Below are 144,179 nucleotides of genomic sequence, written 5' to 3' on the forward strand. Positions count from 1 at the left end.
CACTGGACCTACAGATTAAAATGGGATTCGAACCAAAGCCTCTCTACTTGGTATTGAATTCGGAAGCCTTTCATTACATGGCGAAGACGTTACTACTACGACATCAGAGAGGCAATGGAACCCCTTGAGAAAGAGATAAGCGAAAATTGCTACCTGACAAACCATATTTGCCCGTAAATTTTAAATATAAGACAATATTTTGTACTGACAGTTTCGAACCGTGGGAGAGGCATATATTTTTTTGTACCATCGTCCATTTCACGAGTTTATAATTCTTCCTCACCGACACGAGTAACGCGAGTGGTAGAAGAAAAGCGAAGTAAAATAACTGAAACAGAAATAAAAGGAAAAAGCGAAATAAATTTTATTCATAATATTCTGCAGTCACTTGAGTTGTATTCACGGGATGCTATCTTTAAAGAAAGCCGTGGTCTCTTCCTTGTCTTTTTCGCTTTCTTTGTGCTCTTGCTTCCCCCGTCACGATTGGTCTAAAACTAATTAATGCGACGTTAATTAAACAATCCAAACAACGAAACAATGCACAATCAACTGCACAAGACAACATTCCAAATGTTTTCGAATCGGAAAACAATTGAGATGCTGTAAAATGACTTAAGATGCAGTAATAAAGTGGGAATTCGGTACCGTATAGAATTAAATCGGTAGAGATGTTCGATTTGATTGGATGTTTGTTATTTAGATTTGCTATTCTTTCACTTTTGGCAAATAGCGACGATGAAGATGAGTGATGCTATGATGAAATTGATGAAGGGACACTTACCAAGGACACCCACGCCCAAGTCGAGATTCTAACCAGGGACCCATGGCATCGTAGAGCGCTGTGCTAACCACTCCTCCATGGAGTGGACATTATAGCATATTTTGTGTGCTCAATTGGGATCAATCAATGGAATGAATAGGCATATTATATGATTAATAAATTCATATCATAATACCACGTCATATTATTCGGCACGAAGTAACATCAGAGACATTCAATCTTGCATTTTTGCCTTTCAACTAATTCTTTGAATTCAGGTTAATCACAACAATAAGATAAATTATGAAGAAAATGATAGTGAATGTGGGATATTGACAGTTATTACGAATTTCCTGAGAGAAACAACATTAAGCAGGCTCGGTGGTCAAGCTCATTAAGTGATTGACATTCGATATCGTCGCCAAAGTTCCCGGTTTTGAGTACCGTCCTTGTCGGGGGTGTTTGACTATTTCGTCATCAATTTCGTGTAATGGTCACTCGTCCTTATCGTCGCGATCATCGAACAGGGAATAAAAATTATAAAAATAAATACGATGGAAGAGTACTTATTTCATCTCTCACGAAATCTCCTACAAAACCGGAATATATAAAATACATGTATATTCATTCACATACATTTTCGATTTCTATATTTAACTAGTCGAGACCGAGAACGGGAGAGCAATTTTCAATTCGACAAACCGAGAGACGGAGAAACTGTCAAGTCTCGTTTCTTCTTGGCACCTCCGTAATCGAGTTGTTCTGTTTGTCATTGGCTTTGTATTGGCAATTATTGTCATTATTCTTCCCCTGCAGGTAAACCATAACGATGAATTATGATGAAATGAAGCAGATAAAAGGGCAAGAACAAGAAAGTCATGCCTGTTCGGGACTCCAACCCAGAACCTTATGTAACGAGATTTGAAATTCTGGAGAAGGCGTCCGTGTTTCGCTTGGTTTTCTCTTTCCTCTACTTCTCTTATATTATCATACATGTATAATAAAAATGGATCTCATACGATATGTTGCGATTCATAATTGTGCTGGTTAGATGCTACAGATGTGAACTCCAACCTGCAATATATTATTCCCTTTTGTTTCGTATCTGGTTGAACATGAAATTTTCTTACACTGTGACAATTTCTTTCTTAGTTTTGGTTTGGTGCACAGATATGCTAATCTGGACTCGACCTTCAGTTTAAAGTCGGATACTAACCACTATGTGCATCCATCGTGTATCAAACCCGGGATCCACTGATTACAAGGCGACGACGTTATCACTACTCCATCGAGGAGGCCCCATGACAAAATGTTATTCACTCGATCTCTACCATAATTTATTTCAGCATTTACATTTTCGTTTTCTTCTTCTTTTTACCTTTTGTTAACTACTCTTATACAACTCTTTTTGCGTCTTCGAATTTCTTCTTGTTAAAAAAAAATAAAATAATACATGCAGGCTCTATAAAAATCCCCCGTTCAAATAGATAAAACGTTCACTCTCGAGAACTAATTTACATGTTTATCACTAACGTAACCATTAGGAAACTATTGAAATGTTAACTGATATAACTGCAGATGAAACAATACTTACAGCCACTAACGAAATATCTATTCTTGTGTAGCCTCACAGACAACAAGTATCTGGTGAGTCATTCACTCTTGCTGACTACGGGCGAAGGTCACTGAACTAAAGGGTGGTGGCAAGCAAGCAGGCTTGTGCTCTACCAAAGACGAGGTCACGTGTTCCAGTTATCAATGGCGTACGAAATAAGGAGGAACACAGCTATCTGACGTATGTTTTGGTCCCGTCATTGCACGTAGACAGTGGCGTATGCTGGTTCTAACGAGTGGGTAATCTCCGACCTTTTGATCCTCAAACTCCAAAAGTTTCCGTGCAATTTATGTCACGCTCCATATTGGATTTAGGAATATTGTGTCGGAATGTTTGTCTTATTGCTACGATCACAATCAATTAATTCTCGTTATTGCAGTTTACTATACGCGTAGAATTTCAAATAATAAAACAAGACAGTATTATAAAGCTATAAAAAAACAGCCTGTGAAATATAAAAATGAAAGACGTGCACTAGTGAAATAAAAACCCGCAATATTAATTTAAGTGCAAAATTCAACTTACTCCAGGACCCGATTACTTGTGCTGTACTACATCCAAAGCACGCTGTTTGTCCAGTTGCACGTCAATACGTGTCTGGGCGAAAGATTGCAGCTTAACAAAGGAAGTTATGTGACTTTTGGATTTTTCATGTTTGGCACAAGTGTTGCAAAGATTACAGTCACGCGTCCATACATTCTTTTCAGCCCCGAAAAGTAAGCACGGCGAACAAAAATGCAAAGCTTATTAACACTTATACTTCCTGTCAACCATGGTGTTTTGTCATAATTTGCTTGCGAAAATGCCTCACATATTCCCGATTTTGTCTTTGTGTGTAGAAATAAGTTCAAGCGATGACACTGGCCTACCTGTATTAACAATTTGCAACTTCTCCTGAAAAGATCTTGTTCCAAAAGGTTTCACCAGCAAATCTTGTATCACATCCATTACCCTTTAACACAGCACTATCACGACAAACACTAACACCTAAATAAATAATAAACACGAAGCACAGCACGAAGCCAACGACTACACGCATTCAGTTTCACGCGCCAAACTTCTGTTGTTGTGTTCCTGGCTCAGAATGAAATTCCCTATGAATAATAAAAAAAATCCCTTTCCGAGCTCGAATTGACAGGTTTTTAAAAGTTCGAATCATTGCAGGTCAGAGTCAGAATTTTATTTCGGGATGGGGATCATCCCTTATTATCAGCCGCCACATAAATTTGAAACAGTGGGGTTAGAAGTCCTGAAGATGAATCTCAGATTATTACAACGTATTAAGCAAAGTGTTTAATCCTGCTAATGAAGTAAAATGAATTACCACTATACACTTTTTAAATTAGATATTTGTAGGATTTCGGGGAGGGGGGTTTCCCTTTAAAAAAATATTCAGTTCCGTGAGATAAGTATTCTCGCTGCTTTTGAAGATTAGAGAGGAGAAACAATCACTATTTTTGTAAATACAAGGATGGGGGGAGTCAGCAAATATGTGCTTTAATTGCTTAAACCTTGAATTTTAATTCAGTTTGCTTCATCTTCAATATTTAAGCTTTTCCCTTTTGATAAATTTATGTTCAAGTAACAGAAATCAGCAAGACAGAAGCAAATGTAAAGTGAAAATTAGCGTAGAATTGGTTTGCCCATGTTATTCAGTTTTCCTGTTCTTCGCACTCTACCGGGTATGTTTTCCCTAGTTGAGCGGAGGGAACGGTAAAGGCTCTCAAGGTTGAGAGTGCGACCGGTGGACTCTCACAAGAAGGAGCTTACCCTGGGCACGGAATCACCGCGCCTGAAAAGCAGTGTTTCCTCCCCCTCTTTCCTTTCTCCTCCCTCCTCGCCAAGGGTTGTAAGGAAAGCGGGAGGAATGACGTCAGGGTGAGATTGTGTTCGCAACGAATGAATCAAATTTGAGTGATATGATATGCAACCATTGGAAGACTATTGAAAGAAAAGCTACGGGAACCTGCCAGTTTTTCTACTGCAGACAGGAAACCATAAACATGCAAGAGAAGCTTATATTCTATGAAACCTGACGCTATGTGCTCGAATACTGGCTATATATAATCCATAGAGGCATAGCAACGTTAAACAACCTCTTATATGATACATATAGGTTTAAAAAGGTCGCAATACAAAGATTGTGTGCGCCTCACTGATCGCGTAGTGGTAAGGCCTTGTAATCAAGGGGTCTCGGGTACGATACCAGGTGATCGCACATAGTGGTTCGGATCCCACTTTAAACTGTATGCACTTCAGATTAGTCTATCTGTGCCGGTGACTCAGTCGGTAACGCGTCTGACTACCATGCTATAGGCCCCGGGTTCGATCCCCGGCCGGTTCAAGCCCGGGAACTTTTCTAACGTTGGAAGCGGCCCCGGCGCCCACCCAGCGTCGAATGACGTGGATACCTGGGGGAAACCCTGGGGGTAAAGGCGGTCAGGGGCGTGATGCTGATCACATCACCCCCCACTCACGAACGAATCAAGAAAGTATGGGGCGGCGTGTTGCTGATCACATCACCCCCACTCACGAACGAATCAAGAAAGTGTGGGGCGTTACCCCCACACCCCCTATACGCCTTCATGGCGTTGCGCTAAGCACAGGTGAGAACTTTACCTTTTTTTTTTTGCATAAAGTGGACTTACAACAAAATTTAAAATTGCGATAAAGATTATGATAAGGTATTAAAGAATTGGGTCTAACACATTTTTTTATTGTTTACCAATGACCTTGTTAACGGTGGAAGCGGTCCCGGCGTCTACCCAGCGTCGAATAACATGGGTACCTGGGGGAAACCCTGGGGGGTAAAGGCGGTCAGGGGCGTGATGCTGATCACATCACCCCCACTCACGAACGAATCAAGAAAGTGTGGGGCGTTACCCCCACACCCCCTATACGCCTTCATGGCGTGGTGCTATGCACAGGGGAACACTTTACCTTTTTACCTTGTTAACTAATATTCTTAATTTCAGTTTCAAGATGAAATCGGCTACGAAATAAAAGGAGTGGGTTCATATTTCTGTTACGAAATTCCACTTTTGTAGTAGACCTGTGCCACACTAAGATGTGACATAATAAATAAATCTGAGACACTTTCAAAGTATTAAATTGCTATCTACGTATTTGGGAACAATCTTTCAATATAATACTTTTTTTGGACGCGTCAAATCATAGTATTTAATTCCTGTTTTAGCAGCTTTAAGAAACCTGATTTTTTGGGGAGGGGTTACAAATGCCCTTTCTGCTCCCGTCAAGTTACGCCTACGAAAAAACAGGAATTCAAAGTAAAAGACTGTCCCGACTAAATCGGGAGACACGTCTGATAGATTTACAATTGGGAAAATCATAATTAAGCTTGTAGTTGAAAACAACCTATTTTCATATATTGCATGCAGCTCTACTTTTTCTGCAATGTGGATCAAGAACTGGGGACGTGGAGAAGCACAACACTCCACGTAACCAATAGTCACGTGACCCTCTTTACTTTCCTGTCATGTTGACCTTCGCGTGGAACACATTTCTCGGTGTTAAGACAGGCAAAATCACCCGATCATCGAAGGGTGCAATATGTGTTGCCTACCCTCCTGCATTACTTGCTCCTATTAAAGCCTTATGGGGAAGAACTTTTTTCCATGACTGTACATCAAATATGTTTCCAGATATTAATTATTCTTTCGCACTCCTAATATGGTAAACGGGTGCATGACGTATGGCGGAGTACGGCCAATCTCAGACTCCGCGGGCAGCAGGAGACTTCCACAGCGTTGCCGCTTCGCTGCTGCGAGAATCGTGCAAGTGCGTTCCGTCGAGCCGATCCAAAGTATTGTCGCAGCATAAAATAATGAATGAAATGTTTATCATATTGCAAATGGAGTACTGCTGTACTGCAGGTTCCCCCCCCCCACATTTTTTCTAGCTTCTATCTTCACATGAACATCGTCTCCTTCGGTACCCAGCGAAGGTACAGAGGAATTCGAAAGAAAAGCCTCCCTTACGGTTATGCAACCCGGTATTTTATATCGTCTAGTTTCGCCTGGTAGAGTAGTTCCCGAGAGGAGCAGTGTTTCCAAACCTATAACCGTAGTGTTTCCAACCCCGTATTGGTTGGTTGGCTGTTGATTTGGTGTTTTAAGTCCACAATGAACAGTATGACTAATCGGGACTGGACCTACAGTTTAAAGTGGGATCCGAACCACTTTGTGCCTCCACCGGGACCCCTTGATTACAAGGCGTCGACGCTACCACTACGCCATCCAAGCCTGTATTGCTTCGTAGAAGACGAAACCTTCACGTAACTTCTTCATTCGTGATTTACATTTGGTTTACAGACTCACATTACAGGACACTCTTTTCCTGTATTGCATGTTTTCTGGAGCATTTATTTTTCCTTCTGTGGAGAAAATTCTGTTATTATTTTACATCTTATTTTTCGCAGCTTCTCTACCATTTATTGGCTAATCGCAACAATGAGGATGAATGATGACTCGATGGAATTGATAAAAGGACAGTCATAAAGGAACCATGGGGAGCTAGATTCATATTTTTATTATTACTAATATATTTCTCTTTTTTTACTTTACTTTTGGCTAGTCGCAACGATGAGGATTAGTGTATGATAAAATTCATGAAGGAACACTCATAAACAATCATACCCAGGCCGGGACTCGAACCCGGGAATTTCGGCAGCGAGATCAAAAGCCGACGGCTTACCACGCTCGGGCACAGTGGCGGCCAATTATTATTAGTGATATTGTCCCAAGTAGTGTATTTTTCCACCATATTCTTTCACACAATCATGAAAAGGATGAAAATTAAAATGTTAAAATACCTGCCTACGTTGTTTTTTTTAGCTTGCAATATAAAGCCCTACTGCACGAAGCTAAATTGTGGGAATACGAAACAGAACCAAGTTAACATATCTTGGCCGTGGAAAGTGTTAATAGAAAATCTAGAAAAGAGCCATTTAACAGTTGCCTGATTGCTTTTCCATTTGTTGTATGGGAAGAATTGTCTGAAATGTGTGTGTAGTGGCAGGCAAAAGAGAATACAAAGATCGAATAGAGAGGCAACACTGTCATTGTTCTGCACTGCACAGACCACGCGTCTCGTCGAGTGGGCGGGGCACTGTGTGTGCGAGCGAGCTGCTGTTGCTTCTGCAAAAAGAACACTCACAAACAACTGAATGACGCTCCGCTTAAAATCTAGTCAATCGAGAAAGGATTTGTTGAGGAAGTGAATTGAAATATAAACGCCAGAATTTGGTCTAAGCCTATAATGGTTACTAGCAATAAGAGCTGATCAATTTTTACATGTCGAATTCCGTAATGAACGAGGCAACAGGCCGCACTCCACACCTTTAGTCTGGTAACACTAATAAATCATCTCATTATATGCGTCCGGTTATGCTGATAGTCATGTTTAATATATTACCTTCAAACATAAACAATATCAAGGACTCACTCAGAGGCAGAATTCAATTTTACGCTTTACTTTCCTGAAGATATTGTAGCAATATAATCATTCCGCTCTATTTTCGTATTCTCAATTGAACTCGCACTATTTTCCCCCCTCCCTTCTCCCACCTTAAAAATTTTTGGGTGAGAGGCTACAAACTATACTAAAACTGAATTACAGACAATACTTTACGACTCAAATGACGTGACCTAGAACGTAGTGAAAAATCACTGGTGCAAAATTCAACGTAATGATGATAAAATGAAGGTAGGAAAATGGATGTGCTAGAAAGTTTTACATACATACACACAGTTAGCTCCGTGTAGAAGATAGTTCTTCACATTTTTCTCACCTTGGCTTCCTTGAATTCACGAAACTGTAAAGCCATGAACGCGTTAACCCCCTATAATCACGGAGTCCCAGGTTCGATTCCTGGTGGAGACACAACTGCCTAGTGGTTCGGATCCCACTTTCAACTGTAGGTCCCACTTCGGGTAGCCTTTTTGAGCATGAAATGGAATTAAAACAAAATTGGAACACGGTAACCCATCACAACACACGCGCAGAGAGCGTTGAACTTAATGACTGACAACTACATCGAACTTTCAGCGAAGCTGGAATAAGGTCTGTTTGCCATGACAAATAGTGTGAATTTTCAGTCTCGTGGTGCTTTCTATACGAAGTGCAAGCAAGTTATCTAAAAAAATTCAAATGTGAGGGTGAGTCGAGCTATGTTTCATTCAATAAGACTCTTCACTTCAAACATATTTTGCTCTATAGCTGTCGATTTCGAATGGGCATCTAAGACTGGTTGCTTAGCGGACCGGATTTGGAAAAAATCACGGACTGTCATTGTTCCAATCACACTACAGACATAGCAAAAATTGATCGCCTGAAGATGAGAGAAGAGGTGATTTCTTGATATGTCTCGAAATATATAGATAGAATATATAGTCAATCAAAAAGAAAAACAATGGATAATGTCCAATTAAGTATAGAAACGCTGTTAGAACCGGTGTTCATTCACAGAGCAGAAGGGTTATTTTGACAAAATTCTGTTTCCCGGCTGGCTGCTTCGGAGAAGAGGGCTTTGTGAAGTTGCCGCTTCTTGCCCAAGCGGTAGACCTAATTCGTTGTTTGGCCACGAGTTCCTTCGTAGGTAAACGCGGCAACAGAGGATCACTGCCATAAAGGTGGTTCCCGCGCCGGCTGAAAGAGCGACGGAAAATTAAAGAACCATTGTCACTAACTTCAGACAGACATCTAATCATTTCCTTAGGTTTCGAAGCTGATCCGAAGGGACAACAAATACCAAAAAAACGTCATGAATTAAATGATCGATTGGTCCGTCCATCTGTTGATGGATGGCAATCCATATTAACAATAATAATCGTAAGCTTATCATTAAAGTGTCAACAATCAAAGCTAATACGCATCTATTGATCAGAAATTACAAGAGGGTTAAAGTTGTTTTTGTACCTCTTTGTTATTTTAAGTCGCTCTTCTGCCACTTTCGGCTAATGAGGATGAGTGACGATTAGATTAAATTGACACCATGATACCAATACTGAAGCCGTGACTCGAACCCGGAAATTTCGTGGTATCGGAAGTGGACCATTTAACGCGCTTGGCCACCAAAGAGAACCTTCTCTGCGGCCAAGCGCAGTTAGTGATGGACTAACGATCCAGACACCGAATGTTCCGGGTTCGAGTCCCTTCACAATCTAAGACATAACACTTTATCAAAACTTTATTCACCTCTCCTCCACCTCAAATTTAATACTCAATCTTCCCAACCAAATTTCCAAGCCAATTTTAGACTTCCTGTTGATATTGCTCCCTCCAAAAAAGCAATCTAAGACGTAATAGTAATACACAAGAGTTGGGATTCCCTGCCCCCAAAATAATTATCAATCCAGCTACCTGAAAATCCCACTAACTTCATTAATCGCCCACCATAATTTCCCTATCAATCTAAGGCCTAATATGTAAGAGTTGGATATCGCCCCCCCACCAATATTACTTATTACCCGTAACAATTCCCCTGACAATCTACAAATTACTATTTGTATAACAGCAATGGCTAATTGATAACGTAATTAAACTTGTTCCCTGTTTACTCAGTCAAATTTCCATCACAGTCTGTGCCATAATGCCCCTCCCCCTGGGCACCACTGATTTAGAACTGTGACAACGTGATAGGTGTAATGTAACTAATAGTTAAGTGTTAGGGATGGGTGCATGTGTGCTGCGCATTTGAATTTTATGTGAATCATATCTGTCAATAATGTGAATATTAATATTATAGAATATAATATAATGGTGCAGGTGTGTGAAAAAGTAACCATGAGCACCAAGGTATCAATAAAAAAGAATTGGAAACATAAGTTGCATATGGAGATGTGTGTAATTAGTTTTGTTCTGGGATGTAGCAAAGAACATCGGTTAAACCGTGCGGGGTTTCAATACTGTGTCCACCCGCCGTTGGATTCAAGCACTGCATCTAGTCGACGAGGCAAGGATTCCACGAGCAGATGTTTGGTCTTCTCCTTAAACTCTCCCAAACATCAAACACGTGAAAATGTTTTCGACTGGGAGACTTCGCTGGCCAATCTACTCTTGAAATTCCTGGGTGCTGATTAAACCAGGTGGTGTTCGCTTTCGATGTATGGACGCTGCTGTTGTCTTGATCGAAAGTCACGTGCGAAATCTCATCTTGAAGGTGTGTCTCTCGCACGCTGGGAAGCGTGTGGTTTTCCAGCACTGCGATGTATTCCTGCGAATTCATTCTCGAGGACACTTCCACCAATCCACCTACTCCAGACGAACTGATCCATCCCCACACCGCCACGGATATCCTGCCACTCCTAGCATGGGTAGAAATGTTCTCGGGGCCGTAGCGAGTGTTGTCGCGCCTCCAAACATAAACCTGACCATTTTCGTCAGACGAAAATACTTTTTTGTCGCTCAAAATTACGTTCTGCCAAAATTCTTGAGGGGCTGGTAAATATTGTAAAGAAAACTGATCCGTGCTTCGTGATGGAAATGCGTCATTGCTTCATTCTTTGCCGCTCGACGGTGCCGAACTGTTGCAGCATGGCACTCCAGTTTCAACTCTTGGCGAATCTTCGTTGTAGCCATGAAGGGACTGCCCTCGCTCATCTCAATGATGCCTGCATCTTCTTCCCTGGTTGCCTTCCACGGCCGGCCTTTGTTGGGTCTTCACTTCATTCCTTGGTCACCTTCTTCCTCGTAACACCGAATCCAACGCCTGACGCATGAATCGTCCACACCAAGGGTCGTAGCAATCTGTAGTGCAGCAGATCCGCCGCACAAGAACATGCGGACTATCTTCTCTCTTGTAAATTCCGAAAGTAAGGCATGATGAAATTATATCGTGAAGGAACATTCGGACCGAAGGGACATGCTGCACGTGGCACATGCCTCTTGAAAACATCACGTCATTGGTGCATGTAGAGTTTCACGCCCATTCCGGTGCAGAAAGTTTCATTTTATTGGTTCCGTTGCAAGTGGCATGCTCAAGGCATAGATACGAGTAAAACTGCTGCAGGATCTCGAACGAAGCACCCACCGCGGCTCGAATTAAAGCCAAAGCGTGGTGGCAAAAGGCAACCGTGAAGTTACTGCATCTGAGATTTACGTCAAGCAGGGCCTGCGTGGTGTGTGCAAAGAAACTCACGCTTGCTTTAGGAAATAAGGATACTATTGAATCAATGCAATATAAAAAAGTATATACCGTAAAATATACATTATTATTGACTCATGCATTCCCTGAAAAAAATGCATTGTTTTCTCGCACATTTCTGCCCGCAATGAATATAAATGTATAATCTATTAAATTAAGCAGGTGCATGCAGATTTAAAAATATTGATAAGATAATTCAATTGAATTGAATTGAATTGATGTTTTTTTAAGTCCACTTTATGCACAGAAAGGCTAATTGGGACTGGACCTACAGTTTATAGTGGGTTCCGAACCACTATGTTCCTCCACCGGGTATCGAACCCGGGACCCCTTGATTAAAGGTGACGACTCTACGATTGCGCCATAGGGGAGGCCCTAGTCCTCTTACGGAGATAATTCGTTCGGAGCAATAGAAATGCCCTATCAAAACAATTGGGGAATATTATTTTCAATGTGGATATTCTTCGGAAAATATGTTTCTAACAACAGTTTACCTAAATAGTGGGGACTTGGGGTGAGAGAGAGGGACGGAGTTGGAAGAGAGAGAGAGAGAGAGAGAGAGGAAAAGCACACAATTTTCTGTTCAGTGCGAACCTTTGGGATTGCTTTTTCCTAGCGCACCAAAAACACAATACGTATAACCCAAATACAACCCAAACCTTCAATGGCAAAATTGTGAGTCAATCACTCAACTGGAATAAAAAGTACGGATTTAAATCTAGGCCAGAAGATAGTTATTACGCTACCATGTGCCAAAGAAATCCACTTTGCCCGCGAGAATTGTCATGCCTGAGTGATATGTAGTTTACGTTAGTTGTGAGAGTTGCTTCAATTCCATTGCCTGCCAAGAATAATGATAGCGCTGAAAGCATAAAATACAGAAATGTGCATGTTTGGCGAGCTATGAGAAAAGCAGATCCTTGTGTTTTCTTTTCAAAATTTACTAATTTTATGTCAATTTTTACATATAGCCAATGGCGACAGAGGATGAATGATGCTTCAGGGAAATTGATGAAGATTGAAGAAACAACGAAAAAGAAAAACTCATTATCAGAGGCTAGGACCCAAGAACCCTGGCTACGCAGCATGTTATGATATTTAAATATATCACGGATTGCTGCTAAATCCATTCCTAGATATTTGTAATGAATGAACCCCCGCCCCCGCTACGAGAAAAATAAAGACTATAGGATGTGAAACATTCACAATGTAATTGCATTGCTTTACATCGCTCTTGGCTGTATTCCAAATGTAGTAAGAGATCAGCGATAAGTTAGATTTTTTGTGGCAAGGTATAAGTGTATTTGAGCGCAAGGGCTACCTATTGCATCATTTATAAAGAGTTAACTTCGTCGTTACACTAGCACCAGGCACAAATGCATCAATTTCTATTTCGGTTATTTTACATCACTCTTCTGCCTCTTGAGTTAATCGCGATAATACGAATGAATTATCAATTTATAAAATTGTGGCGGGACAAACTCAGTGATACATTCATGCCTGACCAGAGTTCGAATCTGGAACATATGACCTCGCTTCGCTAGAAAGGCTGGCAGAAATGTATCGGAAAAGTGTAGGAGCACCAAGAACCGGTTTCACTCAACACAGACAATGAAATCATTTACAGCGACTCGCTGTGGCAGTGTTGCTCGTCACCCCCTCCCCCTCACTCGCAGATAGCATAGCCTTTTCAGCACGCACCTGCTGATGGAAGAGTGGAACCACAAGCAAAACAACCTGCGCAGACCCACGACTCCTGTGCACCGTACTCCCGCGAGGAGGGGCGGGGGAGAGTGGACCATGCTTCCTTATGGCCCGAACTGAAGGGAAGAAGGGAGATCTGCGCGGGTACTTTTCGTCGCAAGGATTTTTTTCGTTTTGGTCGATCTATACTTTTCGTTTCAGGCATATTCCGACTGGAAGGTTTCTGGCACCCCTCCGCCCCCTCCCCTTCCCACCATGGTTAATAAATGAGACCCTTGCACTTTCAAAACCCTTATCGCAAGAAAAAGCTGGCATCAATTTTACACCACCATACAATAAGATTTACACGGGAAACATTTCCCAACATATTTTCTTGATTCGGACTAAGGGCAAATTAAAAATAGTCAAAGAATTAAATTACTGAAAATATGGAAAAGCGCGATACCAAAATCTGTAATGAGTGCGAAGGGAAAATCGAGAAAAGGAAAAAAAAAATAAGTATAAAAGTATTCAAATAACCAGATTAAGAGAGAAAGTTATCACTGCTCGAACAATGCAAATGAAAAAAAAAACGGGAATAAAAATTGAAATATGCGACAATCGGAAGTAGGCTGAAGGAAGCAAATTTTAATAAAAGTGGAAAGAAAACAATGAAAAGAGCGCTGGTTCGATTCGCGACGGAAGCTCATATTTGTTGTTCGAATCCCACTCTACACTGTATGTCCAGATGCATTTACACTTAAAACAAACTTCGTGGAACTTTTTCCAAATCAGATGTCACCAAAAATTTAAAAACAAAAAGAATAACTCTGAAGGAAAAATGCCGAAAGCGTTATTGCAAAATGAAAAAAAAATCTTCACATATTCGTTCGGAAGTGGTAAAAGAATAATAAAAAACTCAAGCATAAATGTTAATAATACTTGTTATTATTACCAGAGACATTCTCAAAATAAACTTCTTGTCCGTTAAAATCAAATCAAGAGGAAAGCAAGATCTCCACCCGGTCGCGTGAATCAGTGGCTAGATTCAAGAGTTGGAAACACTACGCTTCTCGCGAGCTGATATTCCTGGCGAAACTAGATGATATAAAATTCCGGGTTGCATAACCGTAAGGGGGGACGTTTCATTCGATTTTGAGGTACATAGTGGTTCGGATCCCACTTTAAACTGTTGAGTCCAGTCCCGATTAGTCTTCCTGTGCATAAAGTGGACTTAAAGCGAACATCATTTTCCCAGTATTATTTTATGTCGCACATTTAAACAGATATATTGAGTGCATCGATGTTCGATGACGACGATTTGAATGAAGTCGATGAGAGATCCAGTCTTCTCTGTATACAATAATAACGCACCTGCTGTGTACAGCGATTTCATAAGAAAGGGGAACAGAGCGAGGTGCATACTAGCGATAGCAACGCATAGAAATTATATTTAAAAAATTGCTCATTTGAAGCCTTCATGCCAACTAACATTTTAATAAAATATATTTCGAGCAAAAATGCATGTAAATTGTGTTTATCTCGCAAAATTCACTTAATCATCGTGTCGAGTAGTGGTGCTGGTTTCAGCATTCAACGCACCTAAAATATTGTTTTATATTTTGGTCTGTTTCACAGCTGCAACTCTTGTAATAAGCAAGGAGTTGTGGGTTCATTAAGAGAGACAAAAGGCCTAAAAACATTAATATATTTTCAATAAATATGAGTGAAAGGTAAAAGTATAAAATGCTGTTCATAATGGATGGATTCTGTTGAAATGGATAATTAAAATAAAAGTCGTGTATCTTTCTTCTCACCACACCTTGGAAAAACTCGCCCAATAAAATATTGGGTCGATGCAAATTTTTGTTGTTCCCTTTTTCTTTACATACCTTTTTCACTGTGCTGGCGTAACCCCCAAACACTCCGCCGTGCACTTGACACCTTCGTTTATGTCGTGAGATGCGCCCATTCGTTTCTCCTGGTCGAAATATCTCTTGGCACTCACTATCATATCTTTGCATCACTATGATATTACCGTCTTGCCATTTTCATGCAACAAAAAAATCACTTCACAGAACCGTCATCACCCAATACAGTGCGTACGAGCAACACGCGAACTTGTGAGACACCGACTGCCTGGATAGAATGTATGTAAGAATTATTTTGGCTATGTTGGAGTTCAGGCAATAATTCATGGCAGGAAAGTAAACACAGAAGTGACAAAAGAAAATTTCGGCATCTCTACAATGCTTTCCTTTGCGCAACACATTGTTTCAGCTAATTTCGCGGAGTTTAAAGGGCAAGTAGCGACGCTTGGCAACAAAGTTCTCTTGCTTTACATGCGTTCTTAGCAACGATGTGAATCGCGCGGGTACCGGTTGCCAAGAAAAACAATTATCCCTGTTGTTTTCAATTCGCACAGTGTGCAAGAATGTGATATGAAAATTTGATTTTTATTCCACGGCCATCATTTTGATATGCATTTCATGACCGTTGGGCTGACAATTACAGAGATTGCAACATCATAATTAACCATTAATTGTGAACGTTCCACAGATGATAGTACCACTATATTTCTCCTGAGATATTTCCACATAAACAAGGTTCATTCACAAAAAAATCATATTTTTACGACAGTTTTACACGAAGCTACGCACAATTGAATTCGACTTATGTAAAAAACACCCGAAAAAACTACACTTTTACGAACATATTTGTCTGAATAGAAAACAGACAGGGTTAAAATCACTTTGCCTTGCTTTTGTTTAAAAGCAGACACTTTTAGCTTTCAAATATTTGACTTTTTTCCTCCCACGGAGTACAATTTTACAAGCACGCATACCGAGAGCTCAATAATTTTGTCCCGGATAGTAGTCTGCCACAAGCCTGGTTAACTGATTCTAAGGTATTCTAGAGGAGACTTAGACATTCTCATTTACTTATTGTAATATTTTAAATGTCACTATTGCTAAGGTGCAGCTTATTGAAATGATGTCCAGGGACACACAGGTTAGGATTCCACTTTATGCTGTAGGTCTAGTACAGACTAGTTCTTACAGAAAGATCGCATACCTCGCCAATATGTAATCAATCATAGACGGCGTAATGTGCTCGTTCTGTAACGGTAGAAGGCTGTACAGTTCTCGGTGTTCTCGTCTCATGTTGCAAATGCCTGTTTCGCTTTCGGTCTCATCTAGTTTTCAAAATTTCCACCTCGTCCTCGTTCCTGATCTCTAAATAAAGATTTCAAGAATTACTGATTGAAACAAGCTGGCAAAACTCGTCATTTCATTTACCTTGGATCAGAGAGAATATCAGAAAATACGTATTTCGGGGATATTATTCAGAATTGCAGCTCCCTTATTTGAGCAACTTCCTCCCTTTGCTATCGCAACCAGTGGGAGAAAAATAGAGGGCCCAAGAAAGGGAGCTTTCAAAGAGAAAACATCGGAGTTTCCAAGACTACGATTAAGTAGGGGCAGGTTTCCTAGGAATCAACCATATTCGGTTGTCACATGTATTGTCAAGCACTGAGACAGGTTATTAGCAAACATGGCATATCCGGCGATATTTTCTGCTGTGCTGAGTCCCAAGAGAGAAGACAGGAAGTTGGAGGATACTTGATCTCGCTTGAAAGATAGCAACTAACGAAACTGTGTATTATATTGTAAGTATTATATTTTATCGAAATACATAAAACCTCTAAATTAATATTGTGACATTTAAACCTACGTTATAATTTATGTTTCTATAGTACTTGGTTGTTTTACCTAAGGATGATATGAAGACGAGACGAGACTTGACGGTGTCGGTTTCGTCTCGAGTTGAAAACACCTGTCTCGTTCTCGGTCTAGTAGCGAGTTATAGGCACATGTCTCGTTCTCTCCGTCTCGATTTATAAACATCAGTCTCGGTCTGGAAATATATGTTATGAATAACATATACAGCTTGTCACCGCACAATCTTTTGCAGCGTTAAGGCATAACAACTTTTCTTAATAGAGATTTTCTTCCTCGTATCGACGCAATGAGTCCTTGATAAAAGGAATTTTATCCTAGATATTGATGTAACACAATATCACAATTCCCGTTTTCCTTAATGAAGTTTCCTCTAATGGCTTATCAACACGAGATAGATTTATGACCTGACTATTTGATATTTTAGGCGAAAAGATAATTCCCGTTGAGGCGGAAATAGTTTTCAATGAGAAAAATATACTCCGTGTTGTAACGAAAACATAATCCCTTTAATTTTTCCCTCCTCTAAGATTAAATCTCTCTCTCTCTCTCTCTCTCTCTCTCTCTCTCTCTCTCTCTCTCTCTCTCTCTCTCTCAGAGAGAAGTGGCCTCCCCGATAGGTCAGTGGTACGTAGTCGCCTTGTCCCGGGTTCGATACCTGGTGGAGGCACATAGTGCTTCGGATCCCACTTTAAACTGTAGGTACAGTCCCGATTAGCCTTACTGTGCATAAAGAGGACTTAAAACACCAAATCAACCAACCAATCTCTCAGAGAGAAAAAAAGGGATTTAAAGTTCTCTGTCTCTTTCTCTCTCTCTCTCTCTCTCTCTCTCTCTCTCTCTCTCTCTATTTCTCTCTCCCACTTTCTATCTCTCAGTCTCATAAATAAACATGTACTACCTAGGTATACAGGAGAAAAAGTCCTTTGTCCTTTCTTCTTATGTCTCTCTCTTTCTCCCCTCTCTTCTATCTTTATTATCTCTCTCGAGAGAGAGAATGAGAGAGAACAGGCGGGAGAGAAGCAGAAGTAAAGAATTTATTTCTCTCTCCTTCTTTTCTCTTTCCTCCCTCTTTCGATCTTTCTCTCTCTTTTCCATTATCTCTCTTCAATATACTCTTTCTTTTTCTCTCTCTCTCGGAAAGAAGGACGGGAAGATGGAAATAGAGAAAAGAGGAAAGAGAGGGAGAGAGGGGTGAGTGAGGGGGATAGAGAGGGAGAGATAACTCTTTTTCTCTCTCCATAGGTTTTTGCTTTCTCTCTCTCAATTCTTCTCTCTTCTTTCTTTCAGAGAGAGAAAGAGATATGAAGAAGCTAGAGGGAAATTTCTTTCTATCTCCCTCTCCCCCTCTCCCTAAGAGGTGCTCGAAGAAAAAATAAAAAAAGGAGAGGAGAAAAAGAGAGATTATGATAAAAGCTATAAATAAGTATGTGTGTGGGGGAGGGGTGCGTGTGTGTAGGAGGAAAGAAAGGCATAGAGAACAATGAGACACAAAGAAAGTGGAAAAAGAAACCCTCGACAAAGATATAGAGAGACAGAAAGTTTTTCTTTCTTTGCTGCTCTCTCTGTCTCACTCTCTTTTTCTTTCATATTCCTCCCTCTCTCTCTCTCTCTCTCTCTCTCTCTCTCTCTCTCACTCTTTCCGACGGAAACAAAACAATAGGGCATGGGTGTTTGGGAGAGAGAGAGAGCGAGAAAGAATGAAAGAGAGGGACGAAGAGAGAGAGGAAGAAAGCCGAGAGGGAAAAGTAGAGATAAGGAGAAACACACACAGATAAAGAAACTAATGATGCTTTGCAAGAATTTGTGTCTCACTCTTTCTGTCTCCCCTCCTCTCTCAAAGAAAAATAGAAAAGAGAGAACTGAGGGAGGGGTGTCCTTCCATCTCTTTCCATTTCCTCCCTCTGCTCTTCCGAAAGAGAGAGCCGTACACCTTTCTCTCGCTTTCGATTTCTTACTTCCTCTCTTTTTCTCTCTCCTCCTCCTTCTCCCAAAACACGAGAGAGATAGAAAGAGGCAGGCGGAGGCAGAGAAAGATCAAGAGAAGAGGAAGTTCTCTCCCTCTTCCTCCCTCCCTCCATCCCCATCTATCTATCTCTTGCTCGAGGAAAGAAAGTTCTCTTTCGAAAGGAGATAAATAAAGTTCCTTTATTTTCTCGTTTTCCTATAGTTTTCTCTCTCTCTTTCCATCGTGTTTCTTTCCCCCTCTCTCTGTCTCTCCTTCCATCGTGTTTCTTTCCCCCCTCTCTCTCTCTCTGTGCAAATGAAGGAAAGAAGGAAAGAGAAGGATGAGAGAGAAAGGGAGAGAGAGAGAGAGAGAGAGAGGAGACAAAGATGGGGAAAGGGATAGAAAGGAAGATTAAAGAGGAAAGAGAGAGAAAGAGCGAGAGAGAGCAAGAAAGAGAGATAGAGGGAGAGAGAGGGAGAGAGAGAGAGAGAGAGAGAGAGAGAGAGCAGTGCCGTATTCTGAAAATTTGAGCGGTGAAACATTTCGAATTCATTTTCGTGTTAACGAAAATAAATTAAACTACAAGAGAGGAGAAAACATGCATTTTTATTGCGATGCTGCATCGACACTTTCAACCATGTTGTCGTACAGCATGGCACGTAACTTGAGTCGTAATACATTAAAGGAGGTTTCAGTGGTGACTGTTGTATGGTGTATGGCGATGTAGGGGACATACTACACTGATAATATTACAGATTGTTCGATCAATGCTAGCTATATGAAGAACAAGAGACCATAAAAAAGGTTATGTTAAAATTATTGATATAGTGAATTTTAGGCAAAAATAGGAGCCAATTACCATTTTAAGGTATTGCAAGACACCATAAAATCCTCCCAATAGGTATAATTTTGCATAAATCGTGAATAATGAAAACTATTTTTCACTTCCTTATATTGAATTGAATTAAATTGTTGTTTCAAACCACTTTATGCATAGAAAGGCTAATCGGGACTGTACCTACAGTTTAACTTGGGTTCCTAACCACTGTGTCTTGTGCCTTCACCGGGTATCGAACCCGGGACCCCTTGATTGCGAAGCGACGACGTTATCACAACGCCATCGAGAAGAACCTTCTTAAAATTTGACTACATACACCTCAAAAATTCTTATTTATTGCATATATTTCATATACACCCAATCTAGATTAACACGATGTAATAGAAATAAAACGCCAATGGAAGTAAAACAAAAACAGAAGTTCAACAACTTAGAATTTTACAAAAATTTCTATATTTTTTATAAAATCTCCCTTTTTACCTAAAATTGGATCTAGATTTGCTTCACCAAGGGAAATTTCCCTAAGAACGGCACAGAAAGCAGGAAGGAACAAGCAATTTTCTAGTTCCAACGCCGTTTGTAGCGGTGGAACTGACACCTCAGGTTGCGTAGGCCTACTTTCTTTAATAAGCACTCGCTTCGGCATCCTTGCCCTCTCCGCGTACAATCGGTGAGGAAACCCGGTCTTCCGAAGGGTGCGATGGAGAACGGTCATTAGGGTTCTTAAGTTCTTTAAATAATTTACTTAAATTCTAGTTTAGAAGCTTGTTTTAATAGTTATAATATAATGAGCAATAGTATAATGTTATTGATAGTACATAGTATAATGTAGTAGTATAGTTTAGTAGTTATTATTACTAACATACATATAAAAATATATGAAAAAGTTAGTTTACCGGCAACTTAGAGAGTTGTCACTAAGAGAGTGAGAATACGCTACTAAGAGAGAGAGGAAGTCTCCCCCTCTCTCTCTTATTTTCCCCCTTTCTCTTTTCTCTCCTTCCTCTTACATATTCCTTATTTTGTATCAACGCAATTCTTTTCTTTGTTTGCACACACACACACACTCTCTCTCTCCTGAGGGAGGGAGAGGGAGGAGGAGAGAAAGGAAGATGGAGGCACTTCTCTTTCTTTCTTCCCCTCTTTCTCTCTCTCTCTCTCTTCGTTTCATATACCTCCCTTTCTCTATAGAGGGAGGGGAAGACAAGGAAAAAAGGGCAAAAGTTGCAAAAGAGAGAGAGAGAGAGAGAGAAAGAAAGAAAGAAAGAAAGAAAGAAAGAAAGATACTTCGTCTCCCTATTCTCAAGACGGAAGAAGAAAGGGAAAGGGGAGGTTGGACATTTGGGATTATCTCTCTCTCTCTCTCTCTCTCTCTCTCTCTCTCTCTCTCTCTCTCTCTCTCTCTCTCTGTGTGTGTGTGTGTATCAAATTTATTTCTACTGAGCAACCGAGATAGATTGGGTTACAAAACTGGGGTGGTTGTGGGGTCAAGGTGCGAAAACTGGGGGCCTAGGTATGGATGTTCTTTGTGTGCGTCCCTTCATCAATTTCAACTAATTTTCACCCATTCTCATCGTCGCGAATTGCCAAAGCAGGTAGAAAGGTGACGTAGAATAACCAAAATTCAAATACAAACTAAGATATCTAGATTCGTAGCATGTTACGTTAGTTAACCACTCCGTTACAGGGGACGGCAAGGAAACTCACCAGAGAGTTGAACCTTCTCCAAAGCGTGATCAGGAACCGTAAATCCACCTTTCCGCCATGGTGTATTTTAGGAACGCCTTGCGTCAAGTGGAAGAGCTTCCATAACGGGGGTCCACAGGTAATTTCATCTGCCTCTGACCATATGGGTTAAGGTTAGAGTGATTCGCACCAGACGGGTATCAAATTACAGCAGATTTTTGATTGGCAACCGCTCTCTCGAGGCCCCGCAGCTGCAACTTCCTTTTCCCTTCTTTCGCATCTACGTGCGTATTGCAGTGGGTTGAAGGTACTGGGGCTCGTAAAATGCTTCGCTTCGCTCGGCCAACAGTATGCCGTCACCAACGCCATGCAAGGAGATTTTTTGTGGTTATTATTAGCCGTACGAAGGAATACAGGCGTGAAGAGAGACGGGGTTAGAGTATTGTGAACCTGGGGCATGGGGAGAAGGGAGGATGTAGGTAGGTCAAATCATAAATTAAAGTCGAAACCAATGAGTCAGAATAATATGTAAGCCGTCATGTTTTAGAAGGTCGACGATTATTACATATGCTTCTTGAACAACAATTACTTTGTCCTGGACTGCACGTATCAGAGTTTTCCCGTAGCCGAATTGGTTAGTCCTCTAGCCAACACTCTCAGGTTCGATCCCCTGTGGGAGCTCCACAATTTCGGTGTTCGAGAGTAGTGAGGGCAATTGGAGAGATACCTGAAAGAAATAATATGTACCAGACCTCAGAAACCAGGCTCGATGGCTGGGCATATTAAGTGATCGACTTTCCATCTCGCCGCCGATGTTCCCGTGTTCGAGTCCGAGAGGGGGCATTTGTGTAATTTGTGAATGTAACTAACTAACTCTCTAGCCTTCTTAAAACCGAAGATTTATGACTGCAGCAACACAAACCTTCCATCTGTCCCTATCGTGAGCAAGATCAATCGTGAATGTAATTTGTGACTTCTTCAACTTCATCTAATCATCACTTGTCTTCATCGTAGCTATTAGCAAAAAGTGTCAGAAAAGAGACATAAAATAACAACAATAAAATACAAAAGCTAGAAAACAACGACAATGGGACACGATGCACTAACTAGGCTCAGACCAATTAGAAACCGCTTAGCAGGTCTTTGGCATCAAGAAGTACTGTACCATTGAGTTTAATTTTTGAGTCTAGAGAAAGGACATTTCAAAACTTGGTTTTATATACAGTGAAGAGGGTAGGGATTTTCCGTAATTAACATAATTATAATGCTACTTGTATATTCATTATATTATTGTTATAATGCAGCTAGGTTCGTTCGGTATATATAATTGTATGTGTTAATGGACATCGGAAAGAGGTGGTGTTGGAACAGAAATATGTTTATGGAGAGAATTGGTTTGTTCGGCTATTTAACAATACCCTTCTATCTCATTCCGAGGATGAATGTGGATTTCACGAAACACATGAATGAAGAAACACATGCCCTGACCGTAATTCGAACCTACGACATTTGATGGAGAGATCGTAAGATTACTATTTAACGAACTCGAAATATACAAGTCCCAGCATTTGCCTGGAATGGCTGAAGAAATGCATTGATTGCATGGAGGGGAAGAAAACTCCAAAAGTAATTTTATGTCTTCTTTCTTTACATCTCAAATTTCGAAAGCAGGGGATAGCGAGGAGACACGTGCCCTTAAATTATTTAGACCTACGTACTATGTACACGTTTTGACGGGAAAAGAAGTGGAACACGCATGGCATACAAGAAGTGTAATTCTTAATGTAGCTACTAGACCTGTCATTACGTCACAGCCTAAACATTCTTGAAAATGTATGTCTGTCTATTCTCTTTCACAGTCATCTCCTGAAAACACACACACACCAACACACACACAGAGACAATTGGGATTTTCGTAATTGGTGGGGTAAAGGGAGGATATTTAGTTATGTTTTATCTTATTTGATTTGCTTTGTTTTTGTTCACTTTTATACCACTTTTGGCTACTCCCGAAGATGAGGATCAGTGATAATATGATGAAATTGATGGAGGAACACTCTCAAAGAACACCCATGCCCAGGCTAGGATTCGAACCCGGATCCTCTGGCATCGTAGCACGCTGTGCTGACCACTGAGGTCTGCTGAAAAGACGGGTACACTCCCTAAGCCAGGGTAAGGAAACTCGTCCCGATTCAAGGTTAGGAAGTTCACCTTTTGGACAAGACTCCCCAATAGGCGAGTCTCCACAATCGCTTTTCCAGTGTGTTTCCTTTAATTTTTCGTATGAAACTACCCTTGGGCTCACCTTTGGTGAGGCTAACATCCCAGTCCCAACCCAAAGTTGGTTTAATGAAGCTTTCATTACACGTAGATACTAACAAGCCACGTGATAGTACTGTACTTAGCACTAGCGTCGTCGTAGGTGGGAGAGGGTGGAATCAATCCCATTTTGAAATTGTCTGGGTCCAGCCTCCAGCTCACCGGAATGACCTACTTGAGAAATTTTCAGGTAAGGCAAATAAATATTTTGACAGGTTGTTTTGTTGTTTAAATAACAAAAAGGTAGATCAGTTCTGACCCTCATTTGACTTATCAGTAGTGGTCCGGACTCGAACCCAGAACCTTCGTAACTAGGAGAGGGATTGAATCGAATACTCCACTAAATGGAAGCATACTTTTTTGATTGCCCTGATACATGTTCAGTGATACGTAGCAAACACTTAGAAACCAGTGGGAAATGTTTCTATAAGCAAATGAAAATGCTGGCAAGAAAACACGTGAAAAGTGTAAGAAAATAAGGGAGATATTGATGTTGCTCACAAACCCCTTTCAAAATTAATTAGGTGGTAGGTCAGCATTTGGTGCACCTCGGCCAAGAATAAAATCAACTGAATTGAATTGAAACCCAGCTTTCATAAAAGAGATGAATATTTGATAAAAATGATGAATTATAACATTCTTGCGTGTGTGTGTCTGGTTATTTAAATTAAATGATGGCACTAAAAACTATACTCTATCCCGGGAATCTCTGTAGTAAGCGAACGTAAAGAAGTCTCTCCGCAAATACTGACTCGAGAGAGCTCCGACCAATGAACGCGCGAGACGAGAATGCAGCTGTAGCTACCAGCTGTTAACAACAGCCTGTACTGCTTCGCTCCGCACACTCCCTTTCTGCCCTTCTCTACCGTTATGGGCGGCCTTGCTCCACAAATTCCCGGGACAAAGTATAATAACAAAACAAGCCATACTTTCCTCTGATGGAACTTATTATCAAATACTGATCAATCTACTGAAGCTGAACTAATTCTAAGGGGAGAAATTACCTCTCCGATGGCGTAGTGGTAACATCATCGCCTTGTAATGAAAGAGTCCCGCTTTCGATACCCGGTAGACGCACATGGTGGTTCGGATCCCGCTTTCAACTACAGGTTCAGTCCCGATTAGCCTAAGTATGCATAAAGTGGACTTTAAAACTCAAGCAAGCAAATAGAAGGGACGTAAGTTAGAGGGACGAGAGGAGGAGAGAAAATGGAGCCTCAATGGTCCAACTCTTAGCGTGCTGGTAAGTGAGGGGATTTAGTGGCCTTGGGTTCGAATCACGGGTGAGGGTTAAATGGCGCATATACCTCCAGGAAGGCGAAATGGTAGAATAACAGAAAAATAGCCTTGTATTGAAAGAAGTGAGAAATCAAAATGTATCTCTGAAATAAGCTCAAACCAATAACCGCGCAAATTAGGCTCGCATACTTTACCGCAATTTTTTATGGATGTAAATCAGCCAATGCGTTGAAGTTATTTTTGCCAATCTTCTTTTGGAGGCGTTGAAGACTCCTTCACATGCCAAAGAAATAATAGCCGTGGAGGCGTGGACTACTTTGGATCGTGGAGGGAGAGAGTTACTGCGCGTGCGAACACTTGTCCAGCGAATTGAGACTCGATGACCGTGGAGCCAACCTCCAGATGCGGCTACGGTTTTAGTGACACTCGATAAACACCACCTTTCGCCAGGCAAGGATTTAAAAAGTGTGGTTCACACATGCAGGTATATGAGTCTCTATTATGTTCGCTCATTCACAAGTTTCTTTCCACTTTCCACTTTTACACAGCATTTTCTTGCTCGTCAGCATTGCTTTCGCGCTTATTCATCTTGTAATTTGAGATTTCGCACTTAACTCGCTTCACTAAATTTTCCCACAGGAAGATTTACAGAAAAATAATAATTTCAAGCAAACCTATTTCATCTGTATTCATAATGTAATCATGTTATTAAAATTCATGCCTGCATATTTTTAGCCAATGTTTGATTAATCGATTGATTTGGTTTACTTTACTTCGCATTTCTGCCACTTTGGCTAATTGCCAAGATGAGGATGAGTGATGATGCGATAAAATTGATGAAGGAACACTAACAAACACCCATGCCCTTCCTGGGATTGGAACGCGGAACAGCTGACGTCGCAGCGCGCTGTGCTATCCACTCCGCAACGGAGGCGGCTTTTAGCCAATGTTACTCACATAATGTAGTATATCACACTATAATTCTGTAGTCAGTTTATTTCCACAAACATCTTATGAGTGGATAAACTAATTATTTGAAGATTAATTAGGCTGCAATATGCAAAGGATAATATGTTTCTTCACCTTCAAGATAAAGTAAGAATTGCCAAACAATGCATTTCTTATTGCACTTTATTTTATTGCATTTCTTATCACTTTAAAACGTCTTTTACGTTTTATGCTTTATTGCCAAGGAAGAATGTGGTTAAAATTATGACATTTTCATGTATTCTTTATAAACTGTATTTTGCGCCGAATGGCCAAGTTACACATCTTATCAAACAGTACATTGCTTCGGAGTACACCTACGTATTGTTTGAAAAGCAAACCTACGACGGCAGAGATCTCGGGTCTCTGGGATTAGATCCCAGCCTGGACATAAGTGTTCTGTGTGCGTGTCCCTTCATTAATTTAATCATATTATCGCTCATCCTCATCTTCGCGATTAGCCAAAAGTGGCAGAAAGGCGAAGGAAAATATACCAAATCAATTCTCAACAAAATCGGTTTAATAATTTACCAAATTAAATAATTTGTTTTTCGCATTCTTGGAACATTGTATAATAAATTCGCATAAGCTGTTAAAAATGATTGCTGATTGCTTGTAGAGAAGTTACCAATGAAGAAATTGCATTTAATATTGTATATTTCTACTTCTTCTTTTTTCCAGATGACGTTTTGCGAGAAAAACTACATCAGAGAGGGTTAAAAGTTTCTTCAGTGGACCCCCCAGCACTTCCTGTTTTCAGGAACTGTAAGTATATTTCAGAATAATGGTAATTCCTTAAATAAGTCTCAACTTTATCGATCGACGTTTACTGAATTCTCGTTCCTCACTCAATCTTTACGAAATTCCTGGACGCAGGCATTTAAGACTAGAATGGTTTCTTCATTTTTAAACGATATATTGTGAATAGTCCGAATTGTTAATTACAAGAGGCACATATTTTTTGGTAAATAAAAAGCAAAATTTCGGTACAAAAAGTGAGTCAATTTCTGGTTCAAAAGCGGTAAATAAAATAAAATTTCGCTGTTATAGCGGTGAAAAAGCTATAAAATGACAAAAATGTGGATATCGTTACCGGCTATACCCGGAAAACCTATCCTAAGCATTTCCCAACTCCCGAGAGCACTATAAATGGGGTTGACAACCTGCCTCAGGAGGAGAAGCCAAGGATGAAGATCGGTCGCGAAGATCGCGACAGTGCCGGACGGCAGAATCGTCTACAGGGCCGTCCAGAAGCCGTGGGGTCCAAGCCGAGGCCTGTCCAGAGGCGAGATGCCTCAGGCCAGCCAGCGAAACCAGCGCCCAGCCGACTATTCCAGCGTCCAGGCGATCCGGAGATAAGTATCTGCCCCTTTATGGTGCTAATCCTTCTCCCCTAACTTCTCCCTCTTAATAATATATTGGAGTGCTTTACAAACAATAAACTCAGTCACTTAAATATAGTGTTTCTTTAATTTAACTGCTCTACCTCTGACTCGTCGCCCGTTGGTCAACGGGTCCTACCCTCTAATACAGAGGGTGAAATCCGGTACGACTAAGATTTTAACGCCCCCAATTGTGTCTCGAAGGACCAGCCCTTGGACAGAACCTTAGCTCGTAACGTGGTGGATGGCTCCGTGGTTAACACCCTGTACAATATAGCTCGTAACGTGGTGGATGGCGCCTGGGTTGACACCCGGTAGAATATAGCTCGTGACGCCTGGGTTCAAACCCGATAGCGAGCAGAGTAACGTAGATAGGAAGAGATAGATTTCTTTATAATACAGTAGTTTAAACAAAAAGTAAGTGCTACTATTAACGTAACGTAACATAATACAATTATAAAACCAAGCTTAAATACGAAAAGCCAGTGGAATAAATCACCACCTAAAGAAATAAAAGTAGAGCGAGAAATAAAACGTATTCAGTTAAAGTTGAACACCCCACAAACTGGAAAAACGAAATCAGAAAACAAATTTTAACACAGAGATAGTCCACTTTGCAAGAATATTTACCCAAATATTTACTCTTCTTTCGTATACTTTTGTAGATATAAGTAGTGTGTGCATATTTATATTTGTAGTGCATTTAGAGACTTAAAGTTAGGACACTTAGAGAAATGGCGAATCACAATAGTGGAAACCCGCCAACATTGTTTGCTAACTGCCAATATGAGATTGGAACATTTTTTTAGGAATTATGATCTTTGGGCCGACAAGTTACAATGGAATGGTAAAAAAAGAAAGGATTTCTTACCGTTCGTAGTACAAGGTGCTGCTCGTGACTGGCTACAAGAGACACTGCGATTACCCCATTAATGCTCATTCTCAACCTACGCTACATTGCATATTATTATGAAGCTCTAGAGGAAAGCCTCAATCTAGCGATGGAATATATCAAACCAGCAGCATGGACACATTTCTAGGATGAGGCCATGAAGAGGCTGGGAATAATAATACACCTGCCAGGATGTTCGAAATCACAGGTCATACTACATCAACCAGGATGCCGTATGACAGAACAAGTACGTGAACCAAAATTACCTATGGCAACACATGCGATATCGGACAACAACACACCTCGGGGAGCCCGTCCAGACGGAAGCTTCAACAAAAGACGAACAACATGGCAGGAAAATCAACCATATTTCTCAAGAAACGTCGTTCAGAGGCCATATGAAAAAAGATGCAGAGGAAACCAGATCTTTCATACTACCCGGACGGACAGACAAACGGACATAAGAAGAAGGAAAAGGGAAAACCTTTCTTCGGCAAATAACCAGGTCAGGAGGTTCAGAAACAACAAGAGGAAACGAGCACTGCATCCATTTCGTTTCCCTTGTCAGCATAAGCATTCCTGGAGAACGAGTTCCGAAACATCGAATTCCAGATACAGTACAACTTCACCCGGAAAAAAAAAAAATCCAAGACAGCGTGGAATTTACAATTCAGCTTCGGGAAGACATGTCTCGAACAACAAAAACCCAGTTTCACCATCAAGGAAGTCCACAGTCACAGTTCGAAGCCCGGAAACTGAGAGCACTGCGTCCGACCAAAGTTTAGCGAGTACACAAAATAAACATATTTCTTCTAATAGCACATTTATGTCGTTACCAGAATATGAAGTTTATTCCTGTATAAAGGGGTCCATTTTTGCTTCTCAAATATTTACAACAGCATTAATCAATTTTTCCGTGAATTGCATAACTCACAGGATAATTGTGACTTCAGAAAGTGTCGCATCTGTAAATAAACTCAACATTTCGTGTTTAAGAGTTTATTTCGCATTTTGCAGTTCATTTCGCATCATTTCGTGACAAAACTGGGTAGGAAAATGCACGTTACACCTTTCAGAAACATGAAAAATTAACATTACAATGTGTTATTTTGCATTTCGTGTTTTCGTCAAAAACGAAATATGCATGCCTCTATTAATTACGTACATGGACGAGGATGGTCTCAGCTTGAATAGCAAGAATGGCTGCAATCAGTAATATCCATTACCGAGTAAGATAGCAAAGATCGTAGCAAAATATGGTGACTGAAAATATCTATTATTTATAAATAATTTAATTCCTTATTTAAGAACTTGAAACATGAGACTTGTGGTCGAGTTAACACTCCTGTGACTAAAGTATTGCCATATCGATTTACAGCCAAAGTGCACTTTTTCCGAGGTGGGATGTACAAAATCATACTTGATATGACAAAGAACCAAAGAAATAAATAATAACATCTTCACGTTACTTCTAATAGTGTGCACAAGATCTTCGATTCATGACTAGCCTTCTCTAACCTAGCATTTTGGGTATTGGATGACTTTATTTTGTACTTGTGTTAATAGTCAGTAACTGAAACTTGTTTCCAAGAGTTTCAAAGCGCTATGAACAAGAGAAACTCCATTTGAATGAAAGTAAGGTGTGAACAAGAAAAGAAGTGCTACCTGTAGCTACCATGATCAAATTTCATACATATTTATTTGCCTAAATTTCTTTCTACAATATTATGTAAACGTATTTTCTAACCATATTTCTATTGTACCATATCAAGCATTTCTTTTCCTGCATCAGCTAGTATCAAATGTCGCTGTCCTAAGACTTTTGAGAGACCCTGTACCTTAATGGCACGGTGGAATATGCAAGGTAGAACTTTGTCCTTCTTTTTTTACAAATCATCACTAAATACTAGTTTATATCCTTTCAGAATAAGGATAAAACATAAAAATTTAAAACAAATAATCCAGTATGATAAAACTTTGTAACTAAGAAGTTGACTTTATTTATATGTTCAAACTATTTCGTGTATATCTCCTTGCTAATGTCTGTCGTCCTAAATTTGAGTTTCCAGAGATTTGTTGTGATCTATGAATAGAATGAATCACAACCATTTGAAATTCCTACATATAAAAATTTCAAAAACAAAGTAGGGGAAACCGGGATGAGTTGATGATATTTATATTTTTTAATTTTTGCAGGTCTTAAAAAGTTATATCTATCATGGACGAAATGTTACGGACAATACCTGTAGTCTCCTCGACCACTATGAATTTTTATTTTACCATGCTCCTAAAACTTGTATACTTATTGCTTGTTTTTAGGAAGTAAGTCAATATTGTCAATTCACCTCGTATATGGGGTGAGTTGACTACGTGCGCGAGGTCAGTTGACAATTGAAAAAGAACGCGCCTCCCCGATGGTGGTTGCTTTATAATTAAAGACACCCGGGTTCGATACCCGGTGGATGCACATAGTTGTTCGGAACCCACTTTAAACTGTAGGCCCAGTTTCAATTAGCCTACCTGTGCCTAAAAGTAGACTTGAAACAAAAAAAAATATATATATACACTTGAACTTCGCAAACAAGATGCTCTATTCGTTATACACTAGAAACTTCGTAAACATGATGCTATATTTGCCTTACACTAGAAACTTCGTGAACAAGGTGCTCTATTTGTCTTAGACTAGAAACTTCGTGAACAAGATGCTCTATTTGTCTTACACTAGAAACTTCGTGAACAAGATACTCTATTTGTCTTACACTAGAAACTTCGTGAACAAGATGCTCTATTTGTCTTACACTAGAAACTTCGTGAACAAGGTGCTCTATTTGTCTTACACTAGAAACTTTGCAAGCAAGATGCTCTATTTGTCTTACACTAGAAACTTCGTGAACAAGATGCTCTATTTGTCTTACACTAGAAACTTCGTGAACAAGGTGCTCTATTTGTCTTACACTAGAAACTTTGCAAGCAAGATGCTCTATTTGTCTTACACTAGAAACTTCGTGAACAAGATGCTCTATTTGTCTTACACTAGAAACTTCGTGAACAAGATGCTCTATTTGTCTTACACTAGAAACTTCGTGAACAATATGCTCTATTGTCTTACACTAGAAACTTCGTGAACAAGATGTTCTATTTGTCTTAAACTAGAAACTTCGTGAACAAGATGCTCTATTGTCTTACACTAGAAACTTCGTGAACAAGATGCTCTATTGTCTTACACTAGAAACTTCGTGAACAAGATGTTCTATTTGTCTTAAACTAGAAACTTCGTGAACAAGATGCTTTATTTGTCTTACACTAGAAACTTCGTGAACAAGATGCTCTATTTGTCTTAAAACTTCGTGAACAAGATGCTCTATTTTTCATGCACTAGAAACTTTGTGAACAAGATGCTCTATTTGTCTTACACTAGAAACTTCGTGAACAAGATGCTCTATTTTTCATGCACTAGAAACTTTGCGAACAAGATGCTCACCTCCCAAGTTGTGAGTTGGATGCATAGAGGACGCCTGTTCACAGTAAACTGCAATGTTGCCAACTCTCGTCTGGTAGAAATGAAACACACTTTGTCAACTCACTCTACGGACAACTGGTTGCGGTTTCCCCTTTGACATTCAAGGTCTTATAAGAACGAATCAAAGTACGGACCATGGTCACTCCCAGCCCACCACAACTTTCTATGTGGCCCGTTTTTTTGCTTATAAAACCTGTAACTTTATTTTGAGAGTATAATTGCAATATAATTTAATGTGGTCCGTGACCGATTTCTCAGGTAGTTCCTGAAGATTGGACACCCCTGAATTATATGGAGCTTGTTCTCAAGGATCTATTTAGACAGGAGTCCAGATGGTCCACCCTCCCTCGAAATTGCAGTCGATATGAAAAGTAAATAAGCAAGAAATACATATTTACTATTTGTAGTATAATGTGGAGTTCACTACATAAAAATTATTCAACTGATGTGGATCAATTTTGTACTGATAGAATCCGCGAAAATTAATTCATAAAAACACATTATAACCAGGAACTTCAATGTTGAAATTACATTTTTCTATTGAAAAATAATTTCCTTTGTAGAAAAGTTGTTATTACGACATTTCTCTATTGCTCATAACTAGATAGAACGAGATATGAATGTGTGCCATGAATCTATTACACTATATTTTTGCCTATTCACGTAATAATAATAATAAAAATAATAACCTATATTAATAATAAAAGTATCATTAGGAATATCATGTTTTAATAAAATATATTATGATTATTATTATTTTATGTGAGAAACTTTGTTAATGTGCGAGGACCTCTCCAGAAATAAACGTATTTCTAGATACGTGCCTACTATTTGCAAGATTTATGAGGCTTGACCTCTTGGACGCGTCGTCTAGCCAGATGGGGATCATTCTCAAGGCCACCACTATATGCTCTCTGCAAGAAACAAGCTTACGACAATATTGTGGGAAAAAAATCAGATTTTGTTGAGAGAATTACGCCAAGTATAAGAGGAAAAACAAAGGAAATATGTATACCAGAGTCACCACCTGTATTCGAATCAATTATGCCATCTTTAGTAACTTCAGCCGTATTTATTATGTTTAATAAACAAAACAAACAATCTCAATAAACATAATCTCTCTCTCACTCTCTCTCTCTCTCTCTCTCTCTCTCTCTCTCTCTCTCTCTCTCTCTCTCTCTCTATATATATATATATATATATATATATATATATATATATATGTGTGTGTGTGTGTGTATGTATACAGGGTGATTCTAAAGGTATAGTACAAACGAAAACCACAGATACCTCCCATGAAATAGAGACGAAAGTTCCCCTTCCACTTTGCCGAGAGATGCCTCCGTGAGGAGCTAGACAACGCCGAAAACGTGTGAAAATGAACTTCACACCTCTGTACAGCCAGTACCAGTGAAGATAGAAAGGCGGAACAAACGAAGTCAAAAGGAACACCAAAGTCGCCCATCCGAAAAACATTAGGCGGCAGCTGCGCAACGCATGCGCATGGGGTTCCACAAAGGAAATAGGAGTGTCCCGCAAGACAAGTGAAGGGAAAGGGTAGCGATCGACAACGGTAGGGAGAAAAGAAGCTATGAAGCATGAAGTAACAATTGCACAGCGGGAAACAAACACCATGACTGAAGCAGTGCAGTCGAGAATAGTAGTGCGGGGTTGCAGAACCACGGGAGGACGACGTAGGATGTAAAAACACACCGAGAATGCAAGCAAAGTGGTCCGTGACACTCGACAGGCAACAGACGCGTACATGGTTCGGGGCAGAAATGGCGGCGCTGGCGGTTCAGCGCAAGGGGAGTCCCCAAAACACAGTGGGGAGACACCGCAGCAAGAACAAAGCACGGTGCAACAAAAGAGAACTACGGGCACAGGAGGTTGAAAGGTGCACGTACAGATAGGACCACGTACCCCGTACTGACGTTGTAACAAACGTCGTGATGGGGCCCAATCAGCCTCTTAGAAATGAAGCCGGAGGCACATCGCTGGGTGGGAGCGGGCGAAAGGCTGCTGGAGTGTCGTACGGACCCCACCACTCCGTACAGTGGACGACACTAATGGACGAGGTCGGAATGTTTCCATCCCGATCACCACGTCCACCGTTCCCAGACCTGACGCGGCTGCTTGCTTCCGAGCGCAACCCCAGCCGAACAACTCGAGTCCCTCCTCGGCCGCAGCCTTCCGCTCCGAAACCAAGCGTGGCCTCACACCACCGCAGCCGCACACTGCCGCGTGGGTGTGAGACCCGTCCGAGCAAGGCTGGACAGATAAACTGCGTGGGACAATCGTGTAATGAAGCTACGTGGGGGTATGCACGTCTGTTCAACTGCTGGGTTACCCTACATTGGTGTACACAAACACCACACGATCGTACGTAGTGCTCCCCGTCGGCTCAAGCAAGACGGACGAAGTACGTGTTGTGGGTGAATGGGGCAAGAATGAAGGACGCTACATGTGTTCCACGATGACAAGGCCCCAGAGTACATGGCCCCACCTGACGGCAGTGGTCAGGTAGTGAAGAGCACAGGCACGGGTGGCTCAGGAACGTCAGCTGATTGTACCACAGCGCCGTGCGGACGTGTGGGCTGATTGGAAGTGCAGCGTCAGGGAGCGTGTCAGTGAAAGAGCCGGTGCGGTGGTGGTGTGCTTGACGTACGACAATTGAGTACGTTGTTTCGAAGCCGTTGTGACCAGTGTGTGTGTGTGTGCCACCTGCGCACTGCAGTACAGTATTCCATAATTGGCACTATCCTCACCGTACCATGGAACGCTACACATTTGTAGAACTGAGGGACATGCATTTTGTCTACGGCCTTGCAGATGGCAATGGCCGAGCAGCTGCACGCCTTTATCGCGGACGGTATCCGGAGAGGCGACAACCCGACAGCAGGTTGTTTTCGAACGTGCACCGTAACCTTGGTGAATCGGGTGTGTTACGTGCAGGCCATCATGTCGGTCACCCAAGACATGTGCGCACCGCGGCGGTCGAGGAGGACGTACTTGCTCGCGTGGACGACATACCGTCCACTAGCACCCGTAGCATTGCACGTGCAGTGGGAGTATCACAGTCGACAGTGTGGCGTGTCCTTCATGATGATCTGCTGTATCCCTATCATCCATAGCGAGTCCACGCGTTGCAGGCTGGGGATTACCCACGACGTGTGGAATTCTGTCAACGACTGTTGCAGTTTTGTACCGACGATCCACGTTTTTTGCGCCATGTGCTTTTCACGGACGAGGCAACATTCACCCGTGAGGGCATCTTCAATTGCCGAAACAGCCATGTGTGGGATTATGAAAATCCACATGCAGCAGTTGAGGTGCACCATCAGACCCAGTTTGCAGTGAATATCTGGGCAGGTATCATCGATGAACAGATTATCGGTCCATACCTGCTGCCATCACGTTTAAATGGCCGCCTCTATCGCACCTTTCTTGCATCAGTCCTTCCAGAGCTGCTAGAAGATGTACCCCTCAACGTGCGACATCGTATGTGGTTTCAATTGGATGGAGCGCCTGCACATTTTGATGGCACAGTGCGAACCCTTTTTGCACCGTACCTACCCACAGCGTAGGATCGGCAGAGAGGGCCCCGTCCCCTGGCCCGCCCGTTCGAATGACCTCACACCAATGGATTTCTTCTTGTGGGGCCATGTGAAAACACTCGTCTACGAGACCCCGGTGCCTGACAAGGAAACATTGGTAGCGCGGATACTTGCAGCATCGGCCGAGGTGTGTACCATGCCAGGGATTTTTGATAGGGTTCGCCAGAATTTCCTGCGACGCTGCAATGCCTGCATTGAATGTGGTGGTCGTCAATTTGAGCAACTTTTGTAACAACGTCAGTCCGGGGTACGACTACGTACTACGTACTATTCCTATCTGTAAGTGCACCTTTGCGTGGCAATAAACCTCCTGTGCCCGTAGTTGCTGTGTTTTGTCCTGCTGGCGCACGACCTCGGTGCTGCTACGGGGAATCCCTCGTTCGCATTTGTTGTCTCCTTGGCAGGTACCATTCCCCGTCCGGTTCAATTTCTATTTTGTTAAACCGTGCTTTGTTCTTGCTGCGGTGTCTCCCCACTGTGTTTGGGGACTCCCCACGCGCTGCATGTGTTTGTTTCCCGCTGTGCAATTGTTACTTCATGCTTCATAGCTTCTTTTCTCCCTACCGTTGTCGATCGCTACCCTTTCCCTTCACTTGTCTTGCGGGACACTCCTATTTCCTTTGTGGAACCCCATGCGCATGCGTTGCGCAGCTGCCGCCTAATGTTTTTCGGATGGGCGACTTTGGTGTTCCTTTTGACTTCGTTTGTTCCGCCTTTCTATCTTCACTGGTACTGGCTGTACAGAGGTGTGAAGTTCATTTTCACACGTTTTCGGCGTTGTCTAGCTCCTCACGGAGGCATCTCTCGGCAAAGTGGAAGGGGAACTTTCGTCTCTATTTCATGGGAGGTATCTGTGGTTTTCGTTTGTACTATACCTTTAGAATCACCCTGTATATATATATATATATATATATGTGTGTGTGTGTGTGTGTGTGTGTGTGTGTGTATATATATATATATATATATATATATATATATATATATATATATATATATATATATATATATATATATATATATATATATATATATATATATATATATTCTTCTTTGCAGCTAATCAGTGGTGATTTATTCATTCTAGTTTTTGGACTTTTAACCACTGTTATTTTTTAAAGATATTTACCTACGTTTCGGAGGCTGAATCTGCCTCCGTCTTCAGGGTATGTGTGTGTGTGTGTGTGTGTGTGTGTGTGTGTGTGTGTGTGTGTGTGTGTGTGTGTGTGCATATGTATACATGGGGGATACAACCCTACTCCACTTGGGACCCATTTTCTTGAAGAAAATAACCCAATATTATTTCGCTTCATATTCCTACTACCCATATCATGGTTCAAAAAATACTTGTTCAACAGTTGAACTCACTCCTCCTTTAAAATATTGTGGTTGCTTTTTCGTATGCATACCAATTTCAATTTTCTTTTCATTGCGACCACCAACACTCCGAACCACGAGTCGCCATTGTTTATCAAAACGAATATGTTTTAAAAATGCATGTGCATTAAACATAAGATCACGCTGGAGCATTATTGACATTATTGCTGGGAATCTATATTTATATCTCACAAGCTCCTACAGTGCATTCATAATCAATTCATTAAAACTCTGTCGTTTAGTAGTCAAGGGGTCTCGGGTTTGATATTACTCGGTGGAAGCTCATTGTGGTTCAGATCCCACTTTAAGCTGTAGGCCCAGTCCAGATTAGCCTTTCTCTGCATAAAGTAGACTTAAAAAAAGAAACTTTAAAATATCAGAACGGTCAACACCTCTCAAACCCCACCGTACAGTGTACGGAGGCCGTTACTGCAAAATTGGAAGGAAATGACGTATTGGCATGCGACATTCCTATGGTTTATGAACAGGGAGACGCGTTATTTCTCGTGAATGTAACAACCATTGTTGCCAACTTCGTTACATTGGCACTAGATCTGCGCACTTTACCAGCTTACTCACCATCCAAAATGGTGCGATGACGGAAGTAGGCTTTCACCAAAGGAGAAAAATGTAGCTGATAATGTACGCCAAGTTCTGCAAAACACGTGCGGAAAAGACATGCTGATCAAGACTTCTATACAGGTAAATTAGGAAAAACTTCCTCGTGCACTTTGAACCTTGCCACGAGGCATATATAAGGGGGCGTGGGGATAGGGCCTTACGCATTTATTCGATCTTGGCCATTTTGGAGGTGATGTGATCCGTACCACGCTCCGGCCGCCTTTACCCCCCACCCTAGGTTGTCCCAAGTTACCCATTTTTTTTTTTAGGCTGGGCGAGCCCCAGAGCCGCTAAATTCGGAGACAAAGCTGGAAAGATTGTGACCTTAGATCACCCTTACCGGAAATCGAACCCGGGTATTCGTGTAGTTTGCTTTCGAGGAGTTTGTGCTGCAAGCGAACGATTGCGCAATTGATTGGTTTGATTTATTTTACTTAGCTTTTCTGCCACTTTTGGCTAATCGCGAAGATAAGGATGAATTGTGATAAGATGAGAAGGGTGAAAAACCAATCAGAAACACACAAGGACAGCACACAACAAGGACCTCGCGGAGGATTTTACTGGCTGTGAGTCCAGACGCCAGAGCCTCGCTAGTCAGCAAAGTGCAGTCCAGGGTATCCTACGTGGAATGGAGGTTGACATTTGGGTGTCTATTGAAAGGTCGCCCCTTACACCCATTATTTGCTCAAGTAGTGACTATAGAGGGCTCGGCCAATATGAATGCACGAGATGGCACGAGGTGGCAACGTGACTGCAAGTACCAGCCTTTTGCAGCAGCGCGCACTGCTCTTCTCCGGTCACTCTCTTTCTTCCTTTCTCTACCGTCGCTCAACAGACTACTGGGTCGTAGTATAGATATTTGTGATAGTTTCATAGCTACGTAAGCCTATTTTCTATTGTACATATCCAGATAAAAGCGCCGGTCTACGTGGCGGAGTGATTAGCACAGGATGCTACGACATGAGGTTCCCGAGGATCGAATTCCGGCCTGGGCATGGGTGTTCTTGGTGAGCGTCCCTATATCAATTTCATCATACCATCACACATCCTCATCTTCGCGATTAGCCAAAAGTGGCAGAAAAGCGAAGTAAAGTTAAACAAATTAATCAATCGAAAACCAGGCAAAAGCTAATGGAAACAGCACAATGATTCGCTTGAATGCTCTAGAAGGAATTCTAAACTGATTATCGAAAACGACTTCCCTGCCGCAGACCGAAAGTCCAGTGTTGAAAAACGAAGGAGGCCAAACTTTCTTGTCTTTTCTTGTCAGTTACTCTTCCTAGCGATACTGGGAACGGTTCAACTTGCCCCCCACGCGTGTCTCGAAGACCTCGGGATCATTTGTGCGGCTGAGGGCCTTCTCGGGATAGGTTTGTTAATATTGTCCAAAGTGAAAACATATTTTGAGTGAAAACAGGGATCAGATCCGTAGACTGTCGCTGAAGGAAGCAAAGAATTCACAGATCTTTCATTCTTCTCTTTTTCTTTCATTTCTTCTTTCCTTTTTTGTTTCCATCTTTCATTCATTTCTTCTATCTTTATTTTTTCCCTTTTTCTTTATTTCCTTCTTTCTTTCCTTCTTTCTTTCCTTCTTCCATAATTCCTTCTTTCTTTCTTCCCTTTTTCCTTTCTTTCATTCCTTGTTTCATTCTTTCATTCTTCCATTTTTCTTTCTTTCCTTTCTTCTTTCCTTCTTTGTTTCTTTCTTACCTTCTTTGTTTCTTTCTTTCATTCTTTCCATCTACCCTTTATTCTTTGTTTCTTTCTTTCATTCTTTCCTTCTTCCCTTTTTCCTTTGTTTCTTTCCTTCCAGAAACGAGAATGAATACAAAAAGGATTAAATGCATAAATTTGGGCCCGTGTATGGGCTGTGAATGTAAGGCTGTACGCATTCTCAAACTCCGCCACAGTGAAGGTGATGTGATGTGATCATGCTTCTACCGACCTTGTTCTCCAAGGTTGCTCGCAGTCATCTATTGATGCTGTGGAGTACACTGAAAATGTGACCCATTTCAACTCAGCAATTTTTATTTATTCCTTATCTTTACACAAACATAGCGGGCGAGCGTGGAGAATGAAAAAAGCCGTGTCCGCAAGCCAGAGAGGTCCATTCCGAAACAGGAATGTGAAGGACGGAAAATGAATAGTAAAAATTCATGATTTTTATGATTTTATACTTCTGAAATGTGAATACCTACTTGTGACTTCCTGTGCATATCATTATTTTTATTATGAAACTAATTTGCAACTTTAATCTTGTCGTATTCTGTCTACTCCACTAGGCAAATTCAAACACTTACATACATTTCACCGAAGCACCGTTTCACCTTTCTTCTTTTCCAGTATCGAACTTCCCAACGGTAAACTTGGCAGGGCCGTAGTTAGGTAAGGGCAGAGGGTGCACATATCACAGCCCAGGCGCAGAAAAGGCTGGCTTCGAATCATGAATATTATAAAAATAATATGATAAAGTATTTGTGAGTATTTTTGTGAGACCCCATAATCTACCGATCATCTCCATCGCCACGATTAATCTACATGTAGAAAGACGACGTTAAATAACCAAACATCAATAAAAATATCTGTTCAAAAAATTGTGTAAAACGTGGCACGTCCCGGACACTGTACAGGGCCGTAGTTCAGACATAAACTTTGCACTTGCACAGATCGCCCCCTCGTGTAGCAATAATGCCACCAAAAATGTATTTGAATTAAGGTTACAAGTTTGCGTTGCTTGTTTAAATACTGTATACCCGGTGGAGACACATAGTGGTTCGGATCCCACTCTAAACTGTAGGTCAAGTCCCGATTAGCCTTACTGTGCATAAAGTGAACTAAAAGCACTAACTCAATGTAATGGGTTGTTATTTATTCGTTCTCGGTGCGGTGATGTAACATGACGCTAACCTCCAAGAACGAATCGAAATTGTTGTGATAAGTGGGGAGCGCAATGCCAGGGTCGTTGCAGAGAATTTCAACAACCGGCATCCTGAGAGAGACGACATCTTGCATACCAGTATGTTGCATAAGTTTAAAGAGACTGGATCCGTGCACGACAGAGAACGTAGTGGACGGCTGAGAACCTCTACCGACGAGGAAGCAGCAACAGCAATCTTGAGATCCTTAGTCAAGAGTCCAAAACTCAGTACCTGACGTTTGGCGTCAGTGTTAGGACTTAGGAGTCAGTCAGAGATCCATACTTCGGTTGTTGCATTCGAACAAGTGGCACACCTACAAATATCAAATGCAGTTGGACCCACTGAGTGGCCACTTAGATCTCCGGATCTTACGGCTCTTGATGTTTACCTTTGGGGTCATCTTAAAGCCATGGTTTATAAAGACAAAAATCAATGATCTCAGACATCTTCCAGCACCGGATCCAGCAAGCGTGACTCTTTGGACCCTGCAGTCCATGAAGACTGGCGGAAACGTCTTGCATTTTAAGTGGTACAGAATGGGCAAACATAAGGCACATGTCGTAGAACGCCAAATGTGAACTTCAACTGTCAAAATATCCTTGCCAAATAAAGATATCGGAGAAATAACTGCCTATTCTTATTTCTGAGCAAACGCACATCTTAAATGACGTGACACATGACCCTCTTCCGATTTAAAAATCTGGAGGTAATTCCAAAATGTCGGCTTTCAAGATGGCCGCCATGATGCATACTGACCGCATCTGGTGTGCCCCCTCCCCCATTACCCATATCAGAAGTTTTAAGGTCCTCCGTCAAGCAGTTTTTAAATTAAAAGAATGGTACTGGACTTTTTCCTCATCCTGTAGATTGATGTCCGTGTAAGAATTGTAGGCTATCAGTAAATAAGACTTATGCTTAGCAGGTTTTTAAAGTTAAAATAGGATAATTTACACGTCCCTCCTTGTCTATGAATTATTGGGGGAAGACGTTCCTCATGCTAACGACGCCCACGTCATGCAGTAATAATTTGTTAAAAACATAGGCTGCTAATATAGTGCAAGTGACTTCACTGGTCCATTCATTCTGTATAAAACATGTACCCATCCTTCTCTACTACTTTGAAAGGAAGAATGACGCTTCAGGAGATAGGAGAAGTGGACCTATTTCATCTAAGGAAAAACTGTAAAACAATTTTATTTCCTTAATATATGAGAACAGTAAAAGCCTTTTCTATGTCTATTTGTTATTTATTACATGTAATTTACAATCAAAATTAATTTTACCAAATTAATCTAACAAAAATGCTTGTTTTCACGCAAGCTCCCTTCCCAAGCCTTAAGGTTCCTTCTTAATTTGTCCTTACAAAGTGTCCAATTTTTGTAGTAAAATTGTCAAAACTGTTTATTAAATACAGGAAATCTTTTCCAGAAAAGTAACATTTAATAAAACCTGTTCATTCCTTCATTTCTGTAAAAATAATTTGTAATACTTTCGGCTTTTCGAACAGAACCCTCACGAGCGATGATACGGGCTCTTCATTGTTGCCTTGCCTTCATCAAGAAATCAAAACATTGTAATCACATGCCAATTTTGCTTTCTATTTACAGGGTGTCAGTGGCAAATTAATGGTTGATGAAAGCTTAATTCTTAGATGTAAATAAGGTTGACTTTTTATACGTCAATAAGGGATTACTGTTATGTTAAATCACGACACAATTTCAGTTTTGTACGTCTCAGATTTGGGAGGAGAAGAAGACTGACATTTACTCGAATGGTAATTAAAGACTAATTGTTAGTTTAATATTCCTCGGATAAGAGCGAAGGCTCCCCCTTAATTTGTCCTTACAAAGTGTCCAATTTTTGTAGTAAAATAATCAGAATCGTTCTTTTAACTCTCGGGAATCTTTTCCAGATAAAGTAGCATTTAATAAAACCAGTCTCGATTTTGAAAAACTTGTTTTTGAAAACCGTTTTTGTGTTGGATTTCAAGAGCTGGGATTCTTGAAAGTTAAAACCGTAAGTGTCAAATAATTTTTACTATCACTAGTGTTTAATGATTAGGAATTACTTTCCGGAAGAATTACTTGGTATGGAAAGAGGAATTAAAGGTGAATTCTACGTGAATTTTATCGACGATCGTAAAATGTTAGCTATTAGTCTAATTAGTCTATTATTTTCCAATTAAACAATAGGTCATTTGGTTTCATGGAACAATTGAAATTCCAATCCTGTCATAATTTTCTAGTATTGGGTGGAACTTTCGTGAAATTAAATATTAACATTTGTGCTGAAGTATTTTGAGACATCGCAGGTTGGCACGACAGTCGCAATAGAAAACTGTTTTCAGCTTCGCTTATTAACGCTCTAAAAATTCCTAGCTTCTCTTATCTGGTTTAAGAAGACCAAAACATCATGGATTCCTCATCATGTCAAACTTAATAGTCTATTCTCCTCGCGTTTTATATGAGAAAAAAATAGACTCGTTGCTGTTAAAGTGCGGCATAACATATGTGAGAGCATGCGAGTCGTGTTCCATACGTGTACGTAGATATAAACAATTGATGCATTTTTTCAATAGGTTAAACGACCTGCTATAATAACATGCAGGACAAAAGGTTTATGATTCGGTAAATCTTATTTTTATGTTCTTCCATTAAATAGTTTCCTTGGTTGGTAGCCATTCGTGGAGAACAACTACATAGCGCCACCTACTTTCATTCATATCATCACATTTGCCTTGACTTGGGTAAACTTAGGCCCACTTCAGAGTAAAAACTGTGTCATTCTGTTGAATGTACTCGTGGTGAAAAAACAAATTACCGGATCATCCTTGACCAGGATTTGACAGAAATATATTTATTTTGTTGCTGGAAGTGGAAGAACTCTTCATAATGGGTCAAACTTTCACTGATGAAGCAAAAGAGAGGTAATGTGTTTATTTGATCGTATTTTCTAGATGAAAACAATTCACTTTCCATAAAAAATAATAGAAATATCCTTGGATCTTACTTGGGGTTGATACCAGGGCCGGTCAAATCACGATCTCGTGTCGAAATAAGAGATGAGACCAAGACTGGGACCACAGCTCAAAAATCGAAACCACACTCTTCAAGACTTGTTTAAAAATGTTGTATTGTTTGCTACAAGTCCATTCGGATAGGCTAACTGGAATTTGATCTGCATTTGAAAGTGTTCTTGTTTAGTCATGTTTGCTCAGATAGGGGACTGGACTTTTGCCTCGCCTTGTAGATTGATGTCCGAGTTTAAAGTGGGATTTAAACCACTATGCAATGTGCCTCCACCGGAGATCGAACTCGAGACCCCTTCATTACGAGGCGACGACAATACCATTACGTCATCGGTGATGTCCAGTTCGAAGTTGTATCCGAAGCACTATGCAATGTATCTTCATCGGAAAGGGAACCCAGGATGCATTAATTATTAGCGACTACTCTATTGGGTAAGCCCACATACTTATATGGATGTGACTGATAACAAGACAGACGTATGGAATATCTAGCTGAGACTTCCTATCGAAGAGTCGCGTCTCGGAGACTTTTGTAAGTGCTCTGATGCTGTGTGTCTGATTAACGTTATTAACAAGGTGGTTGTCTGATTGGGTATAGGAATGTGTCGTTTGATCTGGGGAAACTTATTTTGTTGTTTCTTTCTTTTAGTGAGTGTAACTTACATTTTTGTAAATATTATTTCCACAATCAAAACAAGCTCGAGACTTTCCCTTGGCGACTTAAATTAGAGCGAGGCAAGAGAGAGAGAACGAAGGAAGCAGATCACTTGAAATTCAACACGAGACCAAAATCGAGGCAGTCTTTCTAATTTACGAGACAAACGAGACAGTGCCAAGTCTTGTCTCGTCTGGCCTCTATCCCTAGTTAACTTTGGTTGGGGTGATAAATGCGGAATTAGGACTTGAAAATTCTGATCTTAGGGCAGCAGAAAAGACGTATCAGCTATTTATTGCATCAAGTTGCAGGTAGATCTGGGAGGTTCAATGAAGAAGGTATGGTAATAGTACAAACCAGTCTATAGGCCAACCAAGAATTGGGTATAATTTGGGGGTAATAATTTTCCTTTATACCGTAGTTATATGGGTATGTTAGGAGGCCAAAAAAACATCATTGTAATTTTAAAGTGGTAGCTAATAGAAATGGCGGCCAATCCAAGATGGCGGATGTTGACATTTGAAAAAAAAAACTACTATATCTCTGAAACCAATGGCCCGATTTCAACTCCCATTTTTCAAATGAAAACTTAAGATGCGTACTATATTTAACGTTATCTTAGGTTTTTCGATCGGAGCAACCGTTAAGTAGTTAATCACGGATTAGTATAAAGAAATCGTATTTTTTACTAATAATTTTTGTTAATTTATAATTTAGTAATGAAATCTAGACATTTGAGAAGAAAGTGTTCCAAACAAAAATTGTACCGTAAACTCTTATCTTTAATTTGACATATTAAACTTGTTGTTTTTGACCTTATAATTCATATAAAACGAATGAATTATGGAGTGTGTGCAGCGAATTCTTCTAGCAGGATGTGTCCTTAGGCCTATTTAATTACACCTATTTAAACTGGTATTGACAATTGAATAGTAGTAATAACATTTAATAATAGTAATAATATCAATTGTTATTCTTCTTATTATTATTATTTATTATTATTATTATTATATTATTATTATTATCATCAGGTGTTGGTTCAGTACTAAGTAGCAATGTATTTCGTTTAAATGTTACCAGTGTTCATGGAAAAATGTTATTGATTGATTGAAATTAAAATTTTGGATGCGTCAGTACTTGGACTATTTGCACTCGTCACATTATACGGTGCCAAGCCCCTTACAACAGATAAAAGATCACCATGCGTCTCTCTAAAATCTTCTTACGCAGGGTAAAAACAGAGGCTGTAAAGTGGCACACAACACATATATGGGCAAACCGCAGGAGAGGGAAACGCACAACCATACAAAGGTAGCCTCACTGATCGCTTAGTGGTAAAGTCGTCAACTTGTAATCAAAGGGATCAGGGTAATATGTAATAATAAACTATTCAATTGTCAATACCAGTTTAAATAGATGTAATTAAATAGGCCTAAGGACACATCCTGCTAGAAGAATTCACTGCACACACTCCATAATTCATTCGTTTTATTTGAATTCTAAGGTCAAAACCAACAAGTTTAATATATCAAATTAAAGATAAGGATTTACTCGACAATTTTTGTTTGAAACATGTTATTTTTGCTCCGATCGAAAAATCTAAGATAACCTTAAATATAGTACTCATCTTAAGTTTTCATTTGAAAAAAGGTAGTTGAAATCGTGTCATTAGTTTCAGAGATATAGTCGTTTTTTCAAATGTCAACATCCACCATCTTGGATTGGCCGCCATTTCTATTAGCTACCACTTTGAAATGGCAATCATGGTAATTTGGCCTCCTAACATACCCATATAACTGTGGTATATTGGAAAATTATTACCCCCAAATTATACCAAATTCTGGATTTTGGCCATTTGGCCCATAGACTATAATCGACTTTTCCTAGTTATGGAAACAAAAGATAAAGTATTTTCTTGAGTACCAGTGTTCATTTGTGTCATAGGCGTGCGCAGGCCCTCTGGTTAGGAAGGCCAAAAGCCTTCATGAAAGTTCAGTCAGAAGATGAGAACCTCATTTTATGTCATTGTTTTAGTTTCATTCCATTGATGGGTGGGTATATGTGTGTGTGTGTGCGTGTGTGTGCGTATCAACCAATGTATATAGAGTAATATGGGGCAAGAGCGCAGTTTTTGAGTTCATTATGTTTTACTGAAGTTTTGAATCTACAGTACTCGTAACCACCGGCGGCTCTAAAGGGAGAGCCGCCGTGCCATGGCTCTACCCTCAGAAAAAGAAAAAGCACTTGCTTTGCCAAAATATAGTTAAATTAATACATTTACGAACGAGGAGATTCGAATCTCGTAAGCGTTCCAGCTTACGGCCGCCTCAATTCCTGCGCCGCATCCCCAGCTGTTCTCTCACTTGCTCTGGGCCAGCATAGTCTGGCCTGTGCACAAAGGCATGCGCAGAGGCATGAAAAAGTCTCCGCAGTTAAAGAGCGAGGAGGTCGTAGCCCAGTGGTAGCCATAAGACAACCAGCCGTGCCCCTTTTTGGCTGGCACGACGCGAGAGCTTTCGCATTGTGTTGACATAGTTGCAAACTTCACAGAGAAGTGACTAATCCTGACCGATTTGTAATACTTGTTGGAGAAGTAATTGTTGTAGAAATATACTTTCCTGCATACCTGGGAAGAACGAACGTAATATCATCCCCAAATTTATATAACCATTTAGATAGATGCGTCTAAAGAGCCATCCAGACATTTTTGTTATCGATTTCTTGCTTAAGAAAAAATATATCCCTTGCTCTCACGCACACAGACCCTCATGTGTTGCAACTGACGTTGACAACATTGAAGACATTTTCTGTACAAAAGAATTGCCTAAATATCAAAGGGAATTCGCATCACCAGGGTTTTTTTTACTTTAATATTTGTAAAGAATCACACGAAAAATCTATCAGTATAAGAATTTCACTTGGAGATATAATTCAATTTCTTTGAATTCTTAATTCTAAAAATTGTAGATCTACAGTTCATTTAGCAGATAATCATATTTCAGTTGTTAGTAACACCGATTGTCAATGTACCGTCTGCCGTGCTGGGGTTGCAAATTATAAACAAAGCAAGGCGAGAATACCGTGATCGACTCGGTGTCTAATTGTTCAGTGTTTTTCTTTTTAGTGAAGTGAAAGTGTCCGGTGTGTGAAAGAAAGGGTAGTTAGTAAAGATAAGTCAGATTAGAGCATTATTACATACACAGTTTTCCAAGGTACTATACGATATTAAATTAAAAGTTTAAACAATTTGGCTGTCACACGCCAGATTTAAACATCAATTCTATTTAAAAATATCAAAAAAATGATAAAGGTGATAGGCGTCGAAATTTTAATAGTCGCATTTATTTCCTAGAAACTCTGGCCGACCTCAGCACAGCATGCTACGACGCCAGGGATTGCGGGTTTGAATCTCGGCCTGGGCATCGGTGTTCTTTGTGAGTGTTCACTCATCCTTATCTTCGCGATTAGACAAAAGTAGTACAAATGCGAATGAAAAATATAAATATGCTGACCAAGGCAGTAATTTATTTTATTAAAAACATAAACTAAACGTAACGTTTCAACCTTCTAGCAAGGTCTTCATCAGACTCTGTATCAAGTACAAAAGTAACAAGATACCAAAAAACAGGGCACACAAAACATTACTCCCTCCAGCGCGGGGTAAGACTGCAATCACTTTCGGGCAAGAATGCGCATCGTACTAACACTTTCTAAACAGAGTCACAATTCATATGAAGTTTCTATAATAAGGAACACAAATCACATAAGTAAGTTCCTCTTTCATATGAGAAGCATTTGTCGTGCCATCCAAATATGTGGCATAGTGAATCAAGTCCTCGGTTGGGGGATCGCTAACGCAAATTAGAAATGAAGGTTCCTGTTTCATACGAGGTGCAGTTTTCGTGTCACCATTCATCACATGTGGCACACTGAATATAATCCTCGACTGGGAGTTCGCTGTACTACTCATCACAACCAGGGAAACTGTACTATTTCTTTTGACGTTGCCAGCTTGATACGTCTTCTTCAGCAAGGATGTTCGTTTTCATCAACATACCAATAGCAGATGGCGGTACCCCATCAAGTAGCTTTACTTTCATTTTCTTTCGTGGAACAATGAATGCAGGAGGGATGAAACTTCCTGACGCTCTCATACGACGTACAGCAGTGATGGTGTTGACGTTCTTCACTAACAACTTTCTTAATCGATCCTTTCCCCTTTCACTTTTGGATGTTTCGAAGGAACTGTGCTGACATCAGATTCATTCATATTAAATACAGGGCATGGCTGAAATGTATATCTATCCAATAATTACTGCAGATTTGTAAAATATCTCTTTATTGCGGAGTCTTGCCCCGCGCTGCAATCGGGACAAAGCACGTGATGCTGTCGAGTCATTGTTCAAAATCATACACGATTGACACCACTGCTCCACCTTCACTTCGCCAAGATGGAAGCTAGCCGTGGATGTTAGTTAAGACATGTTGATAGTTCGTTACGTTGTGTTCAATGCAATGAAAACGAATACACAGGCGGACTCGGCATTAACTCAGCTGCCTCTGTGAATCAACATCGTGATATTCTCTACATTTACAATGAAGTAATTCTAAGAAAATTTAGTATCAAAATAAATAGTAAACACCTTAAAATTCTTCTCGTTTTTCCTCTCAGCACAACGTAACGAACTATCAACATGTCTTAACTAACATCCACGGCTAGCTTCCATCTTGGCGAAGTGAAGGTGGAGCAGTGGTGTCAATCGTGTATGATTTTCACTTGAAAAAGAAGGAGGAAAAAACTGTTCGCAGTCTTATCCGACGTGCAGTCTAACCCTTAATGCGGCAACATAGAGGCAACATAACGAATAAATAAGTTGTCTCTGAAATGTGCCGCACTCCTTTTCCTTTAGATGCAGACAATGCGAGCGAATCGAGCAAGAAAATTTTACGAAATGTATTTTTATTTGTATGAAATTTGATATTGAGGGGGTAATTCCCCTTTATGCCCCCCTTCATGTGCCCTTGGCCGTCTGGAAGAAATAATGCAAAAAAGACGTGAAAACTGAGTATCCTTTTGTCCTGCTACTCTTAGATTCTATTAGTTTTGCTTTCTTTTACCTCAATGTTTGCCCCCCTTGCACCCCTAGAATTGATTTCCGTTTAAGGTTGGGGAGGGGCAATGCCTATTGCCCCTCTGTGGTTGCGCCACTGCACCCCCTTCCCCCGTAGTTCCTTTGAACTTTAATCGGCTTGAAAGTACTTTATTTTCTTTAAGAGTATAATATCGTTTAATAACGGGGATAAGATTCCTCTACACTCAATTTCTAGGTGAAAGTATAATAATGAAGGGACATAGACGTCTGGAAGGGGGAGCAAGGATGGCCACACCTGCGCCTTAGAAATCGAATGTCAACCTAAAAGTATATATTTCTCAAGCATAATTTGATTTCAGTCATAGTAACTTACATTAATGCGATAATTTTGAAATTCAAGTAGTGTTTTTGAGGGGGCAACACTATTATCGGGGTAATATGCTCCATGGAAAAATACCTTGTTTGTCAATCCATGGAAATAAACATCCATGATTAGGGGACCAATTGCCACCCGTGCGCACGCCTATGATTTGTGTGTATTATCTAAACATCACTCATGTCAACACGTTAAAGAAGCAACGGAAGTTCATTACAAAATATTTTTGGAAACATTTTTGCAAGAAAGACGTTCACCTGAAGAAGTCGTGTTAGAATAGTTAAACACATAGAATCCCATGCTCGTGTTATGCACGAGCATCCTGAATATGGCGAGTGTCCCATGCACGTATATACATAGTACGGGAAATATCACTTGAATGTTTGGAGTTACGAAGAGCCCCCCCGAGAATCTTGAAAAGCCCTTTCCCCTGAGAAAACTCCTATGGGCTCCCATGCACTTGACCAATGTGTTGAAATATCGAAAGAAATGGAACACTTATTTATTTACTTGTAAAGAGCTATTTACTTGCACACCGCCTGTGTTTCATACTAAGGGTTAATGGTGGCGATTAGGGGGGCGAGGGAGGGCAGTTGCCCCAAAGAAATAGTTTTGTTGCTCTACAAAGAATAGTATTGGCAAGAAAGATATATTTTATAATATAGCTATGCCGTCATTTTTAGCGTAATTATGGAAACAGTTAAAAGAACTAGAAAAATTATGGGGGTACGTCTTAGTGGTTTAGACCCGAGATTAACCAATAGTTCTCCTCCCCAATCAACTTATTTGAGCAGAAAGTGAACTTACAAAAATGTTAGCAAACTTAAAGGAGGATTTTTTAGTTTCTATTAGCCACTGTATGTGAACTTATGTGACTGCAAAGTGTCCAAAAGGGACTGGTGGGGTTATACAATTCATTGCCACAGATGTCCTAAAAAGAACATCGAATTTGTGATCAGACAAAAAAAACGTAGTTTTGACAAGCCACTGAAAAGAATCGCTACGCACATATGTAATACTTCAATGTATTACAATAACAATGAATATTATTGACAATGGTTCTTTTCTAGCATACAGTGTTAATTGGACATTATCCATTGTCTACTGATTTTACATTTAACACATTGAATCCCAGGGTATTTAAATTGGCAATAACTCAGAAACCCGGGGCATTTTATGTGATTTTCAACAATTTGAAACAATTTATTTTTGGTCTTACTATACATGTGTTATACATCAAAATATAGGCAGTTTATTTGCCTACACGGTAAGAAAGAAACAATTAGAATCTGTGTATTCTTGCGTGTGCTAGAGATGTTCAACATGGTCCTTGTTTTTAATATAATGAAAAAGTCCGTACTTCTAATATTAAACATTGGGTTCCAAAACTAGGGGGGCAAGGTGCAAAAACTAGGGGGAGCAAGAGCAATTTACTTTTCCTTGGTACATAAGGTATAGCATAGAACGGCGACAAAGTGGCAAAAAGTGGGGGCAACTGCCCTCCCTCGCCCCCTTAATCACCGCCACTAACCCTTAGTATGAAACACAGGCGGTGTGCAAGTAAATAACTATTTACAAGTAAATAAATAAGTGTTCCATTTCTTTCGATATTTCAAGTAAACACATTGGTCAAGTGCATGGGCGCCCATAGGAGTTTTCTCAGGGGGGAGGGTTCTTCAAGATTCTCAGGGGGGCTCTTCGTAACTCCAAACATTCAAGTGATATTTCCCGTACTCTGTACGTGCATGGGACACTCGCCATATTCAGGATAGCACGAGCATGGGATTCAATGTGTTTAACTATTCTAACACGACTTCTTCTTCAGGTGAACAAATTTCTTCTTGCCAGATTATGGGCATCAGGAAGAGAGGGAAAGGGGGTCCACGCCTCCCTTGTAAAATTACTATGATCCAAAAATTGCATATTTTACACACATAGTTCCATTGCATAAAGTGTGTTACGTACATATGTATGAAAGTAAAGTGCTCCTTTGCTTTACACCACGCCATGAAGATGTTATGGAGTGTTGAATTAGGGTCCCATACTTTTTTGATCACTTCCGAACGTGGGGGCGATGTGATCAGCACCACGTCCCTGGACGCCTTTACCCCTCAGAGTTTCCTCCATGTACCCACTTTATAGTACGCTGGGTGGGCGCCGTAACCGCTTGAACAGATAGAAAAAAAATGTATGTATGTATGTATTTCTCACAGACAAATAACGACTCTTCCCGGTGGATACAGACAGGATAAATTACTTGAAATGAACAATAATAATTGACATTCAAGCTTTGACAGTGTGTGCATTTAAGTCTTGCTTCTAAAACACTACTCTATAAAATCGTCTTTGATGGATATATTCGTTTCAGTTAAAGGTGATGTGACAATTTATGCGGTTTTGATATTGTTTGTATTCTCTATCTCAGGTATTAAAAGAAAACAATGTTAGGATTATGGGTAGATGAAAGCCAAAATAAAAGAGGATCAGAAATCACAGCTCTGAAATTTTACATCAAGCTGATATCCTGCATATACAGGGTGTCTATAAAGTCACCTAACATTTCAATGAACTAATGACAAATCTTTTCTTTTTTCCAAGTGATCTGATAAAATGTACTCTATAGAAGAGAGAATAGCCGCTGTTTGTGCTCGTCTGCGTGGAGTGACGTATGAACAGGTGCGGACGGACTTCACTCGGAAATTCAGAAAACCAGGCCCCACCAGGCTGGCTATTAAGAACCTGGTCAACAAATTCAAGTGAATAGGTAGTGTTGAGGATGAAGAACGTCCAGGTAGGCCAGCCATAACACCACAAATTGTGGAAAATGTACAGGACGCGATCACACGTAGCCCCATCGCATCGACCACGCGACTCAGTATCCATAATTCCAGCATCTACCAACTGTGGCTCATAGCACGGTGGATTGGGGAACACCAAGCTTCTTACTATGCACCAACAGGGTGGGGCACCACCCCATCTTGCCATCATCGTTCGTGATCACCTAAACGAAGTTTTCACCGGTAGATGGATTGGTGGTGTCTCGCAATGGGGAGTTGCTCCCCCCCCCCCCTCGATCTGACCCCATTAGACTTTTTCATTTGAAGGTTTATCAAGTCTAAGGTGTACGGGGCGATGATCGACAGCATAGCCCAGTTGAAACAACGAATTACGGCCGCAGTTGCTGAGATTACGCCATCTATGTTGGAGAAGGTGTTTCGGGCTGTGGTGGATTGTTGGCATATGTGCCTAGACTTGAGGGGTGGTCACATTGAGTTATACTGATTTTGTGTCCTACTGTGATATATGTTTCAGTACATATTGAATTTTGTACCATAAATCCTGTTCATGCAGAAATGTTAAGTGACTTTATAGACACCCGTACTTGCTGATGGTTTAGTGGCTGTCATGCTACCTCTCTAGTTGCTCCGCAGTACAGTATGTTCCTGTATCATGCTTATATTTAGTTACTGTATTTTTTATTTCTAATTTGTTCTTTCAACATTTGTACTCGAATTTTGTTGCAACGTCGTACTCTGATGTGAACTTCGTAATTCATCATTAGTTCTGATATTCAGGTACTATGGGACTAAAATACTTGATTTAGAGACTTTATTTATGCAGTATATGGATATCTATATCTATATTAAAGTAACATAATCTCGTATCTTTGCGTAGGATTCCGGAAGTACTTGGAATGCCTCAATATAACTTTATGATGCCTCAATCTGGACCAATGGAACCATATAATGGATTATGGTGGGATGGTTCATCTTTCATTGTTCCATCACCAACACCACCACCAACACCAACACCACCAGCACCACCGCCACCTCCACCACCTCCACCACCACCCCCTCCTCCTCCACCACCACCACCACCACAGCCTCAACATCCATCATTATCACCCTTGCTGTATCACATGTTGGATAGATGTAAGTATTATATCTACATTGCAGATCACTCGCCGAATTCGATCTTAGTGACAGGGTGTAAATTAGCATGGGGTAACGCTGGCTTCACACTCACCTACAGATCATAGTATTTTAAAGGGATTAATTTATCATTGAGTTCACAAAAATATTTGGTGAATGTAGCAATTTTACATAAAATTTGCTTTAAAAAGTGGAACTTTAAGACAAATTGTAACAAGTTTTATATGGTAACAAGTTATAAATTAAGTAACTTTCGTTTCTAATATGTTTTTATGTGGAGAGGGGTATGCGTGTGTGTGTCTATGTTCATGAAATAATTTACCTCATTTAAGTTTCTCTCTTGATAATTCTTTGTCCATACTTGGGAAATAAATTGATGCTTGGTCATTTTTTATTATTTGAACTTCAAGCTCTACTTTTCGTCAGTGATTTCACAAAGGACTGGCCGTCATGCATGTTTAAATGAAATAATAATAACTGGGGCTTACTCCTAAAAGGATTATTTTTCGAGGTTTCAATATTTGATGAATTACTGTGAAATGCCATTTGCAGTTATTATCCAAGGAATGGCTAGAAATGATTGACGAAATGGATTTTAGTGACGAGTGTGAAGAATATGTAAATTGAAATTATCCTCTTATCAACATAGATTTGTGTTGAATTCATAATTTTTCGTTATGAATAAATGTCGATTAGAAGATATACCTACTATAATTATAATTACACCAGTCATTGTTTCGTTTCAGTCGTATCACCTGTTATGACAATGTATCCAAGAAATGTGGGGAACTACACTAGACGTGGAGTTTGTGGTGCCCTTGACTGTCCCCAATGTTTGCCAGCGCCTGTTCCCGTTCGAGCTTGTGCACAGACTCCAGAAATGATACAAATGAGGTCTTCTTTCGGGTAAGGCAGCCTCGATGTACTTCAACAAAGAGGTAGTTTTTATTTATTATGTTTTCATTTTCGTGACTTTGACTAACATATAATTAATTATAACATACAGGTAAAAAAAAATATATATTTAATTCTGAAATTATGCTATGTAAATGTCAACCTTGAATTGAGTATTTTAGAAATGATGCAACATGTGCACAATGCACTGGGATATATTAGATTTTTAATATTGCATTTTATAAGAATGTTTTTCAAAATATGAGATAAGCTGTGCGCATAGGAATTTTGGCTTTGGAATTCGAAGAGTTTCACTGTGGAAAATGGATATTATACTTGAATTTTGCATTCACCTTGGTGGCTAAGCATGTTGAGTATTTGACTCGAGCAGCTACAGTATGTATATTCCAGACAATCTAAGCAATCAGAGATGGCATAACTATTGTTGTAAAACGTTCTTTATTTTTCCTGTTCCATTACAATCTGCGGATTATTTTTAATTAGAACCCAGCGTATTAAACAGAGCTTGGGAAGTTACTATTTAAAAGTAATTGAATTACAGTTACAGTGACTTGAAAACAAAAGTAACTCAGTGTCTCATTGGAGTAAGCAACTTAGTCAGAGTTGCTGTTACTTTAAAAAGAAATCGAGTTACTTTTACAGTTTCTTTATTCTAGATACGATTATATTTTCATGCATGACCATATAATATTTATAAAGAATTTGTATTTTTTGTTATTTAGTATAGCATGTCTCCTAATTTTAACGAATCGCGACAGTAAGGATGAATGACAATTGCAGTAGATGAAATTGATAAAGAGGAATTCACAAATAACACCCATGCCCTGGGAAGTTCGAACCAGTGAACTTTGGTGCCGAGTTTTAAAGCCGATCACTTATCTGTTTTTCATTTTATTTTAATAAAAGAAAAATCCTCGAGCCGTAGGTTTCCTTGTCACTTTCCTTCTCATATCAGTTATACTCAGTTCTCTAGGTTGTAATTCTTTACAAACTTCATTGTTTTACCTGAGACCCCTGGCGTCGTAGCACGCTCTGATAACTTGTAGAAAAAGCTAGAGGCATTATTAACGTAAATTCTTTATTAAATTATAAATAATTTCATACAGAATGTATGTGTAAATATATTTTTAAAAAACGATTGAGGTAGTAAAAATTCAAAGCAGGCGTTCTAATACCAAGACTTCTAAAATAAATACACTTGGGGACATGCAGAGTCAATTTTCATAATCCTCGACTTGTCCATTCTTTGAAACCAACATTTGGTTAAGAAGTAGGAAAACTTTTACTGAAGAAATTTTGCTTCCGTTTGAAAAGTAACTAATTTTCCTTACTTGTTACTTGAAAAGTAACTGACTTACAGTTTGCATTACTCAAAGAAGTAACTGTTCCATTACTTTCAAAGACTTGTATTAAATATTAATAAAGGCTGTTATTTACGTCTGAATTATCGAAGAGAAACAGTCTAGTTCGTGGTCATCTTTGGACAGATTAATTGGCTTAGTGTGCCTTCAATCTGCTCACTCTGCTGGCTGCAGTACGTCTATGTCTGTAATAGCATATACCCTGCCCGTTCTTTGCCAAGCAATCATTAACATTCATTCACCCTCATTCAATATCATACTCCTTTCCAATATTGTTGACTTATAATATTGAACATATACTCGACATTTATTATTATTTAATAATGTATGTGATGTTATAATCATTTTAAAGTGTTTGTGTTAGAAACCAACCACTTGTTGAAACCAGCATAGGCCACTGGAATCCAGATCTTCACTGAAAGGTATGTGTTTGAGTTCTAGTTGGGTGATAGGAATTATATTGCATTTTTTCTTTCGCCTATTTCTATTTAATGTATCGCCGTTATCATTCATCATCATTATCACAAATAACTCATAGGTCCTTGTCGATGACGTAGCGGTAACCTATTTGTGCATAAAGTGGACTTCAAAACTGAAAGAAAACCGAGAAAACAATTAACTTACAGAAGTAGAAAAGTGATATTAAGTTACCAAATTCAAAATTTGAAAATTAACATTGACCTTGCAGCTTTTATTCATTGACAACAAAATTTTTGCAACATGTAATCCATCCTACCTGTAACAACCTTGTCTTACTCTTCTGGGTCTATTACAGGATGGAAGGTATGAATAGAAGACCCAGCCCTGTCCCTGCCAATGATATTCCAAAACTCTTTGGCCCATATGACAATGAATCAACAGACAGTGTGGTCCCTACCGCAAGTGCACAAGGGGAGCCCGTAGAAAACAGATATACAACACGATCAAAGAGGAACCAGGTAATGTAATTACAGCTTAACTTTTGCTTTTTATGGTTACTCTATGAAACGAAGTTGCACAAACAAACGTTACTAAACAGTCGATGTTTCAAAAATAATTTAGATTTAAACACTTGAGCATTACAGATCTAAATTTCAAGGATAGATACTTTGAGGACCAAGGCATACCAGGACGCCACGTGTCTTTTTGCAGCAGTCTATTTTCATTGACATTATTTTCCTGTCTTTTTAAACAGTTCCAGTACATAATGTTCCAATGAAAACATAAGATAACAACAGAAAAAATTGGGAAAATGTGCTAATTAGTAATATTTAAGTACAGTATGATAGATCAGGTTTGTGACGACTTTATTGAAAGGGTACTGAAGTAAACTCTCGATGTCTTCAATCGTGCCCGACCCTGTGGCCGAGTGGTTAGCACATCGCGCTGCGACGTCAAGGGTTCCGGGTTCGAATCCCGGTCGGGCTTGGTTGTTGTAATATAGTAAGAGTACCATTTTCGCTATCTGATACAAGATTTTGGCGTAAACATACATTGGTACCTGTAATATAAATATACATTTCTTCATATATTAAATACCTGTTTACAGTTTCACAACACAGGTATACAATTATTGTTTTCTAAACAACACTGAGGTAGTTTCCAAAATACTCATACATTTATGGATATTGTAATATTTTCCATCTGGTTCTTTTTATATACTGTGTAAACAAAATGCTATTGCTCTCATACTTTTTACAAAATACATAATATTGTATTAGCTATTAACCAAATTACTGCATTATTTTTGTTTTCTGGAAAATATTTGAAATCTGGTCTTGTACACATAGATGGTACAAGTACTGGGGTGCTGTTCGACATATTTGTCCTAGATATGTCGTTAGGCATTTCCAAATTCCCTTTACTCCATTACATGTTACTATTCTATGCTCAGTGGTGTCTAACTCTCCACATATGTGGCATTTATTAGTTGTTGTTGTTGTTGAGTTGGTGTTTTAAGTCCACTTTATGCACAGTATGGCTAATCGGGACTGGACCTACAGTTTAAAGTGGGATCCGAACCACTTGTGCCTCCACCGGGTATCGAACCCGGGACCCCTTGATTACAAGTCAACGACGCTACCACTGCGCCATGGGGGAGGCCCTTGGCATTTATTAGTTGTTAGTCTCTTGATATTATGTAAGCGTTCATTAGTTGGTATAACATCATGTATTACATTGTACCAAACACTATACACTGATGTATCCAGAAATTTCTTATTTAAATTTTTCCAAATATTTTGCCATCTGTTATTGGGAAAATGTTTTTCAATGCAGTGAGTCGGTATCTGCAACTGTTTGTGAAACAGAGTATATAAGTATTGAGAGAGTTTTACGTCTTCACCTTTTGGCTGAAGCACCACATCATTGAATTCTTGGATCAAACTTCGTAGATATATCGGTCTTTTGTTCAATCTGCGTAGAGCTGGTGGATTTTGGGGTGGAAATTCCTCCGCCATAACTGTATCCATAATGATGTAATGGAATCTTCAATGCCATAGAGCGTATAGGATCGTGCCAGGAATAGGGATTTGCATTTGATCTCAATATTTGTCAGCTCTAATACTCCTTTTAGTTTTATTTGCCATAGATTGGATAGTGGTATTCGAAGAAAACTGTCCATACCACATAAACCAACCAATTGCTGAATTCATTATTCTGAGGTATTTTTGATTGATTGGGATCACTTGAGCCGTATAGTTTAATTTACTAAACATATATGTTTGCAAAAACCACACTCGTTGTATCATGTTCAACTGTCTGCTTCGCATTTTATAACATTCCTCAAAAATATCAAAGTTTTTATTCACAGTTCTCATGAAGAATATTAATTGTCCACGGATGGATATGTCACAAGTTTCGTCAACCATAATAGCAAATTATTCCCGACTTTTAATATCTGCTACCACGGAGCGCAAAACAGATCTCCCTAATATATCAATGATCTCGTTCTGAATGTCATGTGAGAGCCATTTGTAGCCCGAACGTCCCATCCACTACCCTAGTTCATGCACATCGTCTTTTGAAACTCTTTTTAGTAAAAATTTTAACAATACTCATAAGTACATACTTAGTATATAGTAATAAGTCATGTGTTTTGCTGTCTCTGGTCATAGCCCCCAAAGTTGATGGTCTAGAACTTTGAAATGTGTATTTAAAGTTAAGTTCATGTGGCACAATTTACAGTAAACTTTACAAGAGAAGCAAAATAATACATTAGATCGTCTTTAGCAAAATTATTTGGGGGGCTCTGCCCCCACATCGTTAACATTGGGGGGCTCTAGCCCCCCCAAGCCCCATGGAGTCGGCGCCTATGGTCACAATTTAGTAATGTTATTGGTCTGTAGTCGTCTACTTGTTTTGCGTGTGGTTTTTTTGGTATCAATATGATGATGCCTTCATTTTGTAAAACTTTTCATTTTGTAAAACTTTTGTATGATTTTGATTAGTTCATATTTTATAATCTCAAAAATCTGCAAATGAAACTTGTAACCAATACCATCTTTTCCTGGTGCTCCTTTAAGGTTGCATGTTCGTAACGCTTCATATAGTACTTCTTCTATTGTTACTTCAGTATCTAAAAGTTGTCTATCCTCTTCTTGCAAACCATTAGAGATTTCAGTAGTGTCTCTCTTGCTTCTGATTCCCCCTCCCCGGACTGATAAAGCTCCCCATAATAGTCATAAAATGTTTGCATGATTCCTGGCTGACTCACATGCGATTCTCCACCTGAAACCACAATATTGTTTATCATGAGTGTTATTTGTTGTTTTTGCATCTGTACATAGTGATACATCGAAGTTCTTTCATCTTGAATTAAATTCTTGGAATTGGTTCTTATTGTTATGCCTTCTATTTGTTGCCTCTGGAGTGTTAAGATTTTGGCTTTATACTGCTGTACGGCTTGGTAATTTTTGGTGACATCTCTCCCTTGACATGCCTCGTGTAAACACTGGTAATAAAAGTTGATCAATCCGTTTCTGTCTTTTGCATTTTCTTTTCCATACCAGCAGAAAAAAGTTTTTAATTTTGGTTTTACATATCGAACCCACCAGTCATTATGATTACTGTAATGCTTTTGTTGTATACACCATTCGGTCCATTTTTGTTCAAATATTGCATTGGTATGTGGAAGCTCTAATAACTGTATATTTAGCTTCCAATATGAAGGACCCCTGACTAGTTTTGTTTCTTCCAGGTTAATTGCCATTTTTACTGCCATATGATCAGTAAAGGGCGCTGGCAATGCTTCTATGGATGTTATATTTTTACTTGATCTGTATTTGTGTATAACCTATCGATTCTCGATCCAGATTTATTATTAAAATATGTAAATATTATATCCTGTCTCTTCTGTAACCAATATCTTTCAAATGCAATTCTTTAATTAATGTTGCAAGTGTTGGACTCTTTTGATAGGCTCCTCTACAATCGCTGGGATTCAATACCTAAGTATTATTTTAGATCCATTTAACGGTAGCAAATATAATATGTCCTGATTATAAAATTGTTCACGTGATTGTCTATTTTGATTGCCTGAAGGCGCATAAATATTTACAAAAGTATAGTTGGCACTTTGAAATCTAATGCCTCTCCCATCTACTAACTTTTTTACATTATTAATAGTTAGGCCGTTTCTAACAAGTGTTGCTGTCCCACGGCCATTTGTACCAGTATTAACTATGGCTTCGTAACCATATATTGATGGGAAGTCACACATACAAACTTCCTGCAAAAACAATACGTCTATGGAGTGTACCCTTACAAATTCTTCTAACATTTTACATTTTACAGGCGAAAAGATTCCATTAATATTAATAGTACATATTCTAGTGGTATACACTATTAATAAATGAATAATGTAGCACACAGTTAATAGTACTTTCTGATCTCCCCTCATAACGTTGAAAAAAAAAATATACAAATAACAAATGAAATATCAAATTAAATTTCCCTTTTTAGGGTTTACTTCTTCTGTTCATTACTCTATTCATACCTCCTACCTCTCTCACTGATCTCCTCTTCGCCAATGTGTTCTCGCTACCTTTCGAAGTATTCTTCGTCCGGTTTTTTGCACCCATCTGCTGAGTTTTTTTCCACTTTGACACTGAAGTGGCACTTTAGTCACTTTCTTCTTCTGTATTCAATTCACTTTCCAGCTCACAGTCTTTCGATGGTCCCTTGTCCTCCTCTATTGGGACGTTGTCCTTTGCCGCTGGGATGGGAGGAAGATCAACTGCGTTCCCTTCGTCCTGCATCTGGTCATCCTGCATTTCTTCACTTCCTTTTTCGTCTTGTTTGTCTAGGTGGGAAGTTCCCGGTTGTTTTGTGTCCATCGATAAGATTTTCTGGTTGTGTTCTTCCTTTGTGGTCTCCATATTTACCGGTGGGAACATTTCCACCGGGCGGGTGTCACTTAGCACATTATTTATCCCCTTATCTTGCTTTTGTTCTTTTATCCCCTTTTGTAGACCTTCCGACCTGGTTTGATTATTATCTGGTTGTAACTGATTTTTCGCGTTCGAGGAACTCCCCTTTTCCACTATTATATCACTATAATTTCTGTCTCGGTTTTTATTCACACGAAGCGTTGTTATCTGACGACTATCACATTGCCAGCTATCGTGTCCTTCTTTTCCACACGCCCTGCACGTTCTCGGCTGTCCGTCGTATATCACATGGCACTGATGAGATTTTACTGTAATGAACGACGGAATCGGTTTTTTTAGTTCAATTTTCACTATTCTCACCCCGTTGTAAACTTGATATTTAAAGTTTTCAGACCACGTTTCTTTGTCTATACATTCCACCTTCCCAAATTCCGTCATTTTTTCTTTCACACAGTCATCATCTAATTCTAGTGGTAAGTTAAACACTCTTACCGCTTTTCTTTCAATCCCCCGCATCACTCAAAAGCACTCTTACAGATTCACCATTATCATAGCAAAAGTTTGTTTCCGGACCACATTTCTCTAATATTCGCGTCATTATTGCTTCTCTGATACATTTTACGAAAACACATCGAGGGGTGGTTTGCGCCCTAAAACAGTTTCTTAGCCGAAACAAAATTCTATCTTTGGGCCCCTCTATACACCTGGCAAGTTTCATGGAAATCGGAGGTGACACAGGGGTCAGATCCCCACTTCAATTTCTTCTCATCTTGACATTTGAGGGGGAGTTGCCCCCTAAAACAGTTTTTTAGCCGAAACAAAAAAACACGTATTTCTTCCTTTGGACCCCTCTATACACCTGCCAAGTTTCATGGAAATCGGAGGGTGACACTTAGATAACCTCCCTTGTCAGATGCATATGATTCGACAATATTCATACCAGAATAGACAGAATAAGAAATGACAAGTTGGCAGCAGTTCGCGACATTTTGAACATGTTTGTCGAAAACTGTAAAAGGAATTACACAACAGGGGAACTTGTCACGATTGACGAAATGCTTGTGGGGTTTCGTGGAAAGTGCAGCTTTCATATGTATAAACCATCAAAGCCCACAAAGTATGGTATAAAGGTTTTTATAATGGCAGACTCAGAAACATTTTATTTTAAAAACCTAGAAATATATGCGGGTAAGAAACCTGAAGGACCTTTCGAAATTGACAACTCTGCAGACGGTGTTGTCCTTCACTTAGTGAATCCAATATTATGAACTGGAAGAAACATGACTGGTTCACAAGTTACAAACTGATGGAGAAGATTTTAAGAGAAAATCTTACACTTGTTGGGACTGTGCGTAAAAATAAATCTCAAATCCCTTCCGAATTCTTACCAAAGAAGACCAAACCCATACACTGAAGTATGTTTGGGTTTCAGGAGAAATGCACTTTAGTGTCCTATGTCCCAAAGAAGAATAAGTGTGTTATTCTGCTTTCCTCTTTGAAAGAATTGATGATTCAACTGAGGACATGAAAAAGCCTGAGATTTTCACAATTTACAACTCTACTAAAGGTGGTGTTGATGTCGTAGACGGAATGTGTGCGGAATACAATGTTGGAAGGGTTACAAAGCGCTGGCCACTGTGTTTATGTTACGCACTTGTGAACATTGCAGGTGTTAATGCGTACGTGGTATGGAAGGCAAATTCGGCGGAAGCTGAAAAGAAGTCAAGAAGGCTGTTTCCGAAGGAATTGGGACTTTGTTTAGTCAGAGAACACATGGCAGAGAGAGCTTCTCAACGAAACCTGCCTAGACATATTCGTCAACTAATTGCCAGGTTATCAGGCACAGACGAAGCTGAAGGAAAGGAAGATCCTGAACCTGGTAAAAGAGGGAGATGCTGCATGTGCAAAAATGCAAAAACCAGATACTTTTGTAAGCAATGTAAAGTTTGGTTGTGCCTGAAACACTGTTTAATGATGTGCAAGGACTGTGCAGATAAATCAGAGAAAATGGGACAGTAATTTTAGAGGTGTGCATTATTTCTGTAGAATGTGCATTTTGCAATGAATTTGTGTTTCTACATCTTATTTTAGCTAATTTTTATCCGAATCACACATGTTTACTGGCTTCTAGTGATTATTAATAATTATAACATCTTTTAAAATTATAGTGTGGTTTTCATGTGTGTACATTACCGAAACACAAGTTTTATGTTAGACCACCATGTTTTATATGGGCAATTTCTTTTTTATTTAGATATCAAAATGTTTGTACAATGTGCAATGTGTTCCATTAGCTAATGTAGTGATAAAAATAAATAGTGGGGAATTAGAAGCCATTTTGTATTATGAGTCTGTCAGACCCCACCCGACCGATCATGTCAAAAAGTTTCGCCCGACCGTTCTAGGGGAGCAATGTTCCGTTCCCAGTTTTCTTTTCTTTTTTGCTTGCAAATGAACCTGATGAATTTGTTTCAAACATTAGCTCATGTGTAGAATGACGATATGATGAAATTGATGAAGGGAAACTCACAAATATCACCCATGCCAGGGCGGGATTGGAATCCGGGACCCCTAGCTTCGCAGCGTGCTGTGATAACAACTCCGATTTGTGGAATGGGAATTTGTTCCTAGTTGTCAGCGTTAACGTTAAAGCGAAAATATCAAACATTCCTATTGAGGACACTTTATCGCTGAAAGTAGCTACATGTTCTTTCAACGTACACCATCTTTTTCCTCCCACATCCTTATAACGTGGTAAGAGAGTGGCGAGTTTACAATCGCACAGAACTTGAATACCTAAGAGTTCGTGTGCTAGATTCTATCGCAAAGTAAATCAGCGCTTCAATTGATTGATTGGTTTGATGTTTTAAGTCCACTTTATGCACAGTAAGGCTAATCGGGACTGGACCTACAGTTTAAAGTGGGACCCGAACCACTATGTGCCTCCATCGGGTATCGAACCCAGTACTCCTTGAACACAAGGCGACGACGATACCACTGCACCATTTGGAAGGCCTATCAGCGCTTGTGGAGATTGTTAGATGAGGGGTGCTTTGCGTGAACTTTCCCATGTGGCAAAAGGCATGCTTCCCCTCCAAAAGAGCAGATGACAGTACAGGGCTGTGTCAGCTAAATTACCCACCGCCATTGATAAAGCTTGCCGTACCCAGTGGGACCCCCCCCCCGAAAGCCAATGGCGTGTCCTCCAAAATCATGTCATAATCCCCACGAAGTATTTGATTACGACAGCGTGTCTACCAAGAGTACGTATTTTTAAGCTTTACCGAACACTATACAGAGGTGCCCATCCCCACCAAGATCGTGGATGCATTAACTCCCAATATAGTTTGGATGAATACATAACAATTTATTTTCATTTGAATACAATAGCCTGTTAAACTGTTCATATATATTTTTTTAATTGTTCGAATTTTCGACATAACGGAAAGCTAGCAATCTCAAATGTCATAAATTAAATTATATAAATATGCATTTAAAAAGTGTGCGTGGGTTGAGGATAAATTTTAAAAACCCACCATTTGCCTATTTAACACATAAATTCTTAAGGCCGAGACGAGAATATAATACGGTGCCTCCTTCAAATAACTCGCCTGTTTGGGGGTAATTAGAACTATTTTAGTAATCCACAGCAATTATTGCATGGGATCATTCCACGCCATTTCAACGAGGTCATGACACCCACCAACTTCGATTTCGATGAAATTTGGTATACACCTTTCCTTTATGGTTGAAAGAAATTCCCTATTTTTTTTTACTCTATCTCAAACGGTTTTCATTTTACAGCACTTTGAAATGTCATCAAATCAGTGTTGTCTGTCACTCTTGAGACCCTCGACACAAGATACACTTGCTTACATTTTATTTACTTTCTCCTTAACCAATCGTCAGATCTCTTTGAAATTTTACACAAAGTTCAATGAAATAATGAGAATTTCAGAAAAAATACATCAGCACTCAAAAAATTAATGTATAGAATATATTTTTTTAGTAGGTAAGCAACGAAATATCAGAGCTATAATTTTTTTAGACGAAACATCTACATCCAAAGTTTCAGCAGAAAATATTTGAGCTCTGTGACTGTTTCCGCATTAAGTTAAAGCTCTTTGAAAATGCTAATTTCTCTCAAAATTTGGGGCCCAAATATACGAGTATGTCTGGTTGGAAAGGTCTTCCCGATGGCATAGTGGTTACGTCGACGTTTTGTAATCAAGGGGTCCCGGGTTCGATACCCAGTGGATGCACATACTGGTTCGGATCCCACTTTAATAAACTGTAGGTCCAGTCTCGATTAGCCTCCCGTGCATAAAGTTGACTTAAAACTGAAATCAAACCAATATCTGGTTGGGAACCTAATAAAATTTGATATTTACTGCATAAAGAGGTACGTACCTGTAAAAAATTTCGAGATTGATATTACATGATTACAAAGTTTCAACAGGGGGAAATTTGGCTAAAACAGACAAATTTACGTTATTAGTTACAATTATAATTATTTACTTTTAATGAACTATCATGCAATTACAATTATTGTACGTATTAATTAATTGCATCATACGAATGGCATAGTAAGCCCGTTAGTAGCTATTATCAAAGAAAAGGTGTGTACGGCTGTGTGTCAAATATTTTCTGCTGAAACTTTGGATGTACATGATTCCTCTAATAAGAAAAATTATAGCTCTGATATTTCATTGCTTACCTACTAAAAAAATATATCCTATACATTGATTTTCCTTCAAAATTGAATATCAGTCAGTTTTGACTCTAAATTTCAGCCATTTGCATTAGATGTGGTGAAAAAAGATACGGAACATAAAATGTAACCTGAAATGTACTGAAAACAATGATTTTTACCCCAGATTTCTATAATTTTTCTTAGTTGAGTTATCATAATTATCGCAACTGTCTGCATAGGCCAAAAATGTTGCAAGTCATGAAACAAAAATGGCCGCCATTTTCAAAGGAAGTCTAGTTCTAGAGAAATAATGCCTGTTATGAACTACTCTTGTACAGGGGTTACAACAACAAACAAATGAAAAATTTTAAAAATGGTCGAGCGACCAGTGCTTGATCATTTGGTACGGATTGACCCTGAAATTTTAGGCAATTTTCAAAAAAAACGTAAAATATTTGTTAGAAGGAATAAAAAAACATAAATTGTATTTTTTGTAGAGAAAGAGCATGTCTTTGCAATGATTTTCAACATGAAAAGTTTTTGGTTCCATCATACCTACATGATGAAAATTCAGACTTTCGTAACCTAGTTTTCCCACCACAAAAATTAGGCTACAAATCCATTATTAGACTTTTTATAGGCATTTGTAAAATTTCTTGAGTGCTGATGTATCTTTTCTGAAATTCTCATTATTTCATTGAATTTTGTGTAAAATTCCAAAGACATCTGATGATTGGTTAAGGAGAAAAGAAATAAAATGTAAGCAAAGGTATCTTGTGTCAAGGGTCTCAAGAGTGACAGACAACACTGATTTGATGACATTTCGAAGTGCTGTAAAATGAAAACCGTTTGAGATAGAGGGGAGAAAAAATAGGTGATTTCTTTCAACCATAAAGGAATTTGTATACCAAATTTCATCGAAATCGGAGTTGGTGGGTGTCAAAATCTTAGTTTTTTGCGTTGATTTGATGTGGAATGACCCATGGATTTTATCTTAAGTGCAAATTTTACTGGCTAAAGTAACATTTCTCTGCGACATTAAGTTAAAATTGCGAGTTTAACATTATTTATTTTTCTGTTTTATTTGGTAATGGGTTACTATGAAGTACACTTAGTACAACTAGTACAGTACACAGAAAATCAATAATACAACAATATTGCTAATAGAACTACATCATCAAAATGATGCACCTGCTTTAAGATAAGCAGAATACCAACACTAAACATTATATTTTAAGAATATCGAGAATATTGCTTATGTCTTGCAATATATCTATAGTACTTAGGTGGATGCTCCTGTTATGGCCATGTTCCTGATATGACCACTCCCTATTGTGAGTTAGCTAAGAAAAAATCTGCTAGATGGCTTCAGCATTCAGTGAGGAGGCCTCCTAATGTGTCACGTGATCATTTCTCATCCAGCCAGGTTGAGCAATATGGCGTCAGTTGCTTGTTTTGTGTTTTTCGTGTGACCTCTTCTTGTTTTTCTTTGGTAAATCTCCTTTGTTTTATGCATGTTTTGCAAAGACTGTTTTCATGAAAATCATCGTACTCTATTCAGTTTTTAATGCTCTTTCGATTAATGTTATTGTTGATGGCGTATTATCTACGGGTTGTTCGTAATGAGACGATTTTCGTGCATGCTGACCTGCTCCTGATATGGCCACAGGGACCAACTACGAAACAGCCGTTGACCAACCAGCCAAAGAACAAACAGCAGCAACCCAGCAAGAACGAGACTCAGGAAACCACAGAATCTGAAAGTTGGTACTGCAGTCTTTGTCAGGAGGACGAAGTCAAGGAGATGCTACTCTGCATAGTCTGCGGGAATTCCTACCACGAAGAGTGTGTTGCCCTCACTGCTGCTGAAAGACATTTTTATTTGCCACAATTGCGACCAGTAATTTGTTTTAACAATCTCATTTTTGTCTTGTACTTTTCCCTTGAATGATTTCACATTTTTGTTTTTGAAATATGTAAATTGTAATGTCAATCTTTAAACAACTTCATTTTTAATGGAAAATCCTGTTTTGAATCCACTCTTGAATTACAAAAAGGATTATATAGTATCATGTTTATTCCTTTTACAAGAAAATTATTTAATTTTAGCAGAACTGCACCATGAAACTGAAACAAATCACGATTTGTAGAACATGGAACAAGGGTGGCCATATCATGTGCACATGTTCCTGATATGGCCACTAGGTAGACTTTAGGAATTTCGTTTTTTTTGGACCAGTAAAACTATTTTCATGAGGAATGTAAATTTCTTTATGAAAGCCCATTAGCCTGAGAACGATTAAAATAAATGGTTTTATTTTTTTAAAAAATGGCAACTAGAAAATTCTCACACCTTAGCATGGCCATATCAGGGTCACCCAACTTATAATTCTTCACAATCACTTCATCAAAACGCCCAACACGTGTTTTTGCCAGCGAAGTGAGCCAGAAAATATTTACATTCATTTCTTTGCAGGAATATTAATTTATTGGAGTGTCAATACTTTCATAGGATCGCGCGATATTTACTCTTTTCCAGCTTCTCTTTTCGCACGTTCTGAGTCGAAAACGTGTGCATATTTTATCGCTAAAATGTTCGAAACCTCCCCCCACTACATAAATTCCTTGACTAACTACGATTTTAACACTTTATCAAGAGCTTCATACTCCCCCCTCTCCAATCAAATATAATATTCAATCCTCGCACCACAAGTTTGGACTTACTGTTGATATTGAAGAGTAGATATTACCCCCTGCAGAAAAAGAAATCTCAATCCCCACACTAGATTTTCCGCAATAGTCTTAGACGTAATCCCCCCTCCCAAATGCAATGCTCAGTGACCCCTAATTAAAACTACATTCACAATCTAAGACTTAACACTGACATTCAAGAGTTTGATATTGCCTCCCCCACAACCAATGTTTAATCCTCAACCCCCCACCAGATTTCACATGTCATTTTAAGACCTAATGTGTAAGAGTTGGATATTACCCCCCTGATGATACATATTTTCTTGGCAGTCTAGAAATTGTTATTTATATAGCAGCAATGGTTAGTTGATAACGTAATTCAACTTGTATCCAATGCTCTACTGTTCACATCAAATTCCTATCCAAGAAAAAAATTAGGTGGACGCAACGTGCGTTCACTAATCTGCCAGTGGGCATCATTGCCTCTAAATACTTTCTTTTCTTCATTTAATGGATTAAATATGCTGCACCTAATGTGTAAACATTTTTACATTTATTTTAGAAAAAAAAATATAAATGTTGAATTTTATTTTATTTTAAGGAAAAAATCCCCACAAATTTCAACGGCACAGAATACGCCATAACACCCCCCCCTCCCTTGGTAACCCTTGCCGAACCCCTGTTGAAACGGTCATTGGTGTCTGCACTTTATGGTTAATTCTCTGCTGGTGCCCCACAACTTTCTTGCTAGTGTCTAAGCGACTCAGCACACAGACTGGCGAGAACAGGTATGCATTTGCATTTGCCCTATAGCTGGAAGGATGACATCCCGAGCACTGGAGTAAAGGAAATAATGAAAAATATTTTCTTTCTGATGCTTATACGCTACTTTCTTTCTTCCTCCAGCAAGTAACAAAGCAACAAGGAACAATAAGTAATAAAACTGTTGTTAAAATGAAGAATCTTCCATTCTTTGAAATAGTTGAAGAACTGATGAAGCCAATCAAGCTAGGTAAGGAATGGGAATTAGTATTTAAGTAACCTATCTATAGTACTAATTGTTATTTGTTAATTAATAATGTAATGTAGTGTAATAGCTAATTGTAATATCTAATGGATAATCATTAATGAAAGATCAATATTTATAACTACTGTAATATGAGTTAGATACATTTACTATATGAAAACTAATTACCAAACCTGATAAAAGTAACCAAACAAAATGGCCATGTCTGTCTATCCATGAAGCTACCTGACTGTGTTCATTACCAATATCCCAAATAATGTCTCCTTGATAGCGAAGCAATAACACCGTCACCATGTAACAAGCAAATATCCCAAATACTATGAGGACTACAAAGATAATGCACGATGATCTTGAAGACCTGCCAATTTCTACTTTGAAGCAATATCAATTATTTTGATCACGTACCAATCTTTCAATTAAATAATTACATAATCAACTCCACATGACCTGTAAATAAACTGCTGACAATCTATTATAATTGTAAAGATACATTGGATGATCTAACAAACAGTAGTGATATGATTAAGGCTATTTTCATGACAAAGATTAGAAGTAATTTCTATTTCAATATTGATGAATAGTATGGATAGTAATTTATGCGCGATGATAACCATGTACTCCCCATTGGTTTTGTAACAAACTAAGTATTTATTATCTGTGTTCATACATATTCTTACATTTTATTGTTATTTCCCTGCTATTCATGTAGTCACTAAATATATGCCACATAATATTAGAAAAGTATTGTAATTTTAAATAAATTATTGATGCCACCCAATTTTTGTTGCATGGCATAAAAGATTCTTCATAAAAGTGGTTAATATTTTATGATATTTCATAGCTGAGCAATGTTAACAATTTTCGTACTGATCAAAATTTGGTGCACAATTCGTGTTTGTGATAAAGGAAAAAAATTATATGATAACTAAGGTTTACGTTTACGTTTCGTCTGTTTGCATGTTCTTATTAGATGAAAGTCTTTGTCAATTATAAGAATGAATAAATAATTAGATAAATGCAGCAAAGTGACTAAAAATATGAATAAAAATTAGGAATTAAGTATGCATACTGAAATTATTATTTAATATTCTTAGTTTAACCAATTTACATTTCAATCCCAAAAATCCTCTTTCAACTGTGTCAGACTAGTAGACTCTGACTAGCAGTGGCGGCGCGAGCCTGAAATAAATAGGAGGATACAGATTTTGGTTTCAAATTCTCAGGAGGCTAACTAATACTGTCTAAAAGGTATTTACTTAATTCATTACTATTGTGTAATTTTACCAATTACGTACTTTACAGTCAGACCAAAAGTAAATCACTAGGTAAGATATTGCATTCTGTTCCATCATATACGAAATGTACTTTTAGGCATGAATCGTTTATGTCAAATAAAATTGTTTTCTATCCCTAAGCCATTATTTATTGGAATAATATCACGGACTTACTATTCATATTAAGAATACAAAATACTCCATAAGAACTACACTCACTCTCAACTCTCTGGATGTACTTGTGTATTATATCTATGTAAAGAGTGTGAATGATTTTTTTGCTGAAATGATAAAATGAACCACAGTAAGAAACTAAAATAAGATATATCTCATTATAATCAGCTGAAAAATTGTCAACCTTGCTTAAATCCAAAAAAGCTTTTTCTGAACTAACAGAATAGATATAGCACTCACCTTTCGTTACAAATTCGATTACAAAGGTAACACTTTGCCGCAAGCCAGAAAATGCACACTACAATAAAACAATGCATTTAAAGTTCATGAAATGCAATTTTGAATGTTTTGACCATCGTAGAAAGCTGCTGAAGGGGATTTATTTCAGTTTCTTTTATGTTTTGTAGCGTGCCATAACTCTAGTCATTAGCTTTAACTCAGACTCTGAACTGTCCAAATCACAATCGTGCGAGCGGTGAAAGATTGTAGCTTTTGTACTTGAGAAAATCGCAACTTCCTGAATTTAAACATCTTAACACATCACTAACAATTAACACATCAAGTAGTGGAAAATAGATCTTAACTTAAATATTCTTTCCACGTCGTCGTTACAGCAGAACGACATTTCTCAAAATTGAAACTTATATGTAACAAACTCTGGAGTAACATGATTCAGGCCAGACTTAGCGGACTCAGTATTCTATGTTGAATTTGAAATGGAAACATCAATTAATGTTAGTGAACTAATAGCATCATTCGCAGTGCAGCCCAGAAAACTCAACGGAAAAGAGGAAAGAGGACGGTTTGTAGTTGCTTTTTTCTTCTTTTGAATACACAAATGTCAAATAGATATAAATTATCATGATAGACACACGTTTGACTTGAATAATTATTATTTTAAATTTAGCCCCAAACTGCCATTGAAGGTATTTGCTTAAACTTACAGGGAGAAACTTCTGTTGCTGACTGTACATGGGGGGATTTGTTTTTTGCGGGCGGACCCTTGACGATTTTGTTACGCCGCTGACCTGTAATATTCTTATATGTTTATATTTGATTATGTTCATGCGACCACTGGATAGCTGATCTATGTGTACTTTCATAGCTATCATTAAATGTTTAACCATTTTTGGCGGTGGAGGCTCATAGTGGTTCGGATCCCACTTTAAACTGTAGATCCAGTCACGATTAGCCTTACTGTGCATAAAGTGGACTTGAAACACCAATTCAATCAATTAACCATTTTTGGTTGATTGATTTGCTTTATTTTACTTCGCTTTTTATGCCACTTTTGACTAATTTGCGAAGATGGGGATGAGTGATGACTAGAGCCCGGAAGTTCAGGCATTTATTTTCGTTAAAATAGGCAGGCAAAAAGGCATTTATAATGTGGAAAATAGGCACAAAAAATGAAAAAAAGGCAAAATAAACCGAAAAAGGCAGATTTGGAAAGCGCTTACTTTTATCTATAATTGCTGGCAAAATGTTAAAATCTACATTGGGAAGAGCATTTCAATTTTCTCCGTCTTGATTGCACATAACTACAAGGTGTTTTTTTAAGTTCTCAACATTCATTGATAGTCGTCTTGTCAGATAGAATGTTTTTCATAATAGAAAATGATTTTTCAACTTTGACAGAAGTTATTGGAGCATACATAAAACAAGCTAAAGTAGCTGGACTCATTTTGGGTAACAGCTTTTTCACCTTTTAGAATATCACAAATTGTTTTCAATTGTTTCAAGTCCTCATTTGCACTCACTACCCGTTTGCACTTTTCCGCAACAGCTGACCACTTCCATCATCTGCTGCATAGATTCCTCGTAGATTTTCATGGATGCTATAATTGTAATTGTCTCTGGAAATGCACCATAATGTGCAAAAATAAACTTGAATAGCACAGGAGTTTTTTCACTTCACGAATTGAGGCCGCTTCATTTTCTGGAAGAGCATCTATCACCTCACTGATTTTTTTCAAGGTTGTTAGCATAATATATAGCTGCTGATAAAACTAAGCTCAGATGCAACTTCCTTAAATTTTCGGGTTCGAGAGGGAGATTTCAGAAATATCTTCTTTATGTTCGAAATCAACCTGTCCACTTCAGCAGTCAATCATGCACAAGGATATGTTAACCGAAAGGCAAAATCCTATCTGAGCATGAAATACATTTTTCTCACACTTTCCTCCTTCAGCAATGTTGAAACATGCATGAGTTCAATATTACTTAAATAAGGCGAAAATTATTCACATAATAAACGGAAGAAAAATAAATGCCAACAACGTTTTTTGAGAGAAAAATAATTTATATACACATTTTTTTTAAAAAAATGGCCAAATTTCACTGAAAAAGGCAAAAATAGGCATTATAATTAAAAATAGGCAGTGGGGTCCCAAATAGGCAAAATAGGCAAAATGAAAAGGCTTCTAAAACATTCGAAACAACATAAGAAACGTATATCCGGAAATATTTTATCAATATATGGAGTAGATAAAAAGAGGCATTTTGCCAAACTTCCGAACTCTAGTGATGACATGATGAAATTGATGAATGAACACTCACAAACATCGATGCCCAGGCCGGGATTCGAATCCAGTAACCCTAGCGTGATGTGCTAACTATTTTTGGTGTAATAAGCCTTATTCTTCTTTGTATTTGAGGCATTATGAGGATTTTATGAATAGTTGAAGTTCAAAGGCGTATATCTTAAAATGCCATTTGGACAGAACAACATAATCAGATATTACTTCTTTGGAAGTAATAACTCTCTGAGAAACATGGAAATGTATTCATGTACTAGTAGAGTTCTATGCTAGATTATCTTCTCATGCCATATTGCAAAGCAGTTATTTTTCATCAGTTCTTTAATTGTTACTTAAAACTAGACCACAACATTTATGAGAAGTCAGGAAATTTGCCACAGATAACTTATTTGATCGATTGATTTGTTTTATATTGCTCGCTTTTCTGCCTCTTTGAGCTAATAGTGAAGATGTGGATGAATGGTGATAAGATGAAATCGGTGAAGGACAGTCACAAACACACATGGACACAATACAACACAAGGCCCACAGAGAATTACACTGGAGGTGAATCTGTTTGCCAGAGCCTCATTACCTTGCCAAATGCAGTCCAGGGTGTACTACATGGATGTGAGGTTGACATTAGCGGTGCCTGCAGAAAAGGTCGCCTCTTACATCCTCGTTCATAGAACGTGGAATTATCCTGTTCATAATTAAAGTGTCAAATAGAAATGGAAAAGGATAATCAGTTTGGCCATTATAATAGTATGTGTTTGAATAAAACGTTTTTGAAACCATGGTTTAAAAAGTAATAGAAAAAGCCTCTTTCTGTGTAGTTCTACAGCTTAAATTGTCTAACATAAAGTGTATGCTAAAAAGTAGCAACAAATATTGTTGAATGTTTTAATTTTTATCCATGCAAAATAAATCTATCTCTTCACAATTTGCTGAAGTATGTCTTTCACTACACCTTTATTGGTTGTAAAATTGCACATAAAATATCAAATGCAAGATTATGGAAATGTATATGAGATGTTATCGTTGGCTCTAGTTAGGATAAATTGCTGACATTGTATTGCATGTTAGTATGACTTATTTTAGATTGTTAATTTTGTATAGAATGCAAAATTAGTACTCGTTTTTTGATCATGTTATGGTGTTACATTTTTCTTTCAGTTGGTCAGAGCACCTCTGGAAACCAAGAAGCAAATTTTGATTTCAAATTGACAAGAGATCAAGCACGTGCTGTTCGTGCTTCTCTGAGAACAGTTCCAGGATCCAAAGCACAGAACCAAACACAGGCAATATGTTTCTTTTATAGTATCATGCAAAAATCCATGTTATTAACATAAAAATGAATAGCATGCTATAAGTAATTTTATACTAATTTTAACTAGGCGTAGAGGTATTCTTAAAAATAGACATTACTAAATGTAAAATAAATTGCAGGATTACCCTTGTAAGAAATGTGACACATACGCACACGAAATTACGTGAACACACGCAGAACTATTTTCAACATCGTGAAGCATCTGCACCATAGGCGTAACTTGGGACTTAACTTTGGGATGGCAGGTAGGAACCTGAGGCTTAAATTTTGAGGGGACAGAGTCGAAAAGTGTTTCATCCCATAAAGATAGTGTCCAGAATTATTTGCTAAATAACTCTTACATTTGCGAAATCATAAATATTATTATTTTTTACTTAGTTCCTCAGGTCTTAGGATGTTAACAAAAGTATCCTTAACTTGTAAATTTTTACAAACCTGATTTTTTTTTGGGAGGAAACAAGTGCCTACCTTGCCCCCACCAAGCAACGCCTATGATCTGCACAGATTGTAAAGCTTCCTGTTTGGAAATTAATACAGTGCAGATGTAATTCAAATGTAGGAAAGTTAGTGATAATAATTAATCGGTTCATTATATACAATTATATCTCATCCAAACTTACTACATTTAGTCGGAAAATCACATGAAGATAAATGATCTAGGTGGAAGAGGATGCAGAGGGATGGATGGTATCCACCAGTTGGTAAACTTGTATTGTGTGATGTCCATATTCATTTGTGATTGTTCTGTCATTCATTTCATCTTATCACCATTCATCCCCATCTTCACAGTTAGCCAAAAGTGGCAGAAGGGGTCTCCCAGATGGCGTAGTGGTAACGTCGTTGACTTGTAATCAAGGGGTCCCGGGTTCGATGCACGGTAGAGGTACATGACACAGTGGTTCAGATCACACTTTAAGCTGTAAGTCCAGTCCCGATTAGCCTTTCTGTGCATAAAGTGGACTTAAAGCAACAATTCACTTCAAAAGTGGCAGAAATCGAATTAACATAAATCAAATCAGTCAATCTAATCATTTTCATTTAATAGTATCATTCTTAAATAATTTGGTTATTTATTCGAATGAGTCATCAAAAATTAATTTCTGATTATTCCTGACACTTGTTTTAGACCTGTAAACATCATGAAGTTAAAACAAGTCTCTGTGCCTCATACTGTAATACGAGCCGCGGTAGCTCAGCCGAAGTCGACCTCCCTGACGGAGTGGTTAGCACACCGCGCTACAAACACAAGGGCCATGATCTCGAATCCCTATATATCCACCTATATACCTTCATAACGTGGTTCAACGAACAGGGTAGCACTTTACTTTTACTTTTTTACTGTGTTGCTGTAGTGATGTTAACAAATTCATGTTTAGGCCAAAATCTTGAAAGTTGGATTAACTTTTCTTTATTAAACTTACAGCAGCAACAAGTTTATATTAAAATACCAATTCTTAAGTAAGAAAGAGGCCTCCCCAATAGTGCAGTGGTAGCGTTGTCGCCTTGTAATCAAGGAGTCCCGGGTTCGATACCCGATGGAGGCACATAGTGGTTCGAAACCCACTTAAAATTGTAGGTCCAGTCCTGATTAGCCTTACTGTGCATAAAGTGGACTTAAAACACCAAATCAATCAATCAACTTAAGTAAGAAAGTATATTTATTTCCAGACTCTTCTGTTAGAATTTCTTTGTTCATGCTAAAGTGTGTGGGTCACCTAAAATCTGGATGAAAACACAAATAGATATTATGGACGGGATTGTATCTTCTTTCTTCAGCAGTCAGCCCTATATTGCACCATGTTTGTACCAAAAGGAGTTATAACTCCCACCAGTATCCCCTCTGAGCATGCCATTCAATCTACGTATTGAATGTGGAAAGAATATTCTAATTTCCTACAAACAAATTGCAAGTGTTTAATTTTAAAGCATACAAGTGAGAAATAAAATTATGAGAAGGAATTAAATGCTTTTGTGTAGCCTAAAATAAAATATCTAAAGTAATGGTATGTAGAATTGTTATATATTGTGTGTTTTGTTTCAGGTTATTATAAGGTTTTCTTTGATGGACACGTCATTTGAAGTGGATGACATTTTACCAAAAAGCCTTACTGTGCAAGTGAATGACAAATACTGTTTTATACCAGTAAGTTCCTTCATTTCACTTACCTTTCATTTCCGTTGAAGTGCAATCAAAACAGTTATATAAGTCTTAAGTGTGAACTGTATGTAGACATATTCAAGAGCTTGTCCCATGAAATAGCTTAATGTTTCTCAGAGTCAAACATGAGGCAGTTAGAAAAGCGTGTCTGATAGGTTTCAGGAACTACTGAATGGGACAAAGCTGTAACATTGAATTATCATTGACATGGATGAAACTTGCAATGAACCAATATCAACATAATTTCAGTTATTGACTACAAATGTATAGTATCAAGCCTTTCATTCATGAAAAATTACTTTGATTTAGGAATATCGCATCTGCTCTCTCTCTCTCTTTACACACACACACACTCAAGCGCGCGTAAGTGTGTGTATTTGTACGTACATGGGACGGAACTTTAATCTGTGGTTTTACTGTCCCTCGATGTAGTCACAAGCGTTGTGTAGTACAACCGTTATCAGCGTGGAAGGTATAGGATATATGTAGCAGCGCCTGTAGAGTTGATAGTGCGAGAGGAGCGGTCTACTGCCTGCAGAATCTCTGGAACAGTTCAAAAGCGACGGCCACAAAGGAATCAAGTCGGTCACAGGGGCTCAAGTCCGGGACTATGGGGGATGGTAGAGCACTTCCCAGCCCCAGCGCTCAAACAAATCATGAACAGCTTGCGCTGCATGCGCCAGAGCATTATTCTGCAAAATGATGGGTGGGTTCTGCAGAAAGTGTTGTCGCTTCTTTCTCAACACGGGCCGCAGGTCTTGTTCCAAAAATGAACAGCACTGCACATGTACAGTTTGCCCTTGGAGTATGATATGCGTTAGGATAATACCATCACAGTTGTGAACGAAAATCATCATCATTTTTACATTGAAGGGGACCTGAAGAACTGTTGATTTTCGTGGAGACACGTAATGGGGCCACTCGTTCGAATGGCTCGAATTGTGGCTCGTACAATTTGGTCCATGTCTCATCCATCGTAATGATTCTGTTTCTATCCCTCTCTCCTTCTTCTTTTCTATCTCTATTGTCTATCTATCTTTCTTTTTCTCTCTCTTTCTTTAATTTCTCTCAGCACTACTGTACGCAGGATTTTTTTAGAGGGGGTGGTCTTGTAAAATTTGATAGTTCATTAGCACAAGAACGTTTTTCATTTCGGGTTACAAAACACAACCTGCACGGTGTCCCAGGACACTGTTTTCTCTCTGAAACGGATGCCGTAATGGCAGATCCAACTTCATCTGCTACATCGGAGTAAGGGGAGCATGTGTGAGGGTGCTTCTTGGATATGGCCGCCATCTTGAAGTGTGCCATGTTGAATCGAGGTCATTTTTTTTCAAATGGCAAGGGGGTCATGTAGAGTATCAAACCACATTAGAATTTTCCAAGAAATGCAATGCTGTAATTAGTTTTGTGATAGTTGTAATAGTACAAAAGTTATTGACACTGAAAGATGACAATCGCGTCCTGCGGTACCCACCAGTATGTCCTAGAATATGTGCTCAATGTGGTTCCCATCGAGCCGAACATACTCGTCGAGACGTGAGATTCACTCTGCAGGGATCCGCATGAGCACCTGTGGGAGTATTTGATCACAGGCCCGCATGATGCGGTAGCGAAGGTGGTATGTGTCGCGGATTTTCTCGGAATCCATAAGATGTTTCAAAGTTACCCCATGGAAAAAAAAAGTCCAGGAGAGTGTGTTCAGCATCTCTGATATTTGGGATTTGAACGTTTCTGCTCAGTGGTGGCGATAAGAACCCCAGAGACCTCACGCTGCGAGGATGGAGTAAGGTGAAGGAGGCCCCTTTTTAGTTGGTTTCGTACCACAGTCATTAAGGAACATATTTTTCAAAATGTAAAGATAATACAAAACGTCCCTCTATGCAACTTAGTATGAAATGATGACACCGTTATCCAAGAAGTCATTGATCAATGTATTTGTTTGTTTGGTGTCAAATAAATGTGTTTCAACAATAAAACAATACAATTCACACAATATTTTGCAAAATGGTTAACGTAACCAGTAAGCCAACATTGTCTGTCGTGATCTAAGAGACTCCCTTTTGAACCAAAAAGGATCCGTGGTAGACTGAGAGACCCATGTTTTAAGGTATTATAAATTTTCACAGTTTTCATCAAAGTGTAGATAATATGTAATCATTATTATTTAATTTATTTGATTTTTCGTGCATAACACAACATATTAGTGTTATTGAATTCTCATTAGATTTCTTTATGCGTAAATACCTTGCATAATGGAAACTGCAGGGAACAAATATGAATCACGATTTACACCTTAATCAGTTCTGAGAGAGGTCAAATACTGTTGGTATGTATTAATTGCTTATTAGCATTATTGACCTGCTATATAGATGCCTCAGATTCGATTTTCAGTAGCGGCACATTTAAATTTCAAGTAGATACAGTCTCCCGTACGTGCTCCCAACCCGACCCAATATGTTAAAAATTTGCCCCCTGTAGGATCATAGTCCATGGGTATTTGTAATCCAGGGACGGCGCCAAGGGTGGGCACGGGTGGGCAAGCGCCCACCCAAAAATTCCGCTGCCCACCCGATTGCCCACCCAAAAATTTCAGAAATTAAGATTTTTGAAAATGATTTAAATACATGTAGGGTAAATCTGAACAGCTTAATTTCGCGTTGCTTTTAGCCCCAATACTATTCATGTATACAATACAATCTTTAAAAGGAAAAACGATAATTCAGAATGCTTTCCCAAACTTCGTTTCCAGTACAAACTTAAAGGAGCAAGGCCGAGAAAAACGTTTCCTTCCTCTCTCTTGCCGCTTTGCTATATTTATGTTTATAAAACCCGCGGTGCTTTTGTTCCACAAAGGAAAGAATGCAGAACAATAGTACATACTACGCCTCAACAATCACCAGGTTGTGTTGAGCAATGGTTATGAGGCATGTTAGTAAACATAAGCGACTTGAATTTACTGAAATGCCTGTCTGTTGCTTTGCTCATTTCTTCTTTGTCAGTAAGGACAGAAAAGAGCTACGGTAATGGCTAATAAGCTTATCAGTGACTTTTTCGCATCGGCTTCATCGAGTAGGAAAAGAGATCGTTGTTCTACAGATGATGATGACGATGAAAAAAATATTGGCAGTTCTGCGCCGATATCTGCAAAAAAGACCAGAGGTGAACATACGCAAGAAAGTAGTGCGGCAGAAATAGAAGATTTTGAATATGAAGATACCGAGGATTACAGTGCATCGGATAATGAGGATAGTGATAACGGAAACAGTGAAGTTTGCATGGATGAGAGGCTTCGTAGAAAACCACACAAGAGCAGTGAAAATTCAGCCAAAATCCAAAGTGTAAAGGTACAGGATTGTTTCAGTGATTTGGCACAATCACCAGCTGAGTCCCCTCGCCAACCAAATCTACGGAATTTTCCACAAACAAAATATGGTAAGAATAATAGAGGTTTCAATAGTGAGTGGTACAACGATTTTCCATGGATTGAATACAGTGTGAATAATGACGCTGTGTTTTGTTTTCCGTGTAGACAGTTTTCTACTTTTGTTGGGAGAAGAGAAAACCAAGTATTCATAAGTGAAGGTTACAAAAATTGGAAAAGAGCTTTGGAGAAAGAATCTGGATTTCGGAAACACGAAAACAGTGAACATCACAAGTCATCACAAGTCGCTTGGGTGTCTTTCAAAGATATGAAATCGAAAGGCAGTGAAACGTCTGTGGCCACTGTAGTGAGTTCAGTATATTCAGCTCAAGTTAAGGAAAACAGGGAATACCTTTCCAGGCTTGCAGATATACTACGCTATACAGCTCTGCAAGGGATTGCTCAAAGAGGAGCCGATGAGGGGGAAAGCAGCGAAAATAGAGGAAACTTTTTGGAACTTGTTTCACTTGTTGCAAAAACTGATAGTGTTTTGAAGAAGAAGATAGATAATGGTCCTAAGAATTCGAAATATTTGCACCATTCCATACAAAATGAATTACTTGATGTGTTCAGTAAACTCACTTTGAAAACAATCAAAAGTGAAATTGACAAATCCGTGTACTACAGTTTAATGATTGATGAGTCCAAGGACATTAGCAAAACAGAGCAGTTAACTATTGTTGTTCGATATTATTTGAAAGGAACTGTGTACGAACGCTTCCTTGGATTCCATCCAGCAGAAGCGTTGGACTCAAAATCTTTGTTTCTTTACATGAAAGAGACTCTCAACAATTGTGGTATTCCTTTGGAAAACTGTGTGTGTCAAACATATGATGGAGCTAATGTCTTAAGCGGGCAATCTCAAGGCGTTCAAGCGCTCTTCAGGCAAGAAGTGCCTCAGGCGATATACATCCACTGCATGAACCACAGATTGAATCTTGTCATTGTAGAAGTTTGTAAAGGAGTAAGCCATTGTAGAACTTTCTTTGACCTCTTGGAATCTCTATACGTTTTCCTTAGTGGATCTGTTGTTCATCCGAGGTTCATCAAGATGCAAGAGAAGATGGGTGGGCGTGTTGTTGAACTACAGAAGATAAGTGAAACAAGATGGGCATGTCAGGTAAGGATTTTTACATAATATTTTATAACACTCGTGTACTTATTTGTTACTTATATTATTTTTATCTAGCTTACCGCCTGTTTTTGAAATATTCGCTAGCAATAATTGTTAATTTGAAATATCGAGTGATATGAAATGTTCCTAAATCAAATGGGATAATGTTAATTAGATTTAACGAAGTTGTAAATTACTTTTCTGTAACATAAAACAAATCTCTCTGATGCTGCACACTCCACTAAAGAATCTATTAGGATTGAGCCGATACCGGTGCCAATGTATTGGTATCGGCCGATACTGGTAGCATCGGTTATGGAAAGCATCGATCAGATTTTATATACCGATAATTTTCCAGCATATTGGTATTCCGCGGGGTCCACAAAATGCCATGCGACACTTTCGCGGAGTCTAATTAAAATGCAAATTATGCAAAATTCGAAATTTTCACTTATTTTGCACTAATATTGTGTGAAGACCGTGTTCTGTGATTACATATAAGGTATTTTTAACATTCTGATGTAATCTGTGAATATTTGAAACAATGCTCTGGTAAATTGATACTTATAACGAGTGGAATACTCACCCACTAATATTAGGGTCATATTATCTTTATTTTTCACCTTTTAATTGTTACAATTTTCAAGCACCGATATTGGTACGAGATCAATGAGAATCTGTAAGAATATCAGCATCGGTTGAAAGTGGTATCGGCTCAGTCCTAGAATCTATATTGGCTGGTTTAATATCACATACACCGTTCTTTTATTTGTCTTTACTTAATAATTCCTAGCCACTTACTACTTTTGCATATTATCTTCCTACGTATATGATACAATCTCTGACTATTAAACGTTTCATGATTTAATTATTCAAATAGTGATTTAATATGATTTATGAAGACCAGTATGAAATAATGTTTAAGAAATTTGGTTTCTTCAGCCTACAGTTCTTTGAAATGCATCTCCGTTCAAATCAAAAACCTGCAATGTAGATACAGTAAAATCATGCACGGTCCCTTACTTCCGATGTTTTTTTCCGCTAATGTTTTAGTGTTATAGTAAAACTGCACACATACACACATAATAAGACATGCACTCAATTCATACACTGATTCCGACACAAGAGATAGATGCAGATGGTGCGACGGGAAGGGAGGGTGAGGAAGAAAGTGGGAAAGAAAATTCAGCTATAATAAGCGATGTATCCATTCCTTGAAACAGAAAATACTTGAAATGCCAAACCGTTTTGTCTTTCGATATTTATTCATTCTTTTTGGAAACTGAATCCACTCTGGCCATTATACACACGCACACATATAACCTCTCGTTTTGCTGCTTGTAACGATTTTCCATTTAATTTCGAAACCAGGATATTTTCCTGAAGTTTGTGAACAAATTAATATGCATTTTACATGCGATCATATATGCCGTCGCCGGGCTCCGTAGCGGAGTGGTCAGAGTCAGGTGCTAGAAGCCAGAGATTTCAAGTTCGAACTTCGATCATGCTATGATTGTGTTTGATCTATCATCCATTCCACATGCCCATCGTTCATTCTATTTGTCCCAATTAACGTAATAGGTAGAGAAGCGACGTAATATAATCAAATTGAAATATACGTAGATCAATGATATTTGTAGGTGTGTTTTAATGTAACTGCCATCTGCAAAATATTCTCAATCTCTCTCTTTCTCCTTGTGCTCCACTCATTTTTCTCCAACATAGATACTGTGCATACATATTTTGTTGCAATTAAAGATTTTCCAATGTAATGGTGGAAATGCTCTTATTGTACTTGATATTTTCTGCTAAAAAGTATAAGGAAAACAAGTAAACCACCATATTGCGTGATTGGATTAGTAAAGAGCAAACATGTGTCTGAGAATCTCTTTGAAATGAAAGAATACTGTATGCTCTTCCTTGCACTTGTTTTTATAATACATTCCGCCTTACATTCCATACTATTACTTTCAAAAACTAACAATCATGTATCAACAACAACAACGAATTGCACGCACGACACATACGCGTGGCTAGACTTTTTTACAACTCTTTTTTTTCTCCAGTGTAAGACAGCTGTTTCCCCCATTTAAAATATTGAAATTTAAATAAACAAACATTTTGAGCAATTTGTAATTTATTATTACAACTATTTAGTTTATTTTTCTCTCAGAAAACTGTTGACTAATTAGTCAAGAACCTGGAACAATATAATAGAACCTCCTATTATTTCCCTACAGGTTGCAGCTTGTTCATCTTTGAAGAGAACGTTGAGAGCCGTCATTTTAACTCTTGCTGTATACGGCTGTGAAAATCGTACCAGATCAGCTGATGCTAACAACCTGTTAAATGCAATGAATTTTCAGTTTCTCTTCCAACTCCACATGTTCACTTTTGTTTTGGGAAAGCTGAAGAATTTGTCAGATTATTTACAGCATAAAAATTGCGACATGGCTAATGCTTCCATGATCATCAATGGTTTATTAGAAGAATTTCGGAACATAAGAGGTTCAGAAAAGGATTTCGATAAAATTTGGACCGAATCTGTAAATGCAGCAAAAGATTGCAATATTCCTATCACATGCCCTCTATCCAGAAACAAATTGTTGCCCCGTCACCTCTCTCAGTTCATTGTTACAGAACACATGCCCATAGAGAAGGATATGCTGGAATCCAAGAATGATTTCAGGATGAAAATATTTCTTCCTGTCGTAGACAGAATCATGTCAGAGATGGATCGACGTTTCACAGTAAATAGTGATATTCTTAGCGGAGTTAGTAGCCTTCACCCTAAAAATGAAAATTTCTTGTCAGTTGAGAAGATAAAGCCTCTTGCACTTCATTATGGACGTGATATGGATAGCGTTGATGTTGAATTAAAATTACTACCAAAAGTTTTGAAGCGGTATCAACAAGAGAAGAATTGCCGGGTAGAAACAATGATAGATTTTGCTGAATTTCTTGATATATTCCAAATTGCTTTCCACGAAACACATAAATTAGTTGTTATATCAATTACTATGCCTGTTTCGAGTGCACCATGTGAGCGTTCGTTCTCCTGTATGAGGCGAATCAAGACCTATTTGAGGAATCGAATGGCAAATGATAAGTTGAGTAACCTGTGTCTGCTTGCTGTAGAACGAAGAATTGTGAAATGTATTGACCTGGAAGAAGTAGTGAATGTATTTGATGGTATGCATAAAAACAGACGTATAGCTCTGCATTAATGTAAACTGTCAGCTCAGGCCAATGAGGTGTGAAAACATCAAAAAAAGAGAAAAGGTTGAAAACGAGTAAACATTAAGTACAAATTTTCTTGCTCTCTTTGATCGGAATGCAACCATTTCTATAAGTCAAATCATGCTTATAAATACTTAGCACATAACACAGATATTACATATGATTTGTTAAAGATGATGTGATACACAATTTACCGAGTAGTGGCTGATAATATGTACAGATACAGTGTAGTGTGTCTTCGAAAAAGTGGTAACGGTCTAATTCATATTTGGTGTTCTTGATTAAATATTTAGTGTTAATTATAATTTGAATTATAAAATGACATCTATTATGTATTTAAGCTATGGCTTAATACAGGGAGATGCATGCAGTTTTGTAAGAATCATTGAACTTTAATTTAATAATTTTACTATACATTTATTTGTAATTAATGATTTTGTACTGTATTGTTCAACGGAGTGCCTTATTGATGAAAATTGCAACCGAACTTTTGGCAGTTCCAGTGTTGTCCTGAGAAAAAATAAGATTTGGCTTAGTGCCTTGGAATTTGGAAAATGTGTGTGCCGATAGTGAATTTAATAAAAATAGTGAATTTAATAAAAAATTGTGAATGCAATAAAAATACTATGTACCATGTGCAGGTAGTATAGTGGCGGTGAAAGTAAATTGGAGACAGGAGTATTTTTAGTGAAAACAGATGAACTCTATGTGTATACCTTCCCACCCTAATTTGTCAAGATATCCGTTCTGCCCACCCGGTCAAAAATTTCTGGCGCCGCCCCTGTTGTAATCCCGTGGGTTTTGGAATGAAGGGAATATATGACTACCGGTAATATGTTGCTAGTGTGGTACACAATAACGTACTACCAGGTGTTTTGCCCGAAATTGTGTCAGAAGGCCTGTGTGACGTCATAAATCCAAGATGGCTACCGCTTGGATTTATTTATGGCTGCCTCTGCAGACATTAACAAACAAAAACGACCCTATCTCCTGAACTCCTTTAGGAGTAATTCTGACCATTTGTAAGTTTGTTGGGTTTTTACACGAAGGGAAGACATGTGTATGGAGGATGCTTTCATTTGGAGGCACGCAATCATGTATTACTACAGGTGTTTTGCTGGATAATGTGTCAGAGACCATACATGACTTCTCAAATCCAAGATGACCACCTTGAAAGTTCTGTACATGAAACACTGTCCATAACCTGATTTAGAGTTGGATTATCAGATTTTGCCAGAGGCATTTTCTGTTAATAAATAACAAGTGAAAAATATTAATTATAATTAATAATTATTATTATTCATATCATTAACATTACTATTATTATAAATATTACAGTAAAGGAGTAATAACATCGCCTGTGAATTTCGCATTGTCTTTTGAAATTTAAGCAGCTCACCTGTCATCAAGATTGAGAGTGGTTGTAATCATTTTGGAAATATCATATCATAAATATAGTCACTTGATTCAAATTCCTCGTCACTCTTATATGAGTCTATCGTGTAAGTAATTGTTTTCACACTTTTCCTCATCTGCACTACAAAGACAAAGTTCAGTACGTCGCAGGGACTGATCCCGGCATATGCATTAACATTTCCTCTTTCCGCAACCACACGTCAACTGTAATCTTTTATGAAGTTCTAGATAGTGTGAATATGACAAAAATGATCCTTTTGTCATACTCATTTTCTTCTTTCTCCATTCAGCAGCCTATTGGGCTGGGTAGATTTGGATGTTTCTTTTGTGCTGTTATTTCACTTCAATACTTGGAAGTAACTCCTCCTGGTGAAAGGTGTGAGGGTTACTTTGGCGGCAGCGTTCACACTATCTATTAATTGTATCACAGTTTATGTTTGTACTTGCAAAGAAGGCATAAAAGTAATTCTTGAACGCATTTGATGGTGCAGAAAATGATGTGCTTGAATCTCAGGCAAATCTTGGTTCTTATGGATTTGATGAACAAGATGACAGAATTAATTGATTTATTTTACTTCTCGTTTCTGCTACGTTTGGCTAATTTCAAAGATGAAAATGAATTATAAGATGAAATAGATGTAATGACAATCTCAAGCACATATGGGCAGCACACAACTCAAGTCCCATGGATCCAGACGCCAGAACATTGATTGATTGATTGATTTGGTGTTTTATTTAAGTTCACTTTATGCACAGTAAGGCTAATTTGGACTGGTCCTACAATTTAAAGTGGGATCTGAACCGCTATATGTGCCTCCACCGGGTAACGAACTCGGGACCCCTTGATTACAAGGCGACGACGATACCACTGTGGCATCGGGGAGGCCCTAGACGTCAGAGCAATGTTAGTCTGCAAAATGCAGTCCAGGGTGTACTTCGTAGAAGTGATGTTGATATTTGGGTGTCTCTTACACCCGGAAAATGATGACAGGATTTTGCATAACACCAAAATCAAATATTTCGGCAAATTACGATGGTAGCTGTTCGCGAAAAGGGATGTTCAAAGCTCACGTCTTGCTCCAACCAAAGTTCCCCTCACACTTCTTACCAGAAAGAGTTATTTCCAAGTATTGGAGTCAAATAAAAGCAGAAAAGGATAATCCAAATCTACCCATCTCAATAGGCTGTTCATGGGAAAAGAGAAAATGAGGATGACAAGAAGATCATTCCTGTCATATTGACACTGCCTAAAGCTCCAGAGAATGTTGAATGAGGAAGTCACAGGCGACGTCATTACTCCTTTACCATAATACGGTAGTGGCCAAAAAGTAGAAAAATGGAAGGGGGAAACCTGCACGATCACCATAAATAATCATCAAGGAGTGTAACTCACCTTACTCGCATAGGCAACAGTACTGCTAGTGTCAAATAGGCCCATGATAGAAAGGTAAACAAAACACAACATATCAGAACAAGAATGCCTCATTCTGTACCGTAGGCTCATTGTGATCGGAGGACAATCTCTTTGTAAAGTGTTCAATGTACAGTAAGAACATTACACAAAGACGTCAGCGAAGAATCATCGGACGTCTGGAAGCAGGTCAAACACAGACTGAAGTCACGGCAGCGTTGACTGTGCCACAGTCATTTCTAGGCTTTGGCGACGGTTCCAAGACACAATAGATGTTCATGGTAGGCCAGAACAAGTTGTCAACGAGTAGGAACGCCACAATAGGACCGATATCTGGCTTTAACTGTGTAATTAAATCACATTCCCTGTCCCCGGGTGACATATATTTCATTTCCCGGCACGGGGCCAGACGTCACAATAGGTAGGGAATGCCGGTCGTGTGATTGCAAACGATCCAGGTTTTTAGTTCTGGTACTGAGACGGTCATTGTTGTCGTACTAGTGCGAGACGGAGATAAAATACCTTGAAATATTACACTTTTAGCTTTACCTTAGTTGTGTCGACTCGAACAATAACAAAACACAAATAGCAATATACCTGATACCTGAAAACATCAAATGATAACTCGGACGAACTGTAAAATATGAATATATTGTATCAAAGAAAATATTGGAATAACAAACATCTTACAGGTCCCCCTGATTCACTCTCTCATTCTCTCACTCATTCTCACTCCTGGAATGTGTCACATGGGAATATACATATAAATCATGGATCTAATCAATGTACCATTTCCTATTTGTTTAAACATTTACGTGAATTTGGGTTATTAGTCTGCCCGCCCCTGTGCTCATTTAAATCAAATATGCGCCAGCCCTCGGAAAGCAATTACCTAAAACAATTAGGTCGGTGTAGTTAAACCTTTCGTTCGAATGAGCATACGCATCAAAGTCGTAAGCACGACATTTACCAAGTTTCTCGGACGGGGGTAATACACACAAGCCTCTCTCGTTCATTGAGAACAATTACACCATTACATAGTGATGCAAAACTTAATCGGCTCCAGCTGCCGGAATACACAAATTAATCATTGGCGCGAGCAAAAATTACAACAAAAACTCTATGTAATAAAGAATACTACACTCGCACGACCTTGCAATATAACATACGCTTTCAACAAATTAAAAGACTAATCAGTCGACCTTTGACAAGCTAATTGACGTGACTGGGCGGTTAGTTACATAAAAAATGGAGCACATTTTAACAAGTTACACGGAAAATGAACGTAATAGAAAGGAGCTTCTAACTCTAAATGCAGACAATCAAATTATTACATATGAACATGAAATGACCTTTTATATAACATTAATCAAAAATATCAGACACGGAAGTTAGGTTCGGAGTTCCTGAGTCACTTTGCAAATCAATGAGACTTCGGCTATTATGGTACGGCGTTGATACAAACAATATATGCGTACATGGACATGAACCAGCTGAAGAATACTCTACCCAGACTCTGCTACATCGTGGGATCGTTCATCTTTCCTGGATGCGGGGATTTACACAAGATTCCTTTGCGGCGAAAATGTTCCTTTGAGGTCGACCGCGACGAAGGGTGGTTGAAACGATATCGGGTGCTTTCACCTTCACGGATGTACGTTCTCACGCGTCGGTCTGAAATCTTTGTTGTATATCGGGCATCTAGCAAGCGTCGTCCTGGAATAATCTCTCTCTCTCTCTCTCTGTCTCTCTCTCTCTCTCTCTCTCTCTCTCTCTCTCTCTCTCTCTCTCTCTCTCTCTCTCTCTCTCTCTCTCTCTGGTATCGGGCTTCTGTCGGCCGTCGATCTGGAATCATAATCATCCTTCTTAACGTCGGGCGTTGGTTGGCTTCGCTGCATTGTGCGTCGGTGGTGTTGGCGTTGACGTTGGCGTCGGCTGGCTTCGCCGGATGGTGGTGGCGCAGCGTCGTTGCGGATTTCGGGGAAGGGCGACGGCCCACTTTCTCTATCGTGTTAGCCGCCCATGATTATGATAGTTCTTGTTTCATAAAAACAAATCACCGCGAATGGCTTCACAGGACAAAGCACACACCGATCACTTCAGATGCGGTCACTTGCTGACGGTCCGCAAATAAAACAAAGTTCGCGAAAACAAAACAATGAGTGCACGGGAGTCTAGCGTGGAGATGCTCTCTCTACAAAAATCCTGACAAACTGTGTGGCAAACTCGAAGTCCTGCAGATTTATATAAGATTCAAAAATGTCAGTTGAAAAGATGTTATGATGGCTTGCCTTCGGTTTTTTGGCGAGGTGCAACAACATCGGCCCTATTGTCCCGAAACGTGGTCAAAAGGCGTGTCTTCGGGCTAGTGCGGGGAATTAAGTTCTCGCCTGCCTGGCGCTTATCTGAGAATCTGTGGTCTGCCGTGCAGCTCTGATGAAAAGCAGCTTGCCCTCCCGCGGCAATTCTATGTTGGTCCTGACGAAAATACGTCCATCTTTCCACCGTGAAGAGCCGCTTCGGTTGCAAAAATGTCATGTACTTTGCCGTGTTGACGGTTCGTGCTGTGACTCAGAAAACCTGTCCCCCAACTCCCGACGTCTTGCTCGAATATCAATTTTACCATATATGCATTGGAAATATTCAGATTACATAAACCAAACTTCACACTTTACACAAGTCATAATATGATTAAATAACAGAGCTGCACGTCTCTGCTAGAGATACTCTTACTGCCCAAAGGCACAGAAACGAGGTACTCCAACAACAAGTGCAACTTTTCAGCGGCGCAGTCGGCTCAGACTTCAACTTCAAGGATGAAAAGATGATGATAATACATGTGCGCATCAAACCAAATTGGTGGATGACTTTCTTGAAGGTGAATAAATCCACCGCATGGACTGGCCACCAAGGTCCCCAGACATAAATCCTGTAGTGTCTTAAGGAGACGAGTTAGCTCGCGATCCTCCACCAAAGACATTTCCAGAGCTTCGCACTCCTCTTCATGGGAAATGGAACCAGCTGCCTGTAGAAGTCTTGATCCACCTTGTAAATAGCATGCTACATCGTTGCAACGTTGTGTACCCGTTAAGGGTAACTTCACCACATACAAGCCTCTTTTTTTCGTCAAGGAAGTATCTTCTATTTTCGTATCTTTTGCATGTGTGTCTTTGAAGCAAAAAAAATTGTTAATTTCATGCATTCTACTCTATTGTATACCATATAACGTTTTGATTAATTTTCACTATGTTTATATTTTTTACTTGTTATTTATTAACAGAAAATGTATCTGGAAAAATCTGATAATCGACCTCTAAATAAGGATATGGACAGTACATCATGTGCAGAACCTCCAAGGCGCCATCTTAGATTCGGACATCATGTATGGTTTCTGACACATTATAATACATGATTGCATGCTTCCAAATGAAAGCATCCTCCATACACATGTCTTCCCTTCGTAAATCCTAACAAACTTACAAATGGTCAAAATTAGGAGTTAAGGAGATAGGGTCGTTTTTCTTTGTTAATGTCTGCAGAGGCAGCCATCTTGGATGTATGATATCACACAGACAATATGCCAAAATAGTAGGCTTCAACAAAATATCACAGGCAGTAATTTTCCCCCTTTATATGCCAGAATGTCAAGTAAAGAGTAAAATATGCATAGAATCCTTCCAGAAAAGGGGCACGAAATAGTTTCACTAGATATATCTCCATAACAGTGCGAGATATGATAAAAACTGTAAGAATCAATTTTGTTCCTTTTTCAATTCTGAACAAGACATGTATCTTTTTTTCTCTTTTTTCCAAAACCACTATTACAGGATTTATGATGGATTTTCTTAGTTAGTGCATGAAGCGGTAGCCATCTTGGATTTATGACGTCACACAGGCCCTCTGACACAATTTCGGGCAAACACCTGGTAGTACATTATTGTGTACCACACTAGCAACATATTACCGGTAGTCATATATTCCCTTCATTCAAAAACCCACGGACTATAGAAATATTGACATATGCCCCTTGACTATTACCTGTACTTTATACTATTTATTTTTTCACACTTCCGAAAATTTTTGTATGTGTATGTATATTGTATGCCCCAGGCCCCGCATCCACCTAGGGCCGGCCCAGTATCATCATCATCATCCATGGATGATGATGATACTGAAGATGATTTGAAAGAAGGAAGGCATGGAGGCTGAAGAAAGAGAATAAAAAGTAGGGATCGACATTGATTAACAAAAGCTTTACAGTCAAACACACAAACAGAGAGAGAGGGGATACATATGGGGATCATCCCCGCATATACTGAAGGGTGCAACATAGCCTAATGTGCCTACGCACCCAAAATTTTAACTCAATCAAACAAATAGAGAGAGGGGGAGAGCGCGAATGCAAGATATAAGTGGAAATTATAATGTATATTTGTTCTTTATTTAAGTATCAATGATTTATAGCATTTCGTAATATTGAATATTCTTATTCTTTTGCAGGTATCTCGAAAACCCAAGAGACCCATTACAGTTACAGATATATTGCACTTGAATCGTGCAGTCAGCAATAAGCTAACGGTAACATGGACATCAGAATCTGAGAGAGCCTATGCTGTTTCTGTCTATTTAGTAAAGAAGATATCTCCAGCTGAGCTTACTGATCAAATGATAGTCAAGAGCACGAGGAACTCAAAATTTACCAAACAATTGAGTAAGTGTTCAGAAATTACGAATTTCCTAAAAATGTATTAGTACAGTTCATGGTGAAGGGAATATTGTGTACTATTCAATATTATGTTTTTTTAAACATGTCCATTGTATTAAGCTCACATCATGAAAGAACGAATGTTGAATGCTGAAAATTTGATTTGGTTTATTTTATTTCTGTCACTTCTGGCTAATTGCGAAGATGAGGATAAGTGGTGATACGTGGATTAATTGATTGATTCATTTGGTTTTTTAAGTCCACTTTATGCACAGTAAAGCTAATCGGGACTGGACCTACTGTTAAGTGGGACCAGAACCACCATGTGCCTCCACAGGGTATCGAACCCGGGATCCCCCGCCTCAATACAGGCCGCACATCGACGTCGCATGGCCACTCGAATATGCTCCCAAATGCCTGGCATGCTCCGTATTGTCTCACAACCTGCTACACATCTGCCAGTGCAGACAAATACACCAGTGATTTCAAATATCCCCACAAGTAGAAATCCAAGGAGTTTAAATCGGGTGAGCGTGGAAGCCAATAAATTGGTCCACCTCTACCGATCCACGGACCAGGGTACCTTCGATTCAGGTACCTGCTGGCAACAAGACTAAAGTGTGCGCTAGCACCATCATGCATGTAGTGTGTTTGTTGACGTATGTTCAGTGGTACATCTTCCAAGATAGCAGGCTGGTTGCTTGCCAGAAATCGTCTGTACGGCTGTCCCGTAAGTCTATGGGGAAGTACATGGGGTCCGAATAACATGTCACCAAAAATGCAGGCCCTGATGTTTAGGGAGAACCACACTTGGTGATGTGATGGAATACGTGCATGTGGATTTTCCTCCTCAGCCCATACATGCTGATTGTGGACGTTCACTATTCCATCTTATGTCAACTGTGCTTCATCTGTGAAGATCACTAATGCAGGAAAATTAGGAGTTGTAGCACATTGCTGCAAAAACCATTGGTAGAACATGGCAGGCACAGGGTAATCTGCTGGTCATAATGCCTGTACACGTTGCAGATGGCAGGGATGTAACTGTTGTTCTCGCAATATTCTCCAGATAGTGGAACGAGGAATAACCACTTGCATTGTTAACCTTCGTGTGCTGATTTCAGGAGTTGCAGTCACAATATCCAAAATCTCCTCTTCTTGCACAGGAGTCGTAGATCAAGGTCGTCCTCTTTCAACAACAAAAGGTGCAAAATTACCTAATTCACACAGTCGGAGATGGATACTCACAAATGTTTTTCTATCTGGGTACTTTTCATGGCACAAACGACGGGCCTCTACATCATAGCCATGTGCCAAACCATACATGAAGTGCATATCTGCTTGTTCCTGATTGGTGTACATGGTCTCAACAACACACACTCAGAATGTACCACTCATCAAATACCTTGTTGTGTTACAGGGAAGTAGACAAATTCCAGTGAGCACGTGTTGTGACAGCCTATAACACGGAAACCAAGCATTTCCGGACCTATATCCATATAAACATTTTTCATTGTTTACATGTAAGGAACACGCTCCTGAAGTTATGCCACATATTTCTTGGACACCCTGTGTATATAAAGGAATACCCCTATGCGGTAGTATCCCCCGACAAACACAAATATCCATGTCGTAACCGGGATTCGAACCCGGGACCCCTGGCGTTGTAGCGCGCTGAGCTAACCACTCCGCCACGGAGACCGACTAAGGGAGCCCCGATGATGTGGTGAAGTTGATGAAGGTACACTCTCAAAGAACACTCATGCCCAGACTGGGATTCTAACCCAGGGCTCCTGGCTTCGTAGCGAGCTGTAATAACTACTTCGCTACGGAGGTCGGGTTGAATACCAAAAATATCTTGAAAATTCTGTCGGTCAGTGATATAGCTATCCACATACCTTAACGCACCCCTAACAAAAGGTCATTTTGGCTCTAAATTTACCGTCACACCCACCTAAATACGAACTCACCCCACTCACATGTGGAAAATCTGGACAAATCTCTGCTGTCAGTTAATTTGAAATAGTTGCCATTTTTCAGCCTTGCCTCGAGAACACTGTAACCAGCTGCATGATTGTTTTCTTTTCGGCTGTGCAATATTTGTAATGAGAGCCGATCGACGTGGTGGAGTGGTTTGCACATCGCGCTACGACGCCAAGTATCCTGGGTTCGATACCATGGGCCTTCTTGGCGGAGTGGTTAGCTCAGTGCGCTATGACGCCAGGTGTCCCGGGTTCGAATCCCGGTTAAGACATGGATGTTTGTGTTTGTAGCACAGAAGTCTGCTGCCTGTTGGCTCTGAAGGTAGAGGTCAGCAGCAGTCATATAGGTTGCATATGAACATTCTGCTACCAGTCAAACGAGGCTATATCTGACCTCTCAGATTTCCAAAATAAATTATCATTGGAGCGCACCTAACTAGAAGTTCAGTGACGAAAACAGCCAACTTTGTGGGGGTTGCAAGGAGGATGCTATCAACTGTGCTAAAATCATACAGTAAAGAAGGTAAAGGCGTCATTTTCGAAACATTACAGTGGGTGAACATCACAAACATCACAGAGATGAACGGGTGATAGTGGCCCAAAAGCACAACATGCCCCGTTCTCTCTCTGATAACAGCTCTGATAACCTCCGATATGAAATCCCATCTCCAGGACCCTGTATCAACCAAAACTATCCAACGGGAACTGCATACTGGGAACATTCATGGCAGAGTTGCTATTCCAAATCCATTGAATACACCGCGTAATGATGTATAGAGTCGAAAATGTTGCCGATAGCACAGAAGCTGGACAGAACAGAAGTGGGGATAGATCATCTGGTCTGACGAATCTGCATTCACATTACTACAGACCGCCGGACATGTTTGCCTTCTTCCTACTAATAAAAGCATTATTATTGGACGGCACAATTATCGAAAATAAAGCTACTAGAGTAGTATATTGATACTGCTTATAATTTGTAGAGTTTCAGATAAGAGATAACAGTGTATCTTTTATTTCCAGTTAAGGACAAGTTTGATGCCAGTAATCTGTCCACATCATCAATAATAGTCTCGTTGATTTGTCCCATTGCAAAGAGGAGAATTAAAATACCCTGCATAGCCACAACATGTGCCCATCTCCAATGTTTTGATGCAAATGACTATCTGCAGTTTAATGAGAATAATCCACAGTGGATCTGTCCTGTGTGTCAAAAACCAGCAACTTTTGAGTCTTTAGTGATCGATGGGTTAGTATATTTTTAATCTTGCATGGTTAAGTTCTGAATAGTGTAAGTAGAGAGAGCTTTTTGGACTCTGTGTGTGAGGGGTGCGTGTGTGGTTGGTACGTGTGGGGGGTGGGGTGGAGGACGCAGGTTCAACTGTACATATGCATTGTGTTTCAAGTTTAAACAGAAGGTACCGTTACTTACCATATATCTGCGGACTTCAGATTTTACATTTTGAAAATACTATCAAGCCGTCCTAAATTGTTCATGTAATTAGATCAGCCCTGGTCAGGTGCAGTTCTCATAGACATGCGAACGGGGGTTGTTAGTCACCCCCTAATATGTATTGAAAAAATATAAAATGTGGAAACTACTATAAAAATAATGAAAATAATATCCATATTTAAGAAGAGTATGAAATTTCCTTAAATTTGAGATGCCCCGTTCTCTCTCTCTCTCTCTCTCTCCAAAACAATGTATTGTACAAAATCTAAGGTAGATTTTTGGGATCGTGACTTACGGCTCTGACTGCCTGAAGCAACTAGCTTGCTTAGCAAGAGGGACACAAAGGTGATGGGGTGACACCCCAGATAAATGATTGAACACTAACAGAAGCAAAGGGGGCTCGCCCCTGTGAAATAAGAACAACACCTAAAACACTTCGGGGTTGACTGGTCTGGCAGGGTTGTAAGAATAATATAAAGGAGAATAAAGGAATGTTTGTTTACCTGTAGTTCTAGATGTGACGACACGGCCCCTTAAATGAAACTTCAATAGCGCACCACTCCTCGCGGTAACTCTTTTACGTATCAATCAGCCCATAACGTGGAGGCAACGACTGTTCACGCGTTAAATTTCTGAGTACAACTGGGCTGAGAAATGATCTCTTGAACTATTTATGGTGGATTCGAATTTCCGATCGTTAAAACCGTTGGTGAGTCCGCGTCTGTCGTCAACGGTGATTTAACATAAAGCTGCGTTTACTTATTTTTGTTTCATGCGATTTCCGGTAGAACTGGTGTCAGCAGATTTTTCATTCGCTGAAGAATGCCAGGTTATGTGCTTGTAAGAAGCTCATTCGAGCTTCGTCGACCGGGTTCCTTTATAAATTGATTAGACTATCGCGTTATGACGCCAGGGGTTCCGAGTTCCAGTCACGCATTTGGGATTATACGGTATATTGTTTCCTCTCATCAATCAATAATAACGCAGTAAAGAAGATATTTGTCACTTTATAAATCGCACAGATTATTAACTATCAAGTGCCCAGGTACATCATTATACGTAGTATTATATTAAGCGGTACGCGTTAGAAAACGTAAAAAAACTGTACCGACAAATTGGTATAATGAGAGAGATTCAGCGGATATTAAAAAAGTACCTAGAGATATATTGATTGATTGATTGATTGATTGATTTGGTGTTTTATGTCCACTTTATGCACAGTAAGGCTAATCGGGACTGGACCTACAGTTTAAAGTGGGATCCGAACCACTTGTGCCTCCACAGGGTATCGAACCCGGGACCCCTTCATTGCAAGGCGACAACGCTACCACTGCGCCATCGGGGAGGCCCATAGAGATATAGGCTTGTATTATATTACATTTGTACCACCCTCTGTACCAATATTGATTTTCACTTGTTTACTTTCTATATTTAAATAATATAAATATGGTCGCAATGATAGGAAAACCTGTGCTAAAGTGATAATGAATATTCAGAGACTACAATGTTAAAATTGCACCTCTATGTGCCTAATCGTTTCCGTGAAAAATCAACATTAAGTTACGACAATTAGGCTAACATTGTCCAGATAGGGAAATGAAACTTCCCTTGAGACAACCTAAAATAAATTAGCCTGTGCACGCCTATGGCAGTTCCTACGTGCGACTGTTTAATACCCAAGTTAACAATCTGACTAATACCTTCAATAGTAATACATGCTAACGTGTCATTGCTATCGTAATTATGGCCTCCCCGATGGCGCAGTGGTTGCGTCCTCGCCTTGTAATCAAGGGGTCCCGGGTTCGATTCCCGGTGGAGGCACATAGTGGTTCCGATCCCACTTTAAACTGTAGGTCCAGTCCCGATTAGCCTTTCTGTGCATATAGTGGACTTAAAACAACAATTCAATCCATCAATCAATCTATCGTAATTATATAATACTCTGAAGAGGAATTTCGTCCGGTGCTTCAAAAGGAAGCAAGTAAAACTTTAAGATATGTTATTTATTTGACTGTTCGGGGAAAGGCATGTAAGTCACAAACTGCTATTTCCTGTTGCTTTCATTTAAGTCGCACCAAAACAAATAAATAAAATATTATAATTTTATATTGAGCACGTGTAAAGATTCTAAACAGTGATGATCCAACATGTATATCATGTCTGTAAAGTTTGCTATTAAAAGAACAAATATCAATAACTGTCTGCTGTAAAATTGAATTTTTTTGGCTTAACCGCTTTTTTCCAGAACGTCCTAGGACTTTACCAGAAAACGCTTTTAGAATAAGTAGGGGATAAGGTTAAAATAAATTTTTGCTGCAGTGCTCTCGGAGCGGGGGAACGCAGAGGGATGCTATCTCACCAGTGAAGAAGATTGGCTAGGAAAATTTACATTAGCGCCACTCCTTAGTTCATGTTGAACCTCAACCTACCACCCCTCAGCTAGGAATTTCCATTTCGAGGACTGCCTTGATGGAATAGGAACATATATGAAAAATCGAAACATCAATTGTTGATGTAAAGTGAAGAAAAAAAAGTAAAGTGTTCCCCTGTGCTTAGCACCACGCCATGAAGGCGTATAGGGGGTGTGGGGTAACGCCCTACACTTTCTTGATCCGGTCGTGACTGGGGGTGATGTGATCAGCATCACGCCCCTGACCGCCTTTACCCCCCAGGGTTTCCCCCAGGTACCCATGTTATTCGACGCTGGGTGGGCGCCGGGGCCGCTTCCATCGTTAGAAAAGTTCCCGGATTTGAACCGGCCGGGGATCGAACCCGGGACCTTTAGCATGGTAGTCAGACGCGTTACCGACTTTTTTTTTTAATTCTTTTTTTTGCGGAAATTATTTTAGCAACTCACTTACATCTCCTTATTAAATGTTTGTTGGAATTTTCTAAATTTTGTTAAGATATTCACTTAATTTTCCTTTACTACTTTTGTACTTAACTCTGTAAAAACTACCCATGTGGAACTAAAAGCATACTAAATGTACAACATTCTGAATATTATTAATTCTTCCTTCAAATTCTTCAATAACTTCTCTGCAATCTACAAAACTTTCTACAGTACATCTCATAAAAAATAAGGTTAAATAACTGAATAGTAAATTGCAACGTAAAAATCACACAGTGTTCTACACCAAAATACAATAGAAGTGTGATCCATCCACTTATTGATCTTTCACTGTGCTGACAATCTCTAGTTGCAAGCAAACAGTGGGAGGGGGAGAAGCCCCATTTTGAAACTAAAAAAGTTTTATTATTTCATAAATAGCCAAACAACAGTTCTATCAACTTTTCTATTTTACAGTCCTGTGTTATTGCTGTTTTCTACGCTCACAGCCACTGTTAAATCATGTTCCTTAGGCACAAAGAATATCACACTTGCTACAAAACATTAACTGCTGAAACTTCTGTAACAATTCCACATAAATTCTTTCCACTGGCAATATAAAGGTAACCTTTATCACCAAATTCGACTCCCCAGGAGTTGCGTACAATATAGTGAGGCACTGTACCACTTAAATCGTAGCCAACTATCTGCACAGCATGGTTTATATTATCTTTCTTGCTTCCACAGTGAAACTGTATGACTCCCCCAAGGTAGTTCAGCCAATTTATAGCATTAACTGCCACAGCCACAGGACCATGATGTGCAAGCATATCCAGCAAGAAATCTTCATGGCCAGTCAGGTCATTGCAAGTATAATTTGCAACTTGGACGCCATCCCCAGGTTGCTTCATGGTGCAGTTTCCTGATTTGTATGTCAAAGGGTACTGCTTCTCAGTCACTATGTGGACCATGGAACTGACCATCCATTCAAGAGCACTGCATGTATCACCTCCAGCACATCCTAGGTTACCATTCTCTGCACAGTCAATGATCTGCTGCACACTTAAAGTTTTAAGTTTTCCTGTCCTAAGAGCATTCATAGTTTCAATGGTTTCAACCGTGCTAAAGGCCCAACATGCACCACAAGTTCCTTGATTCCGTACAGCTGTAACAGCATTCTTCTCTCTCCAATCAACTTTTTTTGGTAGATTGTCCACAGATCTTTTTCTGACATTATTGTCAAGAATCTGCCCTTTATTTCTTGAAGTTGTTCTTAGGTACTTATGTAGATTAGGCTGCAAATATTGCTGTAAGAACTCTTCCTCTGTCAAATCAGAGAATTGTGTTATTCCATACAAAGCACTATTGTTTGATGTTATGTTCTATTCTCATTGAATTTTTCTATCTTTCGAAGGCTCTCCTGGAAGATTCTATATCTATTTGAATATTCTTCCGTGAAAGATTTATACGTTTTGTTAAACTTGTGGACAAAAGTCTGGAAGAGCTCTTCATCCCCTCAATTATCTTGAATTTTCAGAGGAATTCCAAGAAAGCATAGACCTATTATAAGCAACCCATAACCAACCTTCCTCCAATCGATTGCCATTTTATCCGTTTACGTTAACCTTAAATGACTAGTTTTATAAAAATCAAAAAGTCCTTATGCATCGTCACTATTAATGATCGCCACTATGAATGTTATTACACATAAGCTAGTTAGAACATTAAAAACTCAAAAACGACCATAAACACGAGCACGGTTGACGCACATGACTTCTGTTATGCCAGACTGAGCCACCGCGGTTGATGTATTTGTGTCAATTGGTATCTCATTTTTTCAAGAAGAGTTGTCACTGATTAACTATGTCCACAAAAGTGTTCCTTGCCTTCTGCAACATCTGATACAGAGTTAGCCCATCAAGCCGGAGGCGTTAAGAGTCTTCATCACTTTCCAGAGAAAATTATAATTTTTTATATGTGGAGCATTACATTGTTACGGATGGTATTTATTTATCTCAATCTTCTATTAGCCAGGAAAATAATGAATTCTAACTATAGTGTAAAATGTAACTAATTTTATTTAATCGTGAATGTCACCAATTAGCTTAGAAACTCCGAAAACTATGGATTCGACAATAATCTACTCCTTCTGTCCCATAATTATTGTCCGGTACACCTTTGTTTGTTGTCCCATAATAATTGTCCGATATTCAAACTGTGACATTGGTGTATACAGAAGAAGAAAATGAAACATGGGAATGAGTCATACAACTTTATAACTCAAGGATCAGTACAAATTGGCCGATCAAGTATCCAAAAGAACCTAAATAAAAAGTAATCAATCCAGGATCAATACAAAGTGACCAAGAAGTTCGACAAAATAAAACATCAAGACGAAAGATATTGTTGGTCCAGGAAGGTTGTCATCCCCTCAACGAGCTAGATCTAGTGCTGCTGTGCTGCTCTAGCCTCGTCGTAAATGTTTCGAGGACACTCCAAGCAAGATGGCAGGACGTTTCGGCGGTTCAAGTGTGCTTTTTGCATATGGGGAATCCTGTAGTTGAACCCACCTTTGGAGGCGCATAATTTCAATGAGACAGGACTGTAAATTGAGAAAGATGTTGTTGAGCTTGTCGCGTGTCAGATCAGTGAAAGATGTTTCAACTGCGGCGATCAACTCATCAATAGTTTGTGGAGCTACCTGATGCTGCAGAGACTGAATTGCCCGGAAGTACCCCAGATCTAAAACATTCATGTCCGGACTGTTTGGCGGTTGGCATAGGAGATCCAAAGTGATTCCACTGGTCGCTGCAGCATCCATCCAGGCGCGGTCATTGGGAACTATATGCGGACGCGCATTGTCCTGCTGAACGGACACCTGGATTCTCCCTGCGCGCAGTCCACGAGGCCATTGTGCATCTATTGCTGGGATTAACTTGTTGATGAGCATGTCCCGGTAAACATCTTTGGTAACAGTTAATGGTTTGGTGACCATTCTTCACTACCCCAGCCGTACTGTTTTCAAAGAGAAACTCGTACACTGCATGTCGTTTACTGTCCGTGAGGTTCTTGCTACCCCTGTCGTTTCCTATCATGGGTTGTGTGTTCATGGCTGTTCTTCTCACACGTACTCACTGAAGGAGTGCTCTACTAACTATTTGCAGCGTGCCTTGCTAGACCGGTTTCCATACAGTGCCACACCGGTGTGTTGCAAACCAACGCGTCCTTTTGGTAATCGTCTGGGCGGTATTTCTTGCTCGTTGCGATAAGGTCACGTTGTTCCTCTTCACAATCTTGAAGACTGATCTACTGTGCCTCTCCTCATCCATGTGCTTTCCATCTGCCTCTTCGTCTGTAATTCCTGTACTACCATTTTGGCATACCGGACTATAATTATGGGACAGAGGGAGTAGGTCATTTGTGGCATTTTAGATTTCACCCCCTCTCACCCCCCCCCCATGCCGATAGGTGATGAACTTGAAGTTAAATCGCATTGAGAGTGTCACGAAAACTATGGATTCCACACTAATATCGGTCGTTTTCGCTACACAGCCTGAATGTTAGACAACCCGAGAAACACTATCGTTGTGCGGGATTGCATAGAGTCACGATTGTCTGTTTGTGCGGAATTTAATATCGGTGGTTCGCGATTATTTTTACATGTCACCGCTTCCCACCCCACCCCTAGGGGTGCCAGGCGTGTCTTACCCCAAAAATATTATTTCCAGATTGCAAGTAATACGTGTACCAAGTTTGGTTGAAATTGCTCCAGGCGTTCGAGAGTTATGCCGGAACAAACATATATACACACCCACACACATACGTCTATTTATATATATATACATAGATTATCTTTTACATTGATAGTTAAGCAACAATTTTCTTACAGTTTCTGTGCAATGAAATATGAAACTTAACACTGTTGATTAAACATATTTATCATTAAAATACTTTCCCAGATTTGTAGCCATAAGTGAACAATTTGAAGTCACTGTTGGGACAGACAAAGCACTATCTCTTCATTTAATAACAAATTTATTTTAATTCCGGTGGATTGTCACATGATGAGAAATAAATTACTTAAGACAGAGAGATAAGGTAATTGACCTTTTAGTATTCTAGTGAAGTTGAGGGGGAAATCAAGGAAGAATCCATGCTTTTTTTGTGTGTGTGTGTCACGGGTGGGACACAATACAAAACACAAGTCAATCAATAACTAAAAATAAACGAAAAATATGTAAAATATATTTTACCTTCTAAGTTAATTTTGTATAATGCTTGAATTTTTATGCAAATGACAACATTAGATTGTTCATAAAGTTACAGCATTGCATTTCTTTTTAAAAATTGCGGTTCAGGGGCACTTTCACATGGAATGCCCCATGTGTATCGCCTTTCTAAGTATAAATTGGACACTTCTATTCTAAATTGTAAAATAAGTCTTCTCTATTTTCTTTTAACTGTAACAAACTCCTCAGTAGTCGTAGGGCGTTTGACTGTCACGTGGGTAATTTAAGGTGGAAACTTTTTTCTAGCAGCAATGTCCCCGTGTGGAGTGGCTCTGGGGTTCACCCATCCTCTGAAAAATGAGTACCCGGGGCAACACTGGGAGGTGACAGCAGGCAGAGCCTGGGGCTGATTACATCAGCTCCTCAACAGGCTAAAGTCATCACAATAAAGAAAAAATCGGACCGGGACGAGACACAGATTAAATCTTATCGCATCTTATCGCCTGATCCAAAGATGAAAACGAAAAGACTATTAGTATTCCTGGCCATGAAACCACCAAACACAGGACATCAATTTGGTTTCACAAGAGGGAGGTCTACGGAAGATGCCATAAATAATCTGATAAATGCAATCACATCGAATGGAAACAAATACGCAGTGGCAACCCTGGTGGACATAACAGGAGCATTTGATAATCTTTGGTGGCCACATCTACTGAGTACTCTTAGGAAGATGGAGTGTCCGGGCACCCTTTACCGAATTCTGGAGGACTATTTCAGGGACAGAAAAGTAAGCCTGCAGATCCCGCATAAAGAAATTGCGAAAACTATAGCAAAGGGTTGCCCGCAGGATTCTGTTTTGGGACCCCACCTGTGGAATCTAAACTTTAAACCCTGCCTAAAGACCCTGCAAGAAACATAGGAAGTGCATAAGTGCATAGCATACTTGGATGACCTTGTAATAATTACCACAGGTAGTTCGAAACTGGAAATAGAGAATAAAACTACTGCCGCTTTAAATAAATTGATAGATAGGTGTAACAAAGCAAAATTAAAATTATCGGAAATGAGAACCAAATATGTAGTTTTGAAAGGAAACCTCAGTCATAACAAAAACCCACTAATAAGGATCAATAAATCAATATAAAGGGTAAAGGAAGCTAGATATCTGGGGGTGATACTGGAAGAAGGTTTCTTCTTTAAAAGACATATTGAGAACATAACCTCTAAGGGAGAAGCTCTTATGAATAAATAGCCATTATAGCATCAAATAATTACAGGCTTCCTCTTTCAGTTATAAAATCTCATCTAGTGTCCATCTATTTTTCAGTTATTACTGAAAGCCGCGTGGGCTTCCTTATCATTGCACAAAATATCATATGTTCGAAACATAAGATCCTCTTACAGGAAAGTGATTCTTAGAATCACGGGGGCCTTTAAAACCACCTCGACGGAAGCACTGTTTGTTATAATGGGAATCTAATTAGTTAAACTAATAGTTTAACTAATTACCAAAAAAAGATAAAATCCTCAAATAAAGAAAAAAATACTTTGTCAAAGACCTGTTCTGGTCACCAGAATGGGTCAATAGAATAATATTAATTTGAAGTTACCAATGTATGTAAAGAATACTATACTTTATCTTATTTTTCTTTTTGTATTTATGTATTAAATTGAAAATAAAGATGTAAAGAAAGAGAATATAAAGTCGGGGGAACCGTTAAATTCAGGAAACTGACGTCTTGGTTTACTTAAAGGTACCAGGACATTAAGAGCATACCTTCGAATATATGCGAGTGGAGGTGGGCTTACTTCGAGGATTAAAAAAAAGAAAAAAAAAACAGCTCCTCAAATGGCAGAGATTTTGAATGTGTTCGGCCCTATAGAGCTACCACAAGGAAAAGAACCTTCGGCCAAAAGTCTCCGCGCACCTTCCCCTCCATAGGTTCAACTCTGACCATAAGGAAGCAAGCTCTACTCTGCCCCTTTCCTCCACGTGGGAGGACGATGCACAGAACTCGTGAGTCTCTTTTGCCTGTGGTTCCACAACACCTACATATCCTCCACGGCTTGTTGCAATTTGCAGGTGTCTGTGTATAATATACTGAATATACAGGGTGTATCAGAAGTCCTTTACCTCACCTCGTAAAATACGCAGTGATGTATTTTCATAAAATTTGATATGGGCGATACATAATAGGCCTAGGGGGACACTTTTGATGTATGTCACGCGGACGGCCGCCATCTTGAATTCAACTTTTTTTATTTAAAATGATAGGTGGATCATGTGATACATGACCATAGGCTAGACTTTGGTCAGGATGTCAAATCTGAAATCAGATTTCATGTAACTTCATTTGCTGAAAAGTTATTGGCAACTGAAAGTGATGTTTACCTGTTACAGAATGTGCTCCACATGTTGTCCATATTGGGCAATGCACGTGTGCAGACACTTCTCCCAATGTCTGTGGACACCGAGCAAGGTATCTGGTGAAATTTGCTGAAAGCAGCCATGATACGTTGTTCCAGATGACGAAGATCGCGAATTTTTACACCATACACCATAGCATTAACGTGTCCCCAAAGGTAGAAGTCCATTGGCGTTAGATCTGGTGGTCGGGCAGGCCATTCAACGGACCCACGTCGAGCAACCCATGCCCCAGGAAATTGTTGATCCAGGTACTGACGCACCTGGACGCCATAATGGGGAAAAAACCTGGGAAATGTACCATCTTCCGACATCAGAGCTCGCAGTATCTGTTCCTGTAGCATCCCCAGGTATCGTTCCGCATTTAAATTTCCTTGAATGAAAAAAAGGACTCCGTGTTCCCCATATGCCTGCCCTTCACCGGTCATTTTGGAAAGATTTGTCCATGCGGGGTTGTCAGGCGACCAATAGCGCATGTTTTGCCTATTCACCTCCCCATTTACGTAAAAGTTCGCTTCATGGAGTATCTGCATAACGACGTTTATATTTAGCCGTACTTGCGCGATAGCCAACTTGCAAAACTGCACACGGTGATCTGGATCGTCCTCGGAGAGGTGTTGCTGCATTTGCACCTTATAAGGATGCCACTTGTGCCTCTGTAGCACCCGGTACACTGAACTGTGACTCATAGCACATTGCAACATTGCATTGCTATACGACGTGTGCTTCGCTGCGGTGACGTCGAGAAGGAGGCCAACACTTCCGTAGCTTGTGCTTCATCCGTGACTGTCCGCGGTCGTCCAATACGCGGTCTGTCCAAGACCGTGCCCGTCTCCTTGAATTTGGTTAATAACTGTGCCACTGCAACATGTGACACAGGGTGACGTTCTGGATGATGCAGGTTGAAATCGGCAGCTACTGCTCGGGCACTTCTCCCACCCCACAGTTTGACGATCTGGATGCGTTCCTCAGTTGTTAACGGCATGGTTCAGCACCTGCAACAAACAGGTAAACATCACTTTCAGTTGCCAATAACTTTTCAGCAAATGAAGTTACATGAAATCTGATTTCAGATTTGACATCCTGACGAAAGTCTAGCCTATGGTCATGTGGCCGCGGTGGCTCAGTCGGTAACGCGTCTGACTACCATGCTAAAGGTCCCGGGTTCGATCCCCGGCCGGTTCAAATCCGGGAACTTTTCTAACGGTGGAAGCGGCCCCGGCGCCTACCCAGCGTCGAATAACATGGGTACCTGGGGGAAACCCTGGGGGGTAAAGGCGGTCAGGGGCGTGATGCTGATCACATCACCCCCACTCACGACCGGATCAAGAAAGTGTGGGGCGTTACCCCCACACCCCCTATACGCCTTCATGGCGTGGTGCTAAGCACAGGGGAACACTTTTTTACTTTTTATGGTCATGTATCACATGACCCACCTATTATTTTAAATAAAAAAAAGTTGAATTCAAGATGGCGGCCGTCCGCGTGACATACATCAAAAGTGTCCCCCTAGGCCTATTATGTATCGCCCATATTATATATACAGAAGAGGAAATTCATCTTATATTATTACTGTCATATTAGGCTTAAATATTGGAAAATGTACTTCTATTTTAGATGTTAAATATACTTGTTCATTTTAGATATTTCGAATATGTTCTTCGTACAGCAAAGAGCAATGAAATACAGATATTTGAAGATGGTTCATGGTCTGAAATGGGTCCATAACAGGTGAGAATAAGAAATATTTTAATAAAATATACCCAGGGGATTTCAAACCAATTAATTCTACTTAAGTTTTATGTTATTACAACTAGTAAGGAACATTAGTTAAGCTGCTATCCACCTCAAAGAGTCGATACCGGGATCAAGAAAGAAATTTCTAGTCCCGATTCCGACTTACGGAAATTATTTCTCGACTTTTCGAGATCCGGAACAGTCTGGAAATTCCAAATTAAAGTTTTTAAAAGTGGTTAATTCTCGATGTTTTCTGAACTATAAGTGTGTAAAATTTATTAGAAATAGCCATTTATATCTCAAAAATGCAAAAACAACCACTAGAGGGGGATATAGAGTGTACAAATTCGAGATTCCCACACCAAAATATGCTTAGTTAGTCGGAAAGTTAAAATATTAAATATTTATCATCCTAATCCCGTTCCGCACACCTCTAGTGTTAACAACATTATGTTACTCAATTCATCTTATGTTTATCACATTCTCTGTTTCTGTTGTTTCAGAAATGGAGCACCTTATTGATATTCTGCTGTTATTTGAGCTACAGACTTCAGATATCTGCTACATTATACTGTGCTTATATTATTCCTAATTAATGCATTTTGCCTACTTTTAAAAATAAGTTTTTTCATGATGAACAGTCTGTTCATAACCATATTTAAAGCATCCTTTTAAAAACTAGTATATAAGCCAATTGACAAAACTTCAAGGGGAAATATTCGTGAGCACATAACAATTATGAGTAGGCCATCACTATGCATGTGGGTACTCATATATTATGATCAAATATACATTTCCTCTCCTAGGACATCACTGAATTAAAAAAAAAAGCATGTAAATAACTTTTAGAACTCTAATTGACTTGCTTAACCTTGCTGGTTACAATAGAATATAACTCAGTTTTTTTATTATTCAAATCTTAATCATGGTTAGCATTTCAGTTATATTAATTCTGTAATTATAACTGAAGCTTTTAATTCAGACTCTAATATGTATACAAAGCGGATTTTAATACAAATTTTGCCAGACTTCAAACAGTAGTTATAAGATTTATTATGATGTACCATCCCAGCCATGGAGTATTTGAAATCAGTCTCAAAAGTCTTCAACTTTAAAATTACCTGTAATTGGCGATTACTTGGTAATGACTAAAGAGAGTAACCAATTTTATAACAAATCATGCATTTTTGCTTGTGTATTATCTTCTTTGTCGATTCTCTTATTAATTTGTATTTTACGAATAGGACAATTCTGCAAGGATAGATAGTCTGGGGTTAATTTATTGTTTGTTCCTAGTGAGTTAACCTTCACCTAGACCAGTATCAACACTAGAGATTTTCCTCCTCAAAGTTAAACATACACACAGCTTTATGTGTGTTTATGATTGATTCTGTTTTCGGGTGTGTGTGTATCAAATGTAACCTAGAATTGAGATTTTTATACCTGATGATATTAAGTTTTGTCCATTGAGAATTTTATGGTTGTTCATCTTAAGTTTACAAACACAGTTCTAATTTCTGTAATGCTCCTAAAAATACATATATAAATTCACATTTTATAGTTTGATTATACTGACTAATATTTAAATTTTCTCATTTTAGACTCAATTCAAAAAAGATAGCAGTGTATATAGGACATAGATAAAGAAGCAACTGAAGCAAAACATTACAATGCAGATTTTGTAAACAAAAATGCGGTTCCATATGAAGCAATTAAATTTGAAGAAACGTGAGCTGCAAACACTATGAAAGTAGTGATTTTTTCTTTTTCCACAATGTAATTTTAATATGTTGTATTGTGTAACAATAGTATCATATGCATATTTGAATGTCTGATTCTCAAGAAACTTTTTACAGAGCTTTGATTGTAATGGAACAAATAATATTGGATTGGAAAACAGATTGCATAATCAGAAAAATAGTTTATACTTCTCAGCATGATAAAGTAAACTTGAAGAAACCAGAATTGTAAGTTCTGCAAAAGGAGTAAATTTCTCTGTTGTTTCATATATTGTATTGTATTATTAACATGATTATATGTATACATATTCTCAAGTAACATTTTACTGAAGTATATTTGTTGCGCAATTGAATGAGTCAAGTGACACATGTCTGTTGCAAAAAAACTGCAAGTCTTGGATTGAATAGGTTCTTACATTGATTGTAAAACAAAAAAAAATATTAAATACAGACAATAAACAACCACTTTAAAGTTATACTTCCCTAGTTTTGCATTGAAATTGTTTTGATTTAAGAGGAGGAACCAGGATGACTTCCTTGAATCTCTGTTTTTATTTCCAAAGTTCTCGAATCTGACTTTATCCCAGATTGCTTTTCCTTACTATTCGCCAATGATTTACTTAATTTTAAAGAAGAAAGCAATTAAAATTTTTGCTGAAATCAGGATAATGATGGAAATATATACACAAGTAAATATTATAAAGAGAAGTGTATGGATTATTATAAACAGGATGTTAATGTTATTTCAAGAAACAATTTTAATTGATTTGTAAAGTTCAACATAAGAAAATGTAACATTTTAAAAAATTTGAAACAGTAACGTAAAAGGAAAAAGTGAAATCTCTCTCCCTTTATTTGATCTATTCTTCAGTTCAAAAATTGTATATTAACATCATCAAAAAAATAATATTGTAGAGGTGCAACAGTATGAGATATGAAATTGTTTCATTCAAATCATTTGTTTTTAGATTATACAAATTCCTTATTATATTGAATCCTCATTCAAATTTGCAGATGAACCAAAATGTGCTGCCTGCAAACATTAAAAGAATGTTTATTGTTGCATATGGAACTGGAATCTTTAAGTGTGACAAACAATTATCGTGAGAGAATATCCATGTAAATATATTTTATCTCTGTCATAATGCTGATACTCTAGTTCAAAATAAAGACATAACTAAAATTGATGAAGTGCAAATAGCGCATCAGCACGTCCACTTTGAGTTAAATGAGAATCAGGCAAGGCAAGTGCATTTTAGCTTCTCTATGCATTCTTAACTTCCACTATCTAGTAGCTAAATATACATATGTGTAGAGTGTATTATTTCAGTAGCCATAATTACATCATTTGTGTTTTAATTGTAATAACTAGGGCTGAGCTCATAACAAATTCTAATATTGCTGATACTAATTCCTACAGATAAGGATAGTTGAATGACTAAAAGCAGTGCTTGATGTGGAAAATACTAAGTGTAGAGGGGAGGTGGTCTTTGTTCGAGCATCAGAGATGAGTGGGGCATGTTTTTATGACTTAACATGATGATGAGAAAACATGTGGGGATGCTTTACATTTTATTTTCCTAGTTGGTGTGGTTTTTTGTGTCCACACAAGCACTGCCTAATAGTAATAAAATTAATATCACATGAAACAAGTAAAATGTTAGAATTAAAATATTGTTCTGCAACCTTGCAATGTCATTTACCAGCATCCTGCGGCAACTATTCTTATGATATTATTGCAATATTATAAATAACCAAGTATTATTATAAGTTGATATTGAACAACAATGTCATTGATGTGGTATGTAGTTTTATATGATTCATTAATATGTAGATTACAGTAGCTTATATAGGTCTTTGAAATGTATATTATTATAGTTTTATGGATCTTTGATATACAGATTACTGTAGTTATGTGTGAGTTTTTGACACATAGATAACTGTAGTTTTATTAGCTCTTCAATAGAGTTATAAATTGCTGTAGTTATATACATGTTTTTGGTGTGTAGAATTAATCTTGCGCTAATCTTGGTAAAAGAAAACTTATTGAATTATATGCAATAACTATGCAGATCCTGTAAACAAAATGAAATAAAACCTGGAATATTGTATTTCCTAATTATTTTTTATTACTTTTTCCGTTTCAATAATGTACCAAATTGTTTGATCATTGTCTTCTGAAACTTGGTGATATAAATTAAAATCTTTAATATTTAGATTCCAAAAAACTATCTTGCAAATGAACAGTTGCCATTACAGTGAAATGAAAGTGTCTTTAAGAGACACAAACCATCACATAAACTATTCATAAATTCAAATTAATCAAGACCACATCCAAAGCCTATAACGCCATAAAACATTATGAGACTTCTTTTAACTGCAGTTGAGATTACTTTAAGATTTACATCATAATAAGGTTTGACACACACACACACACAAGAATATTATATATCAGACAATAATTTTTGCACTTCTATCAAAGTGTCCCGAGGAATAAACTAATATAAGGTTAGGTAGAATTGTGTTTAAGATCTGCACCACCGAGGATCAAATCTATGATTCTACTTTATGTCAGTTTAATGAGGGGTCCCCAATGGTGTAGTGGTAACATCATCGGCTTGTAATCAATGGATCCCAGCTTTGATATCCTGTGGAGGCACATAGTGGTTCAGATCCCACTTTAAAATGCAGGTCCAGTCCCGATTAGCCTATCTGTGGTGCATAACGTGGACCTTAAACAAGAACTCAAAGAAACTTTAGAGATACTGAGAGATGCTTAGAGATGCTGACAAGAAACCATAAACAGACTTGAAATATTGGTAACCAAGCAAACAAGATCGTAATATTTTCCCCAGTAACTGGGAGATTATAACGGATAAATCTACAAAGGGCTTCCTTGATAATGAAGTGGCCAAGCCTGTCTTCTTTAAATCAAGGAGTTTAAAGTGAGACATGACCAAGTGTAGCAGCCATCGAGGAGGCCATAAAATAGCATTTTGAACATAAAAAATAATATTCCTATTGACCCTCACAATAGGAACCCTCCTTTCTATTTCTTCCACCTCATGATATAACATAACACAATTATGTATGGATAGAAAATCCGTAAAAATGTATATTGTAAGTACTTTACTGCAAGATACTTTGATAGTCAATAAACCGCAATACATAATACCAGGCTATTGAAGAAACTTAAATGAATTTCTCCAAAAGGTAAAAAATATAATAAACTCTTGTGTAATATGAAATAAACCGTGCCATTAAGGTATTGTGTGAGCTGAGTAGGATGAAACTCTATGGTAACAACGTCTGTGCGATGAGCTTTGGAGATGTAGCCTCAAGATTTATATACGTATTTCGTACAATCCTAAGTTAGGCGAAGTATCCTATTTTGTCATTCACTGTATCAAGCAACTAGTTCCGTTACATCGCAATATTTGGTTGTAACTAACACTAACAGGCCAACTTACATTGGCTAAATTTCATTCCTTTGTAATTTTGGTACTTTGTATTTTTTATATTATAGGTGGATCTACAGGGTGTCTTGTAATCAAGGGGTCCCGGGTTCGATACCCGATGGGGGCACAAGTGGTTCGGATCCCACTTTAAACTGTAGGTGCAGTCCCGATTAGCCTTACTGTGCATAAAGTGGACTTAAAACAACAACTCAAACAAACAAACAGGGTATCTGATAAGTCAATACCTATTTTTAAGTTAATAATACACAATGTAGAAACCATTATATAATGGTAACTATCACAGGGAATGAAAGCTAGTTCTGTATCATTTATGTTACAGGTAACCAAGGTGGATTGATTTAAATCAGGTTAATTCAAATCGCGATTTAAATCAGGTGATTTCTTTTTTAAAAAAATCACTGATTTAAATCACAGAAAAGGAATATAATTTATAGAATAATGTACAAAAGAATTTTGTAGATATCAGAATCACTTTTGGTGAAAGTACATTAATCTCATAATAATTTAATGTTTTTTATTAGGTTCTAAGAAACGAAAAGTAAGGAAATAAAATATATGTGCTGACGGGATGAAGCTCATGCAAAAGGAAATGTAATATGTAAACTGCAAACACACTTAAATTTCTCTTGATTTAAAATCCAATAATTTTTGTAGGCAAATATAGCAAGCATTTTGTGTGAAATAATATACAAAATTCTAATCATGTTCAACCGGTAATAATGTCATTATCATTAAACTGTAAACAAACATGGCAGCCGATATTTTGCAAACTATAATTTAAAACAATCTCCAAATCAATGTTTTAATCGTAATATGGCATTGCAAGTTAATGGCATTTTTAGTTAAAACTAGGTTTTGAAAAGGGGTGCCCAAGCATCCCTTCGCACCCCCACCCGCTAGCGCTTCTCCTGGTCACAATTTTCGGGTAGGGTAGAATTCGGTGAAAAGAGCATCAATATCTATTCTCGCCCCGAGTGCAGAAATCTCTAGCCACGCTTAGTCTGAAAATTGTTATTTAAATTTATCAGTAATTGTTGTAACTTATTGTCAAGGGAATGAAAATACTTGTTTCTAATATGTAATTTCTCATTTCAAACTATAGGTCCACCAGTTCCGATTAGCTCTGGGCGTAAATGTTACTTAAACTTTGCCCAGTCTCAATAGCTATATTTTTACATTTCAATTTCTACAGTATATCACAAGCAACGTTTTCCTCGACTTTCTTTCAGCGAGTAATATTTTTGTCAGTACCAAAGGTAATTATACTTTCCTTGCGGAAACATATTTCCCTCAGTACGTGGCAATACTGGCCCACGTATATTTTTTTGGATGTTGATTTGATTTACGTTGTCTGTCTAGGCGCAATCCCATTCTCCTTGGTCTGAAGCTTGCCTTGTTCGTTTCGTTTGTCTTGTGGTGCATCTGCATGCGTGTTCGTAGCTGGCGTAGAGTGACAAGTGTTGAATAAGTTTTGCAGTGGCGTGCCAAAGGGATGGTGGTTATAACCCAGGCCTGTACCCAGGATTGTTTTGAGGGAGGGGCCAGATCCGTGTTCATATATATACGTGACCTGTGGTCAGTTGCCCCCGACCTTTTGCCGCTCTTGCCCCCGAACTATGGCCTCTTAATGCTTGTCTACCAAGAGAAAATAATTGTCCTTGCTCCCCTTCCCAGTTTTGGCAGATCAGAAAAGTATTCGGATAGTTCTGAGTTTCGCAAGTTATAAATGTTTTCAAATTTCCTTTCTTTTCCTTTCACCACAACCATTGAACAGCCACGATAATTCTATGTTTAGCAAATAATATATATATATATAAATTAAATTATACGCATTACCAATTATTATTAAAATAAAGAGTTCTAAATGTGAGGAAGGATCGTAGCTGGCTATAGTTAACCAAAAGAAGATGGAGAGATATTTTCACTTGGTAGCCAGTAGTGGCCAATGGGTTGGGGGGGGGGGCAATTTACTTTCCATTAGTAGACAAGTGAGAGTTTGAGTTTTTGTTTTAGGTCCACTATTATGCACAGATAGACTAATTGCGACTGGACCTACAGTTTAAAGTGAGACCCGAACCACTATGTGCCTCTATCAGGTCTGGGTAGACAAGGCTTAGCATTAAGAGGCCATAGTGCAGGAGCAACAGTGGAAATAGTGGGAGGGCAACTGTCTCCCCATGCCCCTCCAATCGCCGCCACTGCTAATAGTCTTGCATCAATTGTTATAAAACTAAAAGTACCCAATATCGCAGACTGCAGACTTCTGGACACTGCCTGTCTACACAACAAACACATTCATTTATGGAAGAACAAAATTGAAATTTTTACAAGTTTGAAAAATTGTCGATGTTATTTTCGTTGCCTTGTATAGGTTCAAATTTAAAAAATTCATGGCTCGAGGGGGGCGGGGGCATGGCCCCCATGGGCCCTCCCCTGGGTACAGGCTTGTTATAACTCCCTCCCTTGTCCCAGTATTCCTAAAAAAGAGAACGTTAATGGTAGGAAAAGATGGCGAAATGAGGGATGACTACAGTGGCGAAGCGTGGTGTCACTGGAAGGGTAGGCACAAGCGTGTGAGTTCGTGTTGTTATGGATGCGACTTTTTTAAAATATAAAAAATATAACCTTTAAAGTTATTTTTGAAAATGTAACAACATATTTTTGCATCTATCAACGTACCTGAATAGTAACTCTTGATGTATGCTAACTCGTAAATCGTATTTCTTGATTTTATTGTAAATTGATGCTTTAGATGTAATTCGAGTGGCAGTCATTAATGTTCCGATGCCCCTTCTTTCTTCCTATGCCAGGTAATAGGCTTTTATGCTTGTTTTTGTAGCATGCCAGAGTAATACAAGTCATTATTTCCCTTGCTCACTTCACGCTCACAACAATGAAAGCCAGGCCCCGTGGCGGAGTGGTTAGCATATCGCGCTACGACGCCAGGGGTCCTGGGTTGGAATCCCGGCCTGGGCATGGATGTTTCTGAGTGTCCGTTCATCAATTTCATCATATCATCACTCATCCCCATCTTCGCAAATTAACCAAAAGTGACACAAATAGCGAAGTAAAATAAAGGAAATCAATCAAAGAGCAATAAAAAAATAAATGAACGAAAAGGAAAAGAACAAGATAAAATGTAACAATAAAACAACAACGCAACAGGAGTAAATCGAGAAACAAACGCAGAACACTGTAATAGAAAGCTTTATTTCGCCCTCGGAACAAGTTGTCTTTCCCTTTCTACCCTTACCTTCCCTTTCCCCTCGTTGGACATCCCGCGCTGGACAAGAAATGGATGTGAAGCCCAGTTTGTACCGTGTGTCCAGCGTTGCCAACCTCCCAATCAGATTGATTGATTGATTTAGTTTATTTTACTTCGCGTTTTGTGCCTCTTGGCTAATTTGCGAAGATGGGGATGAGCCATGAAATGATGAAATTGATGAATGGACATTCACAAACAACCAAGCTCAACCGGGATTCGAACCCGGGACCCTTGGCGTCTCCCAATCAGGAAAAGTGTGCTGATTAAACTCTTAAATTTTGCTAAATGCAAATAAATTGTGCTCGGATGACTTAGGTCTTAAGTTCATTTTATGCATCTATTTTGGGGGCAGTTGTGATGTGAACATGCGTTGTTGATTAGTTAAACAATTGAGACTTAACTAATATTAAAATCTCATCAAGTGATTTATAATTAAGATTCTTAAAGTCACTGAACTAAGCAATATAAAAATGAACAAAATATGGTAGCAATGTCTATCCCAGTAACACAAACTTTCAGATTATCAACGCACAATATTAAAATGAATATTCTTTATCTGACTGATCAGAAGATTCAGCCCTATAATCAATACTTAGCTCAGCACTATAGTCTTCTAGTTAAATAAAATAATTATAAACTGCAAAACACTTTTTTAAAATTCATGGTTACACATTAATACAATGTTACACTTCTTGAAATTCATTTGTTAAATCAACAAGAATTGTAAAGAAATAAAAGAAGAAGAAAATGTACATACTGCTCAATTGGCAGTTTCAGCCCATAATTACTTTTCATATTACCACAGTATTTCAATAGAAAAACAAGTTACATTTAAACTAAACATATTAAATTATGTATTTTATAGGATTGGGCTCGTCTCACATGTAACGTTTGTCCCTTTTGCGTGGGTCCAAACCTTACGTAATAAAAAATTGCTAGTCCAATTTTTAGCCATCGAGGGCGTTTTGCCTCTCGATTGCTCTCTCTGGTGCTGCCCCTGGCGGTGAATTTTTGCAGCTTATGCCTGCTCGGAAATCCCGCTGCACCAGGCACTTCAGTTCGCCCTCAGCCTTTCTACATAGCACGCCCACTTTGAACGGCTCGCTTCCGTTGCGATCCGCGTCATCTAGTCCACGCCGGCAAGAGTGTACCCGATCCACGACTTGTAAAATTGACGTCTGCCACGCCGACCACTGAATGGGGAGAAGGTGATGAAACGAGTACATAGACTCTAGTGGAAGGAAGGCCATGCAACTTTACGTGGTTTGAACATTCGTGGGGAGGTATGTACAACAATCTCTAGACCGTGAATATGGCAATGTGAACATATATACTTTTTATTTATATTAGCATCAGTGATTGGCCCTCGTGTATTTGCCCTTTTGTGAGGAGAACTTTTCGTAGCGTTACAACCTAGTGTATATTTTCGTTGGCGCACAACGGCAAGGGCAAAAACAAGCAAATCGAAGCATAGAATATAAAACTAGAGTGGACTCAGCATAAATTACGCGAACCAGGCCTTTTTGTAAATCGGCGTTCGTAATAATTACTGAAACTGTGCGTGGCCATTGTTTATGAACCTTTTTGAGTAAAACGTCTGTTGGGGGCGAAATTGGATTTTGAATTGTGCAACGAACTTGTGGTTCCAGGTCAAATTAGACTTTTTCTCGTGAGACGTCAAATGTGGGCGCATTTGCGCTTGAACCAAAGAAATAAATAACGCAAAGACATAGAGTAACAACGATCCCTTCTGTTCCTTTTGGTTTGTCCTTTCTCGTATCCCGATAATAGACATGTCCGCATTGAGGTAGCACTAACGATGCATTTAGAAAATGGGGGACACAAAAAGTAAAGTATAACGAGTAAAGTAAAATAAGGGTCGTTTTGGCCCGTGTGTTCGATTGAGTAAAGACGAGTCGTACGTTGTTATCCAAGCACGCAATGTGCGTTGTTTTAGAGAGGTAGAACCTCTGTATGAATTATTGTTATTACAGAGTCAGTTGACAAAAGATATAAGATTGTTTAAGTGGACGTGCGCTTGGTAGTTTGCACTTGATTGTTAAAATTGAATGGGGAAACCATGCGATACATTAAATGAAGCGCCGGACGCTCGGATTGTTGATGATGAATGTGTGTTGTTAAATTACTCATAGTAGCTACATTTTGGGTATGTTTGTATTAAATGAATGATGTACTGAATAGCAATCAAGAATACATTTGAGCTTGTTAATTAAAATTGTGTGGAATCTTAATTTCTGTTGCTGCAACCTAAACGGCAAGAATTGCGAAATAAATAATTGGTTACAAAAAATAATCCATGATTTAACTAAACGAGAGGATTGGAGATAAGTCTGCAGTCTTTTGGCACGTCTTTTTGAATAACAGATATAATAGCAATAATAGAAACGAGAAGGGAAAATTACGTTGGAAGAATATTACAGCAATTTTACTTTTACAGCGAAGAAGGCAGGTACTGCTATTCGCTATTGAACCCTTTTGAAACTTATTGTGCATATTGCGCGACGTACGTGAGTTTCTTTGTTTTCAGGGCTCCTTCCCTATTTGTCTCGTGCTTCTTGTACTCGTCGCTCGTAAACTCTTGCGTCATTGTGCCGGAAGTACGACACAAAGAAAGGAAGTATACAACTTGTAACGTGAAGAGCGGATCTAAAACCTTTTTGAAGATGAGTCGCCGCGTAGCCGCTTCCTATTAATTACCGCGTGCAGTCTCATCAAATCCTGCTCCCACGTCACACACAATATTGGTAATTCCCATCACCCCCCAATTAAATTAATTACAATGGTTTAACCAATATAATTGGTTCAATTGCTTGAAAAAGTTTGAGAATATTCGACGACTACAAAAGGCGGCGGCTTGTTTTATCTGTGACCCCAACTTTCTAGCAATTTCCTTCATTAAAATGTTCCTCCTGAGCTAAGTAAGGAAAGATAAAGAAAAGATAAAAAGAAGAAGGTGGACCAGATGTGGCTGGATCGGCTAGCTACCTCTTGTTTGAAACAAATAAGATCTGATAATAATCAGATCAAATGATCAAATAAGATTTTTTTAATTTTATTTTTTCAAAATATATTCCTCTGAATTTAATTTATCTGTCTCCCAGGGGCGCATGTTTATAGATGATGCTATATTTTACTATTATCCCAAATACAGGGTGTTAGTTGCCAACAAAGTTCAAATTGTACTACGTTTAGCACAATTACGCTAGGGTTGGCATCACTGCGTGAGGCCGGACTCACTGTGTCCATTTCGGGACACGGGACACGCTCCCCTGAAATTATACTTTCCCGCATGAATCACATAGAGTGTTATGGGACCAGCTGAAGCCCTCGGAGAAGTGGCTCGACATGCGATCCCTGGCAGGGATGGAAATTTGTGGAAATTATCGTAAGGCCTAGAATTTCAGTTTTCTTGTATTAAGACGTCGTTCAATGAAATTATAATAAATGATAAATAATCCGTAATAGCCAAATATATTCGGGTAGGTCCGGCCTCCGGGCCTCTTATGAGGTTTCGATACTGGATGACTACCAGAAAAAGTGTACATAACCCCTCCCTTTCGAAAATCCTGGGCACGCCACTGGTTTTGTTCATGTATTTATTGACTTCGATTCATAGTGAGAACAATAGAGAGTGACAATAATAAATTTATTCGGTTGTTGAAAGACAACACTAGTTTATCTGCGTTTAGATGTGTTAAGTGATGAATGAACATTTTACATTTTGGTTTGCTGTATACATGACAACGGCGACTTGCTCTTTCTCCTTTGTTCGTTGAGCTGTTGTAGAGGAAATGGCACACTGCCAAGAAGTATGCAGGTGAATTGCGGAAAATTAATAATGGTGAGTAGCTTTACCTACATACTTTTCTTTCTCCCGAGCTTCGGCGGGTAGCTCTCCGTCTCCCCTCCCTTCACCCTCCCCCCAGGCGGCATTCAAAGAGCAGCCAGGGACGGGTGCAAAACGTGCAGAATCAGGAGTTGGGGATCTTGTGGCCAAAGTCTTGGACACCGACAGTATTTTCTTTTGTAACCATAATCATAAAGTCTGCGACGCCAGGGGTCCCGGGTTCGAATCCCGCTCGGGCATGGTTGTTTGTGAATGTCCATTCATCAATTTCATCATTTCGTCACTCATCCCCATGTTCGCAAATTAGCCAAGAGGCACAAAAACGCGAAGTAAAATAAAAATGAATCAATCATAAAGTAAAATAAGTGCTTGCATTACAGTAATACATACAATACAACACATGTAAATCAACTTCTTTGTTGGTGAGCATCAGTGGCGTCTCCTGACCCTGAACTTCAGGCGTTGGCAAAGAAGGAATGTTAACCCCTCCCCCTCTCATTTCTGTGAACCAATATTACAAATTTTCTCCGTACCTTTTTGGTGTAATTTTATAAATATTTAGAAAAAACATTAAATTACATAAATTATTTTAAATGAAGTAAATACTCGTATTTGAAGGGTAAGGAGAAAATTAATGTTCAATACTTCGCCATACAATTAATTTTTAAAGCACGAGTTTGCAACCAGAAGGGTTGGTGGAACTACCATTACCCCTGCAAAAACACCGTGGACATAAAAATGACCCGTTCATTGAAAAATCGCTAAAATGCGCATTCCCGGTTTTTCCCCTTACTCTTCATTTATCCTTCCAAAAAGTAAATTGTGAAAAATCAACTGCTCACAGTTACTTGAATTCCAGCTCTATTATTCTTTCTTTAGAGAGAAATGCACTGATCACCGCCTCACAAAATTGGGATTTATCCCCTTTTCGCAGCTTAGAAAGTAATCCTTTCTCGATGGAGATAATTTAAATTCGTCATCCGGTTCTGAGTTTGAGTAGATCGGCAGAATGTGTGGATCCTCTTCAGTGAGGAGAACGATCTCTCGACAGATGACATCGTGGAAGGAATTGTTGCGATCAACACTGCTAATTTATAACACCATTAAGCCTTGTTTCCATGATTATGAAAAAATATAAATATGCTGACCAAGGCAGTAATTTATTTTATTAAAAACATAAACTAAACGTAACGTTTCAACCTTCTATCAAGGTCTTCATCAGACTCTGTATCAAGTACAAAAGTCTTATTCACCAAAATTATTCACCACATCACACCCGCAAAGCCAGTCTGAAATTTCATAGAATTCTTTTCGAAAATGTCTCTCAAAACCTTTTCCAGCACCACTTTTTCCTTTAACACATGTTGACATCGTGAGATTCGGACATGGTCGACCATTGTCAATCACTTGTTTCTTCACTTTATACGAAAGCGAAGAAAATGAATTATTTAAATACTTTTGCACATCACTTTCACTATTCTCCATCTTAAAATAATCACATCACTTCACACCACACGTTTAAAAAATAATGCACAACAATTACGAGCAAAACAACGCGGAACGCGGGATGAATGAAAGCCAAAGCGTTGGAAACAAATACAACGCCTTGAGAAGCTAACCATGGTGGTGGGTGGCAGGGTGCGCATGAGCGGTCATCCTATGTTTTGGCAGTGGTAAGACGTTGTATTTCCTCTCCAACGTCCTGGCAGTCAGGGACCGATCTGCCTGCCTGAGAACCACTGCGCGCTGCGCCGCGTTCGAAAACTATCGGGTGCTCGAGACTGACAATTGAAGAAAAACGCTCAAAATCGTAATTTATAAAAGTACAGATACTTTCTTCTTTATTTCATTTTCCTTTGGCCATTAACACACGACTTACACACCCAGAGAAATCGCCACTGGTGAGCATCTGTAGCTAGGATTTCTAAACTTCATACACTTACCGATCTTACTTGTTATTTTTGTTGTAAACACACCTGCACTCGGTGTTCAAAGTTGAAATTCCTAGGCGGGGAATGCTTTACACAACACATGTGGACAATGAAGAAGGTAGGGGTGCTTATGCAAATTATCCTAGCTTCGGGGATGCTTTACACAAACTTCCTTAACTAGGGGAGGAGATAGCGTTCATATGGTAACCAGACGTCCTCTTTTATCCGGACATGTCCTCCTTTTCAGGTGTCTGTCCGGCGTCCAGGCGGATTTTTTAGAAATCGGCAAAAGTCCTCCTTTTTTGGAAATAGTATAGTATCGACCATAGCGAATGGACTTTACAGATAATGTCCATACATAACGATCATCACTTGCTATTTTACATCTAAAGCATATGAAGACCACAGGGAAAGAACGTGCTATGTCCTTTTTCTTGATTTTACAGGAGAACACGTTATTTCCATTTTATGAGCATGTTCTTCCCCTGCATATGAAACCAAAATCTCTTTGCAATGGATGATTGATTTATTTGGGTTTAAAGTTCACGTTATGCACAGTAAGGCTAATTAATTGGGACTAATCCTACAGTTTATAGTAGGTTCCGAACCACTATGTGCCTCCACCGGGTATCGAACCCGGGACCACTTGAATACAAGACGACGACGCTACAACTGCACCATCGGGGAGGCGTCTTTTTTGCAATGGTTGAAAAAAGAACTTTCTATTCCTGTACAATTCCTAGTTAGAAAGATCCTTCACAGAGCTATTTGATAGCACCTTTACCTCAATTTGGTTAAAAATGGACAAATCACGTTCTTTCCGTGTGGGCTTCATATTACTTGGAGGACATTCGAGCAATGCTAACCGATCATCTGGGAGCTTGGGCTCGTGAGCGTAGGTTACTTGCTCGTCATAGGTTTGAGCCACAGAATAGATCGTTTTCGTGTTTTGACTTTTGTCAGTATTTGTGATTGTCTGATTGACGGCTTGCGATATAGTGTGATTACAGAGGAAGTACAGTGGAATCCATGAGTATCACCGTACTAATTGTCTATCACCATGTTCGTGCACTTTATTTGACCCAATAAGAGCTTCAAGAATTAAAAGAAAACTCAAGACAAGCTGTTGGCAACTTTTGCACCAGCTTACATAAAAATCCATCGCTTAAAAACACATAGGATGTAAGAGAAAAATTAATGAAAATAGTCAAGGACAATTTGCCGAGCAATACTAGTGGATCCCACTGTACAAGTAACAGAAGGTAATATAATTTTCCACTTTTTGTAACTGTATTAAAATGAAAGTGTTGTTTCTTCCAAATATACATCTACTTTTGGATAGTTGTGGAAGTGTACCGAAGCGATAGTGTAAAGTCAACAATGCAAGCAAGAAAATATTAAGGTTTTACTAAGGATTAAAGAAACTAATATGGGGCAGAGTGTAAAATAGCTGTCAGTCACTTTTCCCTGTCGATGAAAGAGTGTGAGAAATGTTTGCGACATTAAAATCATATTTCGTGTCCCAATCTAAATTTCCTAAAGTAATAATTCAGTTTTTTTGGAAATACTTACTTACTTACTTACTTAGTCGCGTCCTCTTCTACCTGCCGGTGTCGAGGGGTTACAGACAGCTCTCCAGACGTTTCTGTCCAACGCCTTTTCCTGTGCCTCTTTCCATCTTATGCTTCGTTTCTCCAAAATCTCTTTGACACTCATATTCCATGTCTTTCTTGGTCTTCCTTTTGGTCTTGTTCCTTGTGGACGTGCTTCCAATGTCTGCTTTGGCAGTCTCGTTTCGCTCATTCTGCTCAAATGGCCGAACCATCTGAGTTGATTACGTTCAACTGTTTCTTGTAGTGGCTGAGCATTTAAAGATTGCCGAATGGTTTGATTCCTTATCCGATCTTTCCTGGTTTTCCCACTTATTCTTCGAAGGTACCTCATTTCCATTGTGTGTACACTTTGCAGGTGTTTTCCAGTCATTGTCCAATTTTCACTACTATATGTAAGTGTTGGTATATAAATTGTTTTATATACAGTGAATTTTGTTAGGGTAGATATTTCTTTTTTGCCTATAAATCCTCGGTTTATCATTTGATATAGCTTTTCTGTCTTCATGATTCTATCTCTTATTTCTTCCTCTTCTTTTCCTTGACTGTTTATAATTACTCCAAGATACTTGAAATTTGTCACTTGTTCTAAAGGTTTGTTATTCAGTTTTATCTTATGGTTTGTCTTTTCTCTGCTAATTATCATTGTTTTAGTTTTCTCTGTATTTATTTCCATATTCTTTTTCTTTAATTCTTCATTAAGAATATTTATTTTATATTGTAAACTAGCCTGTGTATTAGCTATTAGTATAATATCATCAGCGTATATGAGCTCTGTTAGTTTAATTGATTTCATATTCCAGTATCCTACATGAAATTGTTTCATTTTTATATGGCATTCCTTTATTACTTCATCTAATAAGATTATAAATAGATATGGTGATAGTATATCTCCCTGTTTAACTCCTGTTGTTATTTCAAATTCCTCTGACTGGTGGTTTCTCGTCCTCACGTAGCATCTGCATCCTTTGTACCAACTTTGGATTGCTTTTATTAGGTTTTTATCCACTCCTTTCTTCTCTAAAGATTTCCATATCTCATTCCAAGGAACTCTGTCAAAAGCCTTTTGTAGATCTACAAAACATACATGTGCCTTTTTATTGTATTCTATTGTCTTGTCTGTTATTTGTTTGAGGGTGAAAATAAGGTCTTGTACACTTCTTGCTGGTCTGAAGCCTGCTTGACTTTCTTCTAATTGCTCTTCGACATATTTTCTGAGTCTATTCTCCAGGATTCTTGAATATATCTTCCCTGGCACACTGAGCAATGAGTGAGATTCCCCGATGGTTTCTGCATTCTCTACTATCCCCTTTCTTGAAGATTGGGATTTTTACTGATATCTCCCATTCCTTCGGTACAGTTTTCTTTTCCCATATAACATTCAGTAGGTTCAAAAACAGTTGCTCTCCAGCATTTCCCATGTATTTAAGCATTTCTGGTGTTAAACCATCATGTCCACTAGCCTTACCTAACTTCATTTTCTTTAATGCTGCTTTTAATTCTTCTACTTTGATATCGTTTATTTCCTCTTCTTCATCCTCCATTTCTGTATCTTCTGTTCTTTTGTTTCCTGTTTGAACCTCCGTCCTGTTAGTTTGTGTTTCATCCTTCAGCAATTCTTCAAAGTATTCCTTCCATCTTTGCATGATTTCTTCTGGTTTTGTTCTTAGTTTACCATCTTTTCCTTTTATGTATTTTAATGGGCTTTCCTTATCTTTTCTCATGGTCTTTAAAACTTTGTAGAATAGTTTTTGATTTTCTCGGCTGTTCTCTTTCCCCAAATTTTCTCCACGAGTTCTTTTTAGCCTCTAACACTTTCTTTTTAACTATATCCCTTTGCCTCCTATACTCTTCGAAGCTTTCTAAATCAGTAACTGATAGGTACTTTTTCCACAGTATTTTCTTGTGCGTGACTTCTTCTTTCAGCTCATCTGTCCACCATGCCGTTCTTTTCATTTTGTTTCCAATGTATGTTGTCCCGCAGCTTTCCTCTGCAGACTGTAGCAAAATCTTCTTAAATTCATCCCACAACTTATCTACATCTCTTTCATCCTTTTCATGTTTCTCTTGTATCTTTGCTTCTATTAGTTCCTGATATTTTTCTTTAATTTTTGTATTTTTTAATTGCGAAACTTACTTGTTACACATATGGGAATATTTCATTCCAAAATCCAAGAATTGAAAAAGAAAGAATATTCTGTGCTTCAAATTATAGGTTTTCTGAGTTGTTAGATGTTAAAGACTTATTAGAAGATTGCTTTCTGTGTTTAAAGGTAAGAGGAAATTATTGAAAGTACTGAAAAGGGTGGATTTGTTAAGGAGGTAGAATGAGGGCTCGAAATGGAAATTTTCACAAAACTAAAATCATTACTTTCGTTAACATGCCGTTGTCTGTTATTTTATCTCCGATTACAACAGTGACGAGATGGAACGGAAAGGTTCCAGGTATTCACGAATCTAAACGCCGTTCTGGTCCTCTCCAGTCAATTTCAACCCCTGGGTACTCTCTGTATGTTACATTTATGTTTCTATGAAGAAATGGGGGCCTGACATCACTCTCCCCCTCCCTCAGGTAAGCTAGGGTTAAGAGTAATAACGGCAAGTGTGTTGCAATTTTTTTGCGATGTCCTCTTTTTTTCAGCTTTGTCCTCCTTTTTCGCCATGCCCTGTCCTCTTTTTCGAATGTCTGTGTCTGGTCACCCTAAGCGTTCATCCCACTTACATCACTGCCTGCACTAATAAAAGCGAATCGGTACCACTCAAGGTTGTTTGATTTAAATCGGGTTGACTTAAATCACGATTTAAATCTTGTGATTTTTTTAAAAAAATCTGTGATTTAAATAGCTTTAAAGTCATAACTCATAGTAATGTAAGTACATAAGTAATCAGTGGCGACGATTGGGTTCCATGCCAAAACTGGGGGTGAGGGGAGGGCAAGGGCAGTTTACTTTCCCTTGGTAGATAAGGTTTAGCATAGTGGAGGGGCAAAAGTGGCAGAAAGTGTCCTAATCGCCGCCACTGTAAGTAATTTGTAGATATCAGGATCACATTTGCCGAAAGCATATTATTCTCAATTCAGTGTTGTTTATTGGGCTTTTAGATACTGTTAACAGTTTCAAAGGAATGGTACGGGATCAAAATACATGTACTGATGGGGTGAAACTCATTCGAAAGGAAAATGCAAAATGGAAACTGTGAACACATTAAATTTCTGTTGCTTTAAAACTCAATAATTTTCTTAAGCCAAAAAAAGCAAATATTTTTGGTAGAATAACATACAAAATACTAATCATGTTAAATTGTAAATAGTGTAATTATCATTAGGTTCTAAATAAACATGGCAGCTGATAATATTTTGTAAATTAGCATCAAGAATCGCCAATATTCAATATTTTAAGATACAGTACATCCAAAAAGTTTTATTTTCACTGAGACAAACTTTTCCAAAATAGGTTCATACAGGGCCGCCGTTAGGGGTGTGCGACGCGTGCCACCCGACAGGGTCTCGCGCTTCTAAATACTTGTGCTGGTGTTCTTTATGAAACGATTATTGTAGTTTTGCTCTCCTTCTTCTTCTTTTGTTTTGTATTGTTGTAATTTTATAATTGTTTAAAATATATATATGTAAGTCTATTGTAATTGGAGCAACAGCTCTGTTATATGTAAAATAAATAAATAAATAAATACAAGTAAATCCCTTTCCTGTAGTACACCCTGAACTGCATTTTGCAGACTAGCGAAGCTCTGGCGTCTGTATTCACAGCCAGTATAATCCTCTGTGGAGCTCGTGTTGTGTCGTGATTCTCCCTTTATCCATTACATCTTATTATCATTTATTCTCATCTTCGCAACTAGGTCTCCCCGATGGCGCAGTGCTATCGTCGTCGCATTGTAATCAAGGGGTCCCGGGTTCAATACCTAGTGGAGGCACAAGTGGTTCGGATCCCACTTTAAACTGTATGTTCAATCCCGATTAGCCTTACTGTGCATGCGTATGCAGCCTTACTCTGTATGCGTACGCAGCGGTATGCCGTACTGGCATATTTTTAAAAGTGAGAATAAAACTGAAAACTTTTTTTTTTTTTAAAGCAAGAATATGTGTATGTCTATATGGATGCACGATCATTTTTGAACATACCAAAGTATTTAGAGTAATTCTTGTGATGAACACAATAACATACAATAATAATCAGAAAAAAACAACTTGAAGAGTGCCGAAACATTTCTTCCAGAAATAAACATTGATAATAATAAATACCATTGTTATTTTAACAATACATTTATTATTAGAGTCATTCGGGGTGAAGTCGGTAGTGGGGCGAAGTCGGTAACGCGAAGCGTATGGAGAACTAGCAACATCACAGTGTATTGAGGGACTGAACGAACTCTTGTTTTGGCACCAGTTAGTCATACTCTGTCAGCCAGAGAGGAAACGAGGAACGAAGAACGCACAGCAAGCAAACCACGAGGCTTTCTTGTTTTGAAGGTGTCTCATTCGCGCTCTTTGTCACCTCGCTTATAAATTTCCAACTTGATAACCTAAGGCGTAGAATGTGTTTCGTTAACTATTCTGGTTTGCGTATTATTACAAATGATAAGGTAAGGTTTGTGTGTATAGTGTAGAAAGTAAGTACCGTGTTGCTTGCTAAACTGATAGTAAGTTGGTACAAAACGAAGAACTACACTATATGGGGTGAAGCCGGCACTATTGTGTGGGGTGAAGTCGGTACTTCCTTGCACATGGAAAATATCGAGCTTGCAGCTACTGGTATATTTCCACTGAACAGGCTGGCGATAAGCGATGACAAAATTATTGACGTCTCTTTATCTGAGGCGCGTAATGAAGAAACAAGGACAACGGACTCTGAACAGCCAAGACAGAATTCGGATGTCACGACTGGAGCGAGGGAGATTCTACCTTCACCCGCAAAGAGAGCGTCCCAGCAGAAAGTAACAAGAACCAGACAGGGAACTGAAATACTGACCTGTCCCGATCACATTTCCAAGCTGTCAGGGCGAAGAGGCAGGTCTAAGCCCACACCTACGTCTCTTCGGTGTGCATCGGCAAGTACTGACGACAGGTCGGCAAACACTGTAGATTCAGCTGATACAGGAAATATTTGCGGTTTTTGTGGACGGTCATGCAGCAACGAGACGTGCAGCAAATTCTTGGAGTGGATACAATGTCAACGTTGTGCAAAATGGTATCATGAATACTGTGTCGGCGCTTTTCATAAATTGCAGTTTGTGTGCGGAAAATGTTGAACAGAAAATGTGTTGTGAAAATATTGAGCAGTTATGACGTAGCCGATGCATATGATGACGTGATGATAGAGATGCATAATGATAATGTAGGCCCAGTGATAGGGTCAATAGTAGTTTTTAAATATGTGGTGATAGGATCTATACAGGGTAGAATAAAGTATGACTATTAATAAAAGTGCACTTGGTTCACCCATGTACTTTGTGTGTGGAAAATGTTGAGAAGTTATGATGGAATGACTTGTGATGATGTGGTGATGATCGTCTGATGATGTGATGGTGATGATATATTAGATGCCTGATGATGTTGTGATGGTGTTGCTTGAAGAATATGTGATGGTACAAATATGATTATTGATAAACATGTACTACCGACTTCACCCCGCCCACCTACCGACTTCACCCCGTTTGCTGGGGTGAAGCCGGTAATGCATCTACTTCTTTATATTTTTTTCCTACAATTTTATTACTTTACACATACACATAAATTTATATTGCGTTTGCTGCAGAAGGTTCAAAGTTTGTACCATGCATTTTCATTTTCAAATAATTATCTATATAAGCAAATACTACTGCATTTTGTCCTTAATATGCCGACTTCACCCCGAATGACTCTATTATTATTATTATTATTATTATTATTATTATTATTATTATTATTATTATTATTATTAGTAGTAGTAGTAGTAGTAGTAGTAGTAGTAGTAGTAGTAGTAGTAGTATTATTAGCACTAGTAGGCCTACTCATGTCTATTCAATTGTGGTTGGCGTTCGGCTAATGACTGCAACCACTTCATTCTCCGTCCACATCAAGTACGAAGTCTATGTAAACAAAGCCACGTGGACTGCGAGAGATCATATTGACGTTCAACGCTTACCTCCTCCCTTCCCACAGGCGTCAGCGTAGTATGTACTAAATTTAATCCAAATTCGGTCCCATAAAATACATACTTGTATAGTGCGGACTGACTGTATCCTCTCAAGTATAGGACCAATTATGGGTTAACCTCCCTGAAGTTTTTTTTGTCTACAGCCATGAAGCGGAGGCCGTGTTTTGGGGGAAAATGTTTTTCTTTCCCCCCTGGAAAGAAAAACATTCCTTCCCCCTGACCCCCGCCACTGAATAAAATTCTGCTGACGTCCGTGGTAAAAATCTCTTTCAGCCGTCTCAGCAGAGCAAGTATTCCCGGCGTCTATACCCTGTCCCAGTAATCTCTGGAGCAAGGCCGCGCATAGCAGCAGAGAAGAGGAGGGGGAAATTGAGTACGCAGACACGCAGCTGGGAAGGCTGGTAATAAGGATGGACGATATCGGAAATTTGATATCGCGATATATCGTCACAGACGATACGATACGATATTTTTTCCGTATCGCGATATCGGAGATATATCGCCAAATATCGTGACGATATATCGCCGACACGATATATATCTTCAAATATCGTGTCGATATATCGCTAACACGATATATATCGTTAAAATATCGTTACGATATATCGCCAACGTGATATATATCGCCGACACTATATATATCGCCAAAATATCGTGACGATATATCGCCAAAATATCGCGACGATATATCGTGTAGTTGATAACGCCTGGACGATATGTTTTCAATATCGCGACATATCGTCTGGACAATGTATCGCCCAACACTAGCTGGTAACTACAGTCGCTTCTCCTCTCCTCCACGCAATACCGTTCCTTTCACGTGTTCATTGGTGGGGCTGTCACGCGTCAATACTTGCGCAGAGACTTGTTTTCGTTGGCCTACTCCAGAGATATAGCTGGGACACTGTATAATATTCGTTGTGGTTTTGCAACATCTCTCGCTCGTTTGCATCACTCAATAGACCACGGGCGTCGTTAGCTGATCGAGGGGGGACGCATTCCCCAATGATCTGTAAAAATGTATCCTGTACGAGATATAAAACATTGGCGTATTTCTTGGCATTTTACATCGCATTCCTTCTACTGGGAGAGATAGACTGCAACATTTCGTCTCCTACACTTCATTCCCCGTATTGTTGTTGTTGTTGTTATTTGCAAAGTGCCAGGTGTAGCCACTTTCGTGTTTCTCTTCTCACTCCCCTTCTCGCTCTCGCTCTCTCTCTCTCTCTCTCTAAAAGAGAGATCTCTCTTATGCGTGCGTTGAGAGAGAGAATCGCAGGAAAGAGAATAGGGGGCGCTCCCCCTAGGAAAAAGAGAGAAGAAAAATATATCTCTCCAATCACGGTGGCGGCGGAAAGCAACTCTGAGAAGGGGATCTCAAAGTGAATGAAAAGCTACGCTTTAATGAAAGCTTAGTGTCGGAGTCCCCGCCTGGGCATGGGCGTTCTGCTGCTTTCCCAAGCACAAGAAAGATTAGAAGAATACGTGCAGTCACGGACACTTCCGGATTGTAACAATTCCATGAACTTGCAATGGAATCGTTACAACCCTGGAGTGATCTTGACTGTACAAGGGTTCCGGTTTCGAGACCCGGGAAGGGGGAGTGGTGGGGTACTTCGCGTTCTTTTCTTCCCCCAAAACCAAAAGGGCACTCAGAAAGAACACCTATGCCCAGGCAGGGATTCAAATCCGAAAGCTTCGGTAGGTATGAGTAGATAGATCCAAAGTCAACCACCTGACGCGCTGGGCGACCAAGCCGTAGATTGGTGTCGTCCTTCCAACTAATAGGTAACGACGCAAGTCAAAATCACGCCCTTGTGCAAAATCCCGATTGCTCTGAGCAATGGAGTGTTGAAGTACGTAGTTGAATGGGTAGTTATTTAAGCCTGAATCACACGGAACTGGATTTCCAGTAGGAATGCCCTAGTTGCCGCTGGACTGGCTACCCATTTGCTATAGATCGACCACAAGGAAAAAAGCCTTGGAAGTCCCCGCGCAAGTTTCCCTTCTTCCGTTCAGCTCAGGCCATAAGGAAGCATGGTCCACTCTCCCCCTCCCCTCCTCGCGGGAGTACGGTGCACAGGAGTCGCGGGTCTGCGCAGGTTGTTTTGCTTGTGGTTCCACTATAGTTTTCGCCTCACACGATACTTGTTACCGTACTTGTTGATACACTTTTGTTCCCATACGACATTGCGCACAGCAGACAATCTGTAAAGATGGACGAGCATTTTGAAGAATGTTGTAGGAGATTTACTGCTTTGTGCTTTTATTAAAAAATAAAAAATAAAAGTATGGACTAGATTTCATTTGTTCTATTTTACTTCGCTTTTTGTGCTACTTTTGGCTAATTTGCAAAGATGGGGATGAGTGGATGAATGGACACTAATGGACACTAACAAATATCCATGCCCAGGATAGGATTCGAACCCGTAACCCCTGGCGTCGTAGCTCGATGTGCCAACCACTCCGCCACAGGGCCTGGCAAGTATGGACTAGAGATTGGCTCGAAAAAGATATGGTAATCATTGCGTACCGAACATTATTTTTTAAAAAAATCAAACATTTAATTTAATACACTTGTAACAATAAGGATTTTCATTTTCGGCTAATCATATTTGTCACGTACACATCTCATCGCTTTGCATAAATACCTAAATATTAATGAACTGAACACGAATGCACTGCACGTCATCTCTTTACTTCGTTTTTATCGAGAAACTAACAAATACAACCAACACTCGGGAACCACAGACATAAAACTCCCTTTGCAAACTCACATTTTATCTTCACATGGCCAAACTTTGCTTTGATTGGCTGTTCCACAGAATCCAGTCTAGGAAAGCTGGTAGCAATTAGAACGGGCTCTCACGAATTCCGCATCTACCGTGGCATAGGTATCTCACCGAACCCGAATTGCGCACCGGACCAAAGATCGCCCCTTCCACCGAGCACGAACTGCGCACCAAGCGGAAGAAATAGAACAAATTCAAAGCACGTAACAATTAATGAAACTAAGAATAAGAATTTTATTTTGGATTTGGGCAAATTTGTCAGTAATCAATACCAAATTACATTTTAATATAGACATCCAAACGAGTCACATGTACTTAACAATTACATTTTAATATAGACATTTACAAATTTATTATGATTAAGCCACTCACTTCTAGTTGACAAGATACCTTGTAAGATACGCATTTCACAAAACTCAAACGATCAATATTTTTATTTTTAAGCTGTGCTAATTTATTTTCGATGAATGCCTGCATTTGTTTTGTTTTTTTGTCAGTCGGTGAAACATTTCCTTCTCGCACACTATTAACACGATATAAGTGTCTGTCCGGGCTGACTTCAAGCTCGTCAAGAAGTTATATATGTTCCGGTGCGGAGAATTGCACGAAGCACTGAATCTGGAGTGAAAGCTCTCGCATGCATTTGTCGTTTTTTAACAAAAAAGTTCTCATCACGAATGGTCTTCACTTCTATTTCATCGAGCTTCAACTGAACTTCATCCGAAGTTTTGGGTAATTTAGGATGTACTTTCAACGGAGCATAATTGATGTTGTTCCTGACGAGCTTCATGTTCTTTCGGGTTAAGGTTTCCACAATGTTCCGCTGCTCCTGTAACTCTCTGTGTATTAACTTAGAAGGTCTTTCCTCAATCTCATCTCCTTTTCTCTTGATGCTGTTCCTCAGGGATTTTCTCCTTAAAACCTGGTCTCGGAGGGCATCATGATTGTGCTCTTTTTCCATCCGCGAGAATGTAGTTCCATCGCCGAGTGTGTAAAGTATGGCCTTACATGATTTAGTGGTACACCTCCAACGTTCTTCACCCGTAGATTTCAATATCTTCCCTTCTTGTAACGTATAGGCCATTTTAAGTAAATGAGAAGTGCGTTTCCTCTCTCACTCCATTTTGTTTTGTATTTTATTATTCCTACACTTTTTTCCACACTACGCAAGTCATTTTATTCCCAGGAGTTCAAATTAATGTCACATTAGGTCGAACGTTATTGGCTGAAATCTATCATGAGCACTATCACTTCACTGCTCTGTGCGCAATTCGTGATTGACATCCACCTGTCAGCGCACCTGGGCCTGCTCCTATCATGTGCCGCTCTGTGCGCAATTCGTGCTCGGTGATTAGTGAACCCTTATCAACATTCATCTCTGGCCAAGTTTTGTGCGCAATTCGAGTTTGCCCATTAGAACATGTCCTATTCCTCCAAACCAGTCAAGCAGCCAGCCAGGCAGCCATCATATCCTGGCAGGTAGCCAGTTCAGCGCCAACTAACTGGAATACCAGTTCCGTGTAATTCGGCCTTAATATACAGGTGTCTGTATATCGGCTCTAAAGAACAGCGTAGTTCTACGAAAATATTTTATATGTGAGGCAGGATTTTTTCTCAGTGGAGGAAGCAGAGTCATACAAACATTTGTTGTTATTATTATTATTATTATTGCTATTATTACTTTTATTATTATTGCAATTATTTTTGTTAAGGTCAGATTCCGATTTCTGAAATGATTTTCAAGAATTTTCGTTAAGGGGAAGAGTGACAATTTCTCCGAGGTCCTTCTTTGTGAGGCAGCTGGAAAGCACTGTCGCCAACTTAGCTCTTTTGGAGCCAGATCTGGCTCTTTCGTGTACTCGTTTGGCTGTGAACTCTGGCACCCGCCCCCTGGCCCACTATGATGCCATCACTAGCCCTGGCCCACATATACAAACTTTTGCCATGAGTATACAATTTGCACGTGACGTGATATTATTATATTGGCTGCGTCGCCCCACCCCCTCTTACCTCCCAAGCTACTTTTATATAGCGCTGTGGCTGAGGTGAAGATGACAAGATTGTTATCCGGTAATCCCTTATTTTCGATTTCATACGATCATCGGTGGATTATTGAGATGGGTGATGCCGTCAGATCTACACGGTGAAAACTAAGAATAGATTGTCATCAGTTTGAAGTTACCGGTAATAGCAGCGCCCCCCACCCCCTTGATAACTAAAATTACCATAGAAGGCACTTTATCCAGCCTTCCTAAATCTAGCTCCTTGAAAGTCAACTTTAGCTCAATTTAAGGTGAAATTTAGCTCTTTTATGCGCATCAGGTTTGGCAACACTGGCAGAATGGCCATAGGAGGCAAGGAGAAATGCATTACGCTTATGGGGGAATTATTTTGTTTCTTTTCTTGAGAACATCAAACTTCCGATGACGAGAAAAAAAACATATGATCGGGTAGAGGATCCATTGAAGATGATATTTACGCTAGAAAAAGTCTAGACTCCCATTTGAAGTTGTTTCTCCATAAGGAATACAATAATCAACTTTAAAAACCGCTTCTACTTGCAACATGGGGAGAAATTTCATATTCTCAAATTATGCGTGGATTTGCTTTAGTAGCAGTGCCCATTCCGACGATATTGAATTACGTAAATGCATGCCTGATGCAAAATTGTCACACCTCATCATAACACTCACACGTACAGGGGTACCTTTGCTTTACTTTACTTTACTACTTAAGGCAGTTAATTACTGTAACTGACAGTCTGTAAATCAGAGAAAACGATATTATTTGTAATAAAATATTCGCTACAAGTTCACCATTCGAATGACATGAACTTTTCCCAGAAATCCCGGTGCGGGCGACCTTGATGGAGGGTAAGGTGCGAAGGCTTCTGGCTGAATGTTCACTTGTATGTGGTCCCACTATACCTTTGGTGAAAACACTCAATCGTTATTTTGTTCGACGTTAATTCCTACAAAAAAATCATCAGACAATTCACACAAACAACCACTTACTAAGCCACAAAGTTATTATCTCTAGTAACATACATTATCGCAGTCTGCGATCTAATAACACCAATAGTATCAGAACACAGATATGTAGCAAGGCAAGATACGGATCAAAACCTTTTTCACCTCTGGCAAGTCAAGCGTGGAACCAACTGCCTGTACTTTGCAGAGAGGAAATAAATTTGGCCATATTTAAAGGACAAATTAGGAAATTAATCTACGAATACTGACACCTTATCTCATTGCCTGCTTCACATGCGCTACTTAACATATTAATTCATGCAGGACAAAAAGTTGTTTTTTTGATATATGTTTAGATAATCAGTGTAAAATAGGCTGTAAGCTTAAATGTAACTCTACTTCAAATAATAATAATAATAATAATAATAATAGTTTCTATAACTTACGGCCTGTAAGTCACAGAAAACAACATTTTTTGTTGTAAAATATCGCTACACTTCACCATTCGAATTACATTAACTCTATACAGAAATATGAGGGGAGGAGGCAAGTGCACCCCTGGCCCCCATTGCGGGCGCCCTTGATGTGAGGTGATCCCAATATGGGTTTTACTTTTGAGATCACCACCCTCAAATAAGTGTTTTCCCCAGAAAGGGAAGTCGTTAAGAAGAGAAGAGTATATGGTGAATGTAATGTTAACATTCTCTACCCTTTCTCTTGCAATCCAGATCATTTTACAATGATATATTCAGCCTTCAGTTTTCCACAATTTGGAGGGCTGCATAGAACAGGTATTGGGAAAAGTAAAAGTATACCCAGGCAAACGTTCGCCAGTCAAGTGATTTATTGTCTATTTCTACTTTCTTGTTTTGAGTGGTTCTAGAAGCTGGAATTGGGCAAAGGAAAGTTTTGCTTCTTTGGAATGAGAATTTATTAGCATTCTAAGTACACAAGTCTTCGAATATTTTACTAGTTCCTCTTAATTGCTTTAAAAAGTAGTGTTCCTTAGTCCTTCAGCAAAAGTAGCCTACTCCTGGGTTCGAATCCCGGCCTTGGACAAGGGTGTTCTTTGTGCGTGTCCCTTCATTAGTTTCATCATATCATCACTCATCCTCATCTTCGCGATTAGCCAAAAGTGGCAGAAAAACAAAGTAAAATAAACCAAATCAATCAATCAAACAAACAGTGCCGTACTAACTTCTGTTTAGGTGGGTACTAATGCAGACGTTCAATGTGCTGTGGAACCTTCTGTGATGTAGTCGAATTCAATCAGACGACAGTGAATTAGTAGGATTCATTGTCATGGGTTATGGCCGGTCCACAGTTAAAAACTGTGCAGGCAAGACGTAGTTCTGGTGCGTCCACACGGTGCAGTTTTAGCACCGTTTCACCTACCATATCACGCCGTAGGCGTGAGTCGAACCCAGGACCCCAGGCGTCATAATTTAATAAGCTAATCATCTTCATAAAAAAGGGGTCCCAGTCGTTACGTATCCCTCATTTTCATTTTCGAGTTACGTGTAGCTAGGCAGCCTGACAGGAAGTATAGGAAAGTGTTAACTTCAGCACCAGCTCAGCGAAAAGCATTCGCCAATACTTGCAAAGGAAAATTGATGAGAGAGAAAAGGGGAGGAGTTTTGATTAGGAGGAAGGCAGGTTGGATCTGGCGCTAGAGAGACAGGGGAGTGAGTCTTGAGTTTTGGAAGAGAACAGGAGAGTGGTTCGGGAGTAAGAAAAGGGTTTTTGAGTTTTGGAGAGAGGAGAGTGAGTTGGATTTTGAAGGAGATTGAGGCTGGATGAAGACTTTCAGAAACTTGTTTGGAAGTGGAGTGCAGCGAAGCTGAGTGAGAATTTTAGAGGCTAACGTCAGCAAGTGAGTGAGAGTTTAACTTGGAAACTCATTGGTCTTCTCTTCGAGAACGAGACAGGTAATATGCTTTTCTCTCAAGCCAACCTTGCCTTTGCAGTCTTTAGGTCATTTTAACCCAAAATATGAGAGTGGCCATTCATTTAAAAGATTGTGTAGGTTAAGTTTATTAAGGTACCTCCGCAGATAGAAGATGCAGCCAAGCGAGAGCTTACGAGCTACCGCTAACCCCCAATAGAATAATTACTTTCATCTAAAAGGCTCCAGGTTCGATCCCCGAACACGCTTAGTAAAAGTGTGTCACAAGACGTGGTAGAGGTGCGAATTGGGCCTCTCATCCATTTCCTTTCCGGAAATGCGATGAGAATAGACCGTTAATTTTCCACGTAATGGTGGTATCAGCCTTCATTTATTTCATCTTGTAATAAATGCAACTGGCATTTCTTTGCCAACCCAAGAGAGTGATGATATTGTGGAAACTTAGTCGCACACTTTAACAGCAACCCCTTTTACTAACTGGAACTTAAATTTTTCTCACATCTCACTTCTTAGTGCTTTGCACTCTTAACGCCACTTAATGTTGTCACAAATTGCATTCATTGTTCTGAATTTATATTGGTGACCACGGCAAATTATTTCATTTTTGACAGCGACGTCGTGATAGTTAATGATGTGGAATGTTCAGTTTAGATTATTGTGACGAATTAGATGCAACCCTAGATAGAATCCAAGCTTTGGCAGAGAATGTGGTTGGCGGAGAATCCAGTTTTGTAAATACTCAACCATCTGCGTCATCCACCCCAATAAGGCGTAGCCCTGTATTTACCCGTAGCCGGGCTAGACTTTTGCCTGTTAGCACCCCAGTTCGAATCCCGCCCAGAACTATGGCATGCACAGGTTTTATTAACCCGTTCTTGTTGGACGGCTTACAGTTCCAAGGCACGGCCGGAGAAGATGCAACTAAATTTTTTGATAGAGTGGAGAGTTTAGCTCTACTTAATGATTGGGATACCCCGAAAAAACTACAAGTTTTGCCGGCTCTTTTACATGGGCCAGCCTTAAGATGGCACCAAGCATGGGTACAAACTATGGGAAATCAGGCCATTACGTATGATCTCTTTAAATCTAAAATGATTGAAGAGTTTACCGGATCCATAGACAAGCTGCAATTAGAAGAGCGCATTAAGCATAGGCTACATCGAGACGATGAATCAGTGTCGGACTACATAAGAGATAAGCAGCTTCTCTTATGTAAAATGGATCCGAACATGCCCATCAGTAAACAAATAAAACATTTGTGTTTGGGTCTTCAACCTGAATACATTCGCGAAACTTATAAGAAGGAATATGCTTCGGTCCCTGAGCTCTTGCGAGATTTAAAGCAATTCGAAAAAATTCAGTTTTTGATCAAACAGAGAAAAATCCAGGAGTTGATGTCAGAAGCTCAGAAAGGTTCATTGTTCTATCCTGTGAATGAATTGAAACTGCCATGTGCGCAACAGCTCCCCTTTCACAACACGCCGGCGAGACCTTGTGAAACACCACGTTCTCAGGCCCATCCCGACCTCGAGAAGCGTGTCACCGCCATGCAGGCTGAACTGGATTCTTTGAGAGTACACAAAGTTGTACCTTCAAACCCAGGACCTTCGACCCCGGGACCTTCGTCTCAGGAGACAGGTCTCGAAGCTCAATTAAAGAGTTTATCTCTTAAGATGGATGAAATGGTGAACGCCCAGAATAAGCAGGACAGGCATACACAAGACACCCGAAATAACTTCCCTCGTCATAATAATTATGAAGGTCAATCCTACAGAGGTAACTATAGAAATAACAGAGGTTCTTTTGGCCGTGGTAATGATAATTTCCAACAAAATGGTTATCGTCGGAACAGACATTATCAGACCCCCAATCGCGGCCAGTGGCGCAATGGAAATTCGCGCTTTCATTCTTGGCGCAATTTTTCGCGGGGCCGGGGCACGACCGGTGATCGGCGACCGAGGTTCGACCGGTGACCGCCGTGAGGGGCAGAGATGTGATATTTGCAATTATCCCAATCATGATTCGTCTGTCTGTTTTCAGAATAGACAAAATTTAAACGACTAGGGACTGTGCATAAAGGAAACATATGCCCAGCAAATGTTGTAGGTCGTACGTTGACAGTTTCCACTTTTCAAAATGCTGACTTAATTTATGTAAATGGTAAAATCTGTGGTACGCAGCACAAGTTCCTTTTGGATAGCGGATCTCAAATTAGCGTTATAGGAGAAATACCAGCGCCCGCCCATACCCCAAGATTTAAAATTAATACAATAGTTCAAGGCGTCACTAATGGGCAACTCCAAATCAATGAAATTGTAATTTTGACATTTTCTTTTAATGGACATTCTTTCAGACACCCATTCAGATACATTCCAAAATTTTCGCATGGCATTATATTGGGGAATGATTTCTTAAAGAGTCACAAGGCAAATCTTGATTTTGAGTCCAACAAACTTGTTTTAACACGTTTTGGTACTCCTCCCAGAAACCGTATCCAGAGGGAAAGTGGTAAACCTTTTGCTGTGTCCGTGAAAGTTTCAAATATGCTCCAACACCTTTTACGGCCAGAATTTGTGGCCCCTAAAAAGATTAGAGTAAAACCTAGATCTCACTTATGCATTCCCGTGAAATTAGTTAATACTCACGATAAGGCGAGGAATCTTTTAGAACCAGATCAACAATTTCAGACTAAATCCGGCTTACTAATCCCCCGGGCTCTTCTCAACTCGGATTCACCCCTGATTTGGGTAACCAATCCACTTATGCATAACATTATTATTAAAAAGGGGACAAGACTAGGACAGGCCGAACTTTGGCATTCTCTTTGCACTCGTGACAGCTCTAGCCAGTGCACGGACGCAAGTAGGGAAAGTTTAAGTGAAATCTATGTTCAGAAAGAAAGTTTTGGAGAAAGTACTAAAAATGCACAGGTTAATATCACAGCAGAATCACAACAACCCAGTGGCGTGCAGCCCGACGTCACTACACTTGACATTAATCCCGAACTGCAACCTGAAGAGAAAGAACAATTGCTACAATTACTGCACAAATATAAACAGGTTTTTTCGTGGTCCGAAGATGATATGGGTAAAGCGACAAATTATGTGCACAAAATCAGGCTAAAGGATGATTCAGATTTTCATTTGCCACCTTATCAAGTACCGATTCATCTTCGTGCGCAACTTTATGATCAAGTTGATACTTTGTTACGGCAAGGCGTAATTCGTCCGAGCACCTCACCCTTCAATTCTCCTGTATTTTTAGTTCGTAAAAAAGATGGTGATTACAGATTACTCCAAGATATGAGATTTCTCAATTCACGTACTGTCTTTGACGCGCTTTCGATAAATAATCTCCAGGAAACGCTCTACAACATGGGTGGCAAGCGGTACTATACTTCATGTGATCTCCGCAGCGGATTTTTTCAAATACCATTATCGGAAAGTTCAAAACAGTACACAGCATTCACAATTCCTGGGAAAGGTCACTATGAAATGCAGTATGCTGTACAAGGCCATATTACATCTCCAGCAGCGTTAACCCGCTGCCTTCAATTGGCTTGCTCTGGCTTAAATAACGATCATTTTTCATCCTACATGGATGATCTCTTCTGCTATTCCGACAAATTTTCAGATATGTTAACAACACTTGAACGGCTATTTCAATGCCTGATTGCTGCAGGATTACGCCTGGGCCCACACAAATGTCATTTTGCATATTTTCAAATTATGGCACTTGGGCACAAGATTGGAAAGCATGGCTTTTCCGTGTCTGACAAAATAATTGACTCCATCACCAACTATAAAGTTCCAACCACTACAAAGCAGGTCCGACGTTTTTTAGGACTTTGTTCTTATGTCCGAAAATTCATCAAATCCTTTTCAGAAATAGCTGAACCACTACAAAGATTGATCGGTAAAAACAAGAAATTCGTATGGACTGACGAGCAACAAGCAGCCTTCGAGAACTTAAAACATGCACTAATTACAGCCCCGGTTCTGTTACCATACAGCCCCGGCAAGGAAACGCGTCTTTATACCGATGCAAGCACAAAGGCGATTTCTGGCGTTTTAATGCAGCCTAACGCCCAGAATGAATTCCAACCTATCGCATACTGTAGTCGCACGTTAAAAGAACATGAAAAGAAGCTAGGAATAATTGAATTGGAACTTACTGCAATTCTATATGCTTTTAAAAGCTTTAGATTCTACTTACTTGGCAGGGAGTTCGATTTATTTACAGACAACCGAGCTATTACCTATATTCGCACATCACGTCATCTTTCTGCTAAACTTTTAAGGTGGTCTTCCATTCTCGAAGAGTACAATTATACTGTATCACACTGTAGATCTACTCAAAATATAGCAGATTCACTTAGCAGAGAGTGTGGCAATTTGCCTGACGACAACGAGCCAGAGTTGCCAGAACCACGCATGTTTTTATTGCAGGACACCACTGTGGACGTCGCCTCACACCAGCGTGCAGATTCATTTTTTGGTGATATTATTAAAGTTTTGGAAAGCCCAGAAGACGAAAATGTGGACATTTCGCCAGCCCTTCAAAGACAAGCGTGCTCCTACACACTGGAAAATAATTTGCTATATAGGCAACATAAAATGGCAGGTGGATCTCGGAAACTACTATGTATACCCCGATCCTTGCAAAAATCGGTTGTCGAATCGATTCATTGTTCTCCTATAGGTGGAGCTCACTTTGTCTTTACCAAGACGTATCATAATGCTCTTTCTAGATTTTATTTCCCTTTCATGAAGAATCTCATACAGAAAATTGTCAGGGAATGTATTGTTTGTCAGCAACATAAGAGACCTGTCGGATTCCCAAATGGCGAGCTTTTAACCTTCCCCCCACAAAAACCTTTTGAGAGAATTGCGGTCGATTTTAGCGGCCCCTATCCTGCGAGTGGCATGTTACGCCACAAGTATATTTTAGCGTGCTCAGATTTTGCGACCCGTTTTCTCATTGGCAAGGCGGTATCCGACGTTTCAGCTGCGACCGCTGCTGATTTTATTTACGAGGAAGTAATACTTAAATTTGGCTGTCCGCTAGAGATCACTACGGACAGGGGAACAGGATTCACCTCCAAAGTATTCCAGGAATTGAACTCTAGAATGGGGATACAGCTTAAGTTTGCGCCCGCTCAATTCCACAATAGAATCGGGATTATTGAAAAATCACATGGCACTTTGCAACAGATTCTCAAGAGATTTGTCTCGAGCTCACACTGTAACTGGAGCGATTACTTGCAACCTGCTATTTTTTCCTGTAATATTAGCAGGAATGAGAATTTGAAGAGTTCACCATTTTTCCTGCTTCACGGCTTTGAACCCCGGACTCCGGCGGAAGCGGCTCTCCACGCAACACCATGCGACCACCCGTCCAACGAGACGAAGATACGCATCCTGGAAAAAGCACGTTTATCAGCCGCCGAATGCCTACAGAAACGATTCAAGGAGACGAAGAAATACTACGACAAACGGCATAAGTCTGTGAACTTCAATCAAGGAGACCAGGTCTTGATATTTGATCCTACAAACCGCATTGGCGGGGCGCGATGTTTCAGTAATATTTTCCGCGGGCCTGCTACAATTTTAGAAAAAATAAATCCCAACACATACAAGGTGGAATTCACGAACAAGCGGGGTAAAACCGTCATCGATGAAATTGCTGTCCAACGCTTGAAGATTTATCACCCACCTTCAGATGGAGATGGCGACGAAGATCTGCCCATAACGGAAGAAGAGGAGCAAATCGAGGATTAAAAACAATGCATGTACGCGCGTTATCTAGTCATACAGGTTTTACAACATCCTTTTCACTTAAAGATAAAATACGAGTAACTTTTCTATACCTTTTCATTTGTTAATAAATTTTATGTGTGAATAATCAATTATTACTAACCAAACGGTTGTCACTAAGTGAAATATTCAGTCATGCACACTAAATTACATCGTCAGATGAAAGCAACATTGACTTTCAACAACACCGATATATATATTTTCTGTAATGCGCATAGACACCAGGAGTTTATTTAGTAACTACACAATACCATAATAGTAGTGATACGTACGAAATATATTTTAATGCGCCTTTTGATTATCCTTTCTCCAGTTACCCAGGGATCCCAATTAACTGGTGAAAGTACCTTTCGTTATCGACGAAATGGCATAAGATTTAGGTCTCCAGAAGACTTTAGTTATATTTTTCAAATAAATGTGCTAAGCACATATTAATAATGAAATGTGAACATAAGATGTTCCTCTGTAATTTTAGTGTTAGAGAATTTTCATGGCTGAAAAACACATTCACATATTTATAGCGTCGAATTTTTTTTATTTCCAGATCATCGGATTTACATCTTCCCAACTTTTTTCCTTTTACTCGCCTCTAATAATAAATTTTATAGTGCAAAAACAGAATAGGACTACTTATATTTAATAACCGAATAGGAAACGCACAGCTACGGTATCTTTTGAAAATATAAATATAGAGCTCATAGCACGCCTAATTAACAAAAATTTAGTGTACTAAGTGGTCAGGAATGGATTGCAACCATCCTACTATGAATAGTTTGGGAGTACTTATAGTATTATATATTAATTTCCCATCAGTTCAGGCGTTATCATTTACAGAGATATTTTCAGAAGCGTTCCAATTCCCGTATGTAATCTGTACCAGTTTGGTCATTGCGACCTTTGTTATATGTTTTATTTTAGTAATTATTTTACTCTGTTCTCGTTTTTATCGCTCTAAGCCTGCAACAAAGAAGCTTCAAGTACAAGACATTGTGGTACTACATGACATAGCTAGCGAAGTTAACTCAGAAATGAATCATGTTTATGATAATGTTTGCATGGAACTAGAAACAAACACCCAGGGGATAGTACCACTAAACCCTTCTCCAATACCATTTGTTCAGATTGAGTGTAGACAGCACCTTGCTTCTCCCACCTGTGCTCCTGAAAGACAGTTACCTGACGTAATGGATGAAGGTGTTACTGAGCCTTATTTAATACCAATTTCAGTTAATATCTTAGCTCAGGATCAACCTATTGCTTTTGTCCATCACGATATGTATGATGATTTATAATTGATTTACGCGCCAATATAAATTGTTTATAATCTTTTTTCCTTGTGATAAATTTATAGTTTCCATTATGTCTACACCCCAGATTTGCACGCGAGTTCTTGGTGCACGGTTCAGTACACATTTCTGCAAGCGTCGTCACGTTTCTCTTTTCCTTACAATTTTTTTTCTCTCTCTCTTACCCCCCTCCCCCCTCCTAGTACCCAGCGGAGAACCGCAAGAACGCAATAACTCACATTTCTTGCAAGTTAATTTCCTCCATTCCGTTTTACCAGCGTTAGTTAATTCTAGCAAACTCTGACGGCTGCGATTCAGCGTTCCCATACACCCAGTAACCTTGGACAGTTCCGGCCGAAGGTGAAAATTGATACAATGACAGGATTGCAATATGACAATGCACAATGGCTAACTCCGCTCCTTTTCCAAGGAACTGACTATGAGCAGAACAATACATCTCTTGTTACCTTTTCCTGACTTCGCATAATCTGTTGCCTAGC

At 39.2% G+C, this 144,179-nt stretch overlaps 2 protein-coding genes across 3 annotated transcripts; one reads left to right on the plus strand and one right to left on the minus strand.

Moving 5' to 3' along the window:
• Nucleotides 1-25,326: 25,326 nt before the first annotated feature.
• LOC145984135 (E3 SUMO-protein ligase PIAS3-like) lies at nt 25,327-109,939 on the plus strand. Of its 2 annotated transcripts, XM_083117577.1 has the most exons (12): nt 25,327-25,475; nt 26,660-26,743; nt 53,130-53,386; nt 54,133-54,292; nt 56,438-56,600; nt 69,322-69,427; nt 74,586-74,710; nt 76,781-76,882; nt 92,003-92,213; nt 95,213-95,438; nt 106,773-106,860; nt 108,468-109,939. In XM_083117577.1, exons 3-11 carry the CDS (start codon nt 53,149-53,151, stop codon nt 106,855-106,857), a joined length of 1,416 nt encoding a protein of 471 aa, XP_082973703.1. In that variant the 5' UTR covers nt 25,327-25,475; nt 26,660-26,743; nt 53,130-53,148; the 3' UTR covers nt 106,858-106,860; nt 108,468-109,939. The 2 variants fall into 2 exon arrangements, with proteins under 2 accessions (XP_082973703.1, XP_082973702.1); XM_083117576.1 differs by lacking the exons at nt 25,327-25,475; nt 26,660-26,743 and adding an exon at nt 43,000-43,228.
• LOC145984522 (cathepsin O-like) lies at nt 98,665-99,708 on the minus strand. The gene has a single exon (XM_083118179.1). The coding sequence runs from the start codon at nt 99,570-99,572 to the stop codon at nt 99,027-99,029; it is 546 nt and encodes a 181-aa protein (XP_082974305.1). The 5' UTR covers nt 99,573-99,708; the 3' UTR covers nt 98,665-99,026.
• Nucleotides 109,940-144,179: the final 34,240 nt, after the last annotated feature.

The sequence above is a fragment of the Lepisma saccharinum genome, chromosome 2, assembly GCF_977018435.1.
Source record: "Lepisma saccharinum chromosome 2, izLepSacc3.1, whole genome shotgun sequence".
NCBI classification, from domain to species: domain Eukaryota; kingdom Metazoa; phylum Arthropoda; class Insecta; order Zygentoma; family Lepismatidae; genus Lepisma; species Lepisma saccharinum.

Bases quoted from the DNA above. Each gene is read 5' to 3' on its own strand.
- LOC145984522 (XM_083118179.1), bottom strand. From the start codon at position 99,572: ATGAATGCTCTTAGGACAGGAAAACTTAAAACTTTAAGTGTGCAGCAG.
- LOC145984135 (XM_083117576.1), top strand. From the start codon at position 43,194: ATGGGTCAAACTTTCACTGATGAAGCAAAAGAGAG. The intron at 53,387-54,132 runs GTAAGTATTATA...GTTTCGTTTCAG, and splicing joins GTATCACATGTTGGATAGAT to TCGTATCACCTGTTATGACA. The intron at 95,439-106,772 runs GTTAGTATATTT...TGTTCATTTTAG, and splicing joins GAGTCTTTAGTGATCGATGG to ATATTTCGAATATGTTCTTC.